This window comes from Sminthopsis crassicaudata, chromosome 2 (genome assembly GCF_048593235.1).
Source record: "Sminthopsis crassicaudata isolate SCR6 chromosome 2, ASM4859323v1, whole genome shotgun sequence".
Classification (NCBI taxonomy): Eukaryota; Metazoa; Chordata; class Mammalia; order Dasyuromorphia; family Dasyuridae; genus Sminthopsis; species Sminthopsis crassicaudata.
In genome coordinates, this window is record NC_133618.1 from 143001065 (window position 1) to 143145243 (window position 144179).

At 36.9% G+C, this 144179-nt stretch overlaps 2 protein-coding genes across 12 annotated transcripts in view; both read left to right on the forward strand.

Annotated features, from left to right (window-relative positions):
• The first annotated feature begins 1670 nt into the window (after positions 1-1670).
• Positions 1671-108458, forward strand: PPP3CC (protein phosphatase 3 catalytic subunit gamma). 6 transcript variants are annotated; one of them, XM_074287507.1, is made up of 14 exons: positions 1671-2011; positions 43210-43407; positions 43710-43834; positions 64256-64367; positions 76085-76230; positions 78683-78822; positions 86350-86427; positions 86511-86605; positions 100273-100398; positions 101492-101569; positions 103482-103563; positions 104447-104544; positions 106779-106808; positions 108047-108458. In XM_074287507.1, exons 1-14 carry the CDS (start codon positions 1960-1962, stop codon positions 108274-108276), a joined length of 1590 nt encoding a protein of 529 aa, XP_074143608.1. In that variant the 5' UTR covers positions 1671-1959; the 3' UTR covers positions 108277-108458. The 6 variants fall into 6 exon arrangements, with proteins under 6 accessions (XP_074143608.1, XP_074143609.1, XP_074143611.1 ...); XM_074287509.1 differs by lacking the exon at positions 1671-2011 and adding an exon at positions 2020-2330; XM_074287505.1 differs by lacking the exon at positions 1671-2011 and adding an exon at positions 11386-11640.
• Positions 108459-121733: 13275 nt separating this feature from the next.
• Positions 121734-144179, forward strand: part of SORBS3 (sorbin and SH3 domain containing 3) — a 35920-nt gene continuing 13474 nt past the window's right edge. Inside the window, exons 1-18 of one of the 6 annotated variants that reach the window (XM_074287513.1) lie at positions 121740-121876; positions 123211-123297; positions 126960-127099; positions 127330-127438; positions 129054-129247; positions 130956-131019; positions 134505-134543; positions 134902-134956; positions 137749-137836; positions 138084-138170; positions 138334-138387; positions 140400-140480; positions 140847-140933; positions 141538-141584; positions 142146-142285; positions 142464-142516; positions 142654-142700; positions 143814-143928. In XM_074287513.1, coding sequence (XP_074143614.1) covers positions 121825-121876; positions 123211-123297; positions 126960-127099; positions 127330-127438; positions 129054-129247; positions 130956-131019; positions 134505-134543; positions 134902-134956; positions 137749-137836; positions 138084-138170; positions 138334-138387; positions 140400-140480; positions 140847-140933; positions 141538-141584; positions 142146-142285; positions 142464-142516; positions 142654-142700; positions 143814-143928 — 1539 coding nt within the window. In that variant the 5' untranslated portion in view covers positions 121740-121824. Of the gene's footprint in view, positions 121877-123210; positions 123298-126737; positions 127100-127329; positions 127439-129053; positions 129248-130955; positions 131020-134504; positions 134544-134901; positions 134957-137748; positions 137837-138083; positions 138171-138333; positions 138388-140399; positions 140481-140846; positions 140934-141537; positions 141585-142145; positions 142286-142463; positions 142517-142653; positions 142701-143813; positions 143929-144179 lie in introns of all 6 variants that reach the window. The other 5 variants (XM_074287514.1, XM_074287511.1, XM_074287515.1 and 2 more) reach the window with 5 other exon arrangements.

Genomic DNA, 144179 nt, shown 5'->3' on the forward strand with positions numbered 1-144179 from the left:
TCATCTCTGTAATTCACATCTCCTCGGATCACTTCTCCCAAGCTCTTAGCACTTACTTATTCGTGCTTCCTGCCTTCTCCCTCCCTCCCTCCCTCCCTCCACCTTCACCCTCCCCAACCCACTTCATTTCTAAAAGTTGCTTTCCCCTCCCCCCACTCCCTCACCCCCATACTGAGCTCCTTGAAAATAGGGGCTGTCTTTATGCCTTTCTTTGTGTTTCAAGCACTTAACCGAGCCTGGGCTTAATGTTTATTGACACAACTCCCCACATAGATTTTGTTGCTGTGTTTCACTAGTGCATCAGTCTAGGTGCAAGGACCAAAATGAGCCGCTAGTAGTCCTACTATTACACCTGTCAACTCCTCCTGACCAAAGTAAAAAGATAAAAAAACTCATTGAGAAGTTGCCGTTATTCTAACCATCCCCAGAGGAGGGAGGTGCTTTAAGGGAAAAGTCCTGAAAAGGGGATGGCGATTCTTACTCTCTCCAGGATAAAAATGTGCCCAGGATTTAAGACCCTACAATGTTTGGCTTCCGTTTTAATGATATCTTAGTTTCACAAATACATGCAAATGCAGTTTTCAACATTCCTCTTAGCAAATCCTTGTGTTCCAAAGTTTCTCCCTTCCACCGATAGCAAGCCATCCAATACTGGTAAAACACGTGCAATTCCTCTAAATATCTTTCCATATTTGTCTGCTGAGTACAAAAAAATCAAAAGAAAAAAAAACACAAGTAAACAACTCAGAAAAGGTGAAACTGCTGTCTTGATTTCCACTCAGATCTGACTTTAGTCTTGTCACAAGCTCATCCTCCATAAATTTTGCTCCAGTAAAACTGAATTGCCTACCTGTTTCTCAAAGCCAGAGCATCTAAGCAGCCTTCGACACATCCCACATTCGCCACATTTGCCCGTGCAGGCTAATCAGGCAACAGACATGATTAAGGGCCTACTACGTGTCAGAGCCCGTTCAGTTTAGACTTTCTGGGGCTAGGAAGCTCCTCGGCTTTTCTCCACGGTCTTCTCTTCTGGAAGCTTCTGGAGCTATCCTTTCTCCGCACAATCCTCTGCATCCGGGACACTGTTGCGGCTGGGAGGGGGTGAGGTGAGGATGGGGGTGGACGGGCGGAGCGCGTGCAGGGGGCAACGAGGCCCACTTAGTGGACAGCGGACGTGCGTGCGCGAGGTCGGACCTGAGGGGAAGATGAAGAATCTGGAGATGCCCAACTGGGAGAGGCGAAGGAAGAGGCCCCGAGCTCCCCCCTCCCCAACGTTTGAAAGGCGACGTCCCCCGTGCTTCTCACTCTCGAGAGAGTGATGCTCCGGAGCCATGGGCGTGGGTGCGAAAAGGGAAGGCACGCGGAGAAAGAGAAAAGGAAACCCCGACGAATGGGAGAGGTGTAGAGACACGCGTGCGCATGAAAACGAGCTCTCGGACGCCTGCGTCGCCGCCGCGGGAAGGCCCGCTGCGGGGTGGGGGGCCGGGAGTGAACTTGAGGGGGACTTGAGGAGTCGGACGGCGCCTCGAAGCTGCTGCGAGGAGGCGGGGGCGCGAGGGGCGGAGGGGAAGGGCTGCTGTGGGAATGCTAGTGGAAACGGCGCGCGGGGGAGGAGGACGCGCGCCATGAGGGGCGGAGCGCGTGCGTGCTGAGTTGGGACGGGTCGCGAGAAGCAGCTCCCGCCTCTGTTGCCGCGGCTGCTGCTTCGGACTTGTAGCGGGCAGCCGCTGCGGCTTGAAAAAAAGGGGGTCGCGCGGGGCGGGATTCTGTCAGGCGAACGTAAGCCGGGAGCCGGGGGGCTTGCTCCGCCTCCTCGGGCCTGAGCCGCCCTGAAGAGCCGGAGACGGGGAAGAGCGGGCCGGGCGGCCCTGGGGGAAGCGGAGACCTCCGGGGAAGGAGGCGGCGGCCCAGGGCCCGGCCGCCGCCCGGAACGAGAAGGGGGAGGGAGACAAGGGGACCATGTCCTCGAGGACTCGCAGCAAACTCTCCACCACCGAGCGCGTCATCAAAGGTACCTGCCCAGCGCCGGGGAACGGTCTCTGGGCTCTGCGGCGACGGAGGGAAAGAGCTAGGGCAGACCCGGGCGGGGGGGAGTGTCTTCTGGGTCAGAGCCAGGAGTCCTGGGCTGCTCCTCCGCTCGGAGGGCCCCGGGAGGCGGTGGCCGGCTGAGGGGCAAAGCGGAGAACCCCGGGCCGGCGGATCCCGGGCGCTGCTGGGCAGTGGCCCTGTGCCGGCTGAGGGCATCTCGGAGAGGGGGTGTGGATTTCCTGTCAGCTCCTTTCCATCACGGAGGATTTTACTGATTCCTCCGAGTAAGAAGTGATTCTCAGGTCAGACCCCACCCTCTCTCTCTCCTTTGTAATCTCGGGATTTGCTTTTATTCTGCTTTTCCGGTCGCACGGACCGATCTCAAACTTCCCAGCTGCTAGAAAATCGAGGCTGGAAACACCCCAGACATATCACTTGTCAGTTCTCTTTCCCCTTGCCTTCCCCTCATCCTAGTCTGGCATTTTACTGCGTTAAAGCCCCCTTCAAACGGTAAAATGAGCCTTCTGAGAAATCGTTTTAAGGAATTTTACTTATAGGAAATAAAGATGCTTTGGGCAGTCAAAGCCCGAGAGCGCTATTCTCCCATCTGGGTGTTCGCCTTAGGAATATTTTTCTCTAATAAGAATGCGGAAAACTAAGTGCTATCAAATTATCGACTGAATTACAGTAAGGTTTGCGCTTTGGTAACTGTCAGATGTGTTTTCTTTAGTATGTCATGTTATTCAGACTGCATGTCACACGCTTTTTCCTTGTGTTCTCGGGTAGCAGAACTTTGTGCTTTCGTGATCCTGAGGGCAGACTCCGCTTTGGTTTGGAGGGAGCAGAAGTGGTTTGAAGAAAATCTTAAGACTCCCCCCGCCTCGTTTTAGGTTTGGAGAAAGAAAGAAATAGTGATTGATATCGGTGAAGAATTTCTGAGGTCCCTTTTGGGATGGAGACGTCAATTGAACACTTAAAAGAGATGAGAGCAGTTTCGTGGTATTGGCTGAATGTGAATTTAATAAATACTCTCGTTCATATGGAGATACAAAGTTGTGGTATAGTGGAAAAAATATTGGCTTTCAGTCAGAGGAGACAGTCAGAGGTTCAAATCTCACGTCTGACAATATTATTTGACGTACAAATTAACTTTCTTGTGCCTCAGCAGATGAGATGGTTGGATTAGGTGGCTTCTGAGGTCCATTTCAGCCCCAAGTCTAAGATCTGATGATAATTATGTCACAACATCAAGGCATGAAGTTTGTTTTATAAATAATTTGAACTTACCTTCTTAGCACTAAAACTTGAAAATGATACCATTTGGATTATACATATTTCTAGTCGAGGTAAATTGAACGGAGTGTACTATTTCACGATGACCCAAAATCATCATTATGAATAAATTACTCCGATGGGCCTTTTAAACCTTTTATTTGCTATTAGTAGGAACTGGAAATTTGAATTGAGTGGAGGAAATATCCATATAAATCACTGATTATTTAGAAATACTTAAATAAATAATACAAAGAACACTGACCTCTTGATAGGAATTTGGACTCTAGTTCTGGCCTAGTCACTAATTTGCTGTAGGAAACTATTTTACTCATTTATGTTTGTTTTCTTGTGAATAATAATATCTCAATCTTCCTCAGAGATTAAATATTAAAATCAAGTGACAGTGGATTTGAAAGGCTAAAAACACCACCTAAGTGCAAGGTAGTTTCAGTGATGAGATGGTGATGATAAATTGAGATGATTCTTGGAGTCCTTGACTCTAGGAACCACTGACCTTTGAATTTTGCTGAGAAAGTTTTATAAGCTTCTCAGAAATTGGAGAGGCCATGTGGTATAGTGAATAGAGTGCTGTCTAGAAGCCATAGAGCCCTGCCTCTGCTGCACATTGCCTGTGTGACTGTAGGCAAATCATTGCTTTCCTGGAGTATTTTATACTAGTGAAATCACAGATCCAGTCCCTTTTTGTTTTTGACATTATAATGCTCCCTCAAATTAAAATACTCAGTTTCATAAAAGTATATGTAGCTTGTCCAAAACAGGACCCTTTACAGAGATTAATGCAACTATTTTTTCTAGTTTTGTGTATCCTAAATTTTTCTGTTGACCATATTGATATGACTATAACAAATGTATTAATATAGAGTTCATCATGCAATAAGTTGATTGAATTTTTATAATATAGTGTATTCAGTTCACTCAACTATCTATTGAATGCATATTTTGTGCAGTCTTTGGCTCTGGTTTGACATTTTGGCTCCTGGTTCTTCTTCCTAATCTGTGGAAATAACTTTCTAACTTGAAAAAATAATAATAATAATAATAGATGATGAGATAGTGTGGTCCAGTGGTCATAACATCTGAATTCAAATTCTGCTTTGAAATTATGTGGTTTAAAAAAAAAACCATAACCTCTCAGAGCCTCAATTTCCACATCCATAGGATAGATTGGACTAACGTCTGAGGGTCTTTCAGCTCTTATATTGTATGATTTGCTTTTTTAAAAAATCTTTTCTGTGATTTATTTAATATTTCATATTCATTATGGCACCATCTCTAGTAGCTAGGTCAAAGAAATAGAGAAATGCATGATTCATTTTCAGCTTGATTGATGAAATTCTAAACTGTTATTCTTTTATTTGGTCACAAAGAATATTGCTTTTCTTTGACAAATTTTTTTAAAGTATTTATAACTTCAGATTAAATATTTCTAGAAATAAGGTTTAGTTTAGAAATATGAACACATGTGTGTGATCTATGTCTATAGCTAATCTATAAAGATATAGATACATATCACCTATATGTACATGTGGCATAGTGTAGAGGTATCAAACTCAAGGCCATGGAGAAGACCTGTGGGCTGCAGAACTCCCAAGAAATCTTGACCAAGATTAGAATATACTTGGAAAATGTTTACCAAGACAATTCAGTATAAATAATGGTAATTTGTGATGTTCTAATCTACTTCGATCTGGTTCCCTAGCTTGGTAAGTAGAGAACTGCCTTGGAAGCCAGGAAGACTTCTGTTCAAGTCCTGCCTCTATTAGATACTAGCTGTGTGACCCTTAGTATCTCACTTAACCCCTCAGTGCTTTTACAGTTCTCAGACTGTAAGTTTCAGAGAAGGTAGCAGCCTGCATTGGAAGGAGGAGTTATTTGAGAGTTTCCTATGCAGGTAAAATTGCAGGCCAGTCCCTATCTAGTACATATCTATTTATAAGTATAAAGAGTCTGTTTGTAAAAAATCATTTTCAAAGTAGACAGACCTTGGTAGAAGTTAGACTTATTTCATTGTACTCCCATTCTGAGGAAACTCGTAACTATAGTATTTAATATTTTTATAAAACTTTAAGGCTTGCATATATTTTTTATATTTGATCCTCATAAGAATCCTGTGAGATAGGTGATATTTTTATCCATATTTTCCTGGCAATGATATAGAGACTTGAAGATTTAAGTGACTAGCTCAGGATTATCTAGCTAGGTAAGTATCCAAAACAGGATTTGAGTTTGGACTTTTTTGATCCCAGATTCGGTGTTTTCATCCACTCTGTTGCCTAACTATATTGTGTAGAGATTCATATGAGCTAAAGACTATAGTGTACCAGTGAACCATAGGGAATTACTAGTTTTCTTCCCCCTTTCTTTGGATACATGTCATAAGTTCCCTTTTTTTCTTAATTGTATTCTGATTCTCCAGACACTTATATTAAAAAAACCTTGTCATCCTCAGTCTCCTACTGGTTTCTAGACAGTTGCCAAATATTGTTGATTCTACCTATCATATAGTTACCTCTAGTTAACCCTTTTCACTTCTCACTTAGACTATTGCAGTAGTCTCTCAATTGCCCCCTTTCCTTGCCTTTGATCTTCCTCTCCAGTTCATCCCTCACAGCTACCAAGTGATTTTCCTAAAGCATAAATCTAGTGATGCCATTCTCTAGTTGTCTCTACAATTTGATACAAACTTTTCTTCTTGGCAGTCACACTTCATATTCTGGTTCCAACTTATCTTTCAAATGTATTTCTTTCTGCTGCTCTTCACTGACTCATTCTACAAACCTAGCCAAATTGGTCTACTTATTTTTCACTCAGCATCCCATTACCTATCTCTGTGCATTTTACACAGGCTGTCCCTCTTGTCTGTTCTTCCTAATCTTTTATCTTTTTGAATGCCTATCTTCCTTCAGAGCTCTGTGTGGTCCACCTGTGAGGTCTTTCCTGATTTGAATTATCTTGTACTTATTTTGTGTATATTTTGAATATATATATATGTGTGTGTGTGTATATATATATATATATATATATATATATATATATATATATATATATATATATATATATATATATATATATAAAACATTATTTTCCTGGATAAAAAAATCAAATATCCTTACTTCATGAGAGTAGGGACTGTTGGGTTTTCATCTTTGTTATCCTTATGCTACTATGGTGTTTTGTACATTAATAAGCAATTAATAAATTATTTAATTTCTTGATTATGTTTATAGTTTTTATATTCCTGGATTTTTTAAACATATTTGTCATTTTTCCATGATTCTAAGTAGTCATTTCCCTCTAGCACCTCAAAGAGAACTCTCCTTTGTAACAAAGAAATATAGTTTTTAATTTAATAATTTTATTTTTATTGCCATCTTTTGCTTTTACAGCATCTTCATTTCTAAGTATTTCATTCCTTCCTCTCTTGTTTACTGAACCATCCTTTGTAGCAAAGATTTAAAAAGAAAGAAAAATCAAGTCAGCAAAATGATTTATCACATCAACTATTTAAGAGTGTGTACAGTAATCCACGTTCATAATACATCACCTCTGATAGGAAGAGAAAGAGGTACATTTTCTTAATTCTTCCCTAAGGCAGATTCTTGCCTGCTGTGAGGTAGACCATGAAGTGTCTCTTATTTTACACCGTCACTGCCTTATAACAAGGTTAGACCTCAGGGGAGAATCTGGAGCAGTATATCCCTTCCTCAAAGGACCTCTGTTCTGCCACTGATGCGCTGCCTGTACTTAATTCTCAGTGGTTATCTTACTCCCTCTGAATGATTCTGAAACCCTGATTGCTGATGTACTCCTGTTCTCCATCCCTTTTATACTATCTTCTTCCTTAGTCCAGTTTACTTTAATCCAAGCCTTTTAAGGTCTCCTTCCAGATCTGCCCATTCTTTTTACTCTGCAATTCCTGTGTCATCAAATTTTGTTTCATATTAAATTTTTTCCTTTCTCGATTTCTGGCATTAACATCTGGCAGATCTAAGGTCTGCTTCCTTTTTGATGGACACTGTTACCATCAACATTGATAGTGTGGGCAAACGGGAGTACTCCTTCCTTCCACATTGCTATCTCTAGATTTTTCTCTCTAATACCATCAAAATTTATCACCCTGTATTCTGATGGAAGTGGAAATCTTCAACATAAAGAAGATCCAACTCACTTCCAGTTGATCAATGATGGACAGAGGTAGATACACCCAGAGAAGAAACACTGGGAGGGGAATGTAAATTGTTAGCACTAATATCTGTCTGCCCAGGTTGCATGTACCTTCGGATTCTAATGTTTATTGTGCAACAAGAAAATGATATTCACACACATGTATTGTACTTAGACTATATTGTAACACATGTAAAATGTATGGTATTGCCTGTCGTCGGGGGGAGGGAATAGAGGGAGGGGGGGTAATTTGGAAAAATGAATACAAGGGATAATATTATAAAATATATATATATATATATATAATAAAAAAAAAATTTATCACCCACTCCAGATCTTGATGACCATTATGTAGGAATACCCTTTTCTCCCACTGACCTCTTCTCCATTGTCTTCTTTTCTCAAAGTTTACCTTGACCACAGTGTTTCTCTTCATTGTAATTTCTGCTCTCATATAAGAAAATTGGGTTTCCTCAATTACTCTTAACTTTCTAGTTCCTTAGTCTATTCAGTTCACATACTTTAGCCACACATAAAGATAATCATATCTTTGATCTTGCCATTTTAATGTTCATGAACTCTGAAATTCCTTTAGCTGATTATAATCTATCTTATTTTCCCTTTGTTTTATGACTTCTAAACCTGTTATTTTTATGTTTTTATTTTACTTTTAAAAAAAACACAATTTCTTTCTCTTTTGGGAGCAGAGTGGTTGTGTTTTCTTTTACAACATGACTAATATGGAAATATGTTTTGCAACTTATATCAAATTGGCTTGCTTTTTTAAGGAGGGAAGAAGTACAGAAGAGGACAGAATTTGGAACTCAATTTTTAAAAATCCCACAAACAGTAAAAACTGTTTTTACATGTAATTGGGGGGGGGGAAATAAAATATGAAATAAAAAGAAATTTAAAAAAAAATAATTCTGATTAGTGCAACCATCAATGTTGACTTTTCAGCAGAGAAATAATAACAAAATATTCCCCTCTTCTGGCAGAGAGGTGGTATATCACAAGTATAGAATGAGGCATATGTTGTCAGACTTTGCCAGTGTAGCAGTTTGTTTCCCTTAACTAGACTCTGTTACAAAGAAAGACTCTCTGATACAAGATGGAGAGAAGAAGGAATCATTGGGAAGTGTTAGTGATACTAACCCATTTTATTTTACTTTTTAAAAAATTAACAAGCATGTATTTTTCCCTCCCCACTATTCTTTTCACCATGACCCCCATCTGCTCTACTTTTAGTTCTTTCTCTAGTCTTTATACTTGCTTATACTGGATACACTTTTCTTCTGTCCCTGTCTTTATGTCTGGTGAACCAATTAAATTCTATTATTCTCTCTCTTGAATCCTTCTTCCTTTTGTTGAATCTTGCCAAATCCCAATTTTTTATTACTTCCACTTTATTATATATATATATATATATCATATATACATATATATGATATATATATATATTAATTCCTTCTTGTTCATGTGTTATTCAGTGGTATTAGAGAAAAATCACAAAATCTTGCTGATAAGGTCTACTATGAATTTTATCCAATCTCAATTGGGCCTTCATTGGTATATGACCTTTATCCCTTCTCCTAGTGCCTCCCAGAGTATCTATTGGCTCATGACTACACGCCTTTTTTTTTTTTTTTTTTTTTTAATTGGGATTAAGTGACTTGGCCAGAGTTACATAGCTAGTGAGTGTTATGTGCTGAGGTCAAATTTGAACTGAGATCCTCCTGACTCTGGGGCCAGTGCTGTCTATCCATTGTGCCAATTAGCTGCCCTAACCACAAATTTTTTAAAAGAGGAAAAAAAGAGGGAAAATTTTAGCCAAATAGATCAACACATCAAAAAAAATTGATTTAAAATCCATTGTACCACATTCCTAGATTCTCTCACCTCTATAGAACTTTATTGTTATATGGGGTCTGGAACTGGAGTAAAGACTGTGTTTGTCAAGAAGTGAACAGTTGTGAGAGTGATTTAGAACATTGACATGGATTGATAACTGATTAGATGTTGGGCTTAAGGGAAAGGAAGAAGTAAAGAATGACTCAAAGGTGGCAAATGAAGATAACTGAAAGGATGATGCTATCCTTAACAGAAATAGGGAGAATGTCATACTCCTGGGACCTACCTCTTGTGGAGGGCTTGAGCAGTCTTGTCTTGCTAAGGCCCTGTCAGATGTCTCGATTGTGTCCCTGACATTAAATTTTTCCTATGGGATTTACTTATGGGGCTGTCCCAGGACTGCTGCCTTCCTGTGGATCAGTGTGCCAAGGTGCTCTGCCTTGTCTTTTTCCTTGCCCTTCCCCCATGCCACATGGTATCTCCCCTAACTACATCGTGCTTTACTACCCCGATTCTCCTCCTTGCAGCTAATTGACTCTTTTGGGGTATTGGGTCCCTTTCAGGATTTGGCCTGCCAGATGGGGGTTCTCCCCTTCTTCTACTGTGTGGTTTTGGGTTCCACTGAGGAACTTGTCTTTCATATGTTCTCCCTCAATATTTCTGTTTCATGTTTGCCATTTCTAGTGTCTGATGTGAACCAGAAGAAACAGGGGTATTTGGGAAAGAAATGAGTTATTTTGGATATTTTGCCTCTCCAACGTCTTTGGAATGGATATCCATCTGAAGATTACTGACAACTCGATGGATATAGAGAACATTCAGGAAAAATATTAATACAGTCAATCAACCAATTTTAATAGCTTTTTATTTTTCCAAATACATGCAAAGATAGTTTTCAAATTCACCTTCACAAAACCTTTTATTCCAGATTTTTCTCTCTCCCTCCTGCCCTTCCCCTCTCCCCTAGACAGCAAGCAATCTGATACAGGTTAAACATGTGCAGTTCTTCTAAACAATTCCATATTTGTCGTGCTGTGCAAGAAAAAGTAGATCAAGTGGGGGGAAAAAACATGAGAAAGAAAAAAAAAACACCAAGCTAACAGCAACAAAAAGTAAAAACACTATGCTTTGATCTATACTCAATTTCCATAATCCTCTCTCTGAATGCAAATGGCTCTTTCCATCACTTCTGTTGAAATTGCTTTGAATCATCTAATTGTTGAAAAGCGCCAATGCAATTGATCATCACATTATCAAAGAAAGAAAAAACTGTCCTTATTGTCAAGATATAGAGATAATGAGGGAAACAAAATGCAAACTATGTATATACATAATATATACAGGGTAAATGAGAGAAAATTTGAAAGGGACAAGGAAAGTCTTCTTGCAGAATGTGAGGTTCTGATTGAGACTTGAAGGAAACCAAGAGGAGGAAAGAGTAATGAAAGAATGAAAGCTATATTCAGTTGCTAGTGAAAATGCATTCAGTTGGGAGATGGATGTCTTACATGAGGAATAGCAAGGCTGTCAGTGTTATTAGGTTGTATATTACAAGGAGGGGAAATAAAGTATAAAATTGGAAAAGTAGGAAGAGGCCAGGTTATGAAGGGCTTATAAAATCCAAACAGAAGATTTTATATTTGATCCTGAAAGCATTGTATTTTATTAAATAGAGGGTGATGTGATCAAACCTAGACTTCAGGACAATCATGTTGGAAGCTGATAAAAGATGGACTGGAACAGAGAGATTTGAGGCAAGATGACCAGTCTATTAACAGTAATTCAGGTGTGAAGTGATGAAGATCTTCATCTGGTTTTTGGCTTTTAGAGGAGAGATTGGAGCATATATGAAAGATTTTATGAAGATAGAATCAACAAGATTTGATGACATTGAATATGAGAGTAACAGTATGAGTAGTTTGAAAATGACACTTGTATACTTATCTTTTGTTATTGGGAGGGTGTTGTTCCCTTCAAAAGTAATAGCAAAGTTAAGGAGAGGAGATAGTTTCAAAGAAGAGATAATATGATCAATTTTGGATATGCTGAGTTTAAAATATCTTTGAGATATCAAATTTATCGATAACTTTTGCCTTCACATCACTCAGATTTCCCTCATATCTCTTCTTCAGAGAACCAGCCCTTTCATTATGCGAGAGGATTTTAAGTGGAAGAAAAGGAGGAAAATGAGCAAAACCAACCACATAACATTGTTCTTCATCTGTAACTCTCCCTCTCATCTGTGCAAAAAGAGTGGGGAAAGTGTCTCATACCTCTTCTTCAGGATAAGCCTATTTTTTGGTAATGTTGCACAATTCATTTTCAATTGGTTTGTAGTTATTCCCTCCATTTACAGTGCTATACTCAGCCTCATTCCTGACTCTACTCAGTTCATTAGGTCATATAAGTCTGTTGTGGTTTTCTGTATGAGAGACTTACTCAATCTCTTTCATAGCATAGTAATATTCTATCAAATTCATGCATTATAATTTGCCTAGCCATTCACCAGTTGATGGATATTGATTTTGTTTCCAGTTCCTTACTACCACAAAAGGTTCTGCTCTGAATATCTTGGAGTATGTTGAATCCTTTTTTTAAAAATCAGTAACATTTTTGGGATATATGCTTAGCACTGAGACAGAGTATATAGACATTTTAGTTGCTTTATTATCATAATTGCAAATTGATTTCCAGAATGGTTGATAGCAGTTCACAGTTCTGCTAATAGTGCAATCTTTTCCCTATCTTTCTAAAGTCCTCCAACATTATTAGGATGGTCATCTTTATCAGTATTAATTTCCAGGGCAATACCATGCTCCCAGTTACTTGCCTGACATCCAGATAATATCCCCAATTCCTCAGTCTTTCACCTCTCCTCATCCCATCCAATCTGACATGCCCACTTAACAAGTCACTTAACTTTTCACATCTTTAGACAACTCTCTAAAACTACCACTTGTTGATTTGTTTGCTATTAAATCCTCACTATACTATTAAATCATTGATCTAGACCAAAAGACTGTTTTAGCATACGTATAGCCAGATATGCATATTTATACAATTTTGTCATGTATTGGATGAAAAATTGTACATTACCCCTTCAATGTAAGAGTTTTGCATTGGTTTACATCTTAGACTATGTATACTTAATAATTTATCAATGTGATGAGCTTTTAGTAGAGAAAAATATTGGAAGTATGAGAGGATCATCTTTCTCTTGGATATAGATGAGAGAATTCCCTAAAGAAGAAGAAATAGCTGCTTTGTTGTAGTCTGCTGGCAGGCTAAAAAAAATTTTTTTATATAAGCCTTAAATTGTAAACATCCAAGAAATAATTGAACAGATTTTTTTCAAATGTCACTCAGATTTTTGGTATCAAAATTGTTTCTTTTTCCTATAAAATATATGCTACTTTTATCTGCAAAATAAAAGAAATAGAATTAATAAAAACCTAGAAAAATATCATGGACATCTTTTCATTTGGGAGAAACAAAAACAAGTTACTTATTTGGTTATTTTTAATAATGAAAATTTCCTTTATTTTTATTTTCTTTAATATATATTTTCCCACTATCATGCTGCACAAGAAAAATCGGATCAAAAGAAAAAATTTGAGAGGAAAAAAAAAAAAACCAAACAAACAAGCAACCAAGGTGAAAATACTTGGTTGTGTTCCACATTTAGTTTTTTAGTCCTCTTTCTTTGAATAGCATCCAGATTTTTTTTGGTAATAGCTTTTTATTTTCAAAATACTTCAAAGATAGTTTTTAACATTCATTCTTGCAAAACCTTAATTTGAAAGTTTCAATCCTGTGTGCTTTCTAACCAGTATTTGATTAAAGCACACATTTGGTAGATATGTATTATTAGTTTTAGAATAGTTTCAGGCTACCTATCAGATTGACTTATATGACAAAAAAAGAAAACAAATGTTGGAGAGGATATGGAAAAATTGGGACACTAGTGCATGATTGGTAGAGTTGTGAACTGATCCAACCATTCTGGAGAGCAATTTGGAACTTTTTTCAATTACTTTATTCTTTTTATTCTTTTTCATGTTTTCCCCCCCCCGTTTTGATTTGTTTCTTCTTTCACAATAATGCTAATATGGAAATGTTTTATATTATAGCACATGAATCATCTATATCAAATTGCCTACCAATTTAAGAAGAGGAGAGGAAAAGAAAAATTGCAGATTATGAAATGAATCCTCAAAAGTTAACAGCATTTCTTTTTTTTTTCACTTAATAGTATTTAGTTTTTTCAAATTATTCGTAAAGACAATTTTCAGCATTCATTTTTGTATGGTTTTGAGTTCCAGATTTTTCTCCTTCCTTTCTTTTTCCTGAAGACAGAAGCAATATTATATAGATTACGCATGTACAATCATATGAAACATATTTCCATGTTAGTCATGTTGCAAAAGAAAAAATGAGAACAAAAGAATAGATCTACCAAAGGAAAGTCAGAAATTATGTGAGCAAAATTACGAAACACTTGCCACAAAAATAAAGTCAGATTTAAATAATTGGAAAGACATTCAGTGCTCTTGGATAGTCCAAGCGAATATAATTAAGATGACAATACTCCCTAAACTAATCTATCTATTTAGTGCTATACCAATCAGACTCCCAAGAAACTATTTTAATGACCTAGAAAAAATAACAACAGAATTCATATGGAACAACAAAAGGTCAAGAATTTCAAGGGAAGTAATGAAAAAAAAATTAAATGAAGGTGGTCTAGCTGTACCTGATCTAGAACTATATTATAAAGCAACAGTCACCAAAACCATTTGGTATTGGCTAAGAAATAGACTAGTTGATCAGTGGAATAGGTTAGGTTCACAGGGCAAGATAGTGAATAAAAATAGCAATCTAATGATTGACAAACCCAAAGATCCCAACTTTTGGGATAAGAATTCATTATTTGACAAAAACTGCTGGGAAAACTGGAAATTAATATGGCAGAAACTAGGCATGGACCCACATTTAACACCACATACTAAGATAAGATCAAAATGGGTCCAAGATTTAGGCATAAAGAATGAAATCATAAATAAATTGGAGGAACATGGCATGGTTTACCTCTCAGACTTGTGGAGGAGGAAGGAGTTTGTGTCCAAGGGAGAACTAGAGACCATTATTGATCACAAAATAGAAAATTTTGATTACACCAAATTAAAAAGTTACTGCACAAACAAAACTAATGCAAACAAGATTAGAAGGGAAGTAACAAATTGGGAAAACATTTTTACAGTTAAAGGTTCTGATAAAGGCCTCATCTCCAAAATATACAGAGAATTGACTTTAATTTATAAGAAATCAAGCCATTCTCCAATTGATAAATGGTCAAAGGATATGAACAGACAATTTTCAGATGATGAAATTAAAACTATTTCCACTCATATGAAAGAGTGTTCCAAATCACTATTGATCAGAGAAATGCAAATTAAGACAACTCTGAGATATCATTACACACCTGTCAGATTGGCTAAGATGACAGGAACAAATGACGATGAATGTTGGAGGGGCTGTGGGACACTGATGCATTGTTGGTGGAATTGTGAAAGAATCCAACCATTCTGGAGAGCAATCTGGGATTATGCCCAAAAAGTTATCAAAATGTGCATACCCTTTGGCCCAGCAGTGCTACTACTGAGCTCATATCCCAAGGAAATACTAAAAAAGGGAAAGGGACCTGTATGTGCCAAAATGTTTGTGGCAGCTCTTTTTGTAGTGGCTAGAAACTGGAAAATGAATGGATGTCCATCAATTGGAGAATGGTTGGGTAAATTATGGTATATGAATGTTATGGAATATTATTGTTCTATAAGAAATGACCAACAGGAGGAATACAGAGAGACTTGGAGAGACTTACATCAACTGATGCTGAGTGAAACGAGCAGAACTAGGGGATCATTATACACTTCAACATTGATACTGTATGAGGATGTATTCTGATGGAAGTGGATATCTTCAACATAGAGAAGAGCTAATCCAATTCCAATTGATCAATGATGAATCAGCTACATCTAGAAAAGGAACACTGGAAAATGAGTGTAAACTGTGAGCATTTTTTTTTGTTTTGTTTTGTTTTGTTTTTCTTCCCAGATTATTTTTACTTTCAGAATACAATCCTTCCTTTGCAACAACAAAATTCGGTCCTGCACATATATATTGTACCTAGGATATACTATAAGATACTTAATATGTATGGGAATGCCTGCCATCTAGGGGAGGGGTGGAGGGAAGGAGGGGAAAAATTCGGAACAGAAGGGAGTACAAGGGATAATGTTGTAAAAAAAAAAAAAAATTACCTATGCATATGTACTGTCAAAGAAAATGTTATAATTATAAAAAAATTAATTAAAAAATAAACATAAAAAAAGATTACGCATGTACAATCATATGAAACATATTTCCATATTAGTCATGTTGCAAAAGAAAAATGAGAACAAAAAACTGCATTCAATTTCCATAGTTCTTTCTCTGGATGTGGTTGGCATTTTCTGTTACATCTAACCAACAGCATTTCTGTATAATAAAAACAAAACAAATAAAATGCAATAGAAAGAGAAATCCTATTCCAAATAACTACACAATACATAAAATACATGGATAACTACCAAAACAGATACAAAATTTGTATACATTAATTTACAAGGAAGTCCTTAAAGAAATAAAGAACAACTTAAATAGTTTCTGGCTAGGCACTACCAATATAATAAAAATGATAATACTACCAAAATTAGTTTGATATTTTAATGGTATATTAATGAAATTACCAAAAAGATACAGTACTTTACAAAACTTGATGTAATAATATCATAATTCATTTGGGGAGGAAAACTATCTAAAATATCAAGGAAAATGATAAAGAAAAGAAGTGGGGATGATAGGGTGAAAGCACTTTTGAACCTCAAATTGTATTATATAGGAGCAATTACTGAAACCATCTGATAATGAATTTTCTTTAAAAAGTGATTAGTGGAACAGACTAGACAAGGGAGGATGATAAATTATAGAATTTAGTAATCAAGTGTGGGAAACAATTTACCTAGGAAAAAACTTTTTATTTGATTTTTCAAAAAATTACTGGGACTGTATGACCCTGCTCAAATCACTTAATCCTGATTGCCTCAAAAAGAACTGCTGGGAAAATTATAAAGTATTCTAGCAAAAATTAGGCTTAGGCCTGTACTTTATAGCTATTCCATAATATATTCTAAATGAATATGACATTAATATTAAAGATCATCTCATAAAATTAGAAGAGAAATGACTATACTTATCACACTTTGGGAGGAGAGAGGACATATTCTCAGTCAAACAAAAGATAGTTACAAAAAACAAAATAGATAATTTGGAACACTTGAAACTGAAAAGTGTCTGCACAGATAGAAATAATGTAGAAGTAAAGAATAGAAATGTTAAAGTGTGAAAAAAATCTTGGTATAAAATTTCTCTGATAAGAGTAAGTAATCAAGATACATAAATAATAAATGTATGTGTATATATAAGACTAATAGCCATCTATCAAAAGATGTGATCAAGGGATATGAACAGTTTTCAAGACAAGAATTGTAAGTTCCCAAGGCAGAGCCAGAATGATGGAGTGAAGCCAGGAAACTGCTTGAGCTTTCCTAGTTTCCCTCAAAAACCACATGGCACTAAGCCTCTGAACAGAGTCTGATGGAATGAAACCACTCTCTAGCTCAAGATAGATTGGAAGGACTTCAAGAAAGATCAGTCTCACTGGGGTGAAAGAGGTGTTAAGTCCAACTCAGGTGGAGTCTGGGAAAAGCCAGTGAAGAAGGTCTTAATTATAGCAGATAAGCAACTGAGACCCTCAGTCCTGGCTCAGAAGAAGAGCAGACCAGTGGGCAGCCTCCAGTTCCATCTCAGAAGGCAAATTGCCAGCTCGGGGAAATCAGGCTGTTTTCCTGGAGAGAGCAGGTAGATCTGCCCCCTACTGTGAACAAAACATCAAGTTCAGAGTGGCACAAGAAGCTTGGGAAAGCACTCTCTTTACCCTAGGAGCAGAGCTCAACTATAAAAAACACAAAATAGGAAATAAAAAGAGAAGGAAAGAAAATGAGCAAGAAACAGAAAGGAACTTTAGCTATAGAAAGCTACTGTGGTGACAGGAAAAACCAAAACACAAACTCAGATGAGACAGAATGTCAACAGAGGAAATCTCAAAGAATGATATGAATTGGCCTCAAGCCCAAAGAGGCTTCTTGGAAGTGCTCTTAAAAGATGTTAAAAGGCAAATTAGAGAAGTAGAAGAAAAAATAAGAAAAAAAAAAAGATCTGTAAGAAAAAGTCAACAGCTTGGGAAAGGAAGGACACAAATTAAATTTGACACAAAGTAATTCCTTTAAAAATAGAATTGGACTAGCTGTGTAACACTGGACAAATCACTTAAACCCAATTGCCTCAGCAAAAAATAAGATAAAATAGAATTGGCCAAAGGAAAACAAAATCCACTGAAGAAATCAATTCCTTAAAAAATACAATAGGCCCGATGTAAAAAGAAGAATTGAAAAGTATTCTCAGCCATATGGATAATGTGCCAAATCATTAATAACAGAAGTGCACATCAAAATGTACCTAGATTTCACCTTACACTCTTCATATTGTCAAAAATCGCAATAATCAATGTTGGAAAGGTTGTGGAATGATAATCACAATAATGATACATTATTGATGGTGCTATGAAATGGTACTATCATTTTGGAAATGAATTTGCAATTATGCAAATACAATGATTATAATATCCATACCCTTTGAGCCAGAGATTCCATTATTGGAAGGAAGCCATTGACAAGAAAATCTCTGTATATTCCAAAATATTTATAGCAGTACTTTTTGAGATCCCTAAGAATTGGAAATAAAGTAACTGCCCATCAGTTAGGGAATGGCTAAACAAATTGTGGTACATGAGTGTAATAGAATGTTAGTATGGTATAAGAAATGTTTGTGTTTGACCCCAGCTTTTGGGATAAGAATTCACTATTTGACAAAAACAGTTGGGAAAATTGGAAGTATGGCAGAAACTAGGCATTGACCCACACTTACCCCAAGATAAGGCCAAAATGACTTCCTGATTTAGGCATAAAGAACGATATTACAAACAAATCAGAAGAACATAAGGATAGTTTACCTCTCAAACCTGTGGAGAAGGAAGAAATTTGCGACCAAAGAAGACCTAGAGATCATTATTGATCACAAAATAGAAAATTTTGATTATATTAAGTTAAAAAGTTTTTGTAGAAACAAAACTAATGCAGACAAGATTAGAAGGGAAGGAATAAACTGGGAAAACGTTTTTAGTCAGGTTCTGATAAAGGCCTCATTTCCAAAATATATACATAATTGACTCAAATTTATAAGAATTCAAGCCATTCTCCAATTGATACATGGTCAAAGGATATGAACAGACAATTTTTGGGTGAAGAAGTTAAAATTATTTCTAGTCATATGAAAAGGTACTCCAAATCATTATTGATCAGAGAAATGCAAATTAAGACAATCCTGAGATACCACTACACACCTCTCAGATTGGCTAAGAAGACAGGGAAAGATAATGACTAATGTTGGAGGGGAAAACTGGGACAATGATACATTGTTGGTGAATTGTGAATGCGTTCAACCATTCTGGAGAGCAATTTGGAACTGTGCTTAAAAAGTTATCAAATTGTACATACCCTTTGATCCAAACGTGTTACTACTGGGCTTATATCCCAAAGAGATCTTAAAAGAGGGAAAGGGACCCATATGTGCAAAAATGTTTGTGGCAGCCCTTTTGGAGTGGCTAGAAACTGGAAATTGAATGCATGCCCAAGAATTGGAGAATGTCTGAATAAATTGTGGTATATGGAATATTGTTGTTCTGTAAGAAATGATCAGCAGGATGATTTCAGAGAGGTCTAGAGAGATTTACATGAACTGATGCTAAGTGAAATGAGCAGAACCAGGAGATCATTATATACTTCAACAACTATACTATATGATGATTAATTCTGATGGATATGGCTCTCTTCAACAGTGAGAAGATCCAAACAATTCTTCAGTAATGAAGAGAATCAGCTACAACCCAGAGAGAGCTATGGGAAATGAGTGTGGACCACAACATAGCATTTCCACTCCTTCTGTTATTGTCCGCTTACATTAAAAAAAAAAAAAAGCCTAGAAAATACAATAAATATAACTACAAGAATGTAAATGGAAAGTTGACTCACCAAAAAATCAAGAGTAAAATTTACAAAATTATAAAGATAAAGCAGAACTCAAATGAAAAGATCTGAGAGGACATCCCCAATCTTATTCTACATGGTTGAGGTGGGAGGTCCACAGCTATCACACCTTGTGTATTTTTTCAAATATTTTCAATGTATTAATCAGTTGTGCTGAATTTTCTTTCTCTTTTAAAAGAAATACTATTTCTCATATGGGATGGATCTCTAAGAGGCCTTAGAGATCTACTTGGGATAACTATGAGAACATAAGAAAAAGAAAATGTCAATTTTAAAAATGTATTTTGAAAATAAGGAGAAAGATATGCTAAAACTAAGTGGCAGAAAATGAAGAATTGGAGAGCTGTTGAAGGACATGGAGTAGTTCTTTGCTTGTGAGAGTAACATTTTAATTCTTATAGCATCCCAGTAGAATGTAAGTTTCTCAAGGACAGATACTGTTAAAACAGTAAAAAAAAGTTTAGTTTAAAAGTTTAGTTTTATATTCCTGGTGTTTAAACATAGTGGTTTGTACACAACCAAATGAACACATAGTATAATAATAAATACTTGCCCAATCGAATTATAGCTACATTGTGAATTGCCAGAAGAAAGAGAAGTGGGATTTGTTTTGAAAGGCCTTTTTTAAAAATTTTGTAATTTTTATAGCTGTTTATTTCCAAAACATTGCAAAAACTTGTTTCAAAAATTTTTTCTCCCTCTCTTCCCCCCCCTCCTAGATGGCATGTAATCCAATATATGTTAAAACATGTGAAATTCTTCACACTAAGTCCCCACAGTTCTCTCTTTGGGTGTAGATGGCTCTCTTCATCACTAGACCGACCATTGGGACTGGCCTGAATCACTTCGGTGGTGAAAAGAGCTTCATCCATCAGAATTGGTCATTGTATATTATCTTGTTCTTGCTATGTCTTGAAGTGGGAATTTCTTCATGTGGCAAGTGGGGAGAAAGCATTAATAAAAACTGTAACACAGAAAGTTACCTGAGGAAACATGACCAGTGAGATCTGAATGGATTTTTGTTTTCTCTATGTAGGCTATGTGGAGGTGTAGGGAAATTAGGAAAGGTAACATTAATGATTTGAGAGTATTGTGGTACATTCTATATAATATTTAATGGTTGTCAGGCATATTTAAATTGAAAAATAAAATAGGGCAGAAAATGAAGTCACTTAGAACAGATGACATTTCATAATTGTCTTACATCAGTCAACTCACTTAAGTGCCTACTTTAGGCAAAGACATATAAAAAGAGGTGTAAGACAGGATTCCTAATCTCAAGCAGTTTATATTATCTGTGGCATGAGATTAATTTTCACATTGAAGTATTATTTATACATTCAAATTTCTTTTTTTAATGGTGTTTTTTCAAAAAATAAGTCATATATTTTGGATTTATTCTGTTATAGTTGGGTTAGAATAGCTGTCTTTATTAGGTTACACTTATATGCTTTTACTGTGTTTTGAATAGTACTTATATATTATGTAATTTATAAAACGTAACAAGCTGTGGAATAACCTATGACTGATACCATTTGGAAGAACAGAAAACTATACTGTAGTTATGTCTTATGAAATGTCTTGTCTGCCTTGCCTTTTAAAATAGCAACAGCTTCGTAAACAACCTTTAATGCTTCAACTAATAAGTGATCTTGAGAAGTAAGATTTGACTATTGCACATTTGCTGCAATTGCATATATATTTTAGACTTGTTCTTGAAATTTTTGAGTTAGATTCATATGTAAAATTATAGTTTCTTTTAAAAATTGTGTTGTCCCATTCCTAGTCATATGGAAAAATGCTCTAAATCACTATTGGTCAGAGAAATGCACATCAAAGCACTCACTACACACCTCTCAATTTGGCTAAGATGACAGGAAAAGATAATGACAAATGTTGGAGGGGATGTAGGAAAACTGAGACACTAATATATTATTGGTGGAGCTGTGAATTGATACAACCATTCTGGAGAACAATATGCCCAAAGAGCTATCGAACTGTGCATACTTTTTGATCTAGTAACTTCTCCACTGGACCTGTATCTCAAAGAGATCATAAAAAAAAAAAAAGAAAAGAAAAAGTTCTCATATGTGCAAAAATATTTGTTACAGTCCTTTTTATAGTGTCAAGGAACTAGAAACTGAGTGGATGTCCATCAGTTGGAAAATGGCTGAATAAGTTATAGTATATGAAAATGGAATGGAATATTATTGTTCTATAAGAAATCATCAGCAGGATGATTTCAGAAAGACCTGGAGAGGCTTACATGAACTGAAACTATGTGAAATGAGTAGAACCAAGAGAACATTGTACACAACAGCAACAAGATTATACAAAGATCAATTCTGACGGATGTAGTAAGGTGATTTAGGCCAGTTCCAAGAGCCATCTGCACTCAGAGAAAGGACTGTGGGGATTGAGTGTAGTTCACAACATGGTATTTTCACTCTTTTATTGTTGTTTGCTTGTTGTTTGTTTTCTTTCTCATTTTTTTCCTTTTTGATCTGATTTTTCTTGTGTAGCATGATAACTGGGGAAATATGTATAGAAGAATTGCACATTTAACATATTTTTAACTTGCTTGCCATCTAGGGGAGGGAGTAAAGAGAATGGAGGGAGAAAAAATTTGGAGAACGGGGTTTTGCAAGGTGAATATTAAAAACTATGCATGTTTTGAAAATAAAAAGCTTTAAAAAATATTTAAAAAACCCAAAACTGTCCTGATTTTGTAAATTTTTTGAAAAAAATAAAGATTATTTCAATGAATGCCTAAAGTGATAAAATAAAAATACAGTTTGTAAATATGATAGTGGCCAGATGTAGGAATAATGTGTTAACAGAATACCAACAATAGTTAATTGGGCATATAAATACATAAATAACTAGGGAAATTGGTGATAGTGATAATCTAGCAGAGGATGAAACAATAGAACTAGATGGCTTTTGTGCTTTGGTGAGTATTGAAATATTTTGAATAGTTATTCAAGTGGTTTTTAATTGAATATAATTTTAAATTATAAAATATAAATTATCTCCTCACTCCCTCAATTGGAAGAAGAAAAAAATAAAAAACTTCTTGTAACAAATATATGAAAAAGAAAAAAATTTTTTTGCTACATTAGGTACCATCCAAATGTGTATTTGTATCTGCATCTGTGCAAAATCTTCCCTTTTTTGACAGAAATTGGATAGCATGTTTTATCATTGGATCTCTGAAATCGTTGTTCATTTCATTGATTAAAATTTTTTTTAAAGTTTTTATTTACCATTTATATGCATGGATAATTTTACAACATTGACAGTTGCCAAATCTTTTGTTCTAATTTTTCCCCTCCTTCTCCCCCCCCCTCAGATGACAGGTTGACCAATCCATGTTAAATATGTTAGAGTATAAATTAAATACAATATATGTATACATGACCAAACAGTTGTTTTGCTGTACAAAAAGAATCGGACTTTGAAATAGTGTACAATTAGCCTGTGAAGGAAATCCAAAATGTAGGCAGACAAAATTAGAGGGATTGGAAATTCTACATAGTGATTCATAATCATCTCCTAGAGTTCTTTTGCTAGGTGTAGCTGGTTCAGTTCATTACTGTTCTACTGGAACTAATTTGGTTCATCTCCTTGTTGAAAATGGCCACATCTATCAGAATTGATCATCATACAGTATTGTTGTTGAAGTGTAGAATGATCTCCTGGTCCTGCTCATTTCACTCAGCATCAGTTCATGTAAGTCTCTCCAGGCCTTTCTGAAATCCTCCTGTTGGTCATTTCTTACAGAACAATAATATTCCATAATATTCATATACCATTCATTGATTAAAATTTCTTTAAGTTTTTCAGAATTTTTCATTTTTATAATGTTATTGTATAATTTTTTCTCCTGGTCCTGTTCACTTCACTATCAGTTTATATAAGTCTGGCAAGGTTTTCAATCTGAACTTTTAATTCATTTTTTTAAAAGGCAGAATAGAATTTCATTACATGCATATACCCATCATTTGTTCAGTGATTCCTCAAATTGATGGATCTCCCCTACTTTACAGTTCTTTGTCATTATTTTAAAAAAAAGAAAAGTTTCTTTAAAAATTTTTTCTACACATAAAAACTTTTTTTTTTTTTTTTTTTTATGATGTAGCTGGGTCAGAAGATATTCACAATTTAGTAGCTGTCTGGAATGATTGTGCCAATTCATAACTCTGTTAATAGTGCTTTTGTCTCTTTTTTCAGAGCCTAAGACTTCTCATTGTTCTTTTTAATTTACCTTTGCCCATCTGATGGATGTGAGATGGAACTTCAGAATTGCTTAAATTTTCATATCCCTAATTATTGGTGATTTGGAGCTTTTTTTTTTTTTTTTTTTTTTGACTATTGATAGCTTGGATTTTTTTCTTAGGAAACTGCCAGTTCATATCTTTTGACAACTTTATCATTTAATTGCTCTTATTCTTACAGATTTGAATCAGTTCCTTCTACAAAATATCTCAAAAGTTTTAATCCAGTTTTGGGCTAAAGTTACCCTATCACTTTTGAGACACAATTGTATATTTTGGAAATCAGACCTTTGTCTGAGAAACTCACTTGCAAGCATTTTTTTCCTCTCAGTTTACCTATTTCCTTATTTTTTGCCGTGTTGGTTTTATTTATGCAAAAAAGTTTTTAATTTTTTAATCAAAATTATTCATTTTAATTTCTCTGTTACTCTCTAATACTTCTTTAGTCATAAATTCTTCCCCTACCTAAACATCTGAATGATAATTTCCTCCATGTTGCTTTGATTTATTTATGACTATTCTTTATATCTTAAGTTATATCTACGTGGAGCTTATTTGAGTTTAGGGTATGTGGTATACCCTAGTTGTTATTGAAATGTTTTTATTTTCCCAACAATTTTTTCTTTTTTTTCAAATAGTGTGTTTTTGTCCCAGTGGCTGTGGTTTTTTGATTTATCACATATTAGGATACTGTGTTCATTTATTTTTGTGTTGGGTACTGCATATGTTTCACTGATCACTCTATTTCTTCAGTAACTAAATTGTTTTGATGATTACACAGTTTTATAATATAGTTTGAGATCTAGTCATGTTAAATCACCTTCCCATTTTTTCTTGTTCCTCCTAAAAAATTTTTACTTTTTCTTCCTTTAAATGAATTTCATTATTATTTTTTCTAGTTCTTTAGTTTGCTTGGTATAGTATTGAATAAGAAAACCAATATAGGTAGCATTGTAATTTTTATTATATTGACTTGATCTATCAATAAGCAATTAGTATGTTTTCAGTTATTTAGGGCTTCCTTTATTTCCATAAAATATGTCTTGAAATTGTTTTCATATAGTGTTGGGTTGGTTGATTCAAATTATTTTACATATTTTATAGTTATTTTAAGTTGAACTTTTCTATCTCTTATTGCTGGTTTTAGTTGTTCATATACATAAATGCTGGGGTGATTTATGGAGATTTATTTCATATCCTATACTATTTAAATTCATTTTAATTGGCATGAGAGCTCTAAAAGTAAATCTGTTAAGATACTGCTTTTTGCAAATAATAAGATGAAGAGATTGAGAGAAAAGCACTCAACACTTTGTGTTGAAATTAATTAATTTAAATTGAAATAGTAATTAAAGAAGGATATTTGTTGATGCTTAATTTCTAATAAAATATTAAATTTTTTAAGTGTGGAGGAAAGGTTTGCAAAATATGGCGTTATCCCCAAATGAACTTTCTATATCCTAAGGAACAAGAAACAACTCATTATCGCTATAAGAAAAATTTTCTAAAATCAGCTTTCAGAATTCAGTTAGATTATACAACAAATTTTAAAAATCAATGTCAAATTTGGAAAATAAAGATGAGAAAATGGCATTGTATATGATTAATGGAGCTTCATCCCAGTTTTTTTGATTTTACTTATGTTGCCTTAAGATTTTTGTAAACAATTTATCTCTATATTCTACTCAATTTCCCCTATCTAGCAAGCTTTCCCTCATTGCAAAAATTTAAAAAACAGACAGCAAAACCAGATATCTTGTTTGATATTATATACAGTCTTCCAAACCAATAATCTGCCCTCTGCAAATGAGGAAAATGAACATCTTTTCTAAGATCAAGATTATTTATATAGTAGTGTTTTGTTCTTTCCATTTACATTGGTGTGGCTATTGTTTAAATTGTTTTCTTGAATCTGGTGAGTTCATTTTACATCAGTTCTTAAGTCTTTCCATAAGTAGTTGAATTCTTCTCATTTTTTTCCTTTCAGTGAAGTGTAGTATTCCTTTACATTCAGTTACCACAATTTTTCCTTAGCCCAACCAATGGGTACATACTCACTTGTCAGTTCATGTTATTTCAAAAGATGCTGGGACTCTTGTGTTTGTATTTAAAGTTTCTACTCATTACTAGTCTTTTCACTTGAAATATTTGAAAGCCTTCTCTATTAAAGGTACACTCTTTAACCTTATATGATTATGTTCACTTTTATTCATCCACCATCTGAAAGGAATATGCCACAAATTACTCAGAGGAATATGATCCTGAATTGTTAGTATCTGGGCAAAGTTAGGAGGATGATCTTGGTCTCTGATTAAGGTGGGATCCTTCTGACTCAGTTTCCCAGTGATGTTCCTTTGATTAAGAACCTACCTGATTATTCCTGAGTCTGGGTATAAGGTGGGATTACAATTACCTATAGTCAAATTGAACTAAGGATGCTTTATCCTGTGATGTATGTGCTCTCAGGCTGAGTCCTATAGGACCAGTTTTTCATTATAACCATGTCCCTGCTTTTTTCTCTTTATAGAAAATTTCTATAATCAGGGCAAGTGGTCAGTAGAAGCTATGAGCACAATTTGAGTATATAAGACCTTGCAGTTTCCTACCTGAAAAATGTGGTTATTATATCCTATATAAGTAAGTATTTGGTCTAGTCATCTATCTGTTGCTTAAAAGCATATGTCTGTCTGTGTTTCTTTTAGAATTTCTGTTGCCAACTTTTGTGATGGACAGAGTTACCTACTGTAGTTACTAGGTACACAAATGGTTGGGGTGATAAGATGGCTCCAGATGGGAGTTGGGGTACAGAACCCCAATTTGTATGCTGAATAGGATTATTAGACTCTAGTCCATGGTCAAAATAATTATTACAGCAAAGGCACCGTACAAGCCACTCAGACTAGAGAATCAGTACTCTAGCATTGATTGGTATTAAAAGAAGGTAGAGTTTAGGGGAAGTCAAATCTATCCACTTACTGTGTGAAAATTGATGAGAATGGAAAGGTAGGAAGGAAATTGCCAAGGCATCAGAAAATTGGCCCATATATCTTCGACATAAAGAAGATCCAACTCACTTCCAGTTGATCAGTGATGGATAGAAACAGCTACACCCAGAGAAGGAACACTGGAAATTGAATGTAAACTGTTAGCACTACTGTCTTTCTACCCAGGTTACTTATACCTTCGGAATCCAATTCTTAACATGCAACAAGAAAATTGGATTTACACACATATATTGTATCTAGGTTATATTGTAACATTTAATATGTATGGGATTGCCTGTCATCTAGGGGAGGGAGTAGAGGGAGAGGGGAAATTTTGGAAAAATGAATACAAGGGATAATGTTATAAAAAAAAATTACTCATGCATATGTACTGTCAAAAAAATTATAATTATAAAATTAATTTAAAAAAAAAAAAAGAAGAAGAAAGAAAATTGGCCCGTGTCCTGTTCCAGACCTGGTCTTCACCTTTTAATACTTCTTGATGGTCTTCAGCTGGTGGAAACAGGTTCTTTGGTTCCTGCTGATAGCCCTAAGTGGAGTCATACTATAGTTTATCACAAGAGTAATACAGACATAACTGGCAGTATGGTAAAGAATGAGCACCCTAGAGAGGGAGATCCATTTAGACTTAGAATATTGAAAGAATGAGGATGGACCCCAGTAGAGGGAGACTGAGGACAAGATGGTTTAAGAACTGTATCAAGAATGATGTGAGACATTTTTGTCAGGAAAGCGTGTTTGCTAGTAATCTTTTTAAAAACATTTTAGAATTTTGCTGGGAATTGAGGTTAAGTTCAAGTAGCCTGTGGTTTGTAGATTTACAAAAAAAAAAAAAAAAAAGAAAGAAAACTTCATTGAAAATATTAAACATTTAACATTAAAAAAGAAGAAAAATGGTGTGAGAGCTCTTCAAGGGTTAATAAATAAAGGGGAAGAATTGAATGGAATTAACTGAATGAAGTGTTATGCCATAGTCTCCTTGAGCTGTTCTACCTCAGTTTCCCTGCACTAGTTTCCCTCATTGTCCTGACTGAGTTTCCCTGAATTGTTCTACCTCAGTTTCCTTAACTATTCTGCCTCAGTCCCTTAAGTCGTAACCCCTCCCTGCTTCATTAAGACTGAGGACCATTTGCTCTAAGATTATAAATTGTCTATGGGAGATGAGGAGCAGATCAGACTTCCTGACTCCTAGCTCCTTCTGCCCCCAAGAATTTATGACACTGCCCCTCTAAAATATTCCAAAAGATAAGACTATCTCGGATACTTCACTGACATCTTTACTTCTGTTATTCAAACATCCTGACTCTGGCTTTTAGTAAAAATTTATAACTTCCCCCCATCCTGATTTTTCCGCTCTTTTTCTTTTCCTTTGTCTGAAGAGCTATAAAAATGTTTATCATTCCCCCATTCATTACTGGATACTTTGAGACGAGAGTCCTGTCCAGTCAATTAAACTCTCCAATTAATAAAATATTTAAAAAAAAACTCTCTAATCTCTATCTTGCCTCAGTTTCTCCGGCATTACAGAAGACCTCTCATAAGAATGTGGTCTTGAGCTGTGACTTGTGACTTTGCTCTAATTATGACTTGAGACTTTGCAGTAACTGTTGAGCCATAGCTAAAAGCTTCTGGTGTTCTATTATCTTAGATAAACCTTTCCCTCCTGTGTCCCACTCCCTACTCCCCTCCCACACACACCCTTTCATTAGCATTTAAGTACCTAATACTGTTAAGAGTGTGTTATTGACTAGTATTTTTTGTTTCTGGGCTCTAACTCCCCGGCCAATTGGAGAAAAGGTCAGAAGGGGGAGGGAGGGCTTCTGATTAGGGTCTGTTTTAATCTTGTGTTTTGCAGTTTTGTACTTTGCACTCTTTTACTGACACCTTGTATGTTGGAAGTTGTCCTTTCTCAGGAGATTGTAACAACTCCTTTTTTGCTTTTTACCTTGAGAGTCCCTGATTTTAATTTTTGTTAGGGCACTGGTCCACACACCTTTCAAATTCTGTGATTAGTATACAATAATCATCTAGAAGAAGAATTCCCTATTAATAGAAAAAAAACTTTCTTTTTCCTAATTTTGGATAACCTGCTCTAATTTGCACCAAACCTTCAACCACTTTAGGTCTTCTCAGGGAGCTACACAGTAGTTCAAGAGACTAGTCTAGCTATCCATCTACCTGAAAGGCAAACTAGATAAAGAATACACATTTCCCAGATTTTCAAATTAAAGTGATCATGGGAGATTGGACTGAACTCTGCCTTTAGCCTTTATTATTTGTTTCACAGCCTTTCTTTGTGAATCTTGTAGCCTGCCAGATCTAAGTTACTCCCTTGGGAATCCATTCTTCTTACCAAATAAACCATACACCATACTGGTACCTTCTGCCTCTGATTAGATTACCTAATTCTTTATCTTTACCTGTTCCTTCCTGTTAAAATGTGATTCTCTACAAGGACATATTGCCAATCACAAGGTTTGACTTCTAGTAAGGATTATAAACAGTTTAGTCATCTCTGTTCATCAAGAGACCTCTTTCTAACCACTGATTACTCTGTACTTATTCCTCAGTGAGCCTATAGTCCTCTCTCCTCAGACCTTCCCTTTCCAGGGATTCTGAACCATCAGTTAGTTGCCAACATACAAACCTCAGTTTTCATCCTAATTACTCAATCCTTTATTCCCATCCCCTTTAACCCTGTCCTCTCTGGCAATGTTCAAATCCTTCTACTGTGCTTATTACATAATGCTTTCATCTTAAACTCTTTCTTTCTTATTCCTTCCAATTTCTGGTTTCCTTCCGATGACATTGCTTCCATCATTATTCCTGCTATTTTTTACTTGTTTCTCCTTCCTCTGTTGGTGGGGGAAATCAATACTTCTCTCTCTATTACTACTTCCTGAATCTCCCTCTTGCCATCATTGCTCAGCAAACTCTCCTTTTTTTAAGATTCACTGGGCCCATGTCTCCTTCATATATTAGGGGAAAAAAACAACTCATTTTATCTGACTATCTTTATTGGCCATTATCTTACAGCTTTCCTCCCATTCTTAATAATCAGCATTAATATAATAGCACTTTAAAATATAAAGTGCGCTATTATTATCCTCATTTTACTAGTGACAAAACTGAAGCTGATGAAGTTGAAGGTGCTTGCCCAGGATTACACAATGAGTGTTTGATGCAGGATTTGAACTCCAATCTTTCTGATTCCAAGTCCTGTTCTGTATTTATTGTGCCACATAGATGCCTCCAGCTAAACTTTTTGAGAAAGTCATTAACAATAAATACTTCCATTTACTCTCCTCTTATTCATTTCTAAACCACTTGTAATCTGATTTCTGATTTCATCATTCAAATAAAACTGATCTCTCTAGTCACCAGTTAATTGCCACCTTTAATGACTCTTAATCTTCATTCTAATTAAATTTTCTGTAACTTTTGACACTTTGTCACTAGAGGGTCTGTATCACAAAGAGATCATAAAAGGGGGAAAAGTATTGATGTGTAAAAATATTTGTAGCAACTCTTTTTGTAGTGGCAAGGAATTGGAAATTGAGGAGAGATGGCCATCAATTGGGGAATGGCTGAATAATTTATGGTATATAAATGTAATGGAATTAGTCTATAATGGGCAGTTTGAAATACTTTCATGAACTGACACTAAATGAAGTGAGCAGAAGTAGGAGAATATTGTACGCGTGATTGTTTGATGATCAACTATAATAGATTTAGCTTTTCTCAGCATAACTTGGAGTAAAAAAGATGGCAGGAAATACAGAATTAGTTATTTTAACTGTGAATGTGAATGGGATGGACTCTCACAAAATGGAATCTGATAGCAGATTGCTTAAAAGCCAGAATTCTACAATATATTATTTACTAGAAACACATTTAAAGCAGAGTGATACATACAGAGTAAAGATAAAAAGCTCTGTTATGCTTCAGGTGAAGTAAAAAAAAAAGCACGATCCTGTTCTCAGAGCAAAAGCAAAAATAGATTTAATTAAAAGAGATAAGGAAGGAAACTATGTCTTGCTAAAGAGTACCATAGGTAATGAAACAATATAAATACTAAACATATATGCACCAAGTGGTATAACATCCACATTCCTAGAGGAGAAGTTAAGAGAGCTGCAAAAAGAAATAGACCGCAAACTATGCTCAAAAAGTTATCAAACTGTGCATACCCTTTGATCCAGCAGTGTCACTATTGAGCTTATGTCCCAAAGAGATTTTAAAGAAGGGAAAGGGACCTGCATGTGCAAGAATATTTGTGGCAGCCCTCTTTGTAATGGCCAGAAACTGAAAACTGAGTGGATGCCCATCAATTGGAGAATGGCTAAATATGTTGTGGTATATGAGTATTATAGAAAATTATTGTTCTGTAAGAAATGACCAGCAGGATGATTTCAGAAAGGCCTGGAGAGTTACATGAACTGATGCTGAGTGAAATGAGCAGGACCCAGGAGATCATTATATACTTCAACAACAATACTATATGATGATCAATTCTGATGGATATGGCCCTCTTCAACAATGAGATGAACTAAATCAGTTCCAATAGAGCGGTAATGAACTGAACCAGCTACATCCAGCAAAAGAACTCTGGAAGATGACTATGAACCACTACATAGAATTTCCAATCCCTCTGTTTTTGTCCACCTGCATTTTTGATTTCTTTCACAGGCTAATTGTACACTATTTCAAAGTTCGATTCTTTTTGTTCAGCAAAATAACTGTTTGAATATGTATACATATATTGTATTTAACTTATACTTTTAACATATTTAACATGTATTGGTCAATCTGCCATCTGGGGGAAGGGGTGGGGGGAAGGAAAGGAAAAGTTGGAACAAAAGGTTGCAGTTGTCAATGCTGAAAAATTACCCATGCATATATTTTGTAAATAAAAAGCTATAATAAAAAAAAATGAAGCAAGACAGAAGCTAATAGTTTTACAATGATAAAAAAAAGACAAAAAAAGAAGTAGACCACAAAACTATACTAGTGGGGGATCTCAATTTTGCTGTCTCAGAACTAGATAAATCAAACCACAAAATAAATAAGAAAGAAGTTAAGGAGAAAATAGAATTTTAGAAAAGTTATGTATGATAGATCTTTGGAGAAAATTGAATGGAGACAGAAAGAGATATGCTTTTTTTCTTGACAGTACATGGAACCTATACAAAAAATTGACCATGTATTAGGGCATAAAAACCTCAAAATCAAATGCAAAAAGGCAGAAATAGTAAATGCATCTTTTTTTTTTTTTCAAATCATGATGCAATAAAAGTCCAGGGGAAAATAGACCCAAAATTGGAAAGTAAATAATTTAATCCTAAAGAATGAATGGGTAAAAGGACAAGTCATAGATACAATCAATAACTTCATTCAAGAGAAGGATAATAATGAGATAACATATCAAAATTTATGGGTTGCAGCCAAAGCAGTTATTAGGGGAAATTTTATATCTCTAGATGCTTACTTGCATAAAATAGAGAAAGAGATGATCAATGAATTAGGCTTGCAACTATAAAAAGCTAGGAAAAGAATAAATTAAAAACTTCCAATTAAATACCAAATTTGAAATTCTTAAAATAAAAAGGGAGATTAATAAAACTGAAAATAAGAAAACTACTGAATTAATAAATAAAACTAAGAGTTGGTTTTATTAAAAAAAAAACAACAAAATAGATAAACCTTTAGTTAATTTGATTTAAAAAAGGAAAGAAGAAAATCTAATTGTTAGTCTTAAAAATGAAAAGGGGGAACTTTCCACCAATGAAAAGGAAATTAGAGCAATAATTAGGATCTATTTTGCCCAACTATATGTCAATAAAATTGATAATATAAGTGAAATGGAGGAATACCTATAAAAATGTAGGTTGCCCAGATTAACAGAAGAGGAAATAAATTACTTAAATCCATTTTTGAAAAGTAAATAGTACAAATTTTTAATCAGCTCCCTAAAAAAAAAAAAAATCTCTAGGGCCAGATGGATTTACATGTGAATTCTTCCAAATATTTGAAGAATTATTAATTCCAATAATATGGAAACTATTTGAAAAAATAGGGAAAGTAGTCCTACTAAATTCTTTTTATGACACAGATATGGTGCTGATACCTAAACCAGGTAGGATAAAAACAGAAGGAAAATTATAGACCAGTTTCTCTAATGAATATTGGTGCAATCCTAAATAAAATATTAGCAAAGAGATTACAGCAAGTCATCCCCAGAATAATACATCATAACGAAGTAGGATTTATACCAGGAATGAAGGGCTGGTTCAGTATGAGGAAAACTATTAACATAATTAACTATATCAATAATCAAATTAACAAAAATCATATTATGTCAATAGATGCAGAAAAAGCATTTGATAAAATCCAATATCCATTCCTATTAAAAACACTAGAGAGTATAGGAATAAGTGGATTTTTCCTTAAAGTGAAAAGCATCTATTTAAAGCCATCAGCAAGTATCATATGTAATGGGGACAAACTAGAATCACTCCCAATAAGATCAGGGATGAAACAAGCTTGCTCACTATCACAATTACTATTCATTATTGTATTAGAAATGTTAGCTTTGGTGATGAGAAGAAAAAGAGATAAAAGGAATTAGAGTAGATAATGAAGAAACTAAATTGTCACTCTTTGCATATTTTATTATGGTATACTTTGAGAATCCTAGAGAATCAATTAAATTAACAACTTTAGTAACGTTTCAGGATACAAAAATAAGTCATCAACATATCTATGTTACCAACAAAGTTCAGTAAGCCAGAGACGCAAAAAGAAATTCCATTTAAAATAATTGTTGATTATATAAAATATTTGGGAGTCTACCTGCCAAGGCAAAGTCAGTCGCTATATGACCCCAAGTACAAAACACTTTCTACACAAATAAAGTCAGATCTAAACAATTTGAAAAATAGCAAGTGTTCATGGGTAGGTCTAGCGAATATAATAAAAATGACAATACTAGCTAAATTAATCTTCTTATTTAGTGCCATACCAAACTACCAATTATTTTACAGATCTAGAAAAAATAACAAAGTTCATCTGGAAGAACAAAAGGTCAAGAATTTCAAGGGAACTAATGAAAAAATTGCCAATGAAGGTGACCTACCTGTGCCAGACCTAAAACTATATTATAAAGCAGTGGTCATCAAAACCATTTGATACTGACTAAGAGATAGAATAGTCCATCAGTGGAATAGATTAGGTTCACAGGACAAAATAGTCAATAACTATAGCAATCTAATGTTTGACAAACCCAAAGACCCCAGCTTTTGGGATAAGAACTCACTATTTCACAAAAACTGCTGGGAAAATTAGAAAGTAGTATGGCACTAACTAGGTATTGACCTGCACTTAACACCATATACCAAGATATGGAGTTTTCCTTAAAATGATCAGTAGCATCTATTTAAAACCATCAGCAAACATTATATATAATAGGGATAAACTAAAACCATTCCTTTAAAGTGGGAGCTGCTAGGCCCTGAATAATCCCGTTTTGGCTCCTTGATAATTGATTTGGATCTAATTAGCACTTATTTCTCATAATCATTGTAAGTCTTGAATAAAATGATATTTAGAAAATGCTTTATAAATCTTAAAGTATTATATAAGTACTGTTTGTTTAAAATGTTGTTATATCTCAGATGAGATACAAATTCAGCCAGGCAGCATATACTAGATGAGCCAAACCTTTGTCACCAATTTAATTGCTGCTTTCCATTAGACTCCTTTGTAGAGCACCAGGACCCATTGCCCAAGATTTTCTGTAATTGCAGACAGCTCTAGCAGCCATTATCTAGGGGACTAATCCCTGTACTGATTAAACTGGCCATTCACCTTTGTAAATGCTATAGTAATTGTCTTTCTAACTCCTAAAGACCCAGAAAATAAAATTTTGCCCCCAATGTCTTTGGCAATATCAAATAGTTGAATATTCAAAACTGATAGTTTTATTGATAGAAGTGACACTAAAAATACATCATCATTCATCTGTCTTAGTGTGGCCCCCTGTTAGGGGTCACGGTCCTAACTCCTAAGTGGAACAGGCCTTATGTGACCAGCACTGCCTGTCCACCTAAAATGGTGAAGATTGTGAACAATGAGGAGCGAGAGTCAGGGTGGTGTGAGGCTCCGTTTATTACAAGGACTGCAGGTGCTTTTATCATCTTGCTACTTGTTTCTAGCTACTACTGCATACATAATTACATCCTAGCCTATAATAGATACATGATTCTCTACAGGAAGCTACACGTACATATGTTGTGTTCATTCCTTTCCTAATAAGGATATTCAAGGTACTCCTCTCTAAGGTCCAGCACACCTCTCCTGGGAATTGCCATGTTCCTCTTTAGGGTGGGACCCCCTTCCTCCCAGCGCCATCAGATTACCTGATCTGTACCCTGTGCAATGTCCAAACCCCCAAAATCACGAACTGTCTCTTTTTTTGGTTTGTTTCTCCAGTGCTTTGCACATAATAAGCATTTAATAAGTGCTTTTATCTAGGTTGAGGGTAACTGAGAGGCTTCAAATCCATTAGTGAGTTAGGAGAATATCTATCCCAAGTATACAAAGACTTCCCTGATGAGTAGGCAACTAAGAACAGTTTTTTCCAACAGAAATGAAGAGAATAGAAGTAGAGGCTGCAGTGAGTTTAAAGCTTAGTCAGACATCAAAGACACTAAAGATCATCAATTGCATCTTAGGCCATCATCAGTCTTGATTTTTGTCTTGCTATTGAATTTTGATGACTCTGGAAGAGAGGAGGCTGACAACTTTGTGTAATTCTGCCTTACTTAAATCCAGTTCACACACAAGTCAAGATATCACTCTATGATGTTGGTCTCCTTAAAAACATGTTTGACCCGGAAATACCACTATTTGCTCTGTTTCCAAAGATGATTGGGGGAAAAGGAAAAGAGCCTAAATAAATGTTTTGAAATTTTTATAACAGCTCTCTTTGTGATGGCAAAGACTGGAAAATGCAGGGAAGCATTAGTATATGTTACGTTATATACAGGATATTGTATACAGTAATAGCAATATTGTTTTAAGAATGACTTTGAGTAAATGTTATTTTGTCTATTATAAATACCCAAATTAACTTTATAAGGACATATGAAGAAAGATGCTAGATCTAGAGAAAGAACTGATAAAATAGAAGTGTGTATAGAATAATTTTACATATGTGTAACTATTTGTGTTTAATAGTAGCCATTTTTTAAGACTGAAGTAGGGGAGAGAAAAAAAATTTACATGATAATTTTGTTGTATAATTGAAAGGAATAGCAAGTTGTACATAGTAGATTTGTAGTTTTATGTAAATTCATCTATCATAAATGCTTGTTTTATTTCATAAACTAAAAACAAAATAAAAAATTTTTAAAGATAATAGCTTAGAAAACTTAAAACAACATACTTAAAGTGTGCTTTAATTTGAAGGTGTGCTAGTAGTTTTGATGATTTTCATTTCCATGTTATTCTAGCAAATGACCATAGCTCTTTTCTCTGATTTATTTGCCACTTTCTTTGTGTCCTAAGACAAACGAGAAGATTCTAGTCAAAGTCCTGGACATCTTAGGTTTCTGAATGGAAGCTAGTTATAGAATTCTCTCTTCTTAGCTTCTTTCTCTCTTTGTCCTTTCTTCTCCCCATTCTTAACTTCTTGGTTTCACAAGCTATTTGACTTAACCTTCTGATTTCTTTGATGCCCATCAAAGTCCCTTTAAGTATTTTTGTGTGTATTTGTTGAAAGTTTCTAAAGAACCAAAATGGTTTCAACTTTTTGCCCTTTTAATCTGTAGCATTTAGCACAGTGCTTGGGGGCATGGTTAGTATTTAATAAATGCCTTTTGTTTGATTAATTGTAATAAACTGTGTGGGGACCTATTTTAAGTGATAGAATTATCCTGTAATACACAATTTCTGATTTCAATTATATAATACTTTGACTTTTAAAAAAATCTTTAATCAGCATGTTGATAAGTGGGTTATAAATGCTTGGTGCATCTTTGAGTTCATTTGTTTTAAGTTTGTGTACTTGTGGGTTAAATTATGTTATAATATGTAATTTTAAGATGTGGCCTTAATTAGAATTTATCTAATAGATTTTCCCCCCACTTTTTATCCTATATGCTCAATGTCAATTTTTAAAGTTCCCATTTGCACACTTGTTAAATCACTGACTCTAGATAAGCAAGAGAACTATGTTTTGGTGGCATGAAATAGTGAACTTTTAAAAAGCAAATTGTCTGAAGCACAAATAATAAATGTGGCATTCGGTTCTGGCTGTATAGTATTAGTCTTTGCTAATCCTTTACCCCTACCTCTTAATATTATTAACAACCTTATACATTTTAGGAACTTTAGTTTTAATTAGCACTTTAAAATTATTAATTAAAAAATGAGCATTTCTGTATACATACCGAGCCCAATACAGGTTTGTATATTAAGTGGAATCTTCACTTCGTTTAACACTTGTTTTTGACAAAGTAAATAAAATTGTACACATGCTTTCAAAATTGTCTTATTGTATGAATTGTCAACTTTCTTCTTGCTTCTTTTCTGCATTTAAAAAATAAGTTTCAGGGCAGCTAGGTAGTGCAATGGAAAGAGCTCTAGCCCTGAAGTCAGGAGGACCTGAGTTCAAATGTGACTTCAGATACTTAACATTTTCTATTATGTGATCCTAGGCAAGTCACTTAACCCCAATTGTCTCAGCAAAAATAAATAAATAAAATAAAATATCAATTGGCTTTTTTACCTCATCACTATTAGTGTCTACTCCCACTTAATAAAAGAGAAAATAATTTGTGTAACAAATAAGCATGGTCAAGCAAATTAAAGCAACACATTTGCCATGTCCAAAGAATTTCTTTCTTTCCCCAGTCTTTTAATATTGTTCTAATAATTCTTGTTGCCTCAACTATTATTGATGATATAAAATCATTGATTTTTGTTTGGTCTATTCTAGTTTTCAGTGAGTCTCTTACTTGGTAAGATTTGCCACTTTCTCTTCTAGCTATTTGCTCTTCTTCCATATTTTTAATCAAAGGCTTTTAGTTTTTGTAAATCTCTTCATGTCTTTAATGTTTTTATATTTGTAGGAGGTCCATTTTTTCCTTTGAGTTTTCTTTCAGTTGTTAGATTAATGTCTCTTTGTAGAATGGAACCTCTGGATTTATAGTAATTCTTCATATTGTTCCTTCAGTTTATTCATTTGTCTATTCTTAGTTTCTGAACTGGGGTTTTTTGTCTGGGTTAGGCTCTATCCACTGTTGTGTTTTTTTAGTAAGACTGTCTATCCTTCTTTGTCTTACTCTAGATCAACCAGATTCCTGTGCTTATTGTCTCTGCCTTCTGCTGTTAGCTCCTTCCTCCACCCTTCATCATTGAGGTTCAGAGTATTGGATATTTAGGTGGTCTTAAGATAGAATACTCAGGACCTCAGAGCCCTGGGAGTGTCCTAGTCTGAGCACTTGGAAAGTCTTCTAAGATCCTTGTTGTAGGTGTCCAATCCCCATGGAATATTCTAACAATAACAACAATAATAATAATTGACATTTTTATAGTGCTTACTATGCTAGGCAAGTGCCTTTATTAGCCCAATTTCACAAATGAGTGCTGTACTAACTAAGCTGGTGCCCTTTACGCAGCCTTATTGCTGTCTTTGAATATGGAATCTTGGAGACTAAATTTGCTTTTGGCCCATTTCTGAACAGAAGGTTAGGATCGAAGGGGATAGTTATTGGTTGGTTTCCATTGGTATTGGCTTTCCTGTTGCCTTTGAGCCTCTGGCTAGCTTTTTATGCAGTTTAGAGTTTTTCTGTTTGCTGAGGACAAAATTGTCACTGAGGAGCAGTGAACAAAGAAGCTATATGTGAGGATTAACGATTAGTTTCTAAAAGTAGAATAAACAGCCTTTGGAAGTAATGATTTCCTTCTCAGAGATCTTCAAGGGAGGGATTGATTGGATGATCACTTTGAGAATATGTTGAGTGAGGGTTCTCTTTTGAATGTGTTTGAACTCACTGAAACCCTTTATTAAATATTTAGTCTAAGTCAAACTACCCTTCCCATCTTTGTTTTGTTTTGTTTTGTTTTTGTTTTGTTTTGTTTTGTTTTGTTTTTTGGTGATTCTAACTTTCTCATTGGACACATTGGGAATTTTAAAAGTTCAAATGTAAGTAGCTCTCCTTTGCTCTTATGGTTTTAAAAAAAAAGTTTGTTAGAAATCCTTTTTTAATGTTTTTCCCCTCCCAATTTCATTCTTAAAGGTCTTTGCTTAGTTAGATCTCTTCAAACTCTTTTTAAACTGTCTTTTCTTCTGTTTCTCTTTTCTTACTAAGATGATTCTAATTGTAATCATCCTTTATTCTTTTTTTTTTTTTTTTTTTTTTTTTTTTTTTTTTTTTTTTGGTGAGATTGTTACAAACAAGTTTTTATTCTCTGCCACCATCACTGAAGAAGTGAAGTGAGAGTGGGAGTACCCAGGACTGAGGACCATTTTGCATTTTTCTATGTTTAATTGATTATTATGGCCAAAGAAATCATCCAGTTTCCAGCCTAATGGTGCTAAGCTTTTTCCTACTTAATTAGGCTGCTCCTGGGAAATCAGTCTCTGCCTATTATTGGCTTATAATTGAAGCCTTTCTAACATGGCAGAACTTACCAGGATTTAGCCTGTATTGAGAATTCAAGGCTATCTCCTTAGCATAATCAAAGCATCAAAGTAGAACTTTGTGGAGATTTTTCATAAAACAAATAAAAATATTAAAAAATGGAACTTGCTAAATATAGATTTTCCAGAGAGTAATTTAAGTGAAGTAGGCTTACCCAATGTGACAGGGATTCCTTCTTTGCAGTCTAAAGTCCAGAGATCCTACTTGGCTCAGTCTAATAATGCTGTTCTATTTTTGGCACATCCGCCCTAGGAGACTTATGCCATAGATCCTGTATTAACCACTGTACCTCTTCACAACTTAACTCCATTCATTGTTTTTGGTCTGTCCTTGTCCCATTTCTCTTATCTGCCCTAACCCTAACCTACTTTAGAGTTACTTTTACTTGCTTCCTTTTGCCCTATTTAAGAAAGAAAACAAAGAAGGAAAGAAATTATTGTTACTAGATAACTGAAGAAAGTAAATTTAAACAGTATAAATTACCCATTCTGATTTTTATCTTCAGATCACTTCCACTCAGATCACTTTTCATTTTGGATGAGAAATCTGAATCTTGCTTACTTTTTCTCTGAATATCTCATTATTCAGGAAAAGAAGAGATTCTCAACCTCTGTTCTCTTACCTTAAAGTTAGTAAAAATATTGGGTTTATTCCAGCAGAGTACTGAAAGGTTGGCTGATGTTTTTGTCTATATAAATTTAAAAAACACATACATAAGGTATAGCTGAGTTGTGATGAAACAAATATCTCATCAATAGAATTTTAGGGTTTTTTAAAAAATATTATGATGAACAGTGGCAAAATAGGTTAAAGCCAAGTATTAATAACTTCATCCCAGAATCTCAGATTCTACTTTAATTTTAGACATCACTTTGACTGAGAAAAGGTTTAAAGTAGGATAGGCTGTAATTTAGGCTTTCCATTGGTAATTTACCCATTTCATGATCGTTTGATTTGGATTTGACTAAGTTGAGATAGCAATGAGATATAAAAGGGATAAGTATGAAACTTCCTTTGGGTCTTATATGATAAAGGACTAGTGATTTTCTGGAGAGACAGCCCCAAGAAATCTTGTTTAGATGACTTGTGTTTCTCCTTTGTCCCTTAAGGTGACATGTTCATTTTCCCCTGCTTTCTGATCTTTTTGCAGCCATGGTTCACTTTCTTCATTTCTTGGAATAATCTTTTAGGGAGACAGACCAAATCATGCTCTCCCATTTTAGATAAATTTTGAATAAATTTATGACTTTTTGTTGTCAGTCTCTTCCTGCTACCATATTCATTCATCAGCTAAGTAAAATCTGTCTTTTTTATTTTTGTTTGTTTTTTAATTGAATTGTCCATTTAAATGGCATTTCATTTTTCTCTCTGGCTTGTATAAATATCACTTCATTAACTGCAAAGATCTTTTATTTCCTTGGTGTGGTTAGTTTGTCTGAAAAAAAACCACATTGCCAACCCTCTACAGCTCTTGGTGAATAATCTGTAATATTTTCTATGGCTGAAAATTTCTTCATCTTGAAGCATACCTAAGTGGAGGGTTTTAGCAAAGTTCTTGAATAACAGATATACAACATCAGTAAGCCCTTTCTTGAAGGCTTTCTGGCTTAGGACTTGTTAGGTCTTTTTATATTGTGATGAAGCTTTTGAGCATTCAAGATCATTTTTTTGCTGTGATGGCACCTTGAAAGTAGAAAAGGTGTTAGTGAAGTAATATAAATCTAAGACTAAGAATTTTATCATCTAATTGTGGAAATATGTATTGAAAAATTATACATGTTTAACACATTGGATCACTTGCCATCTAGAGGAAGGGGTGGAGGGAGGAGAAAAGTTTGGAATATAAGGTTTTGCAGGGGTGAATGTTGAAAATTATGCATGCATATGTTTTGAAAATAAAAAGCTACAATTAAAAAATAAAACAAAACAATCCCCCCCAAAAAAGAATTTTTTCATCTATAAAAAGTGGTGTTCTCTTATTTTACTGTTTTAATAACTACTATAATTTCTGTAGTAATTTCTTAGTAGTTAAAGAATAGGATTCATAAGGAAGCTTGTCATAATGAAAATATTTTGAACTTCTAAAATCATGCAAAATCTGACTAAAATAAGCCATTTTATTCCTGCTATCTATTTGGGTCTCTCTCACCCTTTGGATAGTGTAGAAAGTGTCTATTTAAAGATACTTGTATCTTTCATTTAGTTGAGCTCCTTTCTGTTTGAGAAATTTGTTGCTTTCAGGCTGTCACTTAGGGAATACAAAATAAAGTAGGTTTTATTTGTCATTATATTTGATGTTATTAAATTAAACTATTTAATTTTTAAATGTTTCGTGTTTTTCCTAGCAAGGTAGTTCATTAATTGTATTGTCATACATACTTTGCGTCATACATGCAATTGAGACAAATTGTCCCCTTCCCAATTGTATGATCAGAAATGGGTTGAATTGACTTTCAGAGCTTCCAAAGTAAAACCTGGTAACAAAATGGAAAAATAGATGATTTAGTTTGAAACATCCCTTTTTAGCATGCTTAGTTATTAAGAAACAGAACTATTACTTTTATATCTGCTCTTTTCAAACTTATGTTTATTGGGGGGAAAAATTTATACCATCAGATCAGTTATATCCTTGATAGAATTTTTTTATCTTTTTCTAGAAAACTATGTAATCTTTTTAAGTAACTTTAATATGTGTTTAATGTTTGTTAAAATAAGTAAAATGTATTTATGTAATTTTATAGTCTGCCTAACCTAGAATTTATAGCATTATAGGATTTTCACACTGGAAAGGACTTTAATACTTATGTAGTCTAATTGCCTTATTTTAACTATCCAAAATTACACCAGTGTAAAAGGCACCATAAATGACCGATGTCTTTTAAATCCAGATCCATTGCTCTGACCATTGAACTAATTCAAATCGAAAAGAATTATGCAAGCATATAGTTTAAACATCATCTTTAAGCATTGTGATTTTTCCTTTTTAATTCTTCTTAAATGAATAATTTCATAGTTTGGAGTCACTTTTTTAAATCCCTTAGTAGGATGTAAATTCCTTGACTTCTGATTTTGTCTTTCTCCAGAATACAAAGCACAGTCAATGCCTTAAACATAGTAGGTGCTTAGGAAATATTTGTTGTTTTGGATTATATTTCTCTTTTTAGTTAAAGAATTATAATAACAAAAGACTTCTACATTAAAATTTATGTAGGAAAGTCTTTTATTTTACTTGTTTAAATCAGCATCAAATTCAGTAAACATTATTTTTGAGTGCCTACTTGATGATATGATATGATAGGTAAAAATCTCTTATGATCAAATATGAGGCTTATGGCATTGGATTTATCTGCAGTCTTTCCCAAAAACAATAAATGATCAGATTTAATATCCAGGATTTTTTTTAAGGGATTGTGACTTGCCTAGAGTCACACAGCTACCAAGTGACTGAAGCCAGATTTGAAATATACAGGATCTTAGAAATTTTTCATCATATAATTTAAGTGTTATGGATATAGAACCAGAGAACTTATTAAATAACCACAGAAAGCATATGGTTTTTATTCGTAATATTATCACCTTCTCTAAACACAATTATTTTTATTTTTTTGTCTGTTTCTAGCTGTTCCTTTTCCTCCAACTCGGCGGCTCACCATAAAAGAAATATTTGAAGATGGTAAACCTAGACTTGATATCTTGAAAAACCACTTGGTGAAAGAAGGTAGACTAGAAGAGGAAGCAGCCTTAAAGATAATCAATGATGGAGGTGCCATTCTGAAAAGTGAAAAGACTATGATAGAATTGGAAGCACCTATCACAGGTCTGAGAAGTGTTCCATGATGACATATATGGATGGGCACTAATACAAGTATTGAGTATTCTTGTGGAAGTTATATGTTGTGCTAATTTTCTTTGATATTGTTTTGAAATTTGAAATGTTGCTAATTTTACTATAATATTTTCTTTGTTCATTAAGTCCAAAAAGTCTATAGAAGAGAATTTCATTATGACAACTTGAATATAATTTTTAAAAATACTGATCATAATAATTCCTCTTAGTATAATGCCTTTTTTCTTCTGAAATTGTAAATACTGTTACCTGCATGTTTTTTTTTAACCTAGTGTGTGGTGATGTTCATGGACAATTCTTTGACCTGATGAAATTATTTGAAGTTGGAGGATCACCTGTTAACACACGCTACCTCTTCCTGGGAGACTATGTGGATAGAGGCTACTTCAGTATAGAGGTAAAAATTAAATTAGAAAACTAAGTAAAACAAATTTGTTCAAAATTTGGACATTTTAAAATTATGACATAAAAGACAAAGTGTTTTTTGGTTTTCAGTTTAGTGAAGTTATTGAAATGAGAAAATCAATAGCATTTTAGATCTTCTTACTTTTTATATCTAAATGGATATAAAAAAGACTTTAATAATATTAGGTAGGAATGATTTATTTCATAACAATAGGAGTCATATAAATGATTAAATTAATTCAGCATTGCAAATAATCATTTTTAAATTAACCTGCTCTCCCTATAGCTAATACACAATTAATAAATAAATGGTATAAGTTATTACTTGTCATAGGCATATAGCTAATACACAATTAATAAATAAATGGTATAAGTTATTACTTGTCATAGGCCATGGCTCAGTTAATTGATGTGATTACCTTTGGCTCATCCTTCTCCTTTACTTTGTATTTCATCAGTTACTTGTTAGGGGCTGGGACCGTTCACAAATCTATTAATTGCTTTTTTTTTTTTTGTAAATAGTTTTTATACTTTTTTCCAATTACATAGAAAGATATTTTTCAATATTGATTTTTTATAAGATTTTTGAGTCCCAAATTTTTCTCTCTCATCAAGATTTGCTGTCTTAAAAAGATTGCAGGCAGTCTGATATAAATTATACATATGTAATCATGCTAAAATATTTCCATATATTTAGAAGAATTGCACATGTTTAACCTATATTGAATTTCTTGTTATCTAGGGGTGGAGAAAGGGAGGAAGAAAAATTTTAAACACAAGTTTTACAAAGGTGGATGTTAAACTGTCTTTTCGTGTATTTGGAAAAATAAAAAGCTATTATTATAAAAACATTTCCACATTAGTCATAGTGTGAAAGAAGAATCAGAACAAAAGGGAAAAACCATGAGAAACAGGGAAACAAACAACAACAAAAAAGTGAAAATAGTATACTTTAATCTGCTTTCAGATTCCATGGTTCTTTCTCTGGATATAGATAGCATTTTCTGTCATAAGTTTTTTGGAATTGTCTTGGATCATTGTATTGCTGAGAAGAGCTAAGCCTATCATAGTTAATTTAATCATCACACAATCTTGCTGTAACAGTGTACAGTGTTCTCCTGACTTTGCTCACTTCACTCCACATCAATTCATGTAAGTCTTTCTGAAATCTACCTGCTTATCATTCTTTATAACACATTAGTATTCTTTTACATTCATATACCACAAGTTGTTCAGCCATTCTCCAATTGATGGGCATCCTCTCGAGTTCTAATTTTTGCCACCATGAAAAGAGTTGCTGTAATAAATATTTTTATACATATTGATCTTTTTCCTTTTTTCATGATCTCTTTGAGATATAGACCTATTACTGGCATTGCTATATCAAAATGTTATGCAGAGTTTGGTTGCTCTTTGGACTTAGTTCCAAATTATTCTCCAGATTGGTTGGATCAGTTCACAACTCTACCAACAATGCATTAGTGTCCCAATTTTCCTACATCTTCTCCAACATTTATCATTTTCTTTCTTTTTTTTTTTTGTCATATCAATCTGATAGGTCTGAGGTAGTATCCAGGTTTATTAATTTCAACTGAAAATGTTCTGAATGCATCACCTCTTTTCTATTCCTGCTGTCACTATCTTAATTTAATACCCCCACTTTCCCTCTATACATACACACACACATACATACATTTTTACATGTCTTCCTGCTTCACTCAAGTAATCTTATGTGTAGACTTGGTATTGTCATTCCTCTGCTGAGACATTTTTACCTGTTTCCTCTTGTTGACCAAGTCAGGCTCAAAATTTTGCCATTTGCCAAGGTCATCCACAACTTTGAATTGCCCTGACTTCCCATCTTTGCATCATGTTACCCACTATCCCTCACATTCTCCTTATTCTAGACAAATTCAACAACTTTCTTTCTCTGCCTCACTAAAAAAGCTTTTTCTGCACCGAGCTCCCTATTTGCCAATTTATATTTTTCTGAGACCTCACATGGCACAGTGTTCTGTAGCTATCTAATGCGTTTATCATGGAATATTTTACATTTTGCCTATTTTTGTTGCTTGGTATCTTAGCCATCTTCTAGACATGAAGTGGAGGTTCTCTATATTTTACAATTTATTATTCTTCCATCCCCAGCATCTAACAATAGTACTTTTGCACAGTTACATCATAAAATATTGTTGGTAGTAATTGATGATTTGAGTAAGAAAATCAGAAAAGAGCTAAATCAGAGAAACCAGGGGAAAATATAATAAAACAAGAAGAGGTTAGCAGAATCAAATGTAAACAGAAAGGTAAGGACATTGAGAACTAAGAAAAGACTATTGAATTTGGTAATTAAAAGGTCTTTCTGAGTTTCAGTAGAATAATAGGATGATGAGGAAGTAGAAGCAACTACAAGTTTAGAAGTAGAAAGGACAAGGGAATTCTGTTAGTTTAAGGGCATTGCAGGTTCAAGGACTGAATTTATAATCCTTATAATAAGAAGAAAATAAACATATTTTAATCAAAAGACAAAGGGACCAGGAGAGCAGGAGCGAAAGTAAGAAAGAAACCTAATTTCTTCCAGACTATTACCTAGTTTTTCCAGAAGTTTTTGTCAAAGATTGAGTCCTTTACCCCAATAACTGGACTGAAGTTATAGGATTTTATTGAATACTGTACTGTTGTATCCATTTGCTTCTGCATATAGCTAATCTCTTCTATCAATTGACCTTTTTTTTTTTTTTTTTTTTTTTTTGTTAAAACAGTACAAAAATGCTAAATATAACCAACATAATTGTTTGGAATGGAATTTGAATTGAATTTCTCTCTGTTTTGTTGATTGTTGTTATTCAGTTGTTTTTCAGTTCTTGAGAAAGATACTGGAAGGGTTTAGCTCTGGCTCATTTTACAGATGAGAAAAATTGAGGCAAACGGATCTAAGTGACTTTCCTGGGGTCACACAGGCAGTAATCAAGTCATACAGCTCAAATCTAAGTCCAGATTTGAACTCAGGAAAATGAGTCTTCCTGATTCTGAGTCTGGCACTCTTTCTACTGTACTACCTAGCCACCCTGTTTTGTTAGTTATGTATAAGAAAGCTGACACTTTATGTGAATTTATTTTTTATCCTGAAACTTTGCTGAAATTACTATTTCAATTAATTTTTAGTTTACTCTATTGAATTCACTAAGCATATCATCTGCAGAAAGCATTAATTTTCTTTTTGTCCGTGTTCATTCCTTCAATTTCTTTTTCTTGTTTAATTGAGATAGCTAGTGGTCTTTTTTTTTTTCACTAAATAGCTAAATCGTAACAGTGATAATAAGTATTCTTACTTTATCCTAGATCTTACAAAAATAGCCTCTAACTTTTTTCCATTACATATGTTTGCTCTTGTAGTTAAATAAATACTGTTTATTATGTTAAGGAACAATACACTTGCTCCTATGATTATTAGCATTTTTAATGGAAATGAGTGTTGAATTTTGTTTTAAAAAATCTTTTCAGCATCTGTGGATATTATAATCATGTGGTTTTTATTATTTTTATTATTAATATACTTAATATATTTACAGTATCCTTATGTTGAATCATTCCTACATTACTGAAATAAACTCAATCTGGTCATACTTTGTGATCTTTCTAATATGTTGTTTTTAAGCTACTTGCTAATTCTTTAAAGTTTTACATAAATGGTCTATAGTTTTCTTTTTTCTACTTTGTCTCTTGTTTAGGTATCAAGACCACTTTTGTAGTAGAAAGAGATTGGAAATGTATCTTTTCTTATTGTGAACAACTTAGGTAGTATTAGAGTTAGTTTGATTTTAGTGTTAAATAGAATTTACTTTTAAATCCACCTTTTTTGTGGCTCAAAACAAAGTTTTATTTATGTAAGAAGGGATAAGGAGATTAATAAATTCAAATTTAGATTAAATACTTAACATGTTATCTCTTAAAATCCTTGACTTAAAATCTTAACACTAACTGAAACAGTTTTAAAACTAAATTTGGTATGATTTTCAGTTGCTTGGTATCCTTGAAACTTGTAGAGATTTAGAATACTTTGCTGTCACTTAATAAGCTATTACTGAAAAATCATTTAGCCTCTTCAAGCAAAAACAGACATATCCAAATTATGTTATAGTCCCAATTAGTAATGGAATAAAGACATATAAGTTGTTCCATTTTATGAACATTTCAATAAAATACCAGGCCTTTCTTTTCAATGTGTTGCAGTCCATTCCAGAGGATATAATGAGACCTTTGCTGTATAGTCTTTTTAGTAATCAATATCACAAAGGGTATCAAATACTTAGACCAATATGAATATAAAGAACCAAGTGCTTTTTCATTTAGTTTCCATACCATCACAATCAAGGAGAATAATATAAAAATCTGAGTAAACACAATTTTTTGAGCCAGGGATATTTTAGTGAAGCAGTTTCGAGAAGTTGCTGCAGACAACTGAAAAAAGCAAACACACCAATACCCCTTGAGAATTGTTATTACCATACAATAGAGGGGATAAATAAATGAGGGATTCATAAAGTTATATCTCCAAGAACTTCACAATCATTTTCCCCCTTAAATTCAGAATTTGTCATGTGATAATTAAGAAGAAAAATAAAACCCACATCCCTTTATTCTTGATTCTAGAACTGCCAAGTTAAGGATTCATCCAGCTTCTTCCGTGGCTTTTGCAATATCCAGGGTATAAGAAAAAAAGATGTGTTCAGTGAAGCAAGCTTTTGGAGAGAGTGAAATCCATAGCACAAGTAGAAGGTTTAGTCTTGATTTAAAAAAAATTTTTTTAAAAAATGGACAGCTACTTTATCTTATGAAATTAGAGAGAACCAGAAGAGAATGGATGAGTATAGAACTATGATGTAGAGAACATTGGTGTCAAACTCAAACAGAAAGGGATCCCCACACTCTCATATAACTTAGAAAACTACAAATTAATATCTAGGATGTATTGTACATTTATTTTGTTAAACATTTCTTAGTTACATTTTAAGTTGGTTCTGGTGTGCTCAGAAGTTTTTGTGAATTGATTGCACCTGATACCTCTAGTATAGAGGATTGAAGATGAAAGCTCAAAATGGATGGCTTCACTTTTCTCACAAGTAAGAAGCAAGAGAGGAAATTGTGTGAGTAGAGTTGAGAAATTGAGGAAAGATTTGGAACAGATACTTTCAAGGATGTGAAAACCAAAGAGATAAACAATGGAAGCACAATGTATTAGTAGAATGTTAGAGTTAAATATTTGATGAATGAATGACTACTAGATAGTAGAAACTATATGTCTTCAAACCATTTTGAAATGTTAGTTCATTTGGAGTATATTATAGGGGCAGCTAGGGGGCACAGTGGATAGAGCACCAGCCTTGAATTCAGGAGGACCCGAGTTCAAATCTGGTCTCAGACACTTAACACTTCCTAGCTGTGTGACCCTGGGCAAGTCACTTAACCCCAGCCTCAGGGGGGGAAAAATAGAGTACATTATAGAATGCAAAATGGATAATTTTGATTATATTAAGTTTAAAAGTTTTTGCACAAACAAAACCATTGCAGGCAAGATTAGAAGGAAAGCAGTAAATTGAGACCATCCAAGGGTTCCAATAAAAGGCCTCATTTCTAAAATATAAGACCACAATCCATTCTCCAATTGATAAATGGTCAAAGAATATTAACAGACAATTTTCAGATGAAGAAATTGAAACCATTTCTAGTCATATGAAAAAATGCTCTAAATCACTATTGATCAGTGAAATGCACATTAAGACAACTCTAAGGTACCACTGCACACCTCTCGAATTGGCTAAAATGACAGGAAAAGATAATAACGAATGTTAGAAGGGATGTGGGAAAACTGGTACACTAATACATTGGTGGAGTTGTGAACTGATCCAATCATGGTGGAGAGCAAGAAACTCTATCCAAAGGGCTATCAAATTGTGCATTCCTTTTGATCTAATAGTGTCTCTACTGGACCATAAAGGAGGGTGAGGGACCCACATGTGCAAAAATGTTGTAGCAGTCCTTTTAGTAATGGCAAGAAACTAGAAACTGAGTGGATGTACATCAGCTAGAGAATGACCGAATAAGTTATAGTATATGAATGTTATAGAAAATTATTGTTCTATAAAAAATGATCAGGAGGATATTTCAGAAAGACCTAGAGAGACTTACTTGTACTGATAGTAAATTAAGTGAGTAGAATCAAGAAAATATTGAACACAGCAACAAGAAGATTGTGATGATTAATTGTGATGGACTTGGCTTTTTTCAACAGCAAGGTGATTTAAGCCAGTTCCAATGGTCTTGTAATGGAGAGATCCATCTGCATCCAAACTTGATTGGATCACAACATAGTATTTTCACTCTTTTTGTTGTTGTTTGCTTGCATTTTGTTTTCTTTCTCATTTTTTTTCCTACTTGATCTGAATTTTCTTGTGCAGCATGGTAATTGTGAAAGTATGTATAGAGGAATTGCACATGTTTAACCTGTATTGGATTATTTGCCAGCCAGAGGAGGGGATGAGTGGGAGAGAGGGGAGAAAAAAAAATTTGGAACACATGGTTTTACAAGGATGAAAATTGAAAATTAACTATGCATATGTCTTGAAAATAAAAAGCTTTTAAAAAAAGAAAGAAAGAAAAAGAAATATTAGTTCACTAGAAAAGTATGATATCTGAAGACAAATATTAAAAGTAGTTAAAATATAAAAGCTTGTATAACATTATCCCTACCATTGTAATTTTTCAAAAATATTACTAATACATTATAGCCAACATGCCTGATCAGCTCGTGATCTTGATCCCTGATTTGGTTCTTCTTGATGGTTTGGATGGAAGTTCAGCTATTTGTAATGCTGTTTTGTTTTGTTTTTCTAAATCATGGAACCAGTTAATAACCAGACTTTGTTAGAAAACCTTCTAAAATCAACTAATCAGGATCTTTAGATTTAAATAAGTATCAAAGATTGACCATAAATTCATATTTGAATCTATGATCATTCCTCTCAATCAGAATACAGGTTTACCAAAAAGAAAATCCTTTTATTCCATACTCTTTTTTTCCCCTAAGTAAAAAAAAAGTTGAACTCATCACATAGAATTTCTGGCTTCCTAGTCCTGGCTATTTGTGGTACCATATATAGTCACTTGGTTAGTTGAGTGATCCATCTGTTGTCCATTATCCTTGCTCAGCACATCTGTATAAAAAAAATGATCTTCAGTACATCTATTTTATTGTTATGTATCAAGGGTGGCATAGTGGATAGAGCACTAAGTATAGAGTCATGAAGACTAAAGTTCAGATTCTGCCTCACTAGCTATCTGATCCTGAACAATTCACATAACTGGTTTGTCTTAGTTTATTTATGTTAAATTTCCTACCTCTCAGGTTGTTGTCTGTAGTCAGTCAGTAAATATTTTTTAAAGTGCCTATTATGTGCCAGGAAGTATGCTAGGGGTCTAGAATACAGAAAGAAGTAAAAGATAGTCATTGCTCTCTAGGAGCTTGCAATCTAATGGAAGAGATAAAAAATAAGCAAATATATAAGAACCATCCCTTCCTCCCCTCTTTAGACTCTCCACAACACATGCACGCACACACACACACACACACACACACACACACACACACACACACATATGCACTCATGCCATAAATAGAAGGTAATTAGCAGAAATAAGGCACTAGAATTAAGAGGGGTTGAGAAAGGCATCTTGCACAAGATGATATTTTGGTTGAGATAAAAAGGAAGCCAATAGGCAGAGATGAAGGATAAGCATTCCAAGCATGGACAGCAATCAGAGAAAATGACTAGAGCCAAAAGACATGGAATAGCCAGGAGGCAAGTGTCACTTGATCAGAGAGAAAGAAGACTGGAAAAGTAGGAGGAGACTGGGCTCATGAAGGGCTTTGAAGACTAGATATAGCATTTTATATTTGCTCCTGTAGGTTTCTTGAATGTGTGTGGTGGGGGTCAAAAATCTCTTCACCCCCACATGTTCACTACCAAACTCCTTACCTCTTTTGGCTACCCATCTTGGCTTGGCCACCCAGGCTAGGGAGCCAGGCTGAAGAGCGCCAGGTTAAAGAGAGCGACTGCTGCCTGCAGTGGGCTTATAAAGGGCCTGTGAGGTCACACACACAGCCAATCAACGAGAGAGTCACCCATTACGAAGCTATCTCATCGTGGCCAAGATCCCACCCAAGGGCAGTCCTAATAGCCACAGAAATTACTTCTGGGCCTCAATCTCCCAATGCACTGTGGCGCCACCCATTTAAAGGGCTCTTACAATTTGCCATCTCAAATCTATTGAAATTGTGTTGGGTCACTCTACTGCTGAAAAAGGCTAAATTTGTCATAATTGATTATCATATACTCTTGCTGCTACTGTGTACAATGTTCTCTTGGTTCTTCTCACTTTACTCAGCATCAGTTCATGTAAGTCCAGGTTTTTGTGAAATCTGCCTGCTCATCATTTCTTATAACACAATGGTATTATATTCATATGCCACAATTCTGTCCAATTAATGGACCCCCCTTCCTGATTTAATTTTTTAAAAGTGAAAAATATTCATGTATGCAGATCCTTTCTACTTTTCAAGACAGTATTTTCTTTGAATATTCCCATATTTCAAGACAAGCTTGGTCCTTCACAGATTCAAGAAACAACTATGGTTGTAGCTGAGTTTAAAGTCTTAGGAATCTTGCTCTTCTGGCCTTATCCTTTGCACAGATTGTTTTCTTAGCTAATGTTGACCTTGGGTTAAGATGACTCACTTATTGATCATGTGTTACTGATGCTAAACATTTTGTGTATTAACACCCTGAATTGTTAATGATAAACCACTCCCCATCCCAGAAAAATCAATAAATGAATGGTGGATTTTGAGATAGTTGCTATCATTGGTGCAGTAGAAAGGATACTGGATTTAGTGACATTGGGCAAGGTCACTTAAGTTCTGGGCATTTGTTTCCTCATTTGTAAAATGAGGGGCTTGGACTAGATTGCCTTAAGGTTTCTTCTAGCTCCAAATTGGTGAAGTGGAGTTAGAATAATTAGAAAATCCTAGTTGCTGTGCTATACTAAAGGAAAAAATTCATTGGTTGCAGCAGGTACTGTTGTTTTGATGCTCCCCAAGACAGATTTTCAATATGATGAGATAGGACTTCTGCTAAAAAGGCCTCACCCTAGCAAACTAATTCATCAAAGATTAGACAGACTGAACTCAGGATGAACTTATCTGGTCAAAATATCTGGCTTTGTTAAATCTTGACTAAAGATCTCTTAGAAGCTAAAAAATTACTTAGAAGTCATCTACTCCAATTTTTTTTTAAGAATAGGAAACAATTTCAGAGAGGTTAAACGATTTGTCAGAGTCTACATATATATAGTAAATGGCAGAAGTGGTATTTAGCATTCTCCCAAAGAGAGGCCATTGGGAGTCTTCAGATTATTTTAATATTTTATGGATATTAATGAAGCACTTTTGCCTATCACTCTGGACAGTCATAAAGGAGAGGAAAGGAATAATTCCCTCCCAAAGGGAAGAAGAAAGGCTGTCACAAAAGTAACATAATTTTCTCTTAGGAACTGCTAGACCATGAAGATAGAATGCTTTTATACAAGTGTCCCAGCTGCACAAACAGTTTTTCTCTCTAGTGCAGACTGACTGGCACCTATCTTTGTAGAAGGTTTCCAGAGATACATAGGAAGTCCAGTTGGGTTACAAACAACAAGCTCAGGAGGGCTTCATCCTTGCCACTCTTAGGGCATCGTGCATCTCAGTCGACTTATTTCTGAAAAATATGACAAGTCAAGAAGACAACTTCAGAGTCATTATTAGTAATATAATACATCCTACTTATACCAAACATACATCTTTCCACTGCCCCTTGGGTGACCTGTAATTGTGATTATGGTATTTCATGAGTTGTAGCAATATAGTACTCCAGAAAAATAGTATTATCTTTTGAAGATGGGCTTTTGCACCAACCTGCAAATTGGGATTAAAGACGACGACTTTCCCAAATGTAATCCAGTCCAATATTCTGCTCAGTTTTGGGCCTATTTAACAAACATATGTGTACACAGTACATAGTTATGTAACCAAGCTATATGAACTAATATCTAATGAATTCCCAGATCACCTGAATTTAATAATCAAGGCAATGTAGTTAACCTTTGTTTTTCAGATATGGATGAATGATAAGATAGTCTTTTTTGAACCATGGTACATCTTAATGAGAGTCTTATAGTGTTATAATGTTTGGTGCAATCAGAACAAGGTTATCCTTAAATAAGAGAATCTTTAGAAATTTTCCATTAATGGGTAATTCCTTTCAGTTTTGACTTATATAGAATAGCCTCCATAACACCTAGTGAATATCTTCAGAAGGCATTTTGTTTCCCTTTTTGGTGCCTTTGATCCAGCAAAGCTTACGTTTTTCAGAAGCCAGACACTTTACCTCAACTACACAGCATTATGATTAGGAAGTATTACTCTCAGTCTGCCTCAGTGAAAATAGTTAAAATATTGATGGATTAGAGACTATGAGGTTTGGAACAGCTCACATAGGAATCTTTTTGATGCATCTCCTTATCCAAGTTGATCTAATCATTCTACTAGCAGTATTCACATAAGCCAATTTTTCTCATCTAGAAAGACTTACTTTAAGAGGGGAAAGGAGGTGTAAAGTTCAGTACAAAAAAAAAACACATTTATTTATGGCCTACATTATACAGAACATTTTATAGTATATATACCCATGTGTATCTCATTCCTGCAGATCATGAGTGAAAGCAGTTTTTGAACAGCAGAGTTTTAAGTAAATGACTTTAGTCATATTTTAGAGAACTCTGAAGAATGCTTGTTCTTGATCTTCTTTTGTTATCCCTGAATGTTACTGATCTTGAATTTTGGATTACTTTACCCTCTTCATATTTCTAATGATGCTGTCCTGTTTGTGGATTTAATTAACCTTTGGGTTGCCCTCACCCATCATGGTATGTTTCTTCAGATAAGGCAAAACTTTCATGAATTGAGTGGAAGGGAAGTTATTGAATGTCTATAGAAAATTATTAATAACCATGACCTTTTAATGGAATGAAAGATGAGATAATTGTATAATTGCATCCTGACACAAAGCCAGGAAATAGAATTTGAAATTGAAGACAAAGGAAGCATAATAGCTAAATTACATTGTGATATATACATATAAATTGTCCTTTGATTTGAAATACTGCTTTAAAGTGGTAGTAAATGTAAAAATGAGATCTTAGGATTTTCAAACAGATCAGCCAATTAAATATAAAAATTTAAATTGGCATTATTTCTTATCAAACACAAAAGATGATTAGAAAGTTGCTGGAGGATGAATACAGAGAGGTTTGGAGAGACTTACATCAACTGATGCTGAGTGAAATGAGCAGAACTAGGAGATCATTATACACTTCAATGTATTCTGATGGAAGTGGATATCTTTAACATAGAGAAGAGCTAATCCAATTCCAATTGATCAATGATGGACAGAATCAGCTACATCCAGAAAAGGAACACTGGGAAATGAGTGTAAACTGTTAGCATTTCTTTGTTTTTCTCCACAGGTTATTTTTACCTTCTGAATCCAATTCTTCCTTTGCAACAACAACAACAAAATTCAGTTCTGCACATATATATTATACCTAGGATATACTATAACATGTTTAATATGTATGGGAATGCCTGCCATTTAGGAGAGGGGGTGGAGGGAAGGAGGAGAAAATTCGGAACAGAAGGAAGAAGAAAGAAAGAAAGAAAGAAAGAAAGAAAGAAAGAAAGAAAGAAAGAAAGAAAGAAAGAAAGAAAGAAAGAAAGAAAGAAAGAAAGAAAGAAAGAAAGAAAGAAAGAAAGAAAGAAAGAAAGAAAGAAAGAAAGAAAGAAAGAAAGAAAGAAAGAAAGAAAGAAAGAAAGAAAGAAAGAAAGAAAGAAAGAAAGAAAGAAAGAAAGAAAGAAAGAAAGAAAGAAAGAAAGAAAGAAAGAAAGAAAGAAAGAAAGAAAGAAAGAAAGAAAGAAAGAAAGAAAGAAAGAAAGAAAGAAAGAAAGAAAGAAAGAAAGAAAGAAAGAAAGAAAGAAAGAAAGAAAGAAAGAAAGAAAGAAAGAAAGAAAGAAAGAAAGAAAGAAAGAAAAAGAAAGAAAGAAAGAAATTTTAAATTTGGGCCAAAGGGGGAAGAAAAAAAAAAGAAAGTTGCTGGATCTTTCACCCATATAGCTAAATCATATGAAGACAATGACAGAAGGAGCTGATATTTTATTGGGGAGCTTCCAAAAAATCTGCAGCATACCTTGACTATGGGACATAATAGGAAGAACATAGAATTTACCATACTCAGAAATGGTCTAGATAAATCTAACAGAAAGATAAATAAAAAGGAAAGAAATTAAATATATTCTGCGCTGTGCCCAGAGCCCTTGTATGCATTGGCTAGAGCCCTGAAATTTCAAAAATACACACACACACACACACACATATTTAATTTACTTCCTTTTAATTAACAAGTATTTTTTTCCTTGATTTTCCATCACCCCATGAAAAAAAAATGGGAGGCAGAAAAAAGAAAACTTGTAACAAATATGCATTGTTGTGCAGAATGGATTGCTCCATTCTGTATGTTGGCATCTTGAGTCCATCATCTCTTTGTTAACAAGTCAGTAGCATGTTTCATCCCTAGAATTGTGATTGGCCATTGCATTGATTAGAGTTCTTGCACATATTAAAGTTGTTCGGTTAGTTTCTATATTTTATCATATAAGTCTTCCCAGGTTTCTCTGGAACACCACCCTTTATCATTTCTTAAGATTCATTGATACTCTATCATAAACATAAACTATAATTTATTCAGCCATTCCCAATTGATAGGCATCTCCTTAGATTCCATTTCTTTGTCTCTATAAAGAGAACTGTTTTATAAAAGGTAATCAGGGATAGGAAAGATGTGTGGAGATTATGTGTATGTATATATCTATAAATGAGGATGATGAGGACAAAAGTGGAAAAAAGAATAAAGTAAAAAAGGTATGCAGCAGAGAACAAAAGAACAATTTACAAGGAAGTAAAGAAAAGATGGGCACTCATGAATATAATTTCTTCTATTAATATAATATAATTAATAACACACACACTTTATTGAAATGGTATTTGTTGTTACAAATTTTGAATCCTCCTTGATGTTCTCTTAGGCACATGACAATCTTCTCTTTTGTTTCATTTTCTTTTGTATTTCTTTTTTGTTTTTCTTTTTTTCTTATTCTATTTCTTCAAATAAAATAAATTTTTTCTGGAAAAAATACCTATTGGATTTGGCCTGATTCATCTCATTGTTTGAAAGGAGCCAAGTCCATTATAGTTGATCATCACATAATTTTGTTGCTATATGCAATGTTCTCTTGGTTCTGCTCCCTTCATTTGGCATTGGTTTGTGTGGGTCTCTCCAGGCCTTTCTCTGGTCATCCTGCTGATCATTTCTTATAGAGAAGTGGTGTTCCATGGCATTCATATACCATAACTCCTATCCAAATCAGAAAAAGAAACTATCTTACAAAAATATTCACAGCCACTTTGTTCATAACAGTTAAAAATGTAGAAACAACCAATACTTATAACAACTGGAAAATGTTGAATGAATGTCTTTTTTTTTCCTCTTGCATTTAATTTAAATAAAATACATTAAAATTATATTTTTAAAAAGAGATGTTTTAAATATTTTTTATTTACATATGGATTCTTTTCTTTCTTCAAACTCTTTGGAATATAGGCATAGTTTTGTTGCATCAAAGGAAATGTACAATTTAGTGCCTTTTAAAAGCATTGTTCCAAATTGATTTTCACACTGTTTGGACCGGTTCATTAGACCAGTTCACCAATAATGCATTAATGTTCCTGTTTTCCTGTCTTCCGTTCCTTACAATTTTAAATCTATACCTCTCAAGGTGCCTCTCATCTTCATAGCTTTATACAAGCCTGGAAAGTCTTCAGTCCTCTTAGAATCCCTAGTTTCCTTTTTAACTTTATTTTTCCCCTAATATTCTGTTTTTTTCTTTTATAACATGACCAATATAAAAATATGTTTAACTGATTTTATATATGATGGGATTTATACATGGTACTTATTGGTTATTATCTTAAGGAAGGAGGGGGGAAAATAGAAAATTTGGAACTAAAATTTTTTTCAATGTTTAAAATTATCTTAATGCAGTTGGAAAAAGTAAAATATTATTTAAGGGAAGGGGGGAGGGGATGAATCCCTAGTTTCCCTCTTACTTCAGACTATGAGCTATCTCGATACTCTTGGAAGATTTTCCTGATTCCCAAAGTTATTTGTGCACTTTCACTCACTCTCTTTTGCTCAGGCTGTCTCTCTCTTTCATTCTCTTTTGCTCTCTCTCTCCTCCTTAAATTATTGTGTGTTTTCTTGTATCTTTTCCGGTGAATATAAGCTCAGTGATAGTTTTTAGTTTTGTTTTTGGTTTAATCACAGAGCCTACCATAGGGCTTTGTATATAATAAGTGTTTAATAAATGTTTTTAGATAGGATTGGATTTTATTAGTGCATTTTGAGATTATCTTATTGGGTAAATAGTCATTTAGAATTTTAAAGTGGTTTTATAAAAGTTTTTTCAATCCTCGGAATGAATTTTTTTTTAAAATGAGGGACATTGAAAGAAATAGAAAATAAAGAAATATATGGGTTGAGAAACATCATTATTTAAGCATTGTGGTACATGAGTCTTCAGGGTAGAGTGTTCATAATAAGCCACCAAATCAAATACTTTATTCAGAAAATATAGGTTGCAGTTTTTTCATCCTTCTACATGGCAGAATAAGTAAAAATTTCAGTGGTAATAAAAAAGGAATATACACTGAAACTTTCATATAGTCTTCCTTCTTGTGGATTATCTAACTTTTTTTGGACATCTTCAGTGTTGGCGTCTTTTTGACAAGTTAATAGATAACAATAATTTTGAAACATTCACTAAGATTATCTTTCACTAAAGTATTATTATTCCTCATTGTTGAGTATAGAAGTGTAAACCTGGTATTTTGTTTTAAACTCTGCCAACAAATTGAAAATTCTCAGAGGGCCCACACCTTTCTTAGTACAGACCAAGTTATAAACTCTATGGTTTTAATTCTTGACTAGTTAATGTTTGCTTTGAGAGATTTTCATAACCAGATAATTAACCACCAGTTAGCGATTTATTTTGGACCTCATTAAGCTATTTGCAAAAATAATTTAGCATTTATAATCCATATCAGTAGGATCAGTGCTTGTGCATATTAAATAAAATATTCTTTAAGTGTGAAATAATTAGGATTCTTATTGAATATTCAGGGTGCCCTATTGACTGCCTTCTCCAAGGGGCGGAAGGAAGTGTCTATAAGTCAGTGGCTCTAGATGGAGCTATATGCCTTGGTTTTCTCTTCCTATTATTGACTAGTGTGAAACCACCAATCTATATTTACAATATTTTATTCTTCTCAGACTTGTTACCTTTGTCCCAAAGGAAATTATTAGTCATTAAGCATGAGTGAATTGCAGAATTTCTGATTTATTTATTTATCTATTTATAATTTACTTGATAAATTCTACAGTGGGAGAGGGAGGAAGGTGTAGGGTGAGAGTATAATCAAGGAATCTCAGGACAAAATGATGAAATGCAAAAAATTTAGTATAATATTCATAGAGAATATTAACATAATAGTGAAAAGTAGATATATTTTATTAGAGGACAAAATGGCAGTAGCAACAGTGGAAAAAAAAAAAGAAAAACATACACATAAAATATATTTTTTTAATTATTTTCCCCACAATGTCCCAAAGCATATTTCATCCTTTACATACTACCTTGCTCTAGGACTTACTGTCTCTTCCGCCATTAAAAAATTGCTACTACCACCAGAAAAAAAACCCAAAACTTTCTATTGGTTCCCCATGCTACTCCAGCCATTCCTCATAAAAAGTTATCTACTGAGTTAATGTATGTATGTAACAGGCCTCATCATGTCACTCCCTTGTTTAAGAAAGTCCCAAGAGTTTCCTGTTGCCTCTGGGAGCAAATATAAACTCCTCTGGCAGTTGAAACTCCTACCATATTTGGCTTCAGTCTACTTTTCTAGACATGTTAAACTTCACCTTCCCTTCACACATTGTATGATACATGTAAGTCAATCTTATTCCCGTTTAAGCACATCACTCTATAGCCCTTCCTTTGTGTCTTTTCACTGACTGACCCTAATTTCCTAATATAGTCTCTTCTCTCACTTCTGCTTCTTAGGATCCCTGGCTTTCTTCACAACTCAATTCCAAGTGGAATTTAAGTATCTTAAGGGCAAGAATTCTTTTATTTTTGTCTTTGTATCTCCAGGACTAGGACAGAAGTCACTTAAATGCCCATCTGTAGGCTACTAAAGTCTCTAAATGCTAAACAGACCATTTTGCATTTAATCCTGAAGGTCATAGGGAGCCAGTAGAATTTCTTGAGTTAAGAGGATGTGGTCTGACCTGCCTTTTAGGAAAACCATTGAATGAGGGGATCAATTGAAAAGAGGGAAGACTAGAGGCAGGGTAGACCATCAGCATGTTATTGCAATATCCAGGCATGAGCTAATTAGGGCCTGTAATAGAGTGGTGGCCATGTCAAAAGAGAGAAGGGAGCATATAAGAGAGATTTTTGTAAAGGTGAAATTGACAAGTCTTGACCTAATTAAATTAACCTTCACAAATGGACAAAATGGCTTGAAAAGATTTCTGCAAGACAACCTGCAGATTGAAGAAAATACTAATTTTTTATGTAATAACAGCTTTTTATTTTTCAAAATACATGCAAGGATAGTTTTCAAAATCATCCTTGCAAAAACCTTGTGTTCTAAATTTTTCCCACTACCCTGGGGATTAGGACTACCTGGAGGTGATGGGTTCTCTGCTGCTCACGTCACCACCATTTCTTCTGCTTCTGTCCCTTCTCTTTCTGAGCATCTCTAGCCCCTCAGTGCCCTTTCTAGTACTGCTGTTTGGGGTGCCAGAAAGCATGCTGCATCCATATTGTTCTGCAGGAACTACTCCATGATCTGCTCACTGATATGCACAATCTCAGCAATGTGGGCTCCAACCTGACAATCTTGCATACTGCCACCTCTGAGCGAGAGCTATTCACTGTTGAGGACAACAGCAACAGCAGTAAGGGTAACCTTGCATGCCTGGCCAACCTCACATTCCTAAGACACAACCAAATGCCATGAGTGCTGAGCAAGCCTCAAATACTGAAGCATTTTTTCTCTTTGAAATGTTAAATACCAAGTTCAACAAGTTTTAAAGCAGATAAGTGCCAAAATACCACTGTATTTAAGAATATTCATAATAAAGACTTAAGAGCTTTTTTGTTTGTTTTACTGAGGCCACTGGGGTTAAGTGATTTGCCCAGGGAGCTAGGAAGTGTTAAGTGGCTGAGGTCAAATTTGAACTCAGGTCCTCCTAACTTCAGGGCTGGTACTCTATCAACTGTGCCCACCTAGCTGCCCTAAGACTTAAGAGTTTTAACCCATTTACTCATTTAATAAACATTAAATTGTAATTTTTTGATTAGTTTGTAAAAAGAATGGAAAGATAGAAATTCACTAGACATTTCACCAAAAACCTTTGCATAACGGGTGAGATTGAAAAATAATGATTTCTAAACACAAGTAAAGATGCAATCTCACATTTGGATCCCATCTTCAGAAACTGATAGGCATTAAATCCAAATTTCAGAATATACCAAACTTAGAATCAAGCGTTTGAACTACTTTATTATAAAGTATTATTCCAAGTTTCCCAGAATAATGAATCCTATTGCCTTCATTGAAAATAATACTAATGAGTATTATTTTAGAGTTTTATTGATGTTTTCCCCTTTATCCCATCTTTGGTTTCTCTTTTGCATACTTTAGAATGTATATTATGTATCTAAATTACAATAGTAGAATATATCACTTCTATCCATGCTCCCAAATCTTTTTATTGATGAGTTATATAGTCAGAAAATTTGGAGTTCGCTCCCTCATTTGGAGTTGAAAAAAAGAAATGTCTATCATACCAACTTCTTGAGCTTGTTAGAATGATGAGATGAGATAATAGGTCAGAGAGGAATGTTTTATGTAGTGCTATTTTTAAGTGTTTTTTTCCTGAAAAGAAAAAACATCCCTTTTCAAAAAAAAAATTAAGTTACTTAATCTTAAACATACTATTTATTGTTAAACATTAGATTATTTAGGTTTTTCTTTCGCAGGACTGATAAATCTGAATAGCTTTTAATACATTTAGAAGCTCTTGATAGTCTCATTTTCTGTGATATAAAGCTAAGAATTTTTTTTGAAAATTAAAAGCATATAGACTTTTTGTTATTTCTTTTTATTTTAATTGTATTTTCTGTAGCCTTTAAAAAAATTAATCTCACACTGATGCATTGTTGGTGGAGTTGTGAATGAATCCAACCATTCTGGAGAGCAATCTGGAATTATGCCCCAAAAGTTATCAAACTGTGCATACTCTTTGATCCAGCAATGTTACTACTGGGCTTATATCCCAAAGAAATACTAAAGAAGGGAAAGGGACCTGTATGTGCCAAAATGTTTGTAGCAGCTCTTTTTGTAGTGGCTAGAAACCGGAAACTGAGTTGATGCCCGTCAATTGGAGAAAGGTTGGGTAAATTGTGGTATATGAATGTTATGGAATATTATTGTTCTGTAAGAAATGACCAGCAGGAGGAATACAGAGAGGCTTGGAGAGACTTACATCAACTGATGCTGAGTGAAATGAGCAGGACCAGGAGATCATTGTATACTTCAACAACAATACTGTATGAGGATGTATTCTGATGGAAGTGGATATCTTCCAAAAAGAGAAGATCTAATTCAGTTCCAGTCGATCAATATTGAACAGAATCAGCTACATCCAGAGAAGGAACACTGGGAAATGAGTGTAAACTGTTTGCATTTTTGTTTTTCTTCACAGGTTATTTTTACCTTCTGAATCCAATTCTTCCTATGCAACAAGAAATTTGGTTCTGCACACATATATTGTATCTAGGATATACTATAACATATCTAAAATGTATAAGACTGTCTGCCTAGGGGTAGAGGGAAGGAAGGGAAAAATCGGAACAGAAGTGAGTGCAAGGGATAATGTTGTAAAAAATTACCCATGCAATGTACTGTCAAAAAAAAAAGTTATAATTATAAATTTTTTTTAATTAATGCCAGGCCAAATAGGTGACGTAGTGGACAAAGCATCAGCCCTGAAGTCAGGAAGATCTGAGTTCAAATATGATCTCATTTACTTAACACTTCCTAACTGTGTGGTCCTGGGCAAGTCATTTAATCCCAATTACCTCAGCAAAACAAAACAAAACAAAAAATCCCATTTAAAATATATATGCTATATAAATTAGATATGCTAATCATGGGGGGAATACAATGGTGATTATGGATGATAAAACTCTTCAATAGGAATTTTAATATATAAATTTCTAAGGAAACTACCAGCAAAAGTTCTTTTCTTCCTAAAGTTAAGATCTACTATTTTATTCAGGTTAGACATTTATTTGATGTAGAAATTTGAGAGATCTATAGGTATAATAAATGTTGGGTGATAAGAGAGTTGGTCATTGATGTGTGAAAAGACGAGTATTAAAGGTAGCTTGGTATTTGCTGACAGGAGGTATACCACATACCACAGCATTTGAGGTGGTATTATTATATTAAAAACAAAGGAACATGTGTTTGTATTTAACATTAGCTTTGTTATATATCTAATTAGTACGTTACACTTTTGAAAATACCAAATAAAACTTTTAGAATTGAAACCTACTTTTTATTTGACTTTGTCCCTTAAACTTATGTAAAATTAGGAAGCTGCCTTTAAAATAAAATTATTTTGCTTTTCTATTGAAGGAAGAAAGGTATCTATTCTGTTGTATGCCATGAAACTAGTTTCATCTGCAGGTGATGCTATCTACCAGTTATTTGAAGTGCCTGTTAAATACAGATTTTTGATCTATTTCTTCTTTTGTTTTAGAACTCAAAAAATATAAAGTTGTAATGCTGTGAATTCTGAAACTGGGAGTTAAGAAATCTAGGATTTCATTCTACCGTAGACTTTAAACTTAACTATTAGATTTTGAACTATTTGCCTAGCTCTTTAACACTTTAGTTGTCCAGTTTGTAAATTAGACAGTATTAAATGCCCATTTCCTTAGGATATTGTGAAATATATTAATAGGAATTTTTGGAACTTAATTCAACATTTCTAATATATTGTATGAACTTTTCTACCTTATAAATAATTTATTGAATGTAATTCTATTCTTGAATTCATCTTGCAGTGTGTGCTATACCTATGGAGTTTAAAGATTCATCATCCCAGAACGTTTTTTCTACTTCGCGGCAACCATGAATGCAGGCATCTCACAGAATACTTCACATTCAGACAGGAATGTAAGTATAATTTGTTCTCTTTAGAAGAGCTTTTGTAAAATTGGACCCCAAATTAAAAGTATATATAAAAATAAAATATTTGTAATGTTATTAATTTATAGGGAATGTGTGCAGCACACAAAAAGCAGCAAACAGACCATGAATGCAGTATCTCAGAAGTTTTTCATATATAATCTTTATCCCTGATTATGACACCTTAGATTTGCCCTGTTTACATAAAGGGAATTATCTAAAGGACTTTTAAAAACTATATTCACATCCTGAATTAGTTAACTTTTTAAAATTCTTTTTTTGGGAAAAAAAAAGACTGTCCAAAAGGAAAAAATATATTTCATATTATTCTGAACATAGGCCACCATTTTTCCTCCCTTCAGTGTATTTTAGTTTATATAATTTACATTTCTCTTTCGCTTTAAGGTTTACAAAGCCATTTCCTTGCAACAGCCTTATGAGGTAAAAAATGAAAACATTCCTTATCCTATTTGCATATAAAGAAAATTAAGCCCATAGAAATTAAGAAACTTGCCCATGGTCACTTATGACTCTGTTGGTGAAGAAGTCAAGACTCTTGAAATGTAGGATTTCAAGTTTGCTTTCCATCACACACATTGTGCAACAGTAGTGCAGCCATAGTTTTACTCTTAATTCTGTAGGTTCCTTAAGCCTGAGTGGTTTCCTCAGTAGCAGAAGCAGTGTCATTGACATCCTCACAGGCCCACACATATGCATTGCAAAACCTGCCTATATTTCCTCCCCTTCCCTTTTATCCCTGTTAATTTCTCCCTCCTTTTCTGATGGGATAGAAGAACTTTTAGGAATAAGCTATGAGAAGGAATAAGTTCCCCTTTCCTAAAGAGTTGGCATCTTATCCTATGCCTCTGATGATACTTCCTACTTGTAAGCAGATGGCCATAAAGTAATAACTCTGGCAACAGACATGAAATCTGTGAAGCAGAGGGGGAAAATGTCGGGAATTATTCATTCATAAATCCCATAGAAATAGTGAAATATTTGAACTTTATAATTTAGTGAGGAATTTTTCTATGAGCAGAGTGAAGTTTTAAAAGGGAAGGAAGGAAGGGTCATGGGGTAAGAGAAGAGAGTGTTCCATCTAGTTAGGATTTAAATGATTTAGAAAATGGTTAATGTCTTTGCCATCCTCAACACCTTCATTTCCCTGAGTTACCTTTTACTTGCTTTGATACTACCTTTTATAATTATTTACCTGTGGAGGGGCAGGGGTTCTTATTATATTTTGTATGCAGTAATATTATATAATTTTTCACTGGATTCCATTTTTTCTATTCAGAAATATCTCATGATTGGGAAGAGGAGTTAGCTGCATCATTTAATACCAATTTATAATCAATTCATGTTATTAAAAGTCTTGATGACTTTTAGTCATTATAGTAATAATTCCCTTAGCTTTGACCTCTTTTGGTGGTAGTGATGGTGGTGGTAGTAGTATCATCCACCTTTAACCAATTTTACATTTAGCCATGGGTGGAAGTGAAAATGAAATTGAAAAAAATTTCAGAAATCCCTTTCTCTACCCCCATGAGGGGGTAGCATAAGATGATGAATTTTTTTCTTGGAACTATAAGATTAAATTTCACAATAATTTTGAACAATCTACTTAGTTTAAACATTCAACATATTGTTGCTTGTATTTATTTTCTGGTTTTGTGCCTATTAGACTTTAGGTTAGTGGTGAAGAAAGCTACCTATATTAGTCAGAATTGAAGTGTATTTTGCTGTTTTCAATGAAATTTTACCCCAATTCTCTCTGTTCTAACTAAATTATTAACTGACCATTAAATGAACCTTTTTTGGGAAGAAGTGAGAAAGGTATAGTGAGACATAGTGTCTTCTGTATGGAATTTTTCATTTCTGGAGTTTTATTTGCTTTTTAAATTGATTTTAATGTAATGTGTGTGCAAAGCAAAATTATTTTGGGAGAAAATTCCACACTGGTTTGCTTTTCTTTAAATGTCTATTGTTTTCCTTTAGTTCCTATATATCATTGAGTTTGAAAAAAAAAAAATCACCTCAATGCAATTACAGGGTTGTTAGAGTTTTGAATTTATTTTTTTTGTTTTTGCTTCATTCCTGCATAAGGGATATCTGCATGCTGTTCTACATCACTTTTTTTTAATAGCTTTTTATTTACAAAATATGCATGGGTAATTTTTCCAACATTGACTCTTGCAAAACCTTCTGTTCCAACTTTTCCCCTTCCCCCCAACCCTCTCCCCTAGATGGCAGATAGTCCAATAAATGTTAAATATGTTAAATCCACTATATGTATGCATATTTATACAATTATTTTGCTACAACAAGAAAAAATTGGATCTAGAAAGAAAGGAAAAAAAAAACCTGAGAAGGAAAAAAAAATGTAAGCATACAATAACAGAAAGAGTGGAAATGCTTGCATAACTCTTTTTTATTGATAGGCTGATCTCTCTTAAAAGGGCCGCATGGAATTTTAGAATCAGTACCCTGTAATTAATACCAAATGACATTTAGCTCTAGATTGTGCAGCTGGATCTTTTTACAGCTGAAATAAATAATTGACTTTATTCCTTCCCCCCCCTTAAAGTACCTAAATTGGGAGGAAATCTTTACATTTCAGTGATTTTTATTAGTTAGAAACATTTCCCATCCTTTGTTTTTCACATACTAGATTTTAGTATTTGTTTTGTTCTAGAAAAAAGCAGAAAGTAAAATTTCAGTTTGCTTACTCAGTCTCCTCAGATTTATTTTTTTGTCATTATGTAATTGAAAACCTAGTGCTTTTACACTTATAACTTATATATGAAAACTAAAGATTTAGAATTTAGAACAGTTCATACAAACTGGCCCTTTTTTTCTAAATTTGATTATTTTTGGTTACACAATTCAACAAAAACTTAATAGATAAGAGAAAACTGATTTTTAGGTTTGCTAACAAAAATCAACATTGTTTTTAGAATGAATTCAGGGGGAAATGATAATTTGGATAAGATAATGGCTTTTTTCTTTTGTATCTGCTCCCTATCACTGAGGCTTTCAAAGAATGATTTAGGGATTGGAAATGTGACTTGCTGGAGAGGATTCTAGGATGATAACAGAGTAAAGCTGAAATGACCTGTTTCTCACAGATTCTTTCACAAATAATTTAAAATATTGACTCAAAGTAACTTTAGAGAGCCAGAAATAAAGATTGGGTTAAAGTAGTTGTCTAGCTTAACACAGCTTGGAAGGACATTTAAAAAGTCCTGACCTCCTAGGATGTGTACTTTGACCTGATTGAAGTGCAAATTCTTGGGGCAGATAAACAAAGTATAAATCCTGGGGGCAGCTATGTTGATAGCTTCAGGAACTTAAGGAAGTTAAGTCTATGGATAGTGTCTCATTCAGCAGGTGGGGGAAAATTGCAGGGTCCTTTTCTGGTGTTGGATGTGGGTTTCAGATACACTGGATGAGTTCCCAGGCTGTAAGCAAGGAGTGAGCACACACTAGTGAGTGTATTTGAAAAGGAGTGGGATCCTGCTGGCTGTGGTCACTTGTAGGAAAGGAGAGTCCGTAGTTTTGGTTCCAGATTAGAGGAGTGGCTTAAATCTTTTAGCCATAGTAGGGAGTGCTTGAATTAAGAGTATTTGAGGTGATAATGTTGCTAGAGGTCCTGGTTGAAGCTCATGAGGATGTCCAGATTGAACTCAGAAAACAATAATATGAAAAACCTGAAATTTGAGACACTCACACTTTGAGACTAGGGTCCAACTTTAATACAAACTTACCAGCCAAGAAATAAGCTGCTTTAATATGATAATTGTGGAAATATGTATAGAAGAATTTCAGGGACAGCTAGGTGGCACAATGGATAGAGCACCAGCCCTGAAGTTAGGAGGACCTGAGTTAAAATCTGACCTCAGACACTTAACATTTCTTGGCTCTATAATCCTGGGCAAGTCACTTAACCCCAATTGCCTCAGCCAAAAAAAAAAAAAAAAAAAAAAAAAAGAATTACACGTTTAACATATATTGGATCTACTTGTTGTATTACTTGAAAGGATGGGGGAAAAGGAAGTAAAATTTTGGAACACAAGGTTTTGCAAGGGTGTATGTTGAAAATTATCCATGCATATGCTTTGAAAATAAAAACCTTTAGAAAAGAAGAAGAAGAAGAAGAAAGAAGCTGCTTTTAAAAAAAGTGTGCAATTGTAGATAATTACTAAAATGTTAGAAAAGATCTAGGTTCAAACTCAGAAGAAGATAGTGGAATCAAATGGCTACTTCTTCAAAAGAGGAATGTAAGATAATCACAAGACCAAAAGGAATTCTTGGAATAGCTTAATAAGGACTTTAAAAATCAAATGAAAGAGATTGAGGAGAAATTGGGAGAGGGGGTGGAATAAGAGTAATCCAAGAAAATGTTGAAAAGAAAGTCAACCAACTGGAAAAAGAAATCAAAAAAACTTAAGGAAGGAAATAACTTCTTAAAAATTAGAATTGGATAAGGAATAGCTGTGAGAAGCTGTCATAAGATACTAAGAAATTATAAATCAAAATAATTGAAAAAATAGAAGAGAATGAGAAGAATCTCATTGAAAACAACTTACCTGGAAAACAGGTAAAAAATATACAATATAAGAATTATTGGAGTATCTAACAGTCATAATCAGTAGAGGCTACAATTTTTAAGGAAAATTTCTCTGAAGTTTTAGAAATAGGGAATAAAATAAGAATTGATTAAAAAAAAAAACACCAATTACCACCTGAAAGATATTCCAAAACAAAATTCACAGGAACATTCTAGCTATGTTTTAAAGATTCTAGATCAAGGAAAAAATTTTACAAGGAACTAGAAAGAAAAACATTTAAATGATGTGAAATAACACAAAATTTAGCAGCTTCTACCTTAAAAGACAGAAGGGCATGGAGCATAATATTTCAAAGAACAAAGGAACTATTAAGAATAACTTAGCAAAGCTGAGTATTATACCCTATTTTTTTTAAAAAAGGATATTTAATGAACTAAAGGACTTTTAGGTATTTGTGAGGAAAAGACTTGGACTAAATGGAGATTTTGCCCTGCAAAAATCAGAAGAAACAAGGTAAACATGAAAGACCAAGTCAATCATAAGGGATTTAATAAAGTCAAAGTGTTTACTTCTTATATAGGAAAACATTATATGTAATTCTTTTTTTTCTCTTTTTATTTATTTAATATTTTTCCCCAGTTACATTCAAAAGTATTTTTTTATTTTTATTTTTTTGCTGAGGCAATTGGGGTTAAGTGACTTGCCCAGGGTCACAAAGGAATTTTAGTGTCCAAGGTCAGATTTGAACTCAGGTCCTCCTGACTTTAGGGGTGGCACTCTATCCACTGTGCCACCTGGCTGCCACTGTTTTTAAGATTTTTGAGTTCTAGGTTCTCTCCATCCACAATTAAGAAATCACATGTGAGGTTATGGAAAACATTTCCATAAAAGTCAAGTTGTGAAAGAAAAGATAGGGTCTCCCAATCTAAGGAAAATAAAAAGCCTCAAGAAAAATTAGGTTGAAAAGAAAGAGAGAAAGAGTGATTCAATATAATCAAGTTCCTTCTCTGAATATGAAAAGGATTTTTCATCATAAACCCTTCAGAATAGTTGGGGATGAATGTACTAGTGAGAATAGCAAAGTCATTTATAGCTGATCATCCTAGAACATTGCTATTACTTTGTTCATGGAAGACTTTCCAGGGGTTTTCCCCCCAAGAGCATTTCCCAGAAAATGATAATATTCCATCACAAACATATCATAGTTTATCGAGCCATTTCTTAGTTGATGGTCATTCCTTCAATTTCCAGGGGTTATTTTTGCCCTGAGAAGAGAGCTGTTATGAATATTTCTTGTACATAAATATCATTTTTCTTTTGATTTTTTTTTCTGTTTTTTCCCAATCTTTTGATATTCATGTCTAGTAGTAGTGTTAAGTCAAAGGATATGCATGAATGTGTAGCCCTTTAGGCATGGATCATATATTTTGATCATTTATCAATTGGGGCATAGCTCTTATTTTTTATATAGATATATTTGAGAAATGAGGCCTTATCGGAGAAACTTACTTCAAAATTCTTTTAATAATTATTTTTACTAATTGTATTTCCTCCTATTTATTCTCTCTCTCTCTCCTTTTACCTTGTCCCTCCTCAAAAGTGTTTTGCTACTGACCACCTCTTCCCCCAATATATCCTCTCTTCTATCATCCTCCCTCCTTCCTGTATCACATTCCCCTTCCTATTTTCCTGTAGAGTAAGATAGATTTTTATATTCATATTGAGTGTATATGTTATTTTCCTTTTAAGCCAATTCTGATGAAAGGTTCATTCACTCCTCTCTTCCCCTCTACTTTTAAAAGCTTTTTCTTGTCTCTTTTTAAATGTCAGATAATTCCATTTCTCCCTTTCCCTTTATTTTTTCATGCTCATATTCAACCCACACCTGTGTCCTATGTCTATATATATACTCCTTCAACCTGCCATAACAGCAAAAAAGTTGTGGTGAGTTACAAGTATCCTTCCATGTAGGAATGTAAACAGATAAACCTTAAGTCCCTTATGATATCACTTTCCTGATTGCCTCCTTAAGTTTCTCTGGAGTCCTGTATTAGAAAATCAAATTTTCCTTTTAGCTGTGATCTTTTCATCACAAATTCTTAAATCCTCTATGTTATTGAATGACCATTTTTTCCTCTGAAAGATTATAATCAATTTTGTTGGGTAGTGATTTTTGGTTGTAATCTTATTCCCCTTGGTCTCCAGAATATCATTCCTAGGCAGGATTCTTTAATGTAGAAGCTGCTAATCTTATGTTATTCTGATTGTGGCTCCACTATTCTTGAATTGTTTCTTTCGGGATACTTGCCTTATCTATAATTCTATTTATATACTAATTATCTTCCTAACTTACAGAGAAATAGGTGAGGGGACAGAATAAGGAAAGGACACTTAGAAGGGGGGCAGATTAAGGAGAATGGCCAGAAGTTTATTATACAACTGAAGAGGGTTAAGTTAAAAAGAGAAAGAAAGAAATATAGCATTGTGGGAAATATGTAACTAGTAATTATAACTTTGAATATAAACAGAATGAACTTGGCCATAAGACAGAAACAGATAGCAGAATGAATTAAAAAAAAAAAAAAAAACAGACTTTTACTATGTTGTTTACGAGAAACATATTTAAAAATAAAAGATACTTATTGATTTAAAATAAAAGACTGGTACAAGAACTAGATGGCATAGCAAATAGAGCACCATTTCTGCAAATAGGAGGCCCTGAGTTCAAATATGACCTCAGATATGTAACACTTCCTAGATGTATGACTTTGGGCAAGTCACTTAGCCCCACTTGCTTCAAGTAAATAAATGGAAGACTGAAGTAAAATTTATTATCCTTCAGCTGATGTAAAAAAAAAAATTAGCAATAGCAATCATGATCTCAGATAAAATTAAAGCTAAAATAGATTTAAAGAAGATATTGACAAGGAAACTACGTTAGAAAAAAAACATACCATTGATAATAAAGTATTATCAATCCTATGTCTATGTGTAACCAAATATTGGATAATTTGATAACATTGACTCTTGCATAGCCTTGTGTTTCAGATTTTCTCCTCTTTCCCTCCCACTCCCTCCCCTAGATGGCAAGCAAGTCAATATATGTTAAATATGTTAAATCCAATATGTATAAACATTTATATAATTCTCTTGCTACACAAGAGAAGTCAAATCAAAAAAAAAAGAAAGTAAATGAGTAGAAAAACAAAATGCAAGTGAACAACAACAAAAAAAGTGAGAATGTGATATTGTGATCCACATTCATTTCCCACAGTCCTGCGTCTGGGTATAGATGGCTCTCTTCATCACAAGATCATTGGAACTGGCATCAGTCATCTCATTGTTGGAGTGTGACGATCATCAGAATTGACCATCATATAATATTGATGTTGTCATGTACAATGATCTCCTGGTTCTGCTCATTTCATTCAGCATCAGTTCATGTAAGTCTCTCCAGGCCTTTCTAAAATCATCCTCCTGATCATTTCTTACAGAACAATGATATTCCATAACATTCACATACCATAATTTATTCAGCCATTCTCCAATTGATGGGCTCCACTCAGTGTCCAATTTAGCAAGTATCATATGTAATGAGAATAAACTAGAAACATTCCCAATAAAGATCAGGGGTGAAATAAGATTGCCCACTATCACTATTACTATCTAATATTGTATGAAATTTTAGCTTTAGCAATAAGAAAAAAACAAATTAAAGGACTTAGAGTAACAAATACTCTAAGTCCTTTAATTTGTTTTTTTCTTATTTGCAGATTTTATTATGGTATACTTTGAGAATCCTAGAAAATCAATTAAACTACTAGAAACAAATTAACAATTTTAGCAAAGTTGCAGGATACAAAATAAGTCCACACAAATCATCATCATATCTATAAGTTACCAACAAAATCCAGCAGTAAGAGATACAAAGAGAAATTCCAGTTAAAATTACTGTCTATAATATAAAATATTTGGGAGTTTGCCTGCCAAGGCAAAGTCAAGAACTATATGAACATAATTACAAAATACTTTCCACATAAATAGTCAGATCTAACTAATTGGAAGAATATCAAGTGTTCATAGGTAGGCTGAACTAATTAATTAATAAAAATGACAATCCTACCGAAATTAATCCAATCAAACTGCCAAGAAATTACAGATATAGAAAAAATAATAACAAAATTCATCTGTAAAAACAAAAGGTCAAGAATTTCAAGGGAATTAATGAAAAATGCAAAGGAGAATGGCCTAGCTGTACTGAACCTAAAACTATATTATAAAGGAGCAGTCATCAAAACCATTGGGTACTGGCTAAGAAATAGAGTAGTTGATCCTTGAAATAGATTAGGTTCACAAGAATAAATAATCTAATGTTTGCTAAACCCAGAGACTCCAGTTTCTGGGAAAAGAACTCATTATTTGAAAAAAATTGCTGGGAAAATTGGAAACTGGTATGGCTTGAAACTAGACATTGCCCTATACCCAACGCTCTATACTAAGATAGAGTTGAAATGTGTTCTTGATTTAGACATAAGCAAATTAGAAGAACAAAGGATAGTATACTTTTCACATCTGTAGAGAAGGAAGGAATTTATGGTCAAAGAAAAACTAGTATACATTATGAAATGCAAAATGGATAAGTTTGATTATATTATCTTTAAAATTTTGAACAAATAAACCAAATGCAGATAGGATTAGAAGGGAAGCAGAAAACTAGGAGAAATTTTACATCTAAGGGTTCTGATAACGGCCTCATTTCTAAAATAGAGAATTGACTTAAATTTATGAGAATGCAAGCCATTCTCCAGTTGATTAATGGTCAAAGTATATGAATAAACTGTTTTCAAATGAAGAAATTGAAACCATTTTTAGTCATATGAAAAAATGCTCTTAATCACTATTTATTAGAGAAATATAAATTAAGACCACTCTGAGATGCCACTACGCACATCTCAGATTGGCTAAGATGACAGGAAAAGATAATGATGAATGTTGGAAGGGATGTGGGAAAACTGAGGCACTGATACATTGTTGGTGGAATTGTGAACTAATCCATCCATTCTGGAGAGCAATTTGGAACTCTACCCAAAGGTCTATCAAACTGTGCATATCCTTTGACCCAGCAATGTTTCTACTGGGCTTATATCCCAAAGAGGTCTTAAAGGAGGGAAAGGGACCCACATGTGCAAAAATGGGCAAACCTTTTTGTAGTGGCAAGAAACTGAAAACTGAGTGGATGCCCATCAATTGGACAGTGGCTGAATAAGTTGTTATAGTATATGAATTTTATGGAATATTATTGTTCTATAAAATGATCAGCAGAATGATTACAGAGATACCTAGAGAGACTTACATGAACTGATGGATGCTAAGTGAAGTGGATAGAACCAGGAGATCATTTACATGGCAACAACAAATTTATGTGATTATTAACTGTGATGAATTTGACTCTTCAAAAGCAAGGTGACTCAGGGCCAGTTCCAATGGACTTGTGATGGAGAGAGCCATCTGTGTCCAGGAGGACTGTGAAGATTGAATGTATCATAACATATATTTTCACTCTTTTTGTTATTTGCTTTTTTGTTTTCTTTTATTATGTTATATATGTTAAATAAACATATTATATATGTTTATCTTATTTTCTTTCTCATTTTTTCCTTTTTGATCTGATTTTTCTTGTGCTGCATGATAATTGTGGAAATATATAAATATATATATATAGACAGATTGCACATGTTTAACATATGGATTACTTCCTCACTGGGGGCAAGAGTGGAGGGGGAAAGAGGGAGAAAAAATTTGGAACACAAGGTTTTGCAAGGATGAATTTTGAAATCTATCTTTGCATATATTTTGAAAATAAGATCTTAATGAATGAGTTAAAGAACACATCACATAAACAATAAATTTATTAAAGAGAATGATAGTAATGAGGCAATATGCCAGAACCAATGGAATGCCATAAAAAGGAATAATGAGAAGAAAATTTCTATTTCTAAACACTTACATCAGTAAAGAAAAAGCAGCCCAGCGAATTGGTTGTGTAGTTAAAAAAAAAAAAAAAAAAAGAAAAACTAGAAAAAGGAAGTTAAAAATCCCCAGTTAAACTTCAAATTGGAAATCCTAAAATTTAAAGGTGAGATTGATAAAATTGAATGTAAGAGAACTATTGAGTTAATAAAACTAGGAGTTGCTTTTATGGGTTAAAAAACAATAAAATAGATAATTGTTTAAAAATAATTTTAAAAGAGAGAAGAAAATCAGATCACTAGTATCAAACATGAAAAAGATGAACATACCATTGATAAAAATAAAAGCAAAGCAATTATTAGGAGCCATTTTGCCTTGTTATATTTCACAAAATTTAACAATTTAAAATGGAAGAATATTTATAAAATACGAAGTGCTTAAATTAACAGAAAAGGAAATAAAGTATCTAAATAAGTCTGTTTTAGAAAAAGAAATTGCATAGACCATAAATGAATTTTCTAAGAAAAAAGCTTCAGGACCCAATGGATTTATAATTCTACCAACCATTTAAAAAGTGAAATGAGCAAAAAAACCAAGAGAACATGATATGTAGTAATAGTAATATTGTTCAGATAATAACTGTGAATAGCTAAGGTGTTCTAAGTATTATAGATACTACAAAAGATCTATGAAGAAAGGAAGGAAGGAGATAGTTCAGAGCTTAAATGTAATTCAAGGAAAAAAATGTGTTGGTTTTTTTTTAGTATGAGTTGCTGAATTTCTTTTTATTAGCCATTCTCATCAGATCTGTTTTGAGAGAATATTCACAGACTTCCTGCACAAAATGATTTAAGATTTATCCTTTCAAGATGTGGCAGATGTCTTTCAGCAAAAATCCATCAGACCATGATTAGAGTGGGATTGTTTTTGTTTTTGTTAATAATACTGAGTTTTTCAAGAATTAATCTTTTTGCTTTCCCTTGCTTCTAATTCTGGTTTGTCTATTCAGACAGTTTTGCCAAAATCCTGGCATATTGTTTTAATGAAAACAAACAGGCTTGAAACTGTATTACATACTTCTAATTAGCCTATTTAACTATATGATAAACTTTTTACTCTTTTCTCATTCCCTTTTCTTCTAACACTATTTTCCTTTTCCATTAGGTCGAATCAAATATTCAGAACAGATATATGATGCGTGCATGGATACATTCGATTGTCTTCCTCTTGCTGCCCTCTTAAACCAGCAGTTTTTGTGTGTACATGGAGGACTGTCTCCAGAAATCAACTCTTTAGATGACATTAGGAGAGTAAGTAGCCATTTCCCTATATTATCTACTCTTCTTATCTATTAAATCATGGATGAGTGGCCATTGTTTCAATTTTTGCTGAAGAAGGGAGTATCCATGATGAGAATACTAAGCACTGAAAAATATCACAGGTCACTAACATATTAATATAAGTAAGATTATTGTCATTATGTTGCTACTATTTTACTGTTGTTGTATGACTTATGCTGTGGGGTACACAAACTGTACCTCTAGAATGAGTTCTACCAAGCCTTTTTTCAGGGCTGCTTTTCACTTTTGGTATCTACCTGCCACCCAGTTTTCACCTATGGCTCTAAGAAACTATAATATGTCTTCATAGCTAATGGAATAAATTGTTCTTATCTGTCTATTCCACAGAGGAAGTCTTCACATAGTTGGAGTAGACCTCTCTCTACCTCACCAATGAGTCTAATGTCCATTGATTACCTTCAACCTAGTTTAGCCCCTCTGCCAAAATGATTTTATAAGGGTGTGGCCATTGCTTATGCTACTGCCTTTTTGGAGCCTCAGGTGATAGGTAGTAGTTGGCTAGTATCCTTAGTACTTTCTTCTAAGTTGTGAAACAGATCTCTTTTGGTTTCCCTCCTTCCTGTCTGACTCCTTAATCTCCTTTGCTGCATTTTCCTCTAGGGTATCCATGAGTATCCCATAGAGTTCTGATTTAGGCATTTTTCTTTTCTTCTGTGGTGGGTTGTTATTTTTTTTTTAATGTCATTAACTCCCAAGGATCTAATCATTTTCTGTGGTAATGATTCTCGGATCACTTATCTAGCCTTTATTTCTCTATTGACTTCTCTATTGATTTCCTCTAATAGGCATCACCAATTACCTATTAGACATCTTGAAGTGGATGTCCAATATATATCTTAAGCTAAGCCTGTCCAAAATTCAACTCCTTATCTTTCCTCCCCAGTCTTCCCACCTTTTAAATTTCCCTAATATTTCTAAAGCATCACCACAAGGAGGACATGACCTATCAGTCACACAGCTTCAAAATCTAGATGTCATCTGTGACTTACTGCTTCTTACCTACCCATTCCTGTATCCAGTCGGTTGCTAAGGTCCATCAATTTTACTTTTTTTTTAACATCTCTTATAATATGATTCCTTCTCTTCTCTGGCACTATTCCCACCCTAATGAAGGCCCTCATCACTTCATGCCAGGACTATTTCAATAGTCTGCTGTTTAAACCCCCTGCTACTCCCTCCCTATCTACACCAGTCCCTCCTTCATTCACCTGCCAAAGTAGTTTTCTTAAAGCACAGGTCTGACCATGTTATCAATTCAGTAAATTCCAGTGGCTCCCTATAAAACATAAAATCTTTTGCTTCGTGCTTAAAAATCTTCATAATCTGTACTACATATCCATCTTTCCTGTCTTTTTCTACCTTACACTCTCTCCCTCATAATTCCCCATATACGCTCTATGATTCAATCATTTTGGCCTCCTTGCTCTTAAAAAAAAATACTCCATCACCAGACTCTGGGTATTTTTATTGGCACTATTGCATATCTGAGATTCTCTCCCTCTTCATTTCCTCCAAGTAGTTTCAAGTCCTAACTAAAATTTCATCTTCCACAGAAAGTCTTTCCCACCCCTTTAATTTTGGGGCCTTCCTTCCATTGGTTATTTCTGTTTTATCTGGTATATAGCTTGTTCATATGTTGTCTCTCCCATTAGAATGTGAGCTCTTCAGGGCAGAGATTGGCTTTTACCTTTTTTTGTATCTTTAGCACTTAGCACATAGTAGGGGCTTAAACATTTAATGACTGATAAGCCCAGTAGTGTTTAGGACCCTATGAAAGGGAATCCAAAAGGGATTGGGATAATTAGAGGAAATTAAAATAAGACCTTTTCTGCTTCATTTTTCTCAACTATATAATGATGAGATTAAACTGTTAAGCCTAAAACAGCAGTTACCAAAGAACCCTAAGTTGCTGCAACTTTTATTAAAATATCTAAGTAAATAGGGCAGCTAGGTGGCACAGTGGATAGAGCACCAGCCCTGAAGTCAGGAGGACCTGAGTTCAAATGTGGTCTCAGACAGACACTTAACATTTTCCTAGCTGGGTGACCCTGGGCAAGTCACTTAATCCCAATTTCCTCAGGAATAAAAAAAAAAAATCTAAGTAAAGAAAAACTCCATGCACCCAAAATTTATCAAATGGAATAAAGAAAAGATCAGGAGGGATAACTATGAAAAATAATAAGTGTGGATTATTTTATGCCCCTATAAAATTACAATTTTATCAAAGAAGAATATTAAGCTAGATTTTATTTTTTGTGCTTTTTTATATGTGACTCTTGTTGGAAGTTGCTATTAACTTTTATTATACTAAATAAAGGGAGGTAGAGTAATCACTTGACATAGAAAATACCAAAAATCATTTTGTTTTCATGGTTTTCTTTGCCTTTTATGTGCCTTCTAGTTAGACAGGTTTAGGGAACCTCCAGCTTTTGGACCAATGTGTGACCTGCTTTGGTCTGATCCCTTGGAGGACTATGGCAGTGAGAAGACCATAGAGCACTTTAGCCACAACACTGTCCGAGGGTGCTCCTACTTTTACAGGTAAACATTTTTTTAAGTTACAAAGTAGGATTAGTAAACCTAAATAATTTTTGTATTGTGATTTTATTTTTTAAAAAAGTAAATTAAGTCCAGTGGATTCATTTTCATATTTGATATATTACTTTTAATATGCTACATTATTCAGAGTTTAAGTTGTCAAACTTAACCATAAATCACCTCCTCTTTTTCCCTTTTTCTAAAGTCTTCTCATATAGTTTTCTGGTTAACTGAGCATTATCCAGGTGTTTTTGTTTTGTTTTGTTTTGTTTTTTATGTTTCAGCTCTTAGAGTGAAATATTTCTAAAACAGGTTAATTATGTTCTTGTCTAAGTATGGTAGGGTGAATCTAATTAAGGATCCTTTAGTGTCTCAAGATAATCCAAATCTATGCTCATTTTTTGATACTGTAGATGAAGGGATGGGGGATTAGTTAGATATTTATCAAACCCACAACATCTGATGTTGCTTATTATTATTGGTGGTTTTTACTAAATTCCTGAATTAATCATAGCTATTTGCTATTGTTGTCTTGAAAAAAATAAGAGGAAAGATAGCAAAAAACTTTAAAAAATAAAAAATAACCTAGAATTATATTCAATTCAGTAATACATACTTATCAATACACTTGGATGAAACATTGATAAAAATCTTCAGATAAATTAGAAGCTTAATTTTAAGCAATACTTTGAACATTATTCTCCCACCAACTTTTTTTTTAACTGGTTATTTATAAGTGACAAAATGAAATTATTTCTGTTTTCTTTGGATGTTTTCCACTTTCTTTCTCCACCTCATGCTCTTATCTAATGAGAATCTGCTAACATTGCCCAGAGGCTGAGCAACATGAAGACAAATTTTTTTTAAATTTACTCACTGAATAATTAGACCCCCAAGTAATCTCAAATTAATTGCATTTCTGCCTTGATTCTCAAGCCCTAACTATTTTCCCTAAAAAAAAAAAAATTGACACCCAGATACCCATTTAAACTTGTTGCCCTTCACTAGAATCATATTTTTTTTTTTTTCCTACAGCACGCAGTTTTAAAGGTCATGTTCTGATGTTGATACTCATCACATGGTTTTTTTCGTCCTTTTTTTAGTCTTTTGCTCTTAAAATTTTTAACAGAATGGAAGTAAACTTCACAAGTTTATTGTGAGAAAAAATATCTGTAAACTTTAGGATGCTAAATAAATATGAAGATTTGTTATTCAGTTTAAATATTTATCTGTTGATATGCTTCTATTCAAGCATTGTGCTATCTGTGGTGTGTTACTCTTGCATAAATTCAATATTCATCATGTTCACTATATATAAGTCATTGGAAATGGAAAAATAAAATGACAGCCTCTGCCCTTAAAGTGTTTACAATCTAGTAGAAAAAAAGACATAAATAACTGTAAGGAAAAATCTTTAAGTGTAGAAGAAAAGATCAAATTAGACAATTTAGAAAAGAGAGAGAAAGAACACTTCTTATGGTGGGTGGGTGGGAGAAAAAAGTGAGGAAGAAAGTGCCATGAAAGTCAGATTTAAGGCATTTGTGTGTCCTAAGCAAGACTTTGAAAACCACTTCTCCTAGGGTTTTGGAAATTAGCACATCTAGACACACATTGATGACTAGTCTTCTGATATTAGATGTTTGTAAATTTATAAGAACATATTAAGAATTTTCTCATATCACGTCTCCCCAAGTAACCTAATTAATTTGTCTCTGGGTGGCATGTAAACTGGAGCTAGGAAAGAAGGAAGAACTTCGATAAGAAGGGGAAGTTTTTCACAAATGCATATTGCTGGGAGAAGACTAAACAGGCAATTAATACGCATTGGTGCCTGTGATATAGCAGGTACTGTTTAATACAGCAGAGATATAGAAGAAAATATGAAATAATCTCTGCTTTCAAGGAGATTATGTTTAAACAAGACACAGCATTAATAAATAGAAGCAAAATAATGATAATAAAATAAATACAATTATCTTATAACTTATTCCCTTATTTAGGCTCTGCCATCCAGTAACACTAGTCTCCCAAATAATGATAATAAAATAAATACAATTATCTTATAACTTATTCCCTTATTTAGGCTCTGCCATCCAGTAACACTAGTCTCCTGACTATCCCTTGCACAAGAGACTCCATCTCTAAACTCTAGCATTTTCTCTCATTCTCTCCCATGCCTGACATCTCTCCCTCATCTCGTCATTTCTTCACTTCCATAACTTTCTTCAAGTCCCAGCTAAAATCCTGTCTTTTGTAAGAAGTCTTTCTGAATCCCCTTAATACTAGTGCCTTCCCTCTATTGATTATCTTCAGTTTGTCCTTTATATATCTTGTTTGCATGCTATTGCCCCAAATAAGTCATGAGCTTCTAGAGAGTGTTTGGAGGTATAGTTTTTTATTTGCTTATTTTTCCCCTTTCTTTGTATCCCCAGCACTTAGTAAGGTGCCTAGCATATATTAGGCTTATTGACTGACTTCAAATTTCTGGTTAATATAGATATATGAAATGTCCTAGTGGAAACCAAATCTCCCACTTTTACTTCAGCAATGATCTTAAAAAGAATACAAAATTGAACCGTGATCAAGAATCCACTAAGCTCCTTTATCCAGCTCAAGTCTGAAGAAAAAAGACAGCCAGAAGCTATGAGTACTAGATGAGAGGTCCTGACAGAGAAACCAGCATGAGCACAGGTAAACAGGGGAATCCCCAGGAGGGATTGAAGAGAATTTCAACAGCTGGAATAGGGAAACCCCAGCAGGGACAGAACACTGCAGAAGCATCCTGACTGGAAACAACCAAACACAGAGTTCTGAGCACATACTTCTGGGGAATGGAAGCTGATGGCAGGAATCCAAGAAAAAGAAAAAAAAAAAAAAAAGACCATGATCTAAAAAGAGCCTATCCACTCTATTCAATAATTTTGTGAATGAGTGGAGCTTAATCTTTTGAAACATGAATAAGCAAAAGATGGCACAGATTATCAAATGTCATGAGTCAAACAGTAACCCAGAGATAAACCCACAAGAGAACAATTCCCTAACAACTATAAGTGGAACTTCAGGGAGGAAAATGGCTTTAACTAAGGACTATGGAAGTACCTGGAAGAAATAAATTGAGAGATTTTTTTTAAATGGAATTATAGGTGAAATAAGTGCTTTGAACAAAAGACTGAGAAGGAAAATAAATAGCTTAGAACAGAAAGGAAAGTAGAAAACCTTACCCAAGTATCAGCAACTCCTTGAAATTTTGAATGGATCAAATAACTGAATAACTTCAGGAGAAAAGAAATATTAAAATAAAATCAAAATATTGAAAAAACAAACAGAAGAAAATATAATGTACCTATTGTCAAAAAGCATTAACCTATAAAACAATTCATGGAGAAACAATTTTAAAATCATAAGATTCAGTACTAACTACAGCTTATTCTTTCCCATCCTGAGCCCCAGCATTCCCCCCAAAAATAGGTTTGGATCTTACATTTTCAGAAATCATAAATATCGCACAGATCCACTTAAAATAAAGGACAAAATAAAAACAGGGAAGAATCCACTGGCTCTCAAAGAATCTCCAAAATGAAAACATTGAAAAATGTCCTAGTAGAAATCAAGAATTTATAGATCAAAGAAAAGTTAATGTAAACAGCTAGAAAGCTTAAGTACTAAGGACCTTTAGTCAAGATCACATAAAATCTATAAAATTACTAAAGGAGTGAAAATCTTAGAATGTAATTCCTGAAAAGGCAAAAAAATAAAATTAAATTAAAATAAAAACAAAAAAAAATTTATCCTTCATGACTGAGTACAATCTTGTAGAGAGGAAAAAAAATACAGATTATTAATGAAATAGGTAACATTTAAGCATATCTGATGAAAATAACAGAACTGAGTAGAAGTTTCAGATGCAAGTATAAAAGCCAAGAGAAACATAGCAAAATAAACATTTGGACAGGCATCAAATAATGATGAAGTCCTGATAGAGGAAGAAAGTTATTTCCCTTCACAATCCTAATGACTTCAAGGGTCACAAAGGGAATTTAAAAAGATGAACAGAGGGAGTAGGAGTGATTTGATTCTGTTTTCTTGGTCGTAAGAGAGGAAATAAAAGGGGATACACTAGAAAAGAAAACAAAAATGAAAGAGAAATGCGCAAAATTTATTTATCATAATTGGAGTATGAGATGAAAAGTATACAAAAATGGAGAAAAGACAGGAGATTCGGTGTCAAGTGAACTTAATTCATTTTAACCAAATAAAGGACAGTTGAATAATTAATAAAAAAGCCTTAAAACTTAATTTTAAAGAATTGATGAATGAAAAAACAAGTTAATAGAAAAATAGATGACTTCTTCGAAGGAAATGGCATACCAGAATTTTTAGAATGCTGCCAGAACATTTCTTAGGGAAATTTTTATATATTTAAATATTGTTTTTATCAACAAAATAATAGGTCAATAAATCAAAGAAGTGATTAACCAAAATGAAAGCAAAAACCTGTTGAATTGATAATATAAGAACTGGATTTTCTTTTTTGAAGAAATAATGAAATAGATCAATCAATAAACATTATTAAATGCCTGCTTTGTGACAGGCACTGTGCTAAGTGCTGAAAGAATAGATGAATCATCAGTCAGTCTGGATAAAAAAGAAAGAAGAAAACAAAATTGCTAGTATCAAAAATGAAAAAGGAAAATCAAATCAAGTAAAAGGAATTATTAGAAGCTTATTTTTATCCTGTTTTGGTCAATAAAATACATAAATTCAATCAAATTAGCATTTATAAGCATATAATAGTCAGACTGACAAAATGAGAAATAAATAATTTTTAAAAAACTAATCTTAGAAAAAGAAATTGAGCCATAAGTGAACTCCAAGGGGGAAAAGGCCAAGGCTACATGGATTTATAAGTGTACTATGTCAAACATTCAAAGGACAAATATTTCTAGTACTATGTAAGCTGTTTGCAAAAATAGAAAAAAGAGAATCTTATTAAACTCCTTTTATATTGCAGGTATATAATCTTGATAGCCAAACTTATGGAAAACAAATTAGAAAAAATTATAGATCAATATCCATAATGAATCACTGATATAAAAATAATGATTAACATATAGCTTCCTACAGCAAGGAAGCTATAATAAAATACAAAAACAGTTTTATCATATGAGCAGATTTTTATACCAGGAAAGCATGGTTCATTATTAAGAAAGGCTATGAAACTAGTGAAAACAGTATAAATTGTGATTATGTCAGTAGATGGAAAAAAAGATTTTTCACAAAATACAATACCCATTTCCATTAAAAATCAACTGAACTTTAATATTGTAAGATATTGTTGTTCAGTTTCAGTCATTTCCAATTCTTCATTGGCAAAGATACTGGAATGGTTTGTCATTTCCTATTTCCTTCTCCAGATCATTTGACAGAGAAAGAAACTGAAGCAGACTTTCCAAGGTCACACAGTAAGTGTCTGAAGCAGGATTTGAACTCAGGTCTTCAGGCTGAGTTCTCTATCTGCTTTAACTAGCCCATGACATTATAAGTAATATCTATCTAAATAAAAGCTAGAATAAACATTATTGGTAATTGCAAAATGCTAGAAGGATAAATCAAGAATGGCCATTATCATCACTGTTATTTGATATAGTGCTAGAGATAAACAAATAAGACCAAAAAAAGTTAAGGAAATAAGTGAAGAACAAACACAATATTTTTTCCAGGTGATATGATGGCTTAACCTAATTAGAGAATTCTAGATATTCAATTAAGAAAATTAAAAAATAAACCTACATATACCATTAAAAATTTTTAAAAAGCAGATTACATATCTCTCATAGCTATGTATAGATGTATTCTTAACTAAACAAGAGATAGAAGCAATTATAAAAAATAAATAGCTCATTTTAATTACATATAACTGAAAAGTTGCACAGGAAAAAAATTATATTTTTTGATAAGAGTTCAGAATCCAAGATAAATTTTTAAAAATTAAATATATATGACTAGCATTTTTCAATAGATATCTAATCAAAAGATGTGAACAAAGAATTTTTCAAAAAAAAATTTATGGAAAAATGCTCCATGAAAAAATAATAAGAGAAATGCAAATCAAAATAAGCTTGAGGTTTTACCTTACATTCTGCAAACTAGGAAAGATGACAAAAAATGGCAGTAATCATTGTTAAAAGGGCTATGGAATGATAACCACATTAATAGTACATTGTTAATGAAGCTGTGACAGTGGTAAAGCCATTTTGGAAAACATATTGGAATTCATATAAAATGACTAAAAAGTCACAAGCTTTGAACCAGATAGTCTCATTATTGGACTTATGTACCCCTAAGAAAATCTCCATTTTCCAAAACGTTTGTAGTACCACTTTTTATGATAGCATTGGAACAAAATAGATACTCCACCATTTGAGGAATGATTAAAAATTGTGCTACATTAAGTGAGGAATAAGAATTTATGTATGTGATACAGAAAAAACATGGAAAAATCTGCATGAAGTAATGCAAAGTGAAGTAAGTGGAGCCAAGAAAACAATATGCACAATAACTCCAACAATGTAAATGAAAAGAACAGTGGCACAACAAAAATCAGAAGTGATTTTTAACAAAATTATAAAGATCAAGCACTACTTAAAAGAAGAGAATTAAGAAGATACCTCCAATTTACCTCTTCATAGAGGTGTTACACATTGGAACATATTTTTGGATTTTTTCAATATATTGATCAGTTGTGCTGGTTTTTTCTTTTTAAAAGTAAAATGAACCCACAGAAATCTGCAGCTTTTATGCCAGCAAAACTCAGCAGAAAGATAGGAATAGAAATTGTATTCAGAATTTCTACAGAACTTTAAGAGCTCATTAGTAACTTTGGAAAGTTTGAGTTGACTAATGTCTGAAGTGAGATTGCAAAAGGTAAAATAAAAAGGTAGTGAGAAAAAAAAAGAATTAGTGAGAGAAAAAAGGGGGAATGAAGATGAATATTGTTAAGTTTAGTTTGCTTTTTAAAAAAAATATGAACATAAGAAATCCTTCTAATTTATATATTTAAAGGGAATGTGACCATACTAAATGGCCAAAATATAAATTGATCACATAGATCTCTACAAAGCCAAAGGTCTTGTTAAAGTTATATAACTTGATTTACATTAGATGTTTAAAATCAAATCAGAGTAACAATCTCTTTAGACCTCAGTTTTATAAAATGAAGGAGTGTACTTTCTGATAGAGATGATGAACTCAATTCAGAATTAGAGTGTTTTTTTTTAATATGACAGATGGTGAGATTTTTCTTGCTTGACTATGTATATTATAAAGATTTTTCCCCTCTTGTTGTAGGGAGAGGGAGAATTGATTTTTGTTCATTGAAAAAAAAATTTTAATAAAATTAGGCGCATGGATTAGATAGCTTTTAAGATTCTGCTTCTAAATCTGTGCTATGATTTTATCCCATCCCATCTTACTCTGAAAAGAATTGTTTCAGTTCAGAATTAATATATTTTCTAAAAACTTTTTTTTCAGTTATCCTGCAGTTTGTGAATTTTTGCAAAGCAATAGTTTGTTATCAATAATCAGAGCCCATGAAGCTCAAGATTCCGGGTAAGTGATACTAACTGCATCAAGTGTCACTGGAGAGTTTTTCTTTTAACAACAGGACAGACAGGCTGTCATTTCTTTTCCAGGTATCGAATGTATAGGAAGAGCCAGACAACAGGCTTTCCATCACTCATTACAATTTTCTCTGCCCCAAATTACCTAGATGTCTATAACAACAAAGGTAAAGGAATATGACAGGGTTTGGATTTGAGTTTGATGGGTAAATATGAATACTAACAATGTTGTATGGAATCTAGGATGTTGTTAATTACTCTCCTGTACTTCAGTATCCTCAAAATTGCTGGGCTGGAACCTCAGGAAAGATCATGAGTAATGAAGGTAGATTTCCTTTGTGTTTCAGAAGAAGGAGAATACATGACTTAGATTTAGAAAGCTTAGTGTTACATGTCTTTGCACTTGTTGGCTCTCTCATATTGCTCAGCATTATTTATTATTTTCAGTCTAATGTCATCTATATTTAAAGAATGGCCTCACTCAAAATAAGTTATTTCTTAGAATCTTAATACTTCTGAATTGCCAAGCTCTTTTTGCCCTTCTGGAATGCCCAGAAGTGGCATTGTATAGGTGTTATTATGTTGATCTATTCCAGTCCTAGCTCTATCACTAGCTGACTATATGAACTTAGGAAGATCTTTGTTTTCTTCATCTTAAAAATATAGGTTTTTGCCGAACCATTCTCCAATTGATAAATGGTCAAAGGATATGAACAGACAATTCTCAGAGGAAGAAATTGAAACTATATCCACTCACATGAAAGAGTGTTCCAAATCACTACTGATCAGAGAAATGCAAATTAAGACCACTCTGAGATACCACTACACACCTGTCAGATTGGCTAAGATGACAGGAACAAATAATGATAAATGTTGGAGGGGATGTGGGGAAATTGGGACACTAATACATTGCTGGTGGAGTTGCGAAAGAATCCAGCCATTCTGGAGAGCAATCTGGAATTATGCCCAAAAAGTTATCAAACTGTGCATACCCTTTGACCCAGCAGCGCTACTACTGGGATTATATCCCAAAGAAATACTAAAGAGCGGAAAGAGTCATATATGTGCCAAAATGTTTGTGGCAGCTCTTTTTGTTGTAGCTAGAAACTGGAAGATGAATGGATGTCTATCAGTTGGAGAATGGTTGGGTAAATTGTGGTATATGAAGGTTATGGAATATTATTGCTCGGTAAGAAATGACCAGCAGGAGGAATACAGAGAGGCCTGGAGAGACTTAAATCAACTGATGCTGAGTGAAATGAGCAGAACCAGAAGATCACTGTACACTTCAACAACAATACTGTATGAGGATGTATTCTGATGGAAGTGGAAATCTTCAACATAAAGAAGATCCAACTCACTTCCAGTTGATCAATGATGGTCAGAGGTAGCTACACCCAGAGAAGAAACACTGGGAAGTGAATGTAAATTGTTAGCACTAATATCTGTCTGCCCAGGTTGCATGTACCTTCGGATTCTAATGTTTATTGTGTAACAAGAAAATGATATTCACACACATGTATTGTACCTAGACTATATTGTAACACATGTAAAATGTATGGGATTGCCTGTCATCGGGGGGAGGGAATAGAGGGAGGGGGGGTAATTTGGAAAAATGAATACAAGGGATAATATTATAAAAAATATATATATATATAATTAAAAAAAAAAAAAAAAGAATTTACTAAGTGCCAAGCCCTGTGCTAAGCACTGTAGGTATCAAAAAGAGTTAATAAAAGTCTGTCTTTGAGAAAAAAAAAAAAAAAAAAATCTGGTCTCAGACACTTAACACTTCCTAGCTGTGTGACCCTGGACAAGTCACTTAACCCCAGCCTTAAGGGGGGGCGGAGTATAATCAGGAGAAAATCTTGCCTCATTGTATGATGAAGAAGCTCAAAATCCATTCCAACTCTAAAAATAAACAGTTCTACAAGCCTAAAAAAAAAATTTTATATATATATATAGGTTTTTGGATTGCTTATCTGAGAGATCCATTCCCCTCTGAAAATCCTATATATATGAATTTCATGTTTTTAAATTTTTTATTATTAAAGCTTTTTTATTTTCAAAACATATGCATAGATAATTTTCAATATTCACCCTTGCAAAATCTTGTGTTCCAAATTTTTTCCCTTCCTTCCTCCCATCCCCTCCTCTAAATGGCAAATAATCCAATATATGTTAAACATGTTCTATTCTTCTATACACATTTTTATAATTATCTTGCTGCACAAGAAAAATCAGATCAAAAAGAAAAAAATTAGAAAGAAAACAAAATGCAAGCAAACAACAACAAAGGGGAAAAATACTATGTTGTGATTCACACTCAGTCCCCACAGTCCTCTCTCGTGAGTATAGATCGCTGTTAGGATTACTAGGTGAATTCTCACCTTGTCACTGTCCAGACAACCTGAGTTCTCACCTTGTAATCCTAACAGATCTCTCTCACCATCACAAGATCATTGAAACAGGCTTGAATCACCTCATTGAAAAGAACCACGTCTATCAGAACTGACCATCACATAATCTTGCTTTTGCCGTGTATAATGTTCTCTTGGTTCGACTCACCTCACTTAGTATCAGGTCCTGAAAGTCTCTCCAAGGCCTTTCTGAAATCATCCTGCTGATTGTTTTTTATAGAACAATAATATTCCATAACATTCATATGCCATAATTTATTCAGCCATTCTCCAACTAATGAGCATCTATTCAGTTTCAAGTTTCTTGCCACTACAAAAAAGGGCTGCCACAAACATTTTTGCACATTCACATGTTTTTTTTTAACAAAATAAAGTCAGCGAGGTGGCACACTAGATAGAGCATCAAGGACCCAAAATCAGCAAGACATCTTCCTGTGTTTAAATCTGATCTCAGACACTAGCTTTGTGATCCTGGGAAAGGTACTTCGTTCTTTTCTCCTCGATTTCCTTATCAGTAAAAGAAACTGGAAAAGAAAATGGCTTACTTCATTATTTCTGCCAAGAAAATCCCAAATGGGGTCACAAAGCATCTCAAACATGATTGAAAAACAGAATTTAGAAGTTGGTTTTGAAGAACCCCATAGATCTAGGTTCGAGTTCAAGTCTAACACTTAGTAGATATGTGACCTTTGGCAAGCCTCTAAACCATGGACAACTCTCCTAATTGTAGAAACTGTAGCTGAGATGCTATCCTTTTTTAGTAAAGGGAATTCTTTCATTCAGACATACTTACATTAGTGAAATCACAAGTCATGCCCCTCTCTTCTTGTTATTTCTATCTCTATCAGGTCAAGGACTCCTCTTTCTGAATTCTTCAGCTGTGCACAGTCTCCTATTTCTTAAAATAACAAATAGACCAGAACTTACAGAACCACATAAATATTGTTTTCTTCAAAGTTGTCAAATTAGGAAGTTACACACTTTAGCAATACTGTCATTGCTCAAAACATTTCTGGAATTGCCCTTAGGTCCTTGAACCCATTTTTTTAATATGCTGGGAAATTTTTATTCTTCGAGCATGGATTTGATTTTTTTTATTTAGCATTTTTTCCCACAGTATATATGCATGAGTAATTTTTTTATAATATTATCCCTTGTATTCATTTTTCCAAATTATCCCCCCTCCCTCCACTCCCTCCCCCCGATGACAGGCAATCCCATACATTTTACATGTGTTACAATATAACCTAGATACAATATATGTGTGTAAATACCATTTTCTTGTTGCACATTAAGTATTAGATTCCGAAGGTATAAGTAACCTGGGTAGATAAACAGTAGTGCTAACAATTTACATTCACTTCCCAGTGTTCCTTCTCTGGGTGTAGTTATTTCTGTCCATCATTGATCAACTGGAAGTGAGTTGGATCTTCTTTATGTTGAAGATATCCACTTCCATCAGAACACCTCTTCATACAGCATTGAAGTGTACAGCGATCTTCTGGTTCTGTTCATTTCACTCAGCATCAGTTGATGTAAGTCTCCCCAAGCCTCTCTGTATTCCTCCTGCTGGTCATTTCTTACAGAGCAATAATATTCCATAACCTTCATATACCATAATTTACCCAACCATTCTCTAATTGATGGGCATCCATTCAACTTCCAGTTTCTAGCTACAACAAAAAGAGCTGCCACAAACATTTTGGCACATACAGGTCCCTTTCCGCTCTTTAGTATTTCTTTGGGAGATAATCCCAATAGCAGCAAAAGGTATGCACAGTTTGATAACTTTTTGGGCATAGTTCCAAATTGCTCTCCAGAATGGCCGGATTCTTTCACAACTCCACCAACAATGTATTAGTGTCCCAGTTTTCCCACATCCCCTCCAACATTATCATTATTTGTTCCTGTCATCTTAGCCAATCTGACAGATGTGTAGTGGTATCTCAGAGTTATCTTAATTTGCATTTCTCTGATCAGTAGTGATTTGGAACACTCTTTCATATGAGTGGATATAGTTTCAATTTCATCATCTGAGAATTGTCTGTTCATATCCTTTGACCATTTAATGGATTTGATTTTTTGAAATAGCCAAAAGTTCTTTATAGGCAAATTTTGGTGGACAAGCCAAACAATACAGTTTGAAAATGCAGATCAAAAATGAATTCTAATGTTAAAGTTGTAAAGCTTACTTTCTTGTGGGGAGTTTTTAATTGACTTTTGGGGAATTTCCAGACATTATTTGAGCAGTGCAGCACTATTAGAATAAATGTATAGAAAGGTAGAATGATACCATGAACTCTTGAGTATTGGTATAGAAGTTAGAAGACTGGGATACAAATCTAAGCTAGATTTTGTCAGTTACTCGTGACTTAAAGTACATCTTTTTGTCCTTTGTTTTTCCTTAAATCTTGCCAAAAACACATCTTACCTAGCCATCACTTTCATTGCTTGGGGTTCCTTCTTCACTCAGTCACCATTAACTGTCATAATTTCTTTTCATTTGTCACCTCTCTTTTATCTATAGCATTCAGTCAGGCTCTTTGTCACAGTTTTTTGGCCTCTAGGTTATTTCCCCTCCTATTATCAAAGAGGTCAGTGTTTGGCTCAGGCAGTTGAGATTGGATAGTATAAATTTATGATAGACCTAGTCAGAAGTTCCATGGCTTTTTTCAGTGTGGCATTTATCTGCAAAGATGTAAGTCAAAATGAAGAAGGAAAGTGGCAAGGACTTGACAAGTGATAGAAAAAGAAGGCAAAGGATTAAAAAATAAAATTATGGCATATAATTGAGCTAGTCAATCATAAAGTTTAGACTGGAAAGGAAAATGAATAATACCAAAGTAGTATGGTAGGAAAAAAAAAAGTGTGTGTGTGTGTGTGTGTGTGTGTGTGTGTGTGTATGTATATGTATGTGTGTGTATGTGTGTGTGTATGTCGTGCCTGGAAGTGATAGCCATGAGGATAAAAATAAATTTAGGAGGAATAAAAGCAGCTGGACAAATAGAATATAATTATGAACAAAGAGAGAAATTTTGGGATAGTTTTGAGAGCTAAAATTAATTATTCCAATAGGTAGCTTTAAATGGATTGAAGATCTTGGTAATGGAAGTTAAAGAAGTTGATTAACTGAGAGGCCAAATTATTTAAGGCTTCTCCACCTTAATCCTTAGCTTCAAGCTCTTTCTTCAGTTCTCACAACTTTGAATACATTGACTAAATCTAATATCCATTTCTTACTTAATTTATCTGCATATTTTAACAAAATCCACTTCCTTTTTTCTGATGGATTTCTCTACAAAGATGACTTACAGGCATCTCAGATTCAAGAGGTCTGTATTCTCCCTATACCTAAATCCTTTTTCCAAACTTCTCCATTTCTGTTGATTATACCACCATACTTGGAGGTATTATTTGTTTTTCCCCTGCCTCTGACCAGTATCCCCCTTTCTCCCAACCCAGTCAACTCTACCCCATCCCTTTTTCTCTACTTAGATAGCTTCTTCCCTAATATTACCCCTGGTCTAGATTATCAAAATATCCTCCTAATCAGCTTCTCTCTTAATTTTCTTCCACCTAGTTATCAAATTGATATTCATGGAATACAGCTCTGACTGTATCATATTCCAAATTATAAATCTTCAGTGGTTCTAGAATAATACCTCAGCCTGACATCTTCTATAACCTAGCTTCCACCTATTCCTTCTCTTCAATCCTGTGTTCTGTGTAACAAACTGTTCTACTAGCTGTTCCCTATATTTAACTTTCTATCTCCACTCATTTGGTCCTGCATGGACTTCTTTCTCACTTTTACCTCTCCTTCCTGAAATTATTTCTCTGTCTCCATGTCTCTTTCTAGTAAACTATCTAATGGGAGGGATTGTATTGTTTTTCCCTTGTAACCAAAACCCCAGCACCTACCACAGTGCTCATACATAGCATGTGCTCAATAAATGTATTTATAATTGAATTATATGACACTGTTCTCTACTAGTTAATTTACTTTTCTGTTCCTTTTCATTTTCTTTTCCTAGATCCTCCATCTTTCATCTTCAGCCACTAAGCTGTAAGTGGTCCCAAAGTTCTCTCTAACACAGTTTTCCAGACGAGAGATGGGGAAGTCTGAGATCCTCTAGGCCATGGCATAAAGATGTAATCAAAATTACTGAGTATCTTTCAAATGCCCATGCCTTAAAAAAAGAAACAAAGTTCAAATCAAAGGCACCAGTGGAAAGATAAACACAGCCAGTTTACTCTAGATGACAGTAAATACAGCAGCATGATTATTTGATATGGTTATACACAAATAGGATCTAACTTGCTTCTTTTCAGGATGAATGCTTATTTGCACATATTTGCCCCTGTCTGTCAGTCTTTGTAAATTGTTTATGAAAAGTGGAGAACTGGGCTACTAAATTAGTTTCTGTAAATAGAACCAATATTAGTATGGCATTTAGAAATCTGTTTTCTTTAGTCTTTCTTGATCACATCAGGTCCTAATGGTTCAGTCCTTGTTTCCATGTAGATAAATTCTCTACTTGAAATAATTCTAATCTCATTGACCAATCCTTAATCACTTATTCCTGCTGTACATCTCCTTTTGGATGTCCTATTGGCATCTCAGACTCAACAGATTCATTCATTCTTTTTTCTCCTATAAACTTTTGTTGAAAATCTCATTATCCTTGTGCTCAGCTCCACAACCTTGTTTATCCTTGATTTTCATTTTCAGTCTTTTACCCACTGCAATCAATTCTGCATCTTATCAGTAAAATTTCCACATAGCCACTTCCCTCATTTACCTCCCCAATCACCTCTGATTTATAGTATTATTCATATTGGAGGTTCAATCAGTAAGAATTACCAAGAGACTGAACTTGTTTCTCAAAAGAAGGGACTTTATTGTCATAAAAGCAGATTGAACAAAACAGCATCAGGAAATGGATTGATCAGATGAAGTAGCTACTGATGGGTATTTATAGAATAAGGCAATGATTATCCCCTCCCAGGGGAGGTTACTGTTCAACCATTAGGATGTATCAAAAGTTTGAAGCTAAACAAGGCCTCTCTGGGGTCCCAGATTTTGAAACATCTGGTTTCTAACAAGTCTTTCCTGAGATCCCAGATTTTGAAAATGTTAATAGTACCCAGGCCTCCTGCACCTGGCTGAGTGGGCAATAACATCTTGTTTTTCTGCCCCCTGCAATTAGCTGCCTACACAGGAATTAACAAAGGCCCTTCTGGGGCCTATTCCATTTCTCCACTTTTGACTTTTGGGAAGCAAAACAGGATAAGGAATAGAGATATAGATGTTGTCATCTGTTAACGTCTTTGAGCTAGCCAGGGATAAAGAATAGTACGCAGGAGATCTTGATCACTCTTCTCCAGTTGCTGTTTCATCAAGGAAAATGAGGAGGGCGGGAGGGGAATAGCAGAGAGTACTTTAACTTAGGAAAATCATTTAGCAATAAAGGAAACAAAATAATGAGTGGAGGATCAAAGGAGGGAACTAGGATAAGCAAGAAGGGAAGGACAAATGGGGTCAAGAGGGAAATAAGCCAGCTCATCTAGGGGGAAGGAAAGGACCTAGAGTAATCAAACATTAGAAGAGAAAGAAAAGGGTGAAAATGCAGGAGGATGGCAAAAAGCAATAGTTTGATCCAGAGTTCATCAATAATGATAATGTCTCTTAAAAAGAAAGTATAGCATGTGCAAAAATGTTTGTGGCAAGAAACCAGAAACTAAGTGGATGCCCATCAGTTGGGGAATGGCTAAATAAATTATGGTATATGAATGTAGCAGTTAATATTAATTCACTGCTCACTTGTTTGAGCACTAGCACTGCCTTGCTTACTCTTGTTGCTTAGCACGCTATGTATTTGGTACTCCAGTCTTCAAGAAGTCTATGCCAAGGACTCTCTTAAATTCCATAAGACAATTTTCCCACTTGTCTTTTCCATCACCATCCTTATTCAGTAATTGTTCCCTTTTTCTTTACTGATTCCTCAGCATCTCTTAGGAAATGCTGAGTGGCACTAAAATACTGACTGGTAGCATTCTGCCATTGCTCCCAAGGGTTTCCTTCTGTCACTTCCAACCTTTCTGCTCTCCATTTTCCTTTTTTCCTAACCTATTCCTTAGACCTGACAACGGAATATACACATTTCTTTTTAGTCCCATTTTTGCTCTTTGAAAGCTAAAATATTGTTGTCAATCCCTGCATAATGGATACTTTTCTATATTTGTTATACCAAATGGACACCAAGGTTCTGTTGCTGCTTTTCTCAGCATTTTCCCAGTATTGCCCCTGTGGCCCAGCTCCCATGTTTGTCTCCTATGTAGTGTAAGGACACATGACCTATGTGAAATACCTTTTTTTTTAAAAATCGCAGATATTATAATGGGAGAGCATTGTTGGTGAGTAAAAAGGGTAATTTTGATTATTTTAAATAAAATTTTTCCTATATAAATAATACATATAACAAAGAATAGAAAAAATGCAAAAAATTGGAGGGAAATTTTCATAGAAACTTCCCCTTCAGATAGTATGTTACTGGGTTGGAATATTGATGTGAGGTAAAGAATGATAAGCTGGTGGATTTAGAAAAACAGAAAATCTTGGATTTATGGAGGAAGATACTAGCCATCTTCAGAGAAACAGATGATAGGAGTAAATAAACATGATGTGGTCTTACATATATGTTTATGAGGGTATATGTGTGATATTTATGTATACATACATTTATCTCTGCTTAATTTAAGCAGCCTTCTTGGGGTGGTGGGAGGAAGAAAAAGTTCACAGCAGAGAACAAAAGAAAACAAAGAAGCAAAAAAAAGCTGGGCAGCTTTGAAACTATGTAGTATTTATTGTACAGATTTTCTTGAAATTAAAATTTGTTTTTTGTTGAATCCTCTCTTAACGTCTGCTCTGTATATGGCAATTTTCCCTTCTTTTCTCACTTTGTATTTAAGTCTAAAATTTTTAAAAATTTACCCAAAAAAAATCATACATAGAAAGAATGAAAATAAATAATCTCTACAATGCTTACTATTACATAGATACTCATTAACTTTTAGATATTGAAGTTACTAGGCTATTATGAGTAATTTCACATTAACAAAAATGAGTGCTAGATAATTATCTTTTAATTTACCTTTTTAGTATGGTAATGGTAGCAAGTAATAACTGTTGCTTGTAATGAGATAGATTGACATTTTAATATTCTAAACTATCATTAAAATGTGTGCAACTACATGAATTTGTTGAAATTTTACATCTCTTCTTTAGAAATAATATCATGACTATAGGATGGAGGGAAAGAGGGAGAAAGAGAGAGATAACCTTTTAACTTGTTCATAGAAACAACCTTGTTTCCAAGTTACTCCCCACAGTATAACAGTTTGCAGCCAGTAAAATAATTGTCTAGTTATAACCCTTTAGAAAACCAAATCTTTTCCCATGAAGACTGAATAGCAAAACAGGCTTACTTAATATAAAATAAGGCTTTTAAAGGGTAGTTCTAACTTCAACCAATTACTTTAAAAAGCTATAAAGTTGAGAAGGCAGGAACTTTCCTAATCTCTCCTCCAAAACGATTCTTAACTTTCTTACATAATGACTCTAAACAAGTTTTAGAACATCAAAACAGCCAAAAAAAAATGCAGCAGAGCAGTTTCCAGCTAAAGACAACTTAGAAGGTCAGCAGAAAAGGTCTGTGGAAATAGGTGGAAGCCTAGTGCACAATCCCAGCATAGACCCGGCCTCCAACCCCAGCCTTGGCCCTGACCCCAGCAGGACCTCTGAATCAGTGGCAGTACTGGTGGCTTCCAGACTTCTCAGCCCAGAGACATCAAAGAGAACTTGGAAGGTCAGCAGAAAAGGTTTGTGGCAACAGGGTGGCACAATCTTAGTATAGACCATGCCAGTGCAGACCCAGACCCAGCCCAACCTCTGTGCCAGCTAATCAGGACATCAGTAAGGCGGGGACACTGGGCAGAAAAGGAGTTTGTAGTCAGGTCCCCAAAAGTATGTCTTAAAAACTGCTGCACAAAGAATGTTTGTGAAAGTCCGCTTTGTAGTAGCCAGAACTGGAAACAGAGTGGATGCCCATCAATTGAAGAATGGCTGAATAAATTGTGGTATATGAATATTATGAAATATTATTGTTCTGTAAGAAATGACCAGCAGGATGATTTCAAAAAGGCCTGGAGAGACTTATATGAACTGATGCTGAGTGAAATGAGCACGACCAGGAGATCATTATATACTTCAACAACAATACTATATGATGATCAATTCTGACGGACGTGGCCCTTTTCAACAATGAGATGAACCAAATCAGTTCCAGTAGAGCAGTAATGAATTGAACCAGCTACACCCAGCAAAAGAACTCTTGGAGATGACTATGAACCACTGTATTGCATTCCCAATCTCATTATTTTTGTCTGCCTGCATTTTTTATTTCCTTCACAGGTTAATTGTACACTATTTCAAAGTCCGATTCTTTTTGTACAGCAAAATAACTATGGACGTACGTGTGTGTGTGTGTGTGTGTGTGTGTGTGTGTGTGTATCTTATACTTACATAGTTAACATATTGGTCAACCTGCCATCTGGTGGAGGGGGCGGGGGAAAGGAGGGGAAAAATTGGAACGAAAGGTTTTGCAATTGTCAATGCTGAAAAATTATCCATGCATATATCTTGTAAATAAAAAGCTATAATAATAAAAAAAAAACAGCTGCATAAAACCCCTGAAGTTTGGTCCATCCTGGAAACGGAGCCCTACTTTAACAAAGAGTTTAAAATTGAGTAATAAGTTAGGAAAATGAGCAAATAACAAAAAAAAATTTTCTGCTCATAGAAAGTTACTATAGTAACAAGCAATGTCAAAACACACATTCAGAAAAAGATAAAGTCAAAGCTTCTACATAACTTCCAAAAAAAGTAAGAAGTGGACTTAAGCTATGGAAAAGCTCAAAAGGAATTTTGAAAATCAATTAAGAGAGATAGAAGAAAAATTAGGAAAAGAATTGAGAGTACTATGAATGCCTTAAAAAGCAAAATTGGCCAAATGGGAAAGGAAGTACAAAAGCTCACTAAGAAAAATAATTCCTTAAAAATTAGAATTGAACAAATGGAAACTAATGACTTTATGAGAAATCAAAATACAAAACTAAAAAAGAAAAAATGGGGGGGGGGGAGTGAAATATCTCATTGGAAAAACAACTGACCTAGAAAACAGATACAGGAAAGATCATCTAAAAATTATTGGTCTGCCTGAAAGTTATGATCAAAAAAAAAAAAAGAGTCTGAACATCATGTTTCAAGAAATTATCAAGGAAAACTACTCTGATATTCTAGAACCAGAGGATAAAATACAAATTGAAAGAATACACCAATCACCTCCTGAAAGAGACCCAAATGAAAACTCCCAATTTGGCCATAGCCAAATTCTGGAACTCTCAGATTAAGGAGAAAATACTGTAAGCATCCAGAAAGAAACAATTCAAGTATAATGGAGCCACAGTCAGGATAACACAAAATTTAGCAGATTCTACTTTAAAGAGTCATGGTTTGGAATATGATATTCTGAAGAGCAATAGAACTAGGATTACAACCAAGTATCACCTACCCAGCAAAACTGACTATAATCCTTCAGAGGAAAAGATGGTCATTCAATGAAATAGAAGATTTTCAGACATTCATGATGAAAAGACCATAGCTAAATGGAAATTTTGATTGTCCAATACAGGAATCTGGAGAAACATAAGGAGGTAATCAGGAAAGTGATATCATAAGGGACTTAATAAGGTTTATCTCTTTACCTTCCTACATGGGAGGAAGAAACTTGTAACTCATCACAACTTTCTTATTATTATGGCAATGTGAAGAAGTAGATATAAACAGGGCACAGGCATGGGCTGAATATGAAGGGATATCTTTTTTTAAATGATGAAATTAAAGGGTGAGAAAGGAATGTTCTGGGAGAAAAGGAAAGGGAGAAATGAAATTATGTAAATTAACATTTTAAAAGAGGCAAGAAAAGCTTTTACAGTAGAGAGGAAGAGAGGAGTGAATGAACCTTTTATTAGAATTGGCTCAAAAAGAAAATACTATACACACTCAATATAGATATAGAAATCTATCTTACACTGCAGGAAAATAGGAAAGAGAATGTGATACAGGAGGGAAGGTGACAAAAGAGGATATATTGGAGGAAGGAAGTGGCCAGTAGCAAAACATTTTTGAGGAGGGACAAGGTGAAAGGAAAGTGAGAATAAATGAAGGAGAATACAGTTAGCATTAATAATTGTTAAAAGAATTTTGAAGCAAGCTTCTCTGATAAGTTTCTCATTTCTCAAACATAGAGAAAGCTGAGTCAATTTATTATTTTAAAAAAGAACTATGCCCTAATTGATAATTGATCAAAAGATGTGATCTATGCCTAAAGGACTATAAATTCAATGCATATCCTTTGACCTAATAACATTGCTAGGCATGACTACCAAAAGAAATATTTAAAAATGAAAATGACCTATATGTACAAAAAAAAATGTCTTCTCAGGGCAAAAACAAATGGAAATTGAAGGGATGCCCATTAATTGGGCAATGGCTGAATAAATTGTGTATGTTTGTGATGTAATATTATTGTTCTATAGGAAATGATGAGCAGGATATTCCCAGAAAAAAAAATCTGGAAAGTCCTCCATGAACTCAAGCAAAATGAAATATATCGTATATAAAATAATAGCAATGTTCTGGGATGACCAGCTGTAAAATGACTTTGCTATTCTCAGTAGTACAATGATCCATGATTACGCTAAAGGACTTATGATGAAAAATCCTGTCCATAACCAGAAAAGGAATTGAACGTGTCTGAATATAAATTGAAGTATTCTCTTTCCCTTCCTCCTTCCCTCTCTTTAAACTTTATTTTTTCTTGAGGTTTTTTTTTTCCATTAGGTTGGGAAATCTATGTTTTCTCTCACAATATGACTTTTATAGAAATGTTTTGCATAACTTTGCATGTAGTTTCTTAATTGGGGGTGGAGGATAAGGGAGAGAACCTGGAACTCAAAAGTTTTTTTTTTAATTTTAAAAATTATTTTAAATGTAGCTGGGGGAAAAATATTAAATTTTTTAAAAAAGAAAAATTAAAAAGTTATTGTATTGCTTTTCATCCTTTGTAGTTCTATTTCAGTGAACTCTGCAGGTAGCATAATTCTCTTGGATAGTTAACTGAGAAAATGAATTACTATAAATTATCATGAACCTTATTTCCAATCAAAAGTCCTAGACTTTACAAACAAAATAGCTTGAATTATAGGTAATGTGTTTAAAGCTACATAAAGAGAAACAATTGCTGTAGCATATTCTTAACGTACCCGAATTCTCTTGCTTTATTCTTTTTCAGCTGCTGTACTGAAATATGAGAATAATATCATGAACATCAGACAGTTTAACTGCTCTCCACACCCCTATTGGCTTCCAAACTTTATGGATGTCTTCACATGGTCTTTGCCTTTTGTTGGAGAGAAAGGTAGGATAAATATATTAGCCAGACCTCCCTGTGCCTACATCAGTGATTAAGCACAAAGTTATGTGTATTCATAGCCCTTGTTTCATTCAATTTAGTTCATTATTGGAAACAGGGGCTTTGTTTTTTTTGTTTATTTTCTTTGCTGTATATTCTAGCTATATTTAGTGTTTTAACTGATCCTTAGTTTTAATTGTAGTGAATACATTTGATTTATTTATATTAGCTGCTTAAAGGAGTAAACTGCAATTTGATCAAGTAGCTAAAAGTAAAGTTTCTATGTGTGCTGGATTGAACATGAGAATCACTATTCCTAGGGTGGGGTGGGATATTCTATGCATGCCTCATGCGAGCTACATGATCTTACAAATCATTTCTCTTTAATTTCAGTCTCCTCACCTATATAATTGGGATGACAATAATAGTAATTACCAACATTTATGGAATACTTCTAAATATTCCAGAATATAATTCTTTCACAAAGTTGTTGAGACAAAATATCAACTGTAAGATGCCATAGAAATGCAACATTATAATTATTCTTGTATTTTCAGAATTGTATTACTGCATTTGGTGTAACTATACAAACATAATCCTTTTGGCAAGTTTATTGTTAAATCAAATTTTTTTTCTCTGTGTAGATCAATGTAAGGTGTTCTGAAAAATTAACTAATTATTAAATGATTGATAGACTCTTTGAGGAGACTATAATGGATCAAATGAGATATTTGGTTTTCATAATCTGGAGTATCTGCATGAGATATAAGCTTGTCTCCCAAAAAGAGGTATGAAAAGATACCTCACTCCTTTACAAAAGTAGAGAGTTCACAAGTATGGAAAATTGCATACAACATGAAATTTTTTCCAAAGTATTGATGAATTTTACTAATTGTTTAAAAAATATTCTTATAAGGGATAGCATTTTAGGAAAAATGAAGAAGGGAATAAAGGGGAAGAATTTAAGTGATAATAAAAACAAAATTTGTCTGTTAATAGAAAGCTAATTCTGTTTCATGTGTCTATATATGCTCATGTTCTTTTAGAGAAAATATATTAAGTGTTTAAATTTTTCTTTCTTTTGTATCTCTTCACGTAGTCACCGAGATGCTGGTTAATATTCTCAACATATGCTCTGATGATGAGTTGATTTCAGATGGTGAGGAGTCACTGGAAGGTAAACTTGGATTGTCTTTAACAAAAACCACATTGGGGGATGTCATGCTGAGTGTTCTTGATATGATTCTGACAAAATTAGCCCAGAATATTTAAGTATTTAGTATATGGTCGATCTTATTTGAATTCACAATAAAGAGAAATGAGAAATTGCTTCACGTTATTAGGAAGTGTGCTTCCCTTTATATAGAGAGAGAACACAGAGGATCTGCTGTATGTTATGAATGCTTTGAATTGTTTTTCAGTAGTGGAGATAGATTACATAAAGCTATGCATATTCCTTCCAGAGGCATATATTTGTACAATTGGGCCAAACTTAGGAGGGATCACAAAACTGGCTTTTACATTGCGCAAAGCTAACTGATTCAAACTGGTAGAAGGATTTTGATTTTGACTTTAATAATTTGATGTTTCAACTAATTTAAGCAGACTAGTTGAGATTCCATTGTAAAAGTCCAGATTATAGTCTTTGCTGCTGCTTCTCACTACTGCATTACTTTAAATTTGTGAATGTTAAGCTTATCTGCTCTTTTTTCTTCCTATTTTAATGTTCTATGGTGTTAGAAAGCATATTGGAGGATTTCATACCATTTACATAAAACTGTAAAGTCAAAGTATATGTAACTAGGAAGTCTGAAATTTGCTATCCTACTCACATTACAAGAAAATGTCTCTTGTGAGCTGCTTGTCCCATTGCCCTTGTCACATTTCCTCTTGACTTTTTTTTCCTTCCTCTCATGAAAACTTAAATTTCTCTTCTCATATTTCTATCTTCATTCCTTGTTTCTTGGTGTCTCTTCTCCCTGAAGATCACTACATTTCAAGCTATCAGAAAGGTACCCAACTAGAATGTGCTAATAATGGCTTTATACATGCTGCCTGTACCACTAGAACCCATGGAATAATTTTTTTTAATAGTTGATAGCTGAATAATTGAAGCAGACTCTCCATCCTTTCTCATCTCTTTTTTATTTTAACATAAAATGCTTTGTATGCGTAAATCCTGCTATGATTCTTTAGGATATTGAAAGCTGTAGGGATGATATCACATTTCTGTTTCTGACTTCTGAATGTGGTAATCTGATGCATGTCTGGACCTTCAGTGCATGTTAGATCTGAAGTTTGGCTTGTAATGCCTGAATTATTTCATGAACCTCAGATGACAAAAGACCATAAGACCGTGCACTCTTTGTTTTTTTGTTTTGTTTTGTTTTTATTGAGCTTTTTTGGCTTCAGAAACACATTCTATGCTTCTCCCACAATTCTGTATAAATAGTTGTCTATAGTGTAAAAAGATTTCATCAGTTCATGTGTATGTGGGGATTAAAGAAATAAAGGCATTCCCACCAGGTTCAGGATAGCATACATTGTGTTTACATGCAGAAGAACCTGCTTGAATGATCACTTGCCATTTGGCAGGCACAATCCTGCATCCCAAGATGTCCATCGGCAATCAGGAGACCTTTGTTTCACCAACTATCTTTATGTTTTTGAGGTGTGTGCATATGTATGTAAATGTGTGTTACATTGTTTTATTATGTATTATCCTTTGCCTTTTGAGATCCATCAAGAGAATCTTAACCTGAGACAGACCCATCCAGTTTTTCTTTCTTTTTTTGTCTCTCCTCTCTTTTTAAAAAATCTCATCCTTTCTTGTTATTTTGTTTCTTGTTCTTTCAGATTCTGATTTCCTTAGCTCTCCCCAGGAGTTAGTTCAAATAACTTAAGATTTCATTTCTCTTTTTATTTTTAAATCTGTTTTAGTTAAAGCAGGATTCTTCACACTGAGCTGGGTTGATTTTTTTTTTTTGGTTTATTTTGTTATTTTTGAAGCAATCTATTGGCCCTTAAAAACAAAAGAAAGAAAAAGAAAAAAGGAGGATTTTTAACTTGATTTATCTTTCTGTTCTCAGGAGCTGCATCACTTCGTAAGGAAATCATCAGAAATAAAATCAGGGCTATTGGAAAGATGGCACGAGTGTTTGCAGTTCTTCGGTAAGATCTCAACTGTAATATATAACAGAAAGAGGGGTTCAAATTTGATTAATAAATGTAAAGAAATTGAGTTGGGCCATTTTATTTATTTTTTACATTTTGAAAAATAAAGTTTTCATTGCATTCATGGTTACAGTGGAAAGATATAACAGTATCCCCCTTCTCCTGTCTAACCCACATATAATTGGCTTTGGAACTAATATAGTATACCTTCCACTTTTATTAGATTACCACAGTTCCTGTCCTCTGATTTTTTTAGAAATATGTTGTAATTCTTACAGTTTCTGAAATAACAAATAGATACTTTAACATATTTCTTTCCCACAATATAGTTGCCATACAGTGTAGTTGCCATTTTTAATGAGATTTAGCTATAATATGATTTTTCCAAGAGCCTTAAAATGGAATTTCAATATAATATTCTCACAATAATGCCACAATAGGCTATGAATCTATGTTTCATATTTTTGGGGGCTGTTTTTCATTTGTGTGAAATTATATGGGTTTTTTTTTTTGTTATTTCTTGGCTTTTGAAAACACAAAAACTGGTGGTAGGGATGATACAATCTACTATAAGTATTATAGAAATCAATTTTAGAATTACCTTTTTTGAATTAGAAGTTAGTGTCAAAATAGGATCCTTTCGTAGTCCATCTCTCATGTAGATCAGACCCACATAATCTTACATATATATATGTATATATATATATATTCATCTAGCCCTAGAAGATAGAAATGAAGGGAAGAAATTGCTTCCTCTATTCCATTTTAATAAAAGGAGTAGAAGAAATATCTCTCTCTTCAGTACTACCCTCAAGTTTTTCTTTGATGTGCTGAACAGGATATTCCCAAGAGTTAACTAAATGTTTTTATTCCTTTCTAGAGAAGAGAGGGAAAGTGTGCTGACTCTCAAAGGACTGACTCCTACAGGTACACTACCTCTGGGTGTCCTCTCAGGAGGAAAGCAGACCATTCAGTTAGGTAAGTGTAGGAGAAGTAAGTGTCTCTTCCAGAAAGGATAGAATTGTACTCCCAACCATTGCCATGTAAAATGAAAGCATCTGAACTTCTCAGCCTGGAAATTATAAACCTTTTCCATAATCCTTTTCCTGATGTCCTGCTGAAGAATTTATTCATCTTCTAGCAACCAGATTCTTTTCTGTGGCCGCTTTCTATAGTTTCAGTTCTATAGGTATAGGAGGAAACTTCCTCTAAGTTGAGTTGCTTTTGAGGTCTTGGAATAAAAAGGTTTAAAACTTGGTAGAAGTAAGAAAAAAAATCTAGACTTAGAGAGGGAGGAAGAAGACCCCAGCTAATATTATTAGATGTCTATGATAGACATGAGAACTGAGCCTTGGACATAAATATTGGTGTTTGGTTTTACCCACTTTTAGTTTTATTCAAACTTTTCCATGTAAGGTTTGTTTATGTTAATTACCTCCTATTTGCAATCCTCACCACAGAAGTTCCATTATAATGGGCTAATAGGAATTGGCCCTTTTATAGCTATCTGAAAAAAAATTTTTAATAAGGAATTGAATTTTTCATCCTTAAATCTAATGATAAACCATAGCTTGGATATGGGAGTCTTTTTGAACGTTTACTATATGCTTGTTTGATTTGAAAGTTGACTTAAAATGCCTAATAAAACTGTCTTTTTCCTCTTAACAACTGTATAATTTTTCATTGAATAGATTTGTAAAATTTAGAAATTGAAAGGACTTTAGAAATGTAAATAAAAGCTAAGAAATTTTAACAACTTATCTTTGTAAGTAGCTAACTAGAGTCTTTTTACTCTACCAGAATTTTTGTAAATTTTGATGTCACCAATTAGAGCTTGTCATTTTTATCATATCCTTATCTGAGCAATTTTGAGCAAACTGCACCCTATTTTTAACATATAATTTTATTTATCCTCCTCTTTAATCAGAACAGCCCAATGTGGATTCAGAGGGGAAAAGATCACAGTAGAGGCTATAATACCACTTCTACTTCCTAACAGAAATAGGAAATTATAACTGTATTGCACTGTCAATGGGGAAAATATTTTTAAACTTTAAGAGGCCAGAGGAGCCAAAGCATTCCTATATTTAAGAGCAAAGATTTTTAAAGCTTGTGCCTGGGTGTTTTAGGCATTTTATATAAGCATTTAATAAATTTTGATAAATACTATGCGTTTTATGATGTGGATTTTCACATTGCTTTAAAAAGGAATATTTTTCCAGTTTCTCTTGTTTTATTGATTCTGAGGTCATTAAGTGCAATGGAATGTTAATCACTTTCTTTTACTTTTCTTACATATGTAGTAAATAAAAAGCACAATTTTTTTTTTCATATACTATATCCCCTTGTACATCCCAACAACAGTTTAGTGGTTGACAATTATTACTTCTTCCATGAACTCTAGGCAGAGAAGTTTGTTAATTCTGAATTTTAAATTATCCCCCTTTTCTATCACAATGAAAGAACAAAAGACTTTCTTGACAATTAGTCAGCTCTCTTTCACAATGTGGGTTTGAAATGTCAGCTTCTGCTGTGCTTCATGTTCAGATCATACCATAAAATTTACATCACCACTTGAACAGCCAGAGAAAATGGCTTCTATTGGTAATTCACTAATTTTCTCTCAAATACTATTGGAGTGAAAAAAAGAAAAGTCAGAATTTCTGCAGATGACTTGATGCAGTCTTTCTTAGACCTTCGGTTGAATAGAACTCTAGTTAGAGAGCAATAAGGAATCATTTTTCTTTTATTACTTGTTGAATTGGAACAAAGGGGTTCATTTAATTTCAAATGAACTCTACACATTGAAGCATTTGTAATTTTTATAGATTATTTCAAAATACTTTCAAACATTTACTTGACAGACATCAAGGCAAAAATATACAGTTGTTCATTTCTTTTCCTTAAGAGTTTCAAAAATGACCTTGTTTTTCATTTCTTATAATTGGTATTTCAAACCTAGTCACTTAATTATAAGGACTATTGGTGATAAAGGTTTCCAAGAAGTTTAAAGTAGCTCAACTACTCAATAATGATTTCACTTCCTTTTCTAATTGGACTTTATTATTGACAGGAAAAAATGGGATGGATGGGGATGGATGGATGTTTGGGTGGATAGAACGAACCTGTGGTTTCAGTACTGGCAGCAGAACTGTCACCTCACTCTTTTTCTGTCTTCATTTTTGCATGCCACTTCCCCTGCTGTCTTACAGCCACAATAGAAGCGGTAGAGGCACAGGAAGGTATGGCTAGAATCATCCAAGATCTGTCATCATTTGTCTGTCTTCTAATTTTAAAAAGCTGATTTGACATTTAAGATACTGTCCTGTTGCATTACCAGAACTGGAACAGTGAGAAAATGAGTGGAAGCTTCTCTGGAAAAGCTTATAAAATGAATCTTCTTTGGTGACATGTATCTATAGTAATTAAATATAATTCTCACAAAAAGATGAAGCCTTACTTGGCTCTTTATTAATATTAATGTAATCAAAGAAGCTTGAGTGGCTGGACAACTGTTTCTGCAAGTGACATTTCAAATAGTTTACTCCAGTGTCCCATCTATTATCCCAAGGCCTCATGTTTGATACTACTTGTCCTCTAAATGGCTTCTGGGAAATTATTTTGTATCAACATATCTATGTGTCTCCAAGACTTTTAAGAGCAAAGACAAAATAAATAGAAAAAATTAGTTTGATTGATTCACAAGATTTCCCCAACATTCAAGCTAATCTATCTCACTTTCAAAGAAAAACTAAATTGAACTGGAAATATTAAGTAAAGGAATATAATTTTAAATAGTTTTTAAAATCCTTTAACTTGAAAATTTTTTGTTGAATTTATTAACTCAAATGATAACTTGTCTTGATGGTTAAGAGACTAAGAGGTTAAGTTAGAAATAGAGCTCCTACATACACTTCTATACACAAATTTCTTTCTAATTTGTATAACACTTAAGTCAATAGAAATATAAAGAAGCCATTTTGTTGGCTCTTGGTCCTTTCATTTAACTTGCCAAAATTATGTTTGGCTCCTGATTGTACAAGATAAAATAACCTTTCTGATCCAAAATTAGCTCTTCTCTCACCTTTGTTTTATCATGTATGGTAGTTTAAAGTAACCACCCTTTGTTTAACTTGTCCCTATGATTTTTTTTAAACATTGAATGTGTTTCTGGCCCATAAGCAACTCTTTCTCAAATATATTAGGGACAAAAAAATTTGCCACCATTTCATCAAATTTGTGTCTATAAATTTTTTGGAAAAATTGTTTTCACTAATTCACTTTTGGACTTTTAAGGATGCTTCTGATGAAGCAATAAAATTGACCCACTTCCTAGTGTCTTTTTCTCCTTTACCAGACATGTACTTGGTAGCCCCTAATATGTTCTTTAGGAGAGTTTTGTGTGTGACCGAAAGGCTGTTTTTAAATCCATCCACCTCCCATTTGTTGAAACTAAAATTACTATTCCTGTTTTTTCTAGCCATCCGAGGGTTTTCACCCCCTCACAAGATCCGAAGCTTTGAGGAAGCTCGGGGCCTGGACCGAATTAATGAGCGCATGCCCCCCCGAAGAGATAAATCATTCCATGAGGGGCCAGTAGCAGTGCCAACAAATATGGTGTCGAGCACAAGCCGCTCAGTGACCAAGGGTAGCTCAGCGACCAAGGGCAGCTCAGGGAGCAAGGGCAGCACAGCTAAGAAAAGCCAGTAATGGCAGTAAGCATTACTGTGTGGTACCACGAATGAATCCAAAACTTAAAAACATATTTTATTTATTTATTATTGGAAAACAAAAACAAACTGAAACCTGGAGACATGTTCACGATGCAGTCTGCATTCTGTAAGAAAGGTGACCATTTTGTAAATTTTTTAAATTTATGTTCAATATAAAAAGTCCCGTCTTTTTTTCTTTTTTTTTTTCCTTTTTCTTTGTAAAAATTTTTAGAAATTGGTCTGATTGGTAGTATACACATGAAGTATTGTGCTATAGGTAATACCTCTACACCATTCCCCCACCCTTTGTGTAAGAGGGCCTTTGGAAACCACAACCCTTAGTTTCTGATTTGAATAAGTTAGCTAGACCTCTCCATTTTTTGAAAAGAATATCTTTTATTGAAGTTCAGCTACTTTTTGCTAGGTGCATCTACTTCTTTAGACATCAGTATTGAAGGTCTGGTAGATCATGGTAAACTAAACCTGTTTCTCTGATTGTGAAAAATTTGATTGGGGTTTAACTTTAAAGTGGATAACTCCAATCCTAGTTTAAGGTCCATAGGGTGTATTTACCATAATGGCCTACTTTCTTCTGGACTCCAGTTACTTTTAAGGTAATTCTATGGAGCAAAAAATAATCATCATTATCATATTAAAGGATTCTCTTAGGTTTACTTAAACTTATCAATTGACGTACTAGAGTGATTGGTTTAAGTCTTCCCTATAAGATTTTGGGAGGGAGAAGTTTCTAGAAAATCTCATGTAAGCTAGCTATCAGCTATCATTTAATACATTCAGACATCTGCTTCCATTTTCATGCTACAAATGAACTGCTATGCTCCTTCAAGAAAGAAATAATATTTCTAAATGTTTTCTAAATGCCCTCTTCAAAACATTTTTACAACTAAAATCCTTTTCTCTATTCCGTGATTGTTCTTTTCTTCTCAATGCTCCTTCCAGACATCCTCCTTTTTTTGTTTCTAATATTTTCTACATTTCTGATTAAAATTGGGACAATGGAAATTGAATCTAGGGTTACAGGAACTCCCTGTGAATTGTAAACTTGGATGAACAACTTTGGTTTGATGAATTTGAAAAAAAGAGGTTTTACCACACTCATTTGAATTATCTTTTATAATCCTTGATGACTCAAACTCTGTGTGCTCATCATTAGACAGACAGCCTTTTCTGTCTGACTTCTACTTGCAATAACTTTTGAGTTCACCATCACCGGGTAAATACATTTTAAAGATCCTTCAAGTATCTAATTTTGGTTGAGAATGGACTTTGGTGTCTTGCTTTAATAGCTATTACTCAGCCTTTGCTGGTTCATACATTCTCATCAATGCTTAAAAAAATGAAAATTTCAGAAATTTCTTAGATTCACATGTTGAGGCAGGGTCACCTCAACATTGATGCAGATATCTTATATAATGATAACATAAGTTGGCAGTTTTAAGGATTTCAAGAGTAGGTGGGAGATTACAAAGAAACCCCTTACTTTAATTAGGAAATGCCCTGTTTTCCCCTAATATTTGTACTGATTATATCCAATTTTCTCCTTTATGACAATCAAAGATCATCAGGGTGTATTTGATGATTTAATACTGTGGCATGGATTTCTCTGGTGGTGTAAAGATGGTAGAAGTAGTCTAAAAAGGGAGATAAAAGGTCTTTTGTTGTTTCTGAATTAGAATTTTGTAAAGGAATTGGGGAAGGACATTTGAAAGCAATATCTTTTTTATATCCTTTGAGGAAGTTGATCAACTGGACAATCCTCATACCTTTTTTCACAATATTGGAAAGGATCACTGTCTTTTGGAGAGCTCAACTAATAAAGTTGGAAAGTACAATGAGAGATTATATGTATTTGAAAATGAAAATCATTCACCCTTCCTCTCTTATTCATTAGGAGCATAACCATGGGAAATTCACCCCCCAGAAAAACAATGTGAGGGCCTTAAGTCTTTGGGTAATAGTTACTACAAATACTGCACCTGCCTCTTTTGAAGACGCTACCATGAATTGAGAGTCATTCTTTTGCCAGCTTTCATGAATAGGGCACAGTACTGATCTCAGTTCTCTGATTCATTTACTAATTAACAGCAATGTAAACAAGAAAAAGATCTGAGTGAGTTCTTTAGCTCTTTTGGAGATTATAGTGGCTCTTGAATGAAGAGAGCTGGGAATTTGATAGAATGTTGAAGGTAATTTCTTTTGGTGTCTACTTTGAAGACTCTAGGGCAGAGCCATGGTGAAGTTGGGGGTTGAGTTTCTTTTTTCTGTAAAGTAAGGCTCTTAGATAATTCATGTGCTAATACATGTGATTTTCACTTTTAACCATAACAGATTGGTAGACCTACTAACTTGAAGAAATTTTCAGTGAATAGGATTTTCTCTTCACTCCATATTTCAGTCAGTACAATCCATTTTAAACATTTAAAGTTTCCATCTAACCAGTTGCTCCCAAACAAACCAAATGATTTTCTGCTTTAATTTTCACATTCTGTCAGCTTAATTTTTGAATTAGTATTTAAATAATCCAGAAAACAATCCATCACTCTCCAGAAGAGGTGAACAGATTTCCCTGTGACTTCTCTAGAACAAATGCTATTAGCTCTACTTCTCTAGGTAGGCAAGATCTCCATTCTTTTAGTGTACTTTTAGAAGTGAAATATCATAGGAATCAAACTCACCTTTTGATTCTATTCACAGTCTATGAAAGATCAAGTTTGAAATAAATAGATAATTTTCTTCCAATATTTTATTTTTCAATTACATGTAAAGATAGTTTTCAACATTCATTTTTGTAAGATTTTGAGTTCTAAATTTTTTCTCCCTCCCCTTACCTCATCCTTCCCCAAGACAGCAAGCAGTCTGATATAGATTGTACATGTACAGTCATTTTAAACATATTTCCATATTAGTCACATTGTGATACAGAACAGAAGGGGAAAACCACAAGGGAAAAAAAGCAAACAAACAAAAAAAAATGAAAATATAGTGCTTTGATCCACATTCATTCTCCATAGTTCTCCCTTAGATGTGGATGGCATTTTCCACCCCCAAGTCCAAATAGACAATTTTTAACAGAAAAATAGCCTATCTTTTTTAAAACATTTGATTTTTGGTGTTTTTTGGTGATAAGGCAGAGGGAGCAGTTACTTTTTTTAAAAACAGTTTTATGCTAGGATAAAAGCAGCCTAATTTTTTCTGAAAATGTGAAAAAGATGACAGGTATTCTAACAGGTGAACACATAAGACAACTCCTGAGACAGTGGTAATTGTATTGACCAAAAGGAGGAAAGGTATCAGATGTTTATGGCTCTTAGGCCTCAGAAGCATCAGTGATTATCAGTATTTTCCATAACTTCCATATAGACATCACATATATTTGGTTTGTTTTCATCATGAGCCATTGAGACATACTGTCAGTGTGTCTCACTAGCTTGAATAGTCTTAATTCTAAAAGTTAACGTTCCAGTATTTTTTAAGATGGAGAAAGAAAGGCACTTGTTTTGGCAAATGTCTCTATATCTCTAAGAAAGAGACTTTTTAAGTAATAGTATAACTTTGAGATCTATTCACTTTGGAGGTGCCTTTCCCATCTCCCTTTTATTTAATTGAGTTTTAAAAAAAAGCCTTTAAGATTGAAGCTACAGTAGCTCAGAAGACTTGTGAACCTCAAAAGATTATAACAAAAAATATAAACTTCACTTTAGTTTAGAGGTGAGTATATATATAATGATTATTACCTATCAGTCTCTGTCTCTCAGAGTATAGTATATTTAGAATCTGTCCCTCTGACCATCTTTATTGTAAGCAAAATTATAGCTTATATCTGAGATTTCTGACTGCTTACTATTTACACTTTTTAAGTATTAATCATCCATGTGAACAGGAGAAACAAGCATATCATTAGGTAGGATTTAAGTGGGTACTAGTCAACAAACTTATTTAGGAAGAAAAGGTGCTCACTAAGAAAACATCATTTGAATGCTGGTACTGACGTGATTGTGCTGCCCAGAGCCAGAAGGTTGATTGATTCATAAATTTCCCAAATGAATTATCAGGTGTTTCCCTCTTTTCTCTGTGATGGAAATTTATTCACTATTCCATGTAGACCTATTGAGATAATATCCTAGTATTCGCAACATTGTTCTAGTTGATATGGGAATATTAAAACCCAAATTCCTTCTCTTTCAAAACATTCACCCCACCCAAAAGAAACAGGGTTTCAGAGGGAGGGATGATGAGCTATGGACCTGGAGTAGTAGGTATGAGACTAACTTTTACTAATGGTGGTTGTAACCATAAAGCCCTACTTTGTCTGAAATCTGTCTTGAATCCAGATTTCCTGCTGTAAAAGAGAATGTGGAGACATGTCTTTAGAACAGAGATCAGCCCATGAAGGACAGCTATCACTCTCCTTGTACTTATTGTTTCTTTTTCTTTAAAAAAAAAAAAAAGTGTGTGTGTGTGTGTGTGTGTGTACACACTTGCTGTCTCTCTCTCTCTCCAGAAATAAGGAGAAGAATTTTCCATAGCAACTTAGAGAATAACATTGAAGTATTCTGCTGTTAGTCCCTTCATTGTTACTCCTTGTAAACTCCCCCAGGAGAAGTAGGAATGAACTGTGTAGAGAAGTGCTGGTTATCAGGTAACAATGCAGAACTTTACTGACTGTAGGTCATTGTGTCATTGACAGTAAAAAGCAGTCTGCCTATATAGTTTTTGAGAATTGTAACCAACCTATATATCTAGCCCGCAAGAGAATAAGAAGATAAGTTTTTATATTAAAAACTAGCTATCTTCTCTTACCCAGGTGCAAAGTTCCACTGGGTAGAAGATTCCTTGTAGGACAAGCGCAAGGCTTTATGTCTCTCCACAGCCTGGACAAAGGATTATTTGTTAAATTCGGTTGAGAGTGGTTCTGGGGTTCCCTCCTTCAAACCCTCAGGATAGTCTTCTTAATATTAGCGATTTATTTATACCAACACACACCCTTACCATTGTCAACAAATGGCACTCTGAAGTCTGTTCCTGTCCCTCTCAGAGTTCCCTAAACCGTCTTTTTTCATGTTACAGCAAAGTGCTTGTAATAAGGAGGGAGCTTGCAATGGGCTTGGGGAATAAAGATAAATTTTTATCTTCTACCAGATAACTTTTACACTGATGCCATCCCAAACACCTTTCTCATTCTTTCTCCAGGCACTATGAACAGCAGGGATTTTTTTTTCTTATAGATTTTTCAGCCAGCTCTATCCTAAGAGTATCCAGAACTTACCTGCTTAAATGACTTGCTTAAAACACATGAGACTAGGTAGTAATACAAGTATTTTTTTAAAGTTCTCCTGAATGATGAATTACATGCCTGTTCCTTGGAGATTGCCTCCTTTTTCCTGTTTTTGTTATATTAATGACAGTGATGGAAAATGTTATTTATTGGCAGAAATATTTAATGATTTTTTGTGAACGAGGAATGGATTTGTTAGAACTGTCTTACTGTAAATTGGAAGACCTTAAAAAGAAAAAAGAAAGACAAAAAAATTCCCATCTTTAAAATTAAACAACTTCACTGGCTTCTGTTGTCTTTTTTTTTTTTTTTTTAAATCCCATGGTGCAGGCACTAAAGTTTGATTTCTTACTCAATTTATCATTCAGGAAGTTGAAAAAAAGCCCAAGCTTTGAAGTCTGAAAAGCTGATCTAGTGACACTGCCAAGAAGTTCCCATGCCCAGGGGGTTCAGCAGTGGTCATGGATCAGAAATACTTGAGGCTTTGCAAGACTTCCCAGCTGTCCCACAGTGACTTTTCTGTCAGGTCCTTTTCCCTTCACCTGGCTCAGTAGTTGTAAACTGCTCTAACAGGGCCCTTTTCTCCTCCTTTGGCTTGAAACAGTTCTATCCCCTCCCTCCACCTCTGGGTGACATTACCTATGTGTGCATTCTGACGGGCTTTGGCCAGCAGAGGCCACTATTATAAAAGCATCCTAGTCCTCAGGCTCTCCTGATAATGCTGAAAAGGATTCTTGAGATTTAACAATCAATGAAAAACTGAATGTGTAGGATCTTGGGAATGGATCTTTAAAGTAACCAGATTTCAGATATGCCAATGCAGAAAAAAGACCTTTTCCTGCATCCTGGAAAGGAACCAGGGAAGAGATGCACCTTAACTGCTCTGAAGAGGTGAACTTCCTCTGAAAAGTAAAAAGAGGGTTGTCATTGTGGCAAACAGTGTCCCTTGAGTAAAACAGGAGAGAGGGACTGGGTTATTGATCAGGGGCTTTCGTGGTGGCTGCCATATTAAGGATGGCATTGCATGGGATGGGATATTGCCTGGCAGTGCCAAGTTCCTGCTTTAAATTTTGATCCAATTTAATCTCATCACTTGCTGTATACTTGAGGTATACTGACTGATGTCATTATCCTATAAAATAGAAATAGTAATAGTAGCATTTTTATAGCACTTAATATTTGCCTGCCAGGCACTGTGCTAAGTTCAATATATTTAATCTGCACAATTATCTGGGCAGTAGGTTGCTATTATCCCCATTTTACTAATAGAGAAACTGAGTTATTCAACTTCCCCTGGGTCACATAGCTTGTAACAGTCTGAGATTGGATTGTAACTTGGGTCTTCCTCATTCCAGGCTCAGTGCCCCCTTATGTCAATAATCATGTTATCTGTCTAGATCCCACCCTTTTCTGTTGTTAAAAACTTGTAAAAACAATTATAAAGGCAGAAACCACAAATGCAAACTCTATTTTATGTTCTGGACTGCCTTTGTGGAACCCTGTGCTGTCCCTTGCACAGGAGGCCAGTATAATTCTGATTGTGGAGCGTCAGTAATTATAAATCAGGGCAGTCAGATTCAGAAGAAAGCAAGACTAATTCAGTGACCAACACAGACACTTTCCATCTTCATTCCTGACCACCTTGTTAGGAGAGCAGATCTAGGTGATCAACTAATGGTAAGCCCACTGTAGTCAGAGCTGAGTAGGGGATGTGGAGGGAACACAAATCAGAAAACTCAGGTGTTTATCCTGACAATCACTCTTCCTATGACCTTGGCAATTACTTCAACAGGATTTGGAGCCAGTTTTCTCATTTGTAAAATGGTGTTAAGACTATATGACCTCAAAGGCCCCTTCCAACCCTAGATCTGCTTTCTTAGGAATAATTCACATTCCCTGCCCTCAAGTAGCTTAGGTTCAACTTGGGGAGGAAAATGCATTCAAGTACCATAATAATTAAATAGAATAAAGAGAACTGCAAAGTAAAGTGAAAGATTGACTACTTCATTTAGTAAATACCTGTGGTGGGCTCTGACTCTAGGAGGGAAAAATACTATCTGGATACAGCAAGTATGGTCTCATTGAAGCTAACACAGATAATAAGGGAACGAATTGAACAAATATATGAAGTCAAGAAGATTAAATGATTACTGAAAACAATGAATCCGAACTTGGCAGGAATGTAGAGTTGTGAAGGAGGAGGAATAGTATGAAAAAAGATTGAAAGGGGAGAGTGGTGCCAGATTTAACATTTTAATTTGCCAAACCACCTGTCTTCTCTGTGGCAGAGATGCTTTGGATGGTTTGTGTGTGTGTGTGTGTGTGGTTTATCAATGATGTCCTCATTTGTCCTTTAATATTCCAATGTGAAAATCAATCATTTATTTTTATTGATGTAGGTAAGTAATTTTTCTAGCAAAATGCAGATAGAAATCCATCATTGCCAGCCCATGAATGAGGAGGGATGATGATAATGCGACCTCCCAGCATGAAAATGGAGCCACTTGCAGCTGTTCTTCCAGGGTGTTACTGAAAATTTGCTTTCTCCTGGTTATTTTCTTTTACTACCATCTTTCTGTCCCCAAGTGGGCATAGCCTTCAAAATTTTACATTTATCACCTCCATGCAAATGATCTCAATTTTTATACTCAGCTCTAGTCTCTCCATTGCAATTCAGTCTTACATATCTTAACGCTTGCTGATCACATCACTGGAATTTTTTGTCATCTCGAACTTAAAATGTCCCCTCCACCCAATTTCCCTGTTTCTATCCATCCAATCTATCATAGTACTATCATCCAATCACCCAGGTCTAAAATCTGTCATTTTTCTTATTTAAGAATGAAGAATTTGACTTAAATCAGTTGCCAAGTCTTTGCTCATATTACCACCATTCTAGCACTGGCCTTCCTCATATTCTTCCTAAACTATTGGCATGGCTTCCTGATTAGTCTTCCTCCTTCCAATCTTTCCCCATCTTCAGTACACACTACAAAGGCTTCCAAATAATTTCCCTGAGACAAAAGTCTTACCATGGCATTCCTCAAGAATCCCTGGGGGTTCTCTGTAACCTACTGGGTAAAATGAAGTTGCCACTTGAAGCCAGCCAAATTTGGCCCCGACCTGCCTTTTCAGATTGATTTCACATTATTCCCTTAGTGGTAGATCAGCCAAGTGATTGCCATGGAAATACATTTGTGGTTACCACTCTCTGTGTTCCAGGCTGAACTACTTACTGGTTGTTTTCTGATCTCATCCTGTTGTTCTCCACTTTTTGGGAGGCAATCCTTTTTTTGTTACCCCCCCCTTAAAGATTAGCCTAATTAGCCACTTTTTCCACAAAGCCTTCCCTAACTCTCCCTCCCTCCTCCCCCCATTGAAAGTGTTCCCTTTTCAGATTTTCCTGGCACACTTTGTATCTCCTGCTTCTATCACTTTCTGTTTTCTGTTATGTATGCATTTTGTATGTCTCTTTCTCCCAGGCAGATTTTAAGGCAGCAGGGAGATTGTCCTTTTTTTCATCTTTACTCCCTACTTCCCAAAACAGGATCTTGTACATATAAGCCCTTAATGTTCAGTTGAATCAGTGCCTAGTGCTAGAAAAGTACACCATGTTCAGGTAATTTGCACCTCCTAGATCTGTAGGAACTATGGCTTAAAATTTTCAAACCAATACATACCTAGGAGGGCCTTTCAAAGACCTTGAAATGGGTCAGTTGCTTTAATTTGTTGTTTCAGTTCGCACAGGCAGTTGGCACAGGGGTGGGCCATTGGGGATCTGGCAAGAAACATAAACTTACAGTGCGATGAGAAGAGATCCAAGGGAAAGGGATAAGAGCCAAAAGCAATGATTGGTACTAGTGTGTCCTGTGTGGTCTCATTTTTCTTGCTGACCATTGTGTGTGCCCTCCCAAGATTTGGATTAATGTTTCATCATAGGAAGATGGATGGATAGAGGGAACAAAATATCTTTTTTCCCAAGTATAAAAATAAGGCATTCAGAAAGTTTATAAATTGAGTGGATTCTAGCAGAATGAATTTCTCTCAGCTTGTACCAGGGAGAAAGATGCTGCTGCTAAGAAATAAAGATCTGAGCTCCTGGCCCTTGAGGATCTCTCAGACTTTACATTCCACAAAGAAAAGTTATAAGTTCTGTCCCCTCACATTTAAACCATCCTTCACATTGTAATGAAAGTCTACCTAATCTGTCCTCTTATTTCCCTTGGTGACCAAGATTCATTTTCAGAATACCTGTTATTCCTGTATGTGCAGCCACATACCTCTACTCCCTACGCCCTCCACGTCAGTGTGAACAAACTCTCCTGCTGGTGGCTACAAATTCATTGCCATGGCAATCTCTTGGCTGAGCCATCTCCTGCCACTAGAGAGGCAATGTGGGTTAGTGGAAAGCTTCCTGGACTTGGAGTGAGCAATGCTTGGGTTTACATTCTCCCTCTGATGCTTAATAGTTGTGAAAGTGGCTTCTGAGCTTCCAGAGTCCTCATTTGTAAGGATGCCTATAGCCCCACCACTAAATAGTCCTTGAGGCTGCTGTATTTGTCACAGTGGCCTCCTCAGGCAGTTCTGACAAGTTATAGTATAGTAGTTGATTTTTATCATGGAGGAGAGCACTCATATAGGCAATTCCCCTTCCCATCCCCCCAAGTTCCTGAGACTTCAATGAAATAATACGGATGTAAAGCAACTTGCTAATCTTCAAGTGTAAAAGTCAGCTATTAAAACAGATGTGGAGGGTGGATAGATTTCTGTTTACTCATGTTGTATAACATGCAAAATACCAGAATCACAATGGGTGGCAAGGTGGGATAGATTGAGGGCTAGAAGCAAAAAACATCTGTGACTGCAGCATCAGGTAAGCTGGGAAAAGAACAAACTGTTCTAGTATCTCTTAAAGAGATCTGGGAAGAAGGAACAGCAGGATTAAGCTCCCTGAAAAATTGTCTCCCTATCCCCCCCATCCATACCCTGGAAAGGAGAGGAGGGGAGGGGAAGGAAAGAGAACGCCTAACGAACTGAGCCAGAACAAGCTAGGATGATCCCAGATTGGAGAAACCTGAGGCCTGGGTTTCCAGATGGAAGGATTTCTCTCGTCCTCTCCAAAAAAATCTGTAGATTTCTCCTGCTCCATGCTTTGGAAAGCTTTGGGTATCTTCCCTCATGTCTTTGACTTCTCTCTGAGTTGGATGGCTGATAAAAGGCATTACTGTCACAGCTCTTTTCTAGAGGCAGCATCTAGACAGCCAATTTAACTCATGGTTAGATGAGAAAAGAAGGGGGGTGGGGGAAGGGGGAAATAGGAAGAGAAAGTTATAGTGCCTGACAAATGTCTCATGACCTGCTTTGTTTTTGCTTGCTCCACGGCATTTAAAGCCAGCTGAGCTCGGGGCCTTGGATAAGCCAGATTTTGTTCACCTAGAAATCAAAGGCAGAAGTCGGGTCTGAGCCCCATTTAGCCTCTTCCCCAATCTATGCCCCACCAATCTCCCCCTGAGTTGTTTACTTCAGTGCATATTCTCCTAATGTTGAATGAGGCTGTAAGGCCATCCTCAGGCCCCTTGACCTTCACTCCCTCAGGACAAACAGGAAATCAGGACATTAGCTCAACTACAACCTCTGCGTTAAATATTTATCTTGGAGTCAAGACTAGAGGCCTGGAGAATAAGAGGACTTTGCTGCTGTCAAGAAGCAGCCTGGCCAGGCTCACTAGGCAATCAAGGATCTCCAGCCCCAGCTCTGGAAAACAATGCAAAAAAAAAGCAACAAGTCACTGTCATAAGTGTGGGAGCCTTTTTGGCAGGTGGCAGTTTAGGTTGAAAGGAGTTGGTATAGGCTGTATCTTTAAAGGGAAATCGGGGTGTATAGGTCTTTAGGAAGGGTTAAGTTCCAGGCCCTTTTAGAAGAGGATCATTCCTTTGTAATTCTTCCTAGTTCCTTCCCACCCCACCCCCCTAACAAACCCACATACAATGTCCACCTGTTCCATCCTGTAACTTCATTGCCAATAAAGAGTTCTGCAAGTTGTACCTGGGAAAGCAAGTTAGAGATATCAGTCACCAATGTTCAAGCTCTTTGGGACTGATCTCTCTCTCCCTCCCCATTTCTGCTTAATCCCTTCATAAAAATATGAGTCAAAGCAACAAGGTTTCAGAAAAGTTTTGTCTTATCGATGTTATGACCTAAAAAGGAGAGGGGACCTGCTCCATGTTGGGCTTCTAGGCTAGCCCCTGTTGGCTGCCAGCCTCCGGGTCGAGTGAGTTGCCCTGAGTTCTTTATGCTGGGATGGCTGCTTCCGGAGTCTGGAAGCCTACCTCCTGACCATGGTCAGTATTGTATTCAATACGATGAGTGAGTCAGGTGTTACTCCTATTTTACAGACCAAGAATCAGGCTTAGCAAAGACTGGGACCCAGGTTTACTAGTTCCCAGCTCAGAGCTCTGCACTGTGCTGCAGATGTCATCCCATGAAACTTGGCAACACCCTTTCTTTCAGAAGCTGGATCGGTGCCCGTGTCCTTTGGAACAGAAGAGAACGTGGAGGAGGGCATGGGCTTTAGGAGTGGCCTCTTTTTTCTTTTCTAGGGCCCCCTTGGGATTAGAGCCGTTTCTGAGGTGCAGGAGCAGGGGCAGGTGTTCCAACTGGGACTTAGTGTCTCTGGAACATGTTCCCCTGGGATGGTCAAATCAACCTGGGTGCCTGAGCTCAGCTTACAAACAAGTTCTCTGTGCTCTCTTTCCCCGGACCAAAAGCTCTTCAAATACGCCCTGCCAAGATCCAGGGGATGTCACCATGCTTTGTGCTGCAGCATCTCCAGCATCCCTGTATTCTCCCAGCTGTGGTCAGGGAAGCCCTCCCCCATTTCTCTGTCCCTAAGCTTCATCTGGGACTGTTTAGAGGACTGAACGAAGGAAGACAGCAGGGAAGCCAATGAAAAATGGCAGCAACAGCACAGGTTAGGAGGGAGTGTGACGAGGCTAGGGAGCGAATGGGCGGAGGTTCTTGGGATCGGAGCCAGGAGCAACGGGAACATCGGAAAGACAACAAGATCGAAATGTGTTGTCCACTGCCTGGGAACATGGGGACCACCCCACTACCGTCAGGGGTGGGCCTCCACCCTCATCCGCTCTCCCAGGCTGGCTCACCCCAGCTCTCCCCAGGACCATTTCCTTAGGATCCTTTCAGGGCTGCCGTGGTCCGGGCGTCCCCCGCCCCCCTCAGCTGGCCCATTGTGTGTGTCTGTGGAGTCATTGTTTCCCCACATCTGTGTATATGTGTATAAATTTCACCCTTCACGCTTCTCTTTTATTCCTCCAACTTTGAAGTAATTGTGCCCAGCATCACTCTTCTGTGTCAGTCTCTGCTTCATTGTCTCCTATTTCTATCCCCCAGTGTCTCAGCCTCCATCCCTGTGTCCCTCTCACTGTGTCTGTCTGTCTGTCTTGTTCATCCTCCCTGCGCTAAAGGCGGGCTCCAGGACCAGAGAAGCTCCCCCTCCTACATGCTGGAAATGTTGCTGGAAACTCTGAGTAGCCCCTCTCTGGTGCCAAAGGCTCCACAGGGCACAGAGGGAAACTGCTGGGAAAGTCTCTTGTGATCCCCTGGGACCCCCCGGACTCCTCCTCCCATACACATGCTCCACCCTGAGCACGGAGACCACAGTCCCTGCCTGGCCTCTGCCTCCATCCCATCCTTGAAATGAGAACAGCAAGTCCCCTCCCGGGGAGATGGGCACTTGCGTGTCTATAACCTCCTGACCAAATGACGTCCCCCCCATCTTTCCCCACCCCCAATCCCCACAATACACATAAACACCCAACGTGAGGAGGGAGGGGAAAGAGCTAGAGAAAAAAGTATGACTTTTCCCTACACCCCACCCTGCTGCAAACAGGCCAGAGATTGGAAACTCTGCCTGGTTCCCTCCCTTCTTCCTCTCTTCCCTCCCCTCCTCCCTCTCTCCAGCTTGCAGACTCCCTTCCTGCTGATTTGAGTTTTTTCTTTTTTATCTCTCTGTCCTCTCTATCTCACACCCACTCTCCACTTCCCCATTTTCTCTGCAACTCTTCATTCCGTCTCCCTGCTTCTCCTTCGTCCCCTCCCACCCACCCACCCACCCTATAAGAGTCTTATTCTGCCTCAGTCACGAGGAAGAGAGAACACACCCCAGACTTCTCCCCTTCCTGGCAGCCTCCCCAGAGGCCCACAGCTGTGGGCTCAAGGTGGAGGATAGAGGGAATGCTTTCTCCCTCGCGGACACACTCCCTCCTCTCCAACAGCTCTCCTACAGGTAGGTGCCAAGGAAGAAGGGGAGGGGGCAAGGGAGGAGAGGCTGAGGTCAGGGAAGGGAGGGATCAAGGAGGGAGGACCAGCCAATCCCTCAAACTAGATGAAGGGAAGGCAGACTGGCTCCTCCCCCTGTAGTCCTCAGAAAATCAACTGGGCCCCCTTCCTATGCTCAGGGAAACTGAGGTACCAAGATGAAAAAATTGAGAAGAGGTGCTCCCAAAGCCTTGCTGTTCAAAGAAAAAATAAGCTTTCCAAGGAAGCCTTTTCTCATCCCCTGGGGAGGAGGGGATGTGGAATGGGGAAGAAGGAAAGAGCTGAGATTAACCACCACCGCCCCATTTATTTTCCCATGTATAAATCCTGGAAAAGGTCAAAAACAGGAAAAGCTTCCAAGTGGCACCAGGTTGGTTGCTATGTTCCCCAGAATCAAGGCTTTAAATTGGTAAGGAACTTGCCAAAGAGAGAGCGCATTCTCTCAAGCTCCTGGAAAGTGGGAATCAGACCTGGTCTACTGCTGATCCCACCCTTCCATCATCTGCTGGGATGGATTGGCATTAAGGCCTTTTGCTTTCATTTCCCCGGAAACGGAGTATCTCTCCCCTCTCTGTTCCCACTCTTCCCCTACCTCTAACTCCCAGCGATACTGGTGCCAAGGCGGTGTAAGCCTGGATAGGCAAGGTACAGGCAAAATCGTATTACCTAAGAGGCTAAAGTAACTGGGTGCATTCATGTACCCCTTCCCTGGGGGAGAGATGGGGGGAGGAGATGGTTAGAAAATAGACCCTCCCCCGTGAAAACAGCTAATGACCAGGACAGGCACAGGGCCTGGACCTGAAGCTCTCAGATAAGAAGATTCCTTCTTCCAATGCACATTCCCACCTTTTCTATAAGGGAGGTGCCCAGAGAGAACTCCGGGGTTAAGTGACTGACCCTGGCTTACAAAAGTAGGAAATATCAGTCAGGACTGGAACCTTCCTGACTCCCAAGACTAGCTCTGCCACACTTAAAAATAAGGCAATTGCCCAGCCTGCTCACAGGGGAATTACCCACTCTGAACCCTCCCTAGTGATCAAAGAAGTCAGGGAGGTTGAGAGAGGAGGATCCAGGCCCAATTAATGGTGATGATGGTGACAAGTAACTCAGAGCGTTGAGAAGTCAGGGCCTGGTACTTCTGGGCTGCTTCCCTAAACCACGCCTCAGTTTCCCCCTGCTCATTGCATGGGAGAGAGACTGGCACAGGACTGCGGCGTAAGCCTGTACTGCTGATGTGGCAGTGCCCTCAGTCCTAATGGAATCCACCAGGAATGCCTTCCCTCCCTCTCCTCCCACCCCCAGCAGTCAGATGGGCCCTCCTGCTTCAGAACCCCAGCGAGTCCAAGCGGCTCCCCACGAGGGTCTGCTTCCTGACCTCCGGGACTCCTGGTACTTCCTTCCAAGTGAACAAGCCGGACAACCCCCCCCCCTGAAAGCCCTGCCCACGGGAAATCTCCACTCTGACCTCGGGCATGCACCTTCCCTGCACACAAAGCAGCTTTCCCAACCCCTTTTCCCAACACTGCCCTTTGTGAGTGTGGAAGCCACCCACCGATGGCTTGGACTCAATTCAGGAGGTACCAGTGTGACCCAAGCAAGTCGTGTGACTCCAGCGGGGGGTGGGGTCAGTCCAAGATCTCAGCCTACACATCACCCTCACCCCAGCACAAGGACCACCGCTGTCCTCCCATCTTCTGCCCGCTTCTTCCCCTTCCCTCAGCCTCATGCCTCTGCCTGGTCTTCCTCCTCCCACTGCATCCCCATCTCCAAGCCTTTCGCCCTGCCCAACACCCCCTTTCTCCGGGGGCTTTGGGCCTTCTCACAGCTGGTCACCTCCCCTACGCCCATTGCTCATGTCCAGGGACAAGCTTCTCTCTGCCATGATCTTGTTTCCAGGAGCAACAAGTGCAGGTCGGGGAGAGAGAGACACACAGAGACAGAGGAAATGAGAGAGAAAGAGACAAACAGGGAGGAAAGCAGAGGGAAAGATGTGTAGAAATGTCAGGAGAAAACAGAAAAGGGAAAACAGAGGGAGGGAAGCAGAGAAGATAACAGGGAGAAAGACATCCATAGAAACTTATACAGAGAGAGACAGAAAACAGAAAGTCTATGACTTACATACAGACACAGAAACATACATAGAGAAACACATGTGCAGACACATACAGAAAACAGAGAAATGCATGTACAGACACAGAGAAAACAGAAATGCATGTACAGACACAGAGGAACATGCATGCATACATAGAGAAACACATGTGCAGACACATACAGAAAACAGAGAAATGCATGTACAGACACAGAGAAAACAGAAATGCATGTACAGACACAGAGGAACATGCATGCATACATAGAGAAACACATGTGCAGACACATACAGAAAACAGAGAAATGCATGTACAGACACAGAGAAAACAGAAATGCATGTACAGACACAGAGGAACATGCATGCATACATAGAGAAACACATGTGCAGACACATACAGAAAACAGAAATGCATGTACAGACACAGAGAAAACAGAAATGCATGTACAGACACAGAGGAACATGCATGCATACATAGAGAAACACATGTGCAGACACATACAGAAAACAGAAATGCATGTACAGACACAGAGGAACATGCATACATACATAGAGAAACATGTGCAGACACATACAGAAAACAGAAATGCATGTACAGACACAGAGAAAACAGAAATGCATGTACAGACACAGAGGAACATGCATGCATACATAGAGAAACACATGTGCAGACACATACAGAAAACAGAAATGCATGTACAGACACAGAGGAACATGCATACATAGAGAAACACATGTGCAGACATACAGCAAACAGAAATGCATGTACAGACACAGAGGAACATGCATGCATACATAGAGAAACACATGTGCAGACACATACAGAAAACAGAAATGCATGTACAGACACAGAGAAAACAGAAATGCATGTACAGACACAGAGGAACATGCATGCATACATAGAGAAACACATGTGCAGACACATACAGAAAACAGAGAAATGCATGTACAGACACAGAGAAAACAGAAATGCATGTACAGACACAGAGGAACATGCATGCATACATAGAGAAACACATGTGCAGACACATACAGAAAACAGAAATGCATGTACAGACACAGAGAAAACAGAAATGCATGTACAGACACAGAGGAACATGCATGCATACATAGAGAAACACATGTGCAGACACATACAGAAAACAGAAATGCATGTACAGACACAGAGGAACATGCATACATACATAGAGAAACATGTGCAGACACATACAGAAAACAGAAATGCATGTACAGACACAGAGAAAACAGAAATGCATGTACAGACACAGAGGAACATGCATACATACATAGAGAAACACATGTGCAGACACATACAGAAAACAGAAATGCATGTACAGACACAGAGGAACATGCATACATAGAGAAACACATTGCAGACATACAGCAAACAGAAATGCATGTACAGACACAGAGGAACATGCATACATACATAGAGAAACACATGTGCAGACACATACAGAAAACAGAAATGCATGTACAGACACAGAGGAACATGCATACATACATAGAGAAACACATGTGCAGACACATACAGAAAACAGAAATGCATGTACAGACACAGAGGAACATGCATACATACATAGAGAAACATGTGCAGACACATACAGAAAACAGAAATGCATGTACAGACACAGAGGAACATGCATACATACATAGAGAAACACATGTACAGACACATACAGAAAACAGAAATGCATGTACAGACACAGAGGAACATGCATACATACATAGAGAAACACATGTGCAGACACATACAGAAAACAGAGAAATGCATGTACAGACACAGAGAAAACAGAAATGCATGTACAGACACAGAGGAACATGCATGCATACATAGAGAAACACATGTGCAGACACAGAGAAAACAGAAATGCATGTACAGACACAGAGGAACATGCATGCATACATAGAGAAACACATGTGCAGACACAGAGAAAACAGAAATGCATGTACAGACACAGAGGAACATGCATGCATACATAGAGAAACACATGTGCAGACACAGAGAAAACAGAAATGCATGTACAGACACAGAGGAACATGCATGCATACATAGAGAAACACATGTGCAGACACATACAGAAAACAGAGAAATGCATGTACAGACACAGAAAACAGAGAAATGCATGTACAGACACAGAAAACAGAGAAATGCATGTACAGACACAGGAACATGCATACATAGAGAAATGCGTGTACAGAGACATAGAAAACAAAGACAAACACGCATACAGACACACAGAACACAGACATATAGAAAAGCAGACAGACAGACCGACAGCCAGACACCGAGAGATGCGGGACAAGAGCATCCGGAGCCCAGGATTGAGGGCCGGCCAGGCCGCATTGGCCTTCTGACGTCCCCGAGTCCCTGGGAAGGAAAGCGGAACAAAAAGGGCCGGGACCATTTGGAGTTTAACTCCTGACTGGGGAATGATGATTTCTCCCTCTGCCCCAGGAGGCCCTGGCTGGTCTTGGTGCGGAGGGGAGGGAGCGGTCCTCCCTCGGGGCACATAGCCAGGCTGGGCTAGTTCCCCTCCCTCCTTCCTGTGCGTTGCCGTGCCCAACAGCTGTTTCCATTTCTCTTTTTGGGGAGGAAGTCATAAAGTGCTTTGAGATCCCTGTGGGATATGCCTGGCTGACCGAGGCACTTCCCGTGATCCCCTGCTCCTCGCCATCCCTCTCCTCTCTTCTCCTCTCCCCCACCCTGGTCCTCCACACCCCCTCCCCCCCACCCCTGCAGTTCCTGGGTCACTCAAACAAGCAGTTCATTGTGCCCGATCCCGGCGGCCGAGGCGGCGCCAAGAGCGGGAGCAGGGACAGCGCTGTGGCTGGTGCCCAGGGGAGGAGTCCGCCTCTTGGGGCATCGGGAGTCCAGGTGACACTCCGGACACGCATCCACACCCGGGAGGGACGGGGCTTCGGGAGCCACTTCTAGTTTCCCCTTGTCCTTTCCGCAAGGGAGAAGTGGCCCCCTCGGGGTCCGTGGGTCCCGGCCGCGCCATGCAGCCCCCCTGCCACGGCCTCCCCCCGGGGCTCGGCCTCATTGATTTCATCCCGGGCCCCCTCCAGGCACAGACACTGCCGCACCGCCCCGGGACCCGGGTGAGTAGGGCCATCTGAGGTCGAGGCTTGGGAGAGGGAGCGTGGCCCTGAGCGGGGAGGCGGACCATTTTAGGGGCAGGGGCTTGGGGAGGTAGAAATCACTGGAGTCTTCTTTCTCGATTCCGAGGCCTTCACCTGTGGGATTCCTGCCAGGCCCCCGGCATCCCCCAGGTGAGCAGTGAGCTGACCCCTCCTCCCTGCTTCCCTCCTTGCCCCTCCCCGACCCACAGGTGCCCGTGCTCCGGAACGGCGGCTCCAACACGCTCAACTTCCAGTTCCACGATCCGGCCCCCAGGACCGTGTGCCATGGGCACTGGGCTCCCAGGAGAGTCGCCCCAGGTTTGCTCGGCTCAGATCCTCCGTCCCCCTCGTCAGAGACCTCTCCCGCTTCCAGCTCTCTGATCCCAAACGCTTGGCTAGCTAGGTCCCCCGCTCCTACGGAAGGAGACTCCCCGAAAGACTGGCAGTGTGATGGAAAGTGGAAGCTAAGCTGCCGGCCCTTTCCCTCCCCAGCAGTGAGAGCACCCGCCTCTCGCTCCAAGCCTACGTTGGAGGCAGGGGCCTGTCTCCGCACCTCCCCAGGTTCCCATTTCCTGGAACCAGCGGATGCCGTCGCCTGGGTTGGGGCTGGCTTCTTTCTGCCTTTACTAGAACCCCCCCCACACACATTCAAAAAGTCACACGTGTACATACATGTGCACGTAAGGAAAGCCCAGGGCTTGCCCACCATTGCCTCTGGGTGTTTCTATCCCTATAGATATGTGTGTGAATTCAGGCATGCCCGTCCCCTGGAGGCCCTTCTCAGGCCAGTCTGAGACAGGAGGATGCTGCTCTCACCCAGGGAGCAGGTGTTTTGAGAAGGGACAAGGACGGCAGAAGTTACCAGACTCTGCTGCAGGAGAGCTCCTTCCCGATGCCCTCAAACACTGGATATTTCCCGGAGCTATAGTCCCCTATGAACTAACCATCTCCTCGATACTGCGCCCTGCGAACTTCTCCCTGCCGTATACTGCACACGTGCTGGGAGCAAAACATACGGTCTTTCCCCATGAGCCACCGAGAGAGTGAAGTCCCTGCAAGCACCAAGCAACCCGCAGCCCTCACTCACCTCAAAGGACAAAGAACTTCCAACTCTATGGAAGGGCACAGCTGTTCCCCTTCCCCCTCAACTCTAACCCAACGATGGGGGTCTTATCTCTGACCCCTCTTCTCACAACGGTTGCTCTTCCCCAAAATCAGCCCCGCCCCTAGGGGTGAAGGGCAATCTTAAATCCTGCCCCTCCCCACATGCCCCTCATTGGACTAGGAACAGCCCAAGGCCAATGCCAGCTCGGTTGCTAGAGAGAACAGAAAGAAAGAGGTGAAGGTTGAAGATCCTGAGGTGATCAGTGCCTCCCACCCTGGGGCAGAGCTCTCAGGGCTGGGCTGGTACTCTCCTTGGAGGCTCACTGCGCTTCATGGGAGTCTATGGGCTAAGGAACAAGGGGTCCGGCCCAGTCCAAGGAGTCAGTGGGGATGGGAATCAAACTGCCTTCATCCTTTGAGTGGAGGAAAATAAAGGAGGATCCTCGCGGGGGGGAGGGGGTGGACAGGCAAAATCTGATTAGAAAATCCCATTTTTGCAAATGATCCTGCTTTGAGGAACCCTCCTCCATTCTAAAATGATTCTCTCCTGGGAGAGGAAGGCTCAACTGACAACTGATCAGGGACTTCCACTCATTTTAAATGTTAAGTCCTAACATTCTCAAAATGTCATCTGTTTGGATTTACTTTTTAAAAACCCCACAAATAAACATGTACTATAGGCTCCTTTTATCTGGAGGACACAGGGGGCACTTGTATGTGCTTGTCACAAAACCAAACAAACAATGTCATCTATGTGCACGGGGTAGAGGTCGGGTGAGCTCACTGATTCCTGTCCGCTCTTCTCTTTTCTCTCAAATGCTTCCTACAGATCCTTCTTGGTATCAGACCTGGCCTGTTTCCGAGAGCCAGGTCCCTGCAAGCTCCAAGCAACCCGCGGCCCAGGGTGGCCCAAACTGGTCAGCCACATGGACCAAAGGCAGCAAGCGGCGAGACAAGTGCTGGGTCAAATATGAGGGCATCGGACCAGTGGATGAGACTGGCATGCCCATCGCTCCCCGTTCTGTGAGTGCTGGGGGGACCCTGAGGGAGAGAGGAGGAGGGGAGAAGAGGGCAGAGATGGACGCTGAGCTCACAGTGTTCGGCCACTTCACTCATGTCCGACTCTTCATGATGCAACTGGGGAGTTGTATATACAGGAGTAGTTCGCGGTTTCTTTCTCCTGCTCATTTTACAGATGGGGAAACTGAGGCAAACAGGAACACTCCGGGCCCAATGCTCTACCCACCGTACCACCCAGCTACCCCTGAGTCCAGGAATGCCCCATGTATTAAGACTCCAGTCTTCTTTCTATTACGTCACACTGATATGTGCCACTCCTAGTGGAAAGAATACTGGATTCGAAGTCAGGAAAGGCCTGGATTGTGATCTTATTGTGATCCTAGTGCTTCATCTCTAAGAGCCTCAGTTTCTTCATCCATAAAGTGGGGATAATAATACTTGTACATATTCTCTGAGATACTATAAGGAAGGAGTATTTTAATTTATAATAATTATAATTTATAATAAAGAATTTGTAAAGTGCTCTAAGCTTTCCCAATATTATCTCATTGTGGATCCTCAAAGCAACCCTGTGAGGTAGGTGCTATTATTATCCCCATTTTCCAGATTAAGAAATTAAAACAGGGTTGTGGGAGGGAGAGACAATAAGACAAGAGGGGAAGGAGAGGGAGAAGAAAAGAGGGGAGAAAGAGAAAAGGAGGAAGAGAGAGAAGGAGAGAGACAGACACAAATGAAGGGAAGAAGGAAGATAGGGGGAGGGGGAGAGAGGGAAGGAGGGAGAAACAGTGAGAGAGACACACACCCAGAAGAAAAGAGAGAGAGGAGGGAGGGAAGGAAGGAGGGAAGGAGAAAGAGAGACAGGGAGAAAGAGAGAGAGAAACAAAGAGAGGGAGATAGACAGGGACAGAGACAGAAACAAAAAGATGGCAGGGAGAGAGAGAGGAAAGGAGGGAGGAGGAAGAAGGAGAGGGAGAGAGAGAGAAAAAAGAGGGAGGGAGGGAGGGAAGGAGAGAGAGACAGAGAGACAGAAACAGAGAGAGACAGAGACAGAGAGAGAAGAGAGACAGAGAGAGAAAGAGAGAGAGAGAGAGAGAGAGAGAGAGAGAGAGAGAGAGAGAGAGAGAGAGAGAGAGAGAGAGAGAGAGAGAGAGAGAGAGAGAGAGATTAAATGAGGAGGAGGGCCAGACATAGCTGGCGAGTGTCTGAGGCAATATAGAAACTCAGTTTCTTTAATCCAAGGCTCCAATTACTGCACTAAACCACATAACTGCCTTGGTTAGAGAATTGGCTTCAGAATCAGAAAGATCTGCATTCACATTAGCTTCTGACACTTAGTGAATCTATGACCTTGAAGGAGTCACTCAATCTCTGAGCCTCAGGTAACTCTAAAACTAGACTTTGAAGATCAGGTGTTAAACTGCTTCCAAGGTGAGATACTATTTTTTCCCTATGATATCAGCTCAGCAGGGCCCTTCTGGAACTGTTTTTCCTTTTCTTTCTTTCTTTTTTTTTTTTTTTGTGCTTTATTTTTTGGGGGCAATTGGAGTTAAGTGATTTGCCCAGGGTCACACAGCTAGCAAGGTCTGAGGCTGAAATTGAACTCAGATCTTCCTGACTCCAGGGTGGGTGCTGCCATAGAGCTGGATTTCAACCAAGAAAGCCTGGAAGTAGGGAAAGGAGGGTAGTTTGACTTTGCCTTCTGTATTCCCAGAGCGTGGGAAGCCCACGGGATTGGTACCGAAAAATGTTCCAGCAGATCCACCGAAAACTTCCAGGTGAGAAACAGTCTTGTCATGGCTGGTACATGCATAGGATTGGGGGGTAGCTGGGGAATGAGGAGAGAGGGATTCTAAGGGATGAGGAGGAGGGAGAAGGAAAGTCCCCCTCAAAGAGAAAGCAGTGGATCTGAGGCTTGAAGGAAGCTTGTTAGAGGTAGAAGAAAGGAAGGCCAGCCTATGCAAAGGTAGGGTGATAGGAAATGGAACAAGGAACAAGAAGTTGGCTGGAACATGTGCATCATGAGTAAGGTGCAGGAAGAGAAAGGCTGAAAAGGTAAGCTGAAGCTTTGTTGGGAAAGGGTTTAAATATCAAGCTCAGGAGAGGCACGGGGAGCTATCGAAGATTCTTGATCAGGGAGAGAATGGTCGGACTTGTATTTTAGGAAGGTCATTTTGGTAGCTGCATGGAGGATGGCTTGGAATGGAAAGAGACTTGAAAGCAATTAGGAAACTGGCTGTAGTTCAGCTGAATTATTGCAGTGGTGTATGAGTGGAGAGAGGAGGACAGGTTGGGATAGGTAGGGAAAATCAACCAGGTTTGGCAAGTGAATGGATAATGGGAAGTGAAGGAGAGGGAGGATTCATTGTGATAGAATCACTCCATTTCTCCTGGGGAATGCTCTGGAGAGGTTCTCTCAATTTTAACAAAGCCTTTTCATGAGGAAAAGATGAAGAGATGTTGGTGAGACCAGGGGTGTCTAAATGCTACATAAGGATCTTTTATTGATTTATAAAGCCACATACTAACATTATTTGTTATTTTGTTAAATATTTTAAAATTGCGTTTTAATCTCATCTAAGACTCCATAGTTGCACTAAGGAGTTGCACTGTTGAAGAAATAGTATAGTTAATTGAATCTAGACCTGGGAGAGTAGAAATGAATGGTTTGGCGTAGATCTCTGGATTAAATTAGATAATCTGGGATCAAATTCTGCCTCAAATCCGAGCCATGTGATTCTGGGCAAGTCACTTAACCACTTCCTATTTTAGTTTCCCCTTCTGTAAAAAGGAAATAAAGAAAATAACCCACTTCCCCGGATCAATGTGACATGGTATATGAAATGCATTTGTTGTTGAGTCATTTTATTCATGGTCAACTCTTTTGGCCCTGTTTCAGGTTTTCTCAGCAGGGATGCTGGAGTGGTTGGTCACTTCCTTCTCCAGCTCATTTTACAGATGAGGAAACTGAGGCAAATTTGAAATTAAATGTCCAGGTTAACATAGCTAGTGAGTTTCTGAAGTCACATTTGAACTCAGATGTACTGGTCTATCCCTGCACCACCTAGCTGCCATAAACTATATTGCAGGTCTCAAAGTGTTATGTAAATACTATTAGAAGGAGCTCTCCCCTGATGTTCCCCATCGACCCCCAAAGTGGTCCTGTGCTAATTTTTTTTATTTAGCATTTTTTCTTCACGATTTGGAGAAAAGGATAGGTAATTCAAAGATATTAGAATGGAGCAAAATGAAACTTACTCAAAGTCAATGTAAAAGTCAGCCTTTTCCTCTAAAAAGTCATGTTCCTAAATACAAGAGGGCAAACTTCTTATGTATTAATAAAGTGATATTGCAACTAAGAAAGTGAATGGAATCTTCTTCAGCATTAAGAGAAACACAGCGTCAGGACTGCAGGGAAGGCAGCCCTCTGCTTTGCCCTGATAAGATCATACCTGCTGCAGTGTGCTCACTTCCAGGTGCCAGATTTTAGGAAGAAAATTGATAAACCAAAGAGCATAGAAAAGAAGGCATTCGGGATGATTCGTGCTATATGAAGATTGGGGTAAGGCAGCTGGGATATGTATAACTTGGAGAAGAAAAGACATAAGAGGACATGATAGCTGCCTTCAAGTTTTCAAAGATAAAAAACACTTATTAGTGCCTGCTGTATGCCAGGCACTGTGCTAAGCTCTGGGGTTACAAAGGAAGGCAAAACCAGAAAACGGTCTCTGTTCTTCAGGAACTCACAATCATGTTGAAAAAAGAATATACATTTAGGATCCAAGGTAATAGATTTGGGATGGAAAGAGCTATCCTCATCCAAATCTATGGAGACTGGATGTGGATCAAAGCATAGTAGGTTTTGTTGTCACTTGTTTGCTTGCTTATGTTTTTTTTTCTTTCTCGTGTTTTTTTTTCCTTTTGATCTGATTTTTCTTGCGTATCATGATGAATATGGAAATATATTAAAAGAATTGCACATGTTTAACCTATATTAGGTTGCTTGCTGCCTTGGGAGGGAGAAGGAAAGAGAAAGGGAGAAAAATTTGGAACACAAGATTTTGCAAAGGCAAATATCGAAAACTATCTTTGCATATATTTGGAAAAATAAAATACTATTTAAAAAAGAAACTATCAAAAAACATACATTTAGTCTGCTGGGCCTGGAAAAACACTTGAAATTCTAGGAATATTTGAACATACTTGAAAAACTTGGGAATACAGAAATACTTGAAACTTGCAAAATGACAGTTGGGTCATTGAAGCGATGAAACATCTAGGGAGTTCAGTGTAAAGTCTGCTAGGCCTGGAGTCAGGAAGACCTGAGTTCAAATGCAGTCTTAGACACTTTTTTAAGCTTTGCTACTTAGCATGCCATTTAGCTTCTGTCTGCCTCAGTTTCTTCAACTGTAAAATGGAGATACTAATAGCACCTACTTCCCTAGGTTGTTGTGAGAACCTGAGATGTTTGTAAAGCGTTCAGCAAAGTGCCTAGCACATAGTAGGCCCGATGGGGAAAGCAGCTTTTATTAATTAACGCACAGATCTTGGATAACTACTAGGACCAGTGTAGAGACTAGATGGTCTCTGAGGCCCCTTACAACTCTCAGATTCTGTGCTTCTTTAAGGTTTGAGTGGAGATCCAAGCACTAACTTGCATTACATCTGATGAGGAAATAATTACTCCTCCTCTTTAGAGAACTCATGGGTGACTGGGTCACCCGTAACTCTCTACCTGTTCTTAATGTGTGGCAGTTTCAAGGACTTAGAGCCACGTGAAACAGGTGAATGTCTGTTCCCGGAATGTCATCATTAGTTATTTATTTCTTTACGGTAAAACTAGCTCGGTCTCTACAGTCCTCATTTAAAATTAAACTACCGGCCATGGCCATGGAGGTCACTAACATGATAGTAGCGCCTGGATTTTCTCTGATGCTTTTCTCCCAGGCACAAGGGGTCCTAAACAAGAGAGGAATTTCCCTGACTGAGCCCTTTTGCTAAGGACCAGCCCTGCTAGCTTTGAGTGGAGAGGTGGGTGGTTCTAAGCAGAGAGGTGGGAAATCTCCGGTTGCCTGGAAGGCATTGAATACCCAAAGCTTTTCCAGACCTCCTTGGAGCTGCCCTTCTGATTCCTGCCCTCCCTCTAGACATTCTTCTGGGCCTGACTCATTCCCCTACCTCCCAAAGGGAAGGGAGGGCCACTGGCACGGGAGGAGGGTTGCGGCAGAGGTTAGAGAACCATGACCTGCTTCCTCTCTTCCAGAGCTGCAGCTGGACTGGGCTTTTGAGGAGCAAGGCAAAGGTGAGAGAGAGCACATCCCCGGAAATTGCTCCTGGCCACTGACCCTGCTCCACTTTCTCTTCTCCCGGTAGAGAGAATTCACCATCACCTGGGGTTTCAGACTCTATCTCTCTCCCACTTCAGGCCAACAAGTGTTTACTGGGTCTTTCTGTGATGTCACCACTTTTTCAGCACTTGGGGGTCATCAGGGAACTGAGGAACCAAATCCTGACCTTGTGATGTCACAGGTCATCCCCCAGGTCCTGAAAAAGTTGTGAAGTCACAGGTTCCTCACTTCCCTGATTTCTTCTTGAATATTCTGACCTCACAACCTCTCCCAACTTAACCCTCTCTCCCCTCCTCTTCCCTTCCTTGCTAGAGTCCAGCTATGTCAGGTCAGGACTGAGAAGTAGTCCTTCATCTCTCCACAGCAGGTGAGTGCGTGCTGCGATTGGTGCGGAGGGGGGACCTCTGGAGTCCCCCGCTTGGCTTTGGGGGTGAAGCTGGGAAAGCTTTTCATTGTCCACCCCCTGCATCCCCAGACCCCTCCTGAGCCAGAGGAAGTGGGAGCAATGGTGGGGAGAACCAATCCTAGAATGGGTGATCATCCCTGTAGTGAACTGACTCCCTCTGGTGGCCACGTCGGGAAGCCAAGCGCTTTGACCCCGGAGCCTAAGAGTTTCACGGTCAGTGAAAAACAGGACCCATCTCTGGGCTGGAAGAGTGGCAAAGCTTAAATAAGGAACTCTGGCCCAGGTCAGAACTGGAAAGGACTTCCCACGCCATTAGATCCAACCCCCTCTTTTTACATACGAAGAAACGGAAACAGGGAGTTTAAGTGCTTTGCCCAGAACCACCCAGCTAGGAAGTCTCTGCAGCAGAATGTGAATCTAAGACACCCAGATCCCAGCAGAACCCTCTGTCACTACTTTTCATGGCGCTCACAATGTAACCGGCGCGCGAGGTGCGGACATGGATAACTATAATACCAAGTGAAACAGGTATTCCTTCAGCTCTCACGTGTACCAGCCAGGCCAGTGTTGGCCATTCTGGGCTCTGCTAGAGGCAGAAAGCAGCCTTCCCTCGGGGCTCCCTGAGAAGTGCAGCGGGACTTGTTCCTGGCAAAGCCAGGCTGGATGACAGAACTCACTTCGCTGGTCCCTGGGATCTTGGCACACCTGCTTTGTCATCCTGGGTCACCTAAACAAGACACGAGTTCCTTGTTTACTTTGAACAGGACTTTTCATTTTAACCTCACCTCCTTCCTCTCAAATTGGAAACTTCCTTTCTAAATGGATCCTCCAAAAAAAATTCAGAGCGCGCTGTGGCTGATGGGAAGGTGGGGGTACCAGTGTAGGGGGAAGGGTTAAAAATTAAATTCCTGGTCTTCCCTTTGAATGAATTTGGCTGGGACAAGGTATCAGGCTCCGAGCCAGCAGAGTCTCAGCCTGATTATTCATCTGAGCAGGGAATCCCCAACCCAACCTACCCCAAACAAATAAAATCAAGGCACTTGTTATTCGTTCGCCAGGATTATTTTTAATCTTTTATTTTGTTTCCTCATCTGAAACACATCCGTAGGTGTGGCTTCTTGTTATGATTTTTAGTTGGTATTGGACTACTAAATCATAGTGATATATGACCGGCAAATTCTGGTGGACTGATCACCCACTCTGCCATCTGATCGAACTGTGATTCAGTGGAGTCTGCCTGATGCTGATGGCCTGTTTGGAAGGAGCATCCCAGAAGCTAGTTGTAGCAATGGCTCTGTGTTTGAGTCAGCCATTGGTCTTAGGTTTCCCATGTATAAAAGGAAATGCCTGACTCACTGGTTTCTAGAGTGATTTCTACTTCTGACATTCTGTGGTTCTGGAAAAACTGGCCAAGACGCCATGGCAATGTCAGAGCTGAGGTTCACCCCCATCAAGCCCTCTTGACAGAAGAGCTAACTTCTAGAGTCCTGGAATGAGAGATTGTCTCTTCTGGCCCTAATTTTATGCATGGAGAAACCAAATTAGAGAGGGGAAGTGGCAGCTACAGGATGCTAGCTTTGAGCTAGAAGGGTCTTCATAGCCAGGTAGTAAGTAAGTGAAAAAACATCTATTAAGCACTTACTATGTGCAAGACACTGCATGAAGCACTAGGGATTCATATAGCAAAGAAAGACATTCTTGTGTTACAATAAGGTTAAATGATTTGCCTACGGTCACCCAAGGATTGATTAAGTGAAAATTTGAATCCAGATCCCTTGGACCAGCCTTTTTTCCATTGAACTGCCTAACTTTCCAAATTCAAATCCCAAAGTTCTTAAACTTCATGATGTTCACCTCCTAATAATGGGTGGATTTGCTATTTTTTGGTCTTGGTGTTGGACATTTGTCGTATCGGGACATTTTTATCCCAATAGTATTTGAAACTAAATTCAGTTGATTCATTTAAAAGAAAATACATATAATCTATATCAGATTTCTTGCTGTCTTGGGAAGGTGGAATGTAAGAGAGAGAGAAAAAAATTGAGACACAAAACCTTATAAAAGTGAATGTTAAGAACAATTTTAATATGTGTTTGAAAAAATAAAACTATTAAGCAAAAACAATTTAAAAAGAAAGAAAGAAAATACATAGCAATGACAAGAACAGATGTATCAGGTCCCCTGCTTAGAACAAAACCACTGGCAGAGAAGCTTCTAGGCAATAGAGGAAGTGACCCAGGTCCTGTGGGTGATAGGAGCTAGTATGCCAGGCAGGGAGGAAGGAAGCAAGCATTTATCAAGCCCCTGCTGTGTGCCAGGCACTGTGCTAAGCACTTTTACAAACATCTCATTCAATCCTCACAACAATCTTGGAGGTAGATACTATTATTATTCCCATTTTATAATTGAAGCAACTGCCTGGAGTCAGGAAGACCTGAGTTGAAATACAGCCTCAGACATTTCCTAGCAGTGTGACCTTTGTGAGTGTGGGTTGACCCCAGTATAATTCTTGGCACAAAATAGGCAATTAATAAAATGCTCATTATCTTCCTCTCATCCCATCGGTTATATCACTTGGCTGGTGGTCTTCTGAGGCTGGGGAGAAAGTGGTCGCATGTAGGGAAAGGACCACAAACTAAAACTGAGACTATGGAGAAAAGAAAGCAGCTCCTTTTCCCTGGACCAACTTCTCTCTAAGCCTCCCCCAGGTCATATTCCAGGAAAGCAATGATTATTCGCCCCCCCTTTTCTAGGAGGAGCCACAAGGACCCTAAAGAAGGGACTGGAAGCATCTCCAGCTACAAGCCCAGAACTTCACCTCTCCTGCAGACAAGACCTCAGGTATCAGCCCATCCCTCTCCTTCGCTCCTGCCCTTGCTCACGGACCTGTGCCCGGCCTGACACAGAGAGTCCTCAGAATAACATCAGTGATGTTCGGCCTGGTCTGTGTGAAGCTTTTAGGCTTCCTGCTCTGATAAGGCACCTGGATAAGGCATGCCCTCCAAGGGGTGGATGGCTTTCTTCAGATGACAAAATCTGGTGTCCAGGCTGCTCCGTTAGAGTTTATATCCTCCCCTTGCTCACCCAGGTGGTCAGGTACCAGAAGAAAGCCGAAGATATCTGGACTGAGGACTCGTGGAATCAATTTCTGCAAGAATTAGAAACGGGGCAGAGGGTAAGGGGACATCGACTGGGGTGGAGAGTTAAAAGTGAGGGCTGCCCTTAGCCAGGGCTGCTCAGCCAAAGACCAGGCAATCATCCAAAGGAGCCCCAAAGGGAAAGAGCCTGGGAACTGTCCCAGTCCCAATTCCTTTGACCTGACCTGACCTACCCCTCAGCCTAAGAAGCCACTTGTGGATGAACCTGCTGAGAGGCCCTCTTTACCAATTGAGGTGAGTGCTGGTGTTGTCTGGGCACCAGTGTAAGGGAGGGGGTGGGGACTGGGAGAAGGACATGGTTTGAATGTTGGGGTTGGGTTGTAATAGAAAAGGGCAAGACTTTCCTTCTCAGACCCAAAGGTCATTATGTGCAGTTCTGCAAATGGGGTCTCCATCCCACCCATAGACAAGTCAATAAGAATTTACTAAACAGGGGCTGCTAGGTGGCGCAGTGGATAGAGCACCAGCCCTGAATTCAGGAGGACCTGAGTTCAAATTTGATCTCAGACACTTAACACTTCCTAGCTGTGTGACCCTGGGCAAGTCACCAGCCTCAGGAAAAAAAAAATTTACTAAACATCTCCGGGGTGCCCATTGGGGTAAGAGACACTAGTTGGGAAACAAACAAGAAAACAGGGCTTTTACTTCAGAGTTCAAAGTCTATTTAGGGGAACAATGAACAAACCAGAGAAGAACTGTGAGCTCAGGCAAGAAATTTGCACTTGGGAGTCAGCTCTGCTGGTACTACCTGTGTGAGGTTGGGTAAATTACTTTCCCACTCAGGACTTCAGCTTCTTCATCTGTAAAATAGGGAGCTGGACCAGATGGCTTCCCTAGTCTCTTCTAGCTCCATATCTATGATCTTGTGATTTAAGAGCTAAGTTATATTTCAGGAAAAATATCACAGGAGATCACAATTAGCAAATTTTAAAGCCCTCTAGAAATGCCTGTTATTATTATTTTATTAGAGCTGCTAGGTAGCACAGTGGATAGAGTGCTGGGTCGGAATTGCAAAGACTTGAACTCAGACACTTAAGTAGCTGCATGATCCTGGGCAAGTCACTTAATTCTACTTGTCTCAGTTTCCTCATCTGTAAAATGAACTAAAGAGTGTAAATCGTATTTACACACATATATTGTATCTAGGTTATATTGTAACACATGTAAAATGTATGGGATTGCCTGTCATCAAGGGGAGGGAGTAGAGGGAGGGAGGGGATAATGTGGAAAAATGAATACAAGGGATAATATTATTTAAAAAATTACTCATGCATATATACTGTCAAAAAAATTTATAAATAAAATTAAAAAAAAGATATATAGTTATATATTTAAAAAAAGAGTGTAAACCGAAGAGTTTAAAGAGTAGTATCTCTGGTTACTGAACAACAGCAGCATTATTTTACTATATTTTAATATTATTTATAATACAATTATATTAAATAATATATTTACAATAAAATAGTATTTATATAATTGTAATGAAGAAAATGGTATTCCAGGTTAGAAGAAGAATATAAGCAAAGAGACTGGTAGCGTGACCTTGAACAAGCTACTTTTTCCTGGATCAGAGTTTTCTTATCTGAAAAATAAGAGGGTTGTATTAATTAATTCTTACCTTCTTTATCATGGTCCTCTTTGTCAATCTGATGAATCCTATGGGTCCCTTCATCGGAAAAAAAAAATATTTTAAATGGGCAAAATAAAAATGGGAATACAAAGGAAACAGGTTATATTGAAATACTGGTTAACAAAATGTTTTCAAAACACTCCCCGATTACAAGTTAAACACTCTCGAAATGAGACGATTTGTAGGGTGCCTTCCAGGTCCATGAATGATCGTGGGCCAGTGAGACTTCTCTGAGTAGAGTAGAGGGTGTATATTGGGAAACATACGGGAGAGGTGCAGGCCTGTCATTCTCTGAAGCCATCCCTGCTGCCCAGTGTGGATAAATTGGCTTTACTTGGACATACCTCAGTTTCCTCATTTGCTTTCGATCCTGGGTCAGAAGCAAATGCTTTTGTGTGTACGTAATGCATGTGTTCTCGTATGATGAGAGAGAGTGGGCAGACTCAATACTTTAGATGTGATGTGGTAGAAAATGAAATGAGGTATTTTCAAGCTAGAGAATGACTTGCTAGAGGTAAGGGTTTCGGGAAGATAATAACAATCTGGTAGGGGTATGTGGTTGTTTAGTTGTGTCTTTAGTTGATTCTTGTGACTCCATTTGGGGTTTTCTTGGCAGAAATACTGGAGCGGTTTGTCATTTCCTTCTCCAGCCCATTTTACAGATGAGGAAACTGAGGCAACCAGGGTCACACAGCTAGTAAGTGTCTGAGGTTTGATTTGAACTCAGGATGATGAGTATTCCTGATTCCAGGCCTGGTGCTCTATCCACTTCACTACCTAGATGGGGTTAAAGGAGGCGTTGAGGAGGCCCCAGTATTGTAGCAATCCAGCTGTGAAAGCCCCTCAGTGGGTACTTAAAGACTTCTCTTACTAGGACTCCACAAACATTGTGGGGCCTGCCTGAGCATGCTCTGATGCAGTGTCCTTGAGAGAGACCTGGTTGTGGACAGTGTGTCCAGCTGTATGTGGGGGGCATCCCTGCTTTAGAGTTGGGGAGATGTCTCTGACAGTGGGGGTGGGGCCCACTGTGTCTTCTGGGGACCCCAACCGCTTTGCCCCTCAGATCTCACTGGAGAGGGAACTGGCCAGACTGACGGAGGAGCTGGACAAAGACCTGCGAGCCATTGAGATGAAGCTGCCCCCGGGGAAGGTACCCCCCACGCCTGGTCCCATCACCCTGCCCGTGCCCACTGGGAGAATGAGAAGCAAGCCAGGGAAAGGCGTAGGGGCGAAGCTCCTGAGGTGGAGAGGGGATGTTTTCCCGTCTAATTCTGCAGGGTGGGATGGAGAAAGTAAGCCAGGCCGTGTGGAGAGGCAGCGGGCTTTTGGGGAAAGCTCTGACTCCCAGGCCCATGTTTCCCCCTGGTTGAGCCTCAGAGCCTCAGGTTGGAAAGTAAGTTCCGAGGGGAGGCCCTCTTGTTGAGAGTCCGGCCGAGGCGCCCTGATGCCCCGGGGTGGCCTGCCTCCTGTCTCCGGGACCCCCGCATTCCGGGGCCGTCGCTTCAGCTGCAGGGTGGGATGCCCGCTCCTTCTCCCCCCTTTAAGGCCGCCTCCGCTGCTTCCTTCCCCCCCCCCCCCCCCGCCCCCGGCATGCGTGGGCCGGCGGCGCTCCGAGGAGAGGCTCTAGGACCCTGCGTCCACCCCGCCCCTCCTTCTGGCCCTCCTTCCCCAGCCCCAACTTTCCCGGCTGTGGTGGAGGGGGCGGTCGAGGTCGCCGCAGTCCCGGCTGAGCCCGCCCTCTTCTCCCCACCCAGGGCTCGGCGCAGGCTAGCCGCCCCCGGGGCCGAGGACCCTCGGCTCGGTGAGTGCCCCGAGGAGCCCGGGGGGGAGGAGAAGGGGCTCCGCCGGGCGTGGGACGGGCGGGAGCGGGACGGGGGCAGAGGGGCCGCGGGGTGGAGGGGGGGGACACCGGCGCTGATGTGGAAAGGGCAGGTCGCCCGGGATCCTGGGACTGAGGGGAGGGACTTGGAAAGGGGAAAAACAAGGTGGAGGTGGGACAGGCCGACGGGCAGGGCTCCCGGGAGGCTGGGGGGGGGGGGGCTACTTGGGGTGCGCTCCCGTTTCCAAGCGCGCAGCGAAACTTTTTGGCTTCGGAGTCTCTCGGTCTCCCTGGAGACCGGCTGGGCGGGGCGGCGGGGTCCCGCTCTCCGGCACGCCTCCTCCTCGGGGTCTCCCCCTCCCCGTGGCCTCTCCCCTTCCTGGCTCGGGGCGGGAGGGAAAGGAAGTCGGACATCCTGCTGAGGTCCGGGGATTAGGGAGTGGAGGGGCAGTTTGAATGGCGTTTCTGGCCAGATAGGGAAAACCCTGGAGGCAGTGAGGGGCTGTCCCCTGAGGGGCGAACCTCCCACCACCCCTTTATCAGCTTGTCTCCAGCCTGCGCCTCCAGCCCATCCCAAGCACTTTCCCAGAGCACCTCTCGGGCCCGGAGCCCCCACAGGATGCAAGGTGGAGGGAGCCCCTTCCTGGGTCGGAGAGATTTTCTCTACCCACCCCCCACTCCAGGTAAGTCTCCGATCCCCCTCCGGCTCCCCACGCCCCCTCCCCCGTCCGCACCCTTTACTCCGGCTCCTTTGGGGCACTTCTTCCCTTGCCCGGTCTGAGCGGGTCGGACACCAATGGGACGTCTGCTCCCAGACCCTCTGTTTCCTCTAACTCTGCGCCGGCCTTTGCTTCTCTGCAGGTTCAGACGCCGCAGAGCCCGGGGATGGCCAGGCTAAGAAAGAGGAGAAAAAGGTCAGAGGACGCTCGGGGGCAGCATGTTCGGGCGCTGTCCCGGGGCCGGGGCTGGGTGGGACAGCCGGGCTCTTTCTCACTTTCAGGGGCTCTAAGTTTGACCGGGGCAATTCTGCTCCTTCTCTCTTTTTGCTCAGATGAAGGCTGCACGACTCAAATTCGACTTCCAGGCTCAGTCACCTAAGTAAGTGACCTTCCTTCCTTCTCCCTCCCCTGGCTTCGGGGGAGGAGCGTCTCCCACAGACCCATTCGGGTACCCTGACTTCTCTGTAGTCTCTCGAGATGAGAGTTCAGAAGCTCCCATCCCGTCTTGCCCCACAAAGAAAAGACATAACCAAGCTTGGACAAACAGGGCTCTTTCCCAGGCAGGCGCCTTATCAAACTTAGAGCCCCGAAGCTAATATCCACTCTGCCTCTTGCAGATACAAAGTAACTGTGTGCCCACAAATAGGAGGGCGATAGTTCCCATCCCTCCAGCAAACAGTCTGCTTTCTGTAGAGCCTATCTGACTTGAGTAGCCCTTACCGCGCCTCCGACAGCCTGAAGCGAATGTGCGGAGAAGACTGGGGAGAAGGGGGGATTTTTAAACCTGTGCTAGAGAATGGGATGGACTGGAGGCAATAATGGCAAAAACTTTTATCCTTCATCCCATTGCTCCAGTATTGGGGGAGTTCCTCGCTTTCCCAGCCTCCCCACCCCCCCCCACCCCATCAGGCTGCTTTAAAACTCAAAGACATGGTGGGAATCCGTGCTACAGCTTCCAGGACCGTATAACTTCTATGAGATAAGATACACTCAGGGGAGTGAGCCCACAAGCACTGACTCGTCTGCATGGATAGGTGAGCTGTATTGAGAGAGGAGGATGTCTGGTGACCATGGGCACCGCCCAGGAATGGTGGTGATCTATCCTGAATTCCCCTCCTCAAAGGGGAAATGTCCCTAAGACATTCAATAAACCCCATATTGAGAATCATGAGTTGAGATATGAAACTTCTAGATAACCTGAAGGGAGTAAACCCTTTCCCTCCCCTCAGACCAGCTTCCCAGGGTAAGCTGACTCCTTTTTCAAGGAAAGGCTGCTTTCTGCCTCTTGACCCAGGGTCAAAAGTTCCTAGTAGTATCTCTGTCCACAAAGGAATAATGGCCATGGGGAGGACTTGGAACCTAGGCTTGAAGAAGGAAGGATTCTTCTAGGTTTTAGATAACCCTGAGGAGCTAGTCCCCTTCTCCGTGACCTTCCCTTACCACCTTTTGGTTTTGAGGGATCTCTGAGTGACTTTTTATGCATGGCCACCAGGGAGTTGACCCTGCAGAAGGGGGACATTGTGTACATACACAAAGAGGTGGACAAAAACTGGCTGGAAGGAGAGCATCATGGGCGGCTTGGCATCTTTCCAACTAACTATGTAGAGGTGAGTGAGGGGCTTCTTTGGTGGGTTGGGAATTGGGGTTCCTCTCTTTTCTGGACCCAGAATCCTGTCGTGTTCAGTCCATCCCTGAGCTCTGCTGTTTTTTCTTAATCAAACTTCTCAGATTCACGTCTTCATCTGCATATCAACCCAGCGGTTGTGAATAACTCCCACCACCTAGTTCATAACAATAATAACAATAGCTAACTCTTAGAGTGCTTTGAGCATTTTCCCATCCATTTTCATTCGGTCCT

What these genes read in the sequence shown, in the direction of transcription:
- PPP3CC (XM_074287505.1), top strand. Translation starts at nt 11,490, where the DNA reads ATGCGAGAGGATTTTAAGTGGAAGAAAAGGAGGAAAATGAGCAAAACC. An exon ending in CAGGATAAGCCTATTTTTTG is followed by an intron (nt 11,641 to 43,209) that starts GTAATGTTGCAC and finishes GTCTGTTTCTAG; the next exon opens with CTGTTCCTTTTCCTCCAACT. An exon ending in AGCGGTAGAGGCACAGGAAG is followed by an intron (nt 106,809 to 108,046) that starts GTATGGCTAGAA and finishes TGTTTTTTCTAG; the next exon opens with CCATCCGAGGGTTTTCACCC.